This window comes from Zingiber officinale, chromosome 1B (assembly GCF_018446385.1).
Source record: "Zingiber officinale cultivar Zhangliang chromosome 1B, Zo_v1.1, whole genome shotgun sequence".
NCBI lineage: Eukaryota > Viridiplantae > Streptophyta > Magnoliopsida > Zingiberales > Zingiberaceae > Zingiber > Zingiber officinale.
In genome coordinates, this window is record NC_055986.1 from 21,194,887 (window position 1) to 21,339,065 (window position 144,179).

The following is a 144,179-nucleotide window of genomic DNA, read 5'->3' on the forward strand; positions in this document are numbered from 1 at the left end:
GTGGATTCGATAGGTCTAGAGGACCTGATCCCTCGGTAGTCGAATAATGAGTCTTGGTGACTGAAGCCAGGTGGTGAAAATCCTAGGGGGAGATAACCTTAGGTAGAGAAAAGTCTTAGAGGAGTGAACTTCAAGCAAGGTTGATCGGCGCGGTCGACCGGACCAGCGGATCTCAGTAAATCTAAGTTTAGATTTACCATAGTATTCTGTATTACTATTATTGCTGTTGGCTAATGTAGTATTACAAGAAAAGTCTTAGTGGATCAGGCTATTTGACACTGAGCAGGTAAAGTCCAAATAGGTTTGGAGGACCAATGTTTGGTAGGTAAGTTGAGGTATGCAACTGGAGGAGTGACAGTGAAGTCGTGTTCCTGAAAGAGACAATCTAAGGTCGCTGATCCAACTAAAGAAACCGGGAAGGTTTCCAAGTTGAGATCAAGATAGTTGAACTGCTTATTATTATTAGTCATGCATTAGATATATTATTACTGTACTAATATCTATTTTGTAGGATTATTGTCTAACACTGTTTTGTAGGTTAGGCCTGATCAGTCGACCGAACACAATGATCGATCGACCGAACCCGGCCAACTCAGAGCAGATATCAGTTCAGACCAAAACAGAGCAGGGTCTGATCAATGCTTGATCAGTAAACCGAACCAGAGGATCGGTCGACCGAACCCTGATGACTCATCACAGTTCAAATCTAGTAGAAACAAAGAAGGAAGAGCGACTAATCGGTCGACCAAACTAGGGGATTGATCGACCGAACAATCATCACTTAATGGTGCATTAATTCTAGATCTCGACGAACAGGGAAGAATCTTTGTTTAGTCGACCAAACAAGGGGATCGGTCGGCCAAACACTTTAATGTCATTAAATGTCGAAGATTGAATCAACATAAGATCTCAGGGAAGATGGAAGGGAGCTGGTTCGGTCGACCGAACCTAGGGATTGGTCGACCGAACGTCGACGACTCTTATAAAAGTGAGCTCGAGGTCCGAGGCTGAAAAATGAAAATGAAATCAGATCTGTTCGAAGTTCACCTCCTGCTGTTCGTGCTACTACCCTTCTATGCATCTATCAAGCAAGTTGCTGTAAGAAGTATTGATCGAGCTGCATCTTCTATCTAAGTAATCAGTATATTTATTTAGCTTATTTTGTACTTAATCTAAAGTAAGATAGTAGGCTGTTACTATCTTACTCATTTCATTGTACGATTTGCTTCTCTCCGAGGTTTTTGGAGAAAAGAGTTTTAGTGTATTGCCCAATGGTGCGATCCATGATCATGGGTCTTGGAGTAGGAGTCGACTTAGGCTTTGAACCAAGTAACTGAATTGTGTTTTCTATTTTCCGCTGCATGACTTTGATTTTAACAAGTAAAAGAATTATTTTTAAAAGTACGATATTCACCCTCCCTCCTATCGCACTCATTCGATCCTACACTATCCACTGAACTTAGTACAAAACCTTAGTCTAACTAGTTAGGATTCGTAAGGGTAGCTTCAGTTAGTTCTGTAGGTCCCTTTGGAGGCCGGCAAGAGGGGAGGGGTGAATTACCCTACAAAAATTAAATAAAAAACCTTTCTCGGATATTCAACTAATTTAAAAGAACTTGTAATTAAAAAAGCAGAGACTAAATAAACAGAAATCAGACACAGAGGATTTACTTGGTTTGCAATCAGGGGATTGCTAATCCAAGGAAAGTAAGCGCACTATCTGACGATCTCCTTTGGGCGGAGTAGCCTCTTTACAGCGTTGAGAGCACAGACAGAAAGTAGAAATGAAAGAACTGATTACAAGTTGTTGTTCTGAATGAATTGATTAGCTTCTGGACCAAGGCTATATTTATACCCTTGGTCTGGGGGCCCCGAAGGGGTTCCGGGAGCCCTGGGGGGGATAAACTTTATCCCCCAACGATCAGATCGAGTCAAATCTCGATTCTGGTCAAAAGTTTGGTCCGGGCACTCGGAAGGGTTCCGGGCGCCCCGGACTGCTCTGGGCGCCCCAGAGCCCAAAGTCAACAGATGTTGACTTTTTCGTCTCCGGTTCAGCTCTTCTCGGTCCGGGTCTTGTTCGCTCCAGCTCCGCTAGCTTGGGTGATCTCGGCCATCCGGAATAGGGCTCACCCGAACCCAAGTTCCGGCCTTTTCCTCGAGCAGCCTTCCTTCCAGGTTTCTCGTCCCTTGAACGCCGCACACGTTCTTCTCGTCTATCGGTGTACTCTTCCGCGGTCACCTCGTCCCTCGGACGCACCGAGCCCGTCGGCTCTCTCCTGTGCCGTCCTTCTCGCTAGTCGCGTCTTCCGCTCGACTTCCTGTATTCTTAAGCTCCTGCACACTTAGACACAAGGGTTAGATAACGCAGGACCTAACTTAACTTGTTTGATCACATCAAAACACCTTGGGGTTCCAACAATCTCCCCCTTTTGATGTGAGCAACCCAAGTTAAGTTAGGGAAAACATATGCAATAAAAACAATTTATTTGCAATTAAGTCCAAAGATATTTCAATTTAAAAATTATATTCCTCCCCTAGACTTAACATCTGTCTCCCCCTTTGATCACATAAAAAATAGGGGTCCTTAAACAAGTCTAAGGTAAAAAAAAAAATTTTCTACGGTAAGTTTTTAAAAACAATTTCTAAATTTTTTTTCTAATTTAAACAATTTCTAAGTCAGTTTTAAAAAAATTTTTGAAGACAGTTATAAAAAAATTCTTAGTAAAAAAAAAAAATTTAAGGCAATTTTTTATAAAAAAAAACTTAAGGTAATAAAAAATTCTAAGTCAAATTTAAAAAAAAAATTTCAAAGGTAATTTTCATAAAAAAATTTTCTAAGGTAAAAATTTCTAAATCAATTTTAAATATTTTCTAACACAAATTGAATAACTCTTTTAAAGCATTAAGTAAATTAAATTAATACTTTTTCAGTTAGTCAATTAAACTTTTCATTTCGATACTTGGCTTCCAGGTCGTGGCGAGGCACTAGGCCTTCTTGGTTATTGGAGCAACAACCACTTCCTTAGACAAAGCCTCATAAAGAAATTAGTTGTTTAATTTCCTTGCTGAAAATGCTAAGTCTAATTTTAATTTTAAATTAAACATATTTTTAGAACCCAGTAGAGGTTCCTACCTACAAGATTAACCAAGTATTTCCTAGGTACATAGACTTTTAATATATTTCTAATTTGACTTTAATGAAATCTATAATACCAATTTAAACCTCTATAATTTCTAAAAGTAGAAATATTTGAACCATTAGATTTTTTCAATCTTTTTATTTCTTCTTTTAGTTTTTCATTTTCAATTTTCAATTTTCAATTTTTCAAAATCCTCTATAAGACATGATTTTGCCAAAATTCTTTTTGTTTCTAGAATTTTATTTTCTAATTTGGTATTTTTATTTTCTAATTTATACATGGATTTTGCCATTGCCTTAATACCAAAGTAAAGTTCATCAGGGGGTAAGAGACATACCTCACTTACCATATCAGACTTGAAGCCTGAATCTCCCCTTGCTTCGTTACTTCCATCTGAGGTCGCTCCCCCTTCATTGATGCTGGGTTCTGATATACTTTGTCCTTCGTAGTTTGCCATCAGTGCTATCCCGGCATATTCTTGAATCTCGGACTCAGATGATGAAGTGTCATCCCAAGTGGCTTTTAGGTTCTTGTGTTTCTTAGGTGTTTTCATTTTGTCCTTCTTTAGTTCTGGGCAATCCTCTCTTAAGTGTCCTTCCTTTTGACACTGGTAGCAATGCACTTTTCTTCTATTTCTTGGATTCTTTTTATTCTGTATTTCTTTAAATTTATTAGATCTAAAAAAACTTTTTAAAGTTTCTTACCATATATGCTTCTTGGTCTTCTTCAGAGTCTGACTCGGGTTCATCCTTCTTGGTTTGTTCAGCGCCATTATCTGACTTGAGTCTTTTGTTGTAGCTTCACACCTGGTTTCATGTAACTCAAGAGTAGAAAACAACTTTTCTAAAGTACTTACCTCCAGGTCTTTTGAAATATAGTAGGCGTCGACGATTGATGTCTACTCCGGAGTTCGAGGAAATGCGTTGAGTGCGTAGCGTATGGTGTCCCGGTTTGTTACCATTTCACCGAGGTTCTCGAGACCAATAATTAATTCTTTTACCTTCGCATGTAGACCGACTACCTTCTCACCTTTTTCCAGACGGATGTTCATCAGTTTGTTCCGGAGGATGTCTCTTCTAGCGAGCTTCGCTTCGGATGTGCCTTCGTGGAGTTCCAGGAACTTCTCCCAAAGTTCTTTGGCCGACAAGTAGCTTTCGATACGGTTGACTTCCTGAGGCGGTAGTACGCTTAGTAGGTGATATTCCGCACGGTTGTTCGCTACAGACTCATTCTGCTCCTTCTTTGTCCAATGGCTCTCCTCTTTTTCTTCTCCATCTTGATTCATCGGAGCTACAAAACCATACTTCATAATAAATCGAATTTCGAAATCAGTTCTTAGAAATACCTCCATACAACGCTTCCAGTCTGCGAAGTCCCCCTCGAATTTTGGTGGAACGATGCTTGGTCCGACCATCTTGTTGCTTCGATCGGCGGTTAGTCCTCCTGAAGCGTCCTTGCTCTGATACCACTTGTAGGTCCCTTTGGAGGTCGGCAAGAGGGGAGGGGTGAATTTCCCTACAAAAATTAAACCAAAAACCTTTCTTGGATATTCAACTAATTTAAAAGAACTTGTAATTAAAAAAACAGAGACTAAATAAACAGAAATCAGACACAAAGGATTTACTTGGTTTGCAATCAGGGGATTGCTAATCCAAGGAAAGTAAGCGCACTATCTGACGATCTCCTTTGGGCGGAGTAGCCTCTTTACATCATTGAGAGCACAGACAGAAAAGTAGAAATGAAAGAACTGATTACAAGTTGTTGTTCTGAATGAATTGATTAGCTTCTGGACCAAGGCTATATTTATAGCCTGGTCGGGGCGCCCCGAAGGGGTTCCGGGCGCCCTGGGGGGATAAACTTTATCCCCCAATGATCAGATCGAGTCAAATCTCGATCCTCGTCAAAAGTCTGGTCCGGGAGCCCGGAAGGGTTCCGGGCGCCCCGGAGGGCTCTGGGCGCCCTGGAGCCCAAAGTCAACAGATGTTGACTTTTTCGTCTCCGGTTCAGCTCGTCTCGGTCCGGGTCTTGTTCGCTTCGGCTCCGCTAGCTTGGGTGATCTCGGCCATCCGGAATATAGCTCACTCGAACCCAAGTTTCGGCTTTTTCCTCGAGCAGCCTTCCTTCCCGGTTTCTCGTCCCTCGAACGCCGCACACGTTCTTCTCATCCACCGGTGTACTTTTCCGCGGTCACCTAGTCCCTTGGATGCACTTAGCCCGTCGGCTCTCTCCCGTGCCATCCTTCTCGCTAGCCGCGTCTTCCGCTCGACTTCCTATGTTCCTAAGCTCCTGCACACTTAGACACAAGGGTTAGACAATACAGGACTTAACTTAACTTGTTTGATCACATCAAAACACCTTGGGGTTCCACTAAGCCAAATACACCAGGTCGAAACCATATCTTCCTAGACATGCATAGACATAGTTTCCCTAACCTACTATTATCCAAAACTTCACCAGTACTTTTGTCAAGTTAAATTGTTATCCTTATTTTAGCTAGTTCTAATTACCCTGTCGAGTAAGTTATTATTTTAGAGGTGTCAACTAATTTTGAGCCTCCCCCTGAATTATTGAACATTTTGAGTTTAAGTTTTGTGTTTATGTCGAATACTTTTATAATTATAGCTTACTTGATGGCAATTTGATCTATTTGTTATGAATTTATTTCGTACATTTGATTTGATTTTATCTTTTAGATTTAGGTTTGATTTTGTTTTGTTATTAAGTTTAGACTTTGATTTTAAGAATTCATTTTGGTTTGAATTTAAGAGTTTAGTTGGATTTGTTTTTAGGTAATGGATTTCATTTTTAGGTACATAATATTGATTAATTCCTACTTGCGTGGTCAGACACGCTTTTGGAACCCAAGCTTTAGCTTGATTCTTATTTTGGTTAACTAATGATATAAAGGATTTATTGGTTGAGCTGGACTTGTATCCGAGTCCAGACTTGTTGTACACAGCTCTTTGTGATCTAAGTATCATATCGAGGTACTTGGATCTAGTTGTGAATTTTTGTAGTAACTCTTTTAGTTTAATTATTTCATTTTTTAATATGGAATTATCCTCCTCAAGTTTTGCAACTTGAGTTGGGATTTCAGCTTGAATTGGTTCAGTCGTTGCACTCAATTTTAATTGTTCATTAAGTTTATTATTTTCTTTTGTTAGTTCGTTTATTTTATTCTCAGATATAGCTAATTTTTTATTCAAGCATACAATAACTTTAAAGAACTTTATGCTTAAACCAAAGTATACCTCATCGGAACCTTTGGAAACAAGTACGGACTCGTGGCTTGATTCAGGTTCGGATCCATCTTCCGATTCATTCTCTAATTTTGTTTCGTAAGCCATCAGCGAGAGGTAGTTGGAGTGCTTCGGTTCTCCGCAGTCTGATTCATCTCCGGACAATTCATCCCATGTCGCTTTGAGGGCCTTCTTCTTCTTTAGATTCGGGCAGTCAGTCTTATAGTGCCCCTTCTTGTTGCATCCAAAGTATGTCACATTTTTGTTGTTAGAGTTGGAGGTGGAGTTGATCTTCTGCAAGTTCTTGCTGGTGAAGTTCTTATTTCTCTCGGTGGACATTTTTCTTACCAAGTTTATCAGGTGTTCTTCATCATCTAAGTCTGGGTCAGACTAGAGTTCAGGTTCCATCTTCGATTTGGACTTGTCTTTTGATGACCCTGCAATAAGAGCAAGACCTTTCTCGGATTTGGCGTTAGTCTGTTTGTGCATTTCTAGTTCACAGAATAATTCATCTAGTTTTAACTCTGACAAGTTTCTCGAAATCTTATAGGCATCCACGATGGATGCCCATAGTGCATTTCGAGGAAATGCATTTAAGGCATACCTTATCAGATCCCGGTTCTCTAATTAGTGGCCAATTGTGTGGACTCCATTGAGGATGTCCTTTATTCTTGTGTGTAGCTGACTGGCAGTCTCACCTTCCTGCATTTAGACATTAAATAATTTATTTAAAAATAAATCTCTCTTTGTTACCTTTGCATCGTTGGTTCCCTCGTGCAGTTCTATGAGCTTGTCCTAAAGTTCCTTTGCATTTTTGTGTGGACCGATGTGGTTCAGCTCTTCTTTTGTTAGCCCGCACTGGATTGTGTTGAGGGCTTTGAAGTCAATTTGTGTTATTTTATTTTATTTTTGGATTCTAATTTTTTGGGTCCATTGGAATTCTGGTGTTGTGGTCGACTGGAGCCTTGTACCCTTTGACGATACTGAACCATTGGTCATAGTCTATTTTTAGGTAGGCCTCCATCCACTTCTTATAGTACGGAAAATCATCCTCGTTGAAGAGTGAGGGACGTACGATGTTGTACTCTTCAAGTTGGGTCATTTGAATACTGTAGATAGAAAACTAAAAAGGAGGTGCCAAGACTTGGTTTTTGATTAGTAGAGTTTGAGATTATATAAAAAAATATGGAGGGACTCGAGCGGTGTTGCACCAACTTAGAGCTAAAATTGAACGGTCGAAAAAAATTTATCTGAATAGGTAAATTTTACCAATTCAAATGGAACAAAAAAAATTAAAATTCCCCCGACTTGATTGGTGATTGCACCAAATCAGAGCAAAACCTGCTCTGATGCTACTTGCTGGATTGAGTCACACGTGAGAGGGGGTGAATCACGTGATTTTAAAAAACTTATCTTTTTCATTTTTAAGATCAAAGTATGAACGTAGCGGGAAAAAAAATAGAAATCAAAAGGATAATTAAGCGAAATAGAAATAGACACGGTCGATTTACTTGGTTCGGAGCCTTCGGCGACTCCTACTCCAAGACTTAGGTCTCGGGAATCTATCGACGGGTAATCCACTAAAAACCTTTTTCGGTACCTCCAAAAAAGAGAATCGAGTACAAGAAGATTGAACAAGTGCAACACACTACACTTGTCCTTTTTTGCAGTAATTAATTACAAAAGAAAATTAACGACACTTAAAGATCAAAGTGGGAGCGCTCATGTCGATGTCGGTATGCCAGTCATGATCCGAAATCCTCGGAGCAGTCGTCAGGCACAACAGCTTTGCAGCAGAGTCGTAGCAGGAGCCCGGAGCAATCAGAACTTCAAATGAATGCTCAGTAGCTCGTATAAGTGTGGTTGTTCAATGCCTTCTTGAGACAGCCTTATAAAAGGCATGGAAGGCGCCTTCCATGGCCATGAAAGGTGCCTCCAATGAGGTAGGTTCGATCCTAAACAACCCGACACTTATCTAGACTTCGGCTATAATTTATCCTATTAAAGGCGCCTTCTATAGCCATGGAAGATGCCTTCTATGAACAGTACGAAGGCGCCTTCCATCAAGCTTGAAGGTACCTTCGGACACTATTCATCTGAAGGCAAATGTGCTCCTTTGTCTTGCAAAATAACGTTAATCTAATAAACAAAATAATAACCTACAAGACAAATATTAGTACAATAATAATGAGTAGTATTAATTAGTTCATGTTCTCTCAGGACCAGGAATTAGTCAAGATCTCAGCTTAGAGATCCCAAATGGACCTAAACTGGATCGACACCTATTGTCCCTTTAATCGGGATGTACCCTCACTTGGTCACTCTCCTCCAGTGACTTACCTTAACTTACCAATTTATCAGACATCCGGTCAGTCCGTCGACTTGTCTGGACTTCATGTCAGCTACCCGGTCGGCCCGTTGACCTAGATGGACTTCTTGCTAGATATCCGATTAGCCCATCGACCTATCTAGATTTTATGCCAGCTATTCGGTCTGTCCGTTGACCTAGCTAGACTTCTTGCACACTTAATCAAGTGGTTAGATCACAACAAAACATAACTTAACTTACTTGTCATTCATCAAAACTTGAGTTAGACCGTTAGTGCAAAATTGCACCAACACATTCTCTGGCAGTGATCAGGTTCAAAAGGTAGGCAGAGTCTTATAAAAAGAGAGGTCCTCTTCATTGACTAGGTATGCGCACTTTTGCATGCATCTTCAATAGTTCTTTTTTCCTTCTTTCGTATACTGCCCTTCCGGGGAAAAATGACCTAACTTGAGTGTCGGAGGGCCTGCGTCAGGGACTTTTTCCTTAGTTTCTAGTCTCTAACGCTCCGTGTGCTTGTTTGAGTGTGTGCAGGGCCCAAGTATCACCGATTTTATTACTACTGACTTTTGGTACCACGTGGGAGTTCACTTTCCCGACGCACATACATAGGGTGCGTCAAAGTCACCTTTCTGTCAACACCAATGCCACCTTTGCTGTTCTTCGTCTAACTCAGATTTCGGACAGGATCAATTTGACGCTGTTTGTGGGAATCTTCTTCACCTGTTCTGGAATGTGAAGATGGAGGACGCTGATAAGATCAATGTAACCATGACAGTGGGAGAGTATGAGTTATTTAAGGAAGTCACAAGACGAGCAACCTCCGAGAGGCATACTGTAAATTCATAGCCACCGAAGAGATCAACGGCCTTGAAGGACCAGACTCACGCTTCTGACAGAGGGTCTAAGAGGAAACAACGAAAAGACTTCCCTCGAGCTTTCTATTGCGACCCCGACTAGGATCGCAGTAATAAGAAGGTGTTAGTGTTGCAAGGTTGCAAACATAGTACCACATTGAAAACACATGGGAAAGATCATGGGTTTATATAGAGAAAGATATCTCCATTGGTATGAGGCCTTTTGGGGAGAGCCCAAGAGCAAAACCATGAGGGCCTAGGCTCAAAGTGGACAATATCATATCATTATGGAGATATCTAAATTCTTTTCGATCCTATAATTGGTATTAGAGCCCGGACTGCCAGAAGGTTTAACCGCCAACTGTGCACAAGAGCTATGGTCTGATTGAGCCATGTGGGTATAATATTGACCTCGAACAAAGAAAATGGGGGCTCCTATGTTCGGATTAAGAGGACCAGACACCAGGCAGGAAATCTTAGTTGCGGCTAGGCAAGGAAGTCCTAGTAGGTCAGGTGGACCGAGGGGCAGGAAGACCTGGTGGGTCGAGGATCGGACATGAGAAGCCTGTGGTCCTTTGTTGGAGGGGGGGATTATTTGTGTTGCAAGGTTGCAAACATAGTCCCACATTGAAAACACATGGGAAAGATCATGAGTTTATAAAGATAAAGATATCTCCATTGGTATGAGGCCTTTTGGGGAGAGCCCAAGAGCAAAGCCATGAGGGCCTAGGCCCAAAGCAGACAATATCATACCATTGTGGAGATATCTAAATTCTTTTCGATTCTACAGAAGGAACAGTATCATGCCTACACGACTGAAAGTTCCTTGCCGAGAGATTCGAAAAAGGGGAAGGCCATAGTCCTCTAGGAGGAGCCCAAGGAGGTACCTAAGGAACTGCAAGTACCCTTCTCTTCATGGGTGCTCGAGGAAAATCTACTGAAGGGGTATAAGCACCTAGCTATTAGGGAGTACGAAGGCAGTAAAGATCCGGAGGATCATCTCTGCAAGTTTCAAAATGCTGCATTGCTTTATTAATATAGCGACACCATTAAGTGTTGAGTGTTCTTAAACACCCTATTAGGCTTGGTACAAAGGTGGTTCAACAGATTGCCTGTCGGATCCATCACTTACTTTCAGGATTTCAAGAACGCCTTTCTACACTACTTCGCCAGCAGCAAGAGGTACCAAAGATGGACCATTGCCTATTTGCTCTCAAACAGGGGTCCACGAAACCCCTAAGGGCATACATAAAATGCTTCAACTAGATAGCTCTGGATGTCCCATCCGCTACCTCTGATATCTTGATGAATGCTTTCTTCCAAGGTCTGGTGGAGGGGGATTTCTTTCGATCCCTCATTTGAGAACCTATGAAGAATTTTGATCAGATACTTGGGAGGGCCGCAAGCTACATCAATGTAGAGGAAGCCCAGGATGCTCGGAGGAAAGAAGCCAAAGCATCTGCTCCTATCAACAAGGCGGAAAGAAGACCACCCCAACCTCCCACTAGACCCTTTACCCATACTAGGGATGCCTGACTTGGTTTCTTGCCCGTCCAGGAAGCCAGAACGGTGCATAGAGTCAAGGCTTTCCAAGCTCCGGACTCGGCTAGTGGGGACCTCATTACTGCACCTAGCATAGATCCCATACGCACTATATAGGAGATTGCATCTAGTTTGCCCGAGATTCTCAGCGGGCCGCCAAGCTTGGCCTACCTCCACCTGAGATCGTGCCCAAACTCCAAAGGCTGCTGGACAATCCGCCTACTACCGCAGGACAATCAAGCAAACCCCTGCCCGAGAAAGGAGGTCAAGGAAGCCAACAGGCAGGATGGGGCAAGGAGCCGATGGAATCACCTGAGGAAGAGAATAGGAGAAATATCGCCATTCGACATGATCTCCAGAGGACCTACGGATGGGGATTCTGCCAAAGCCAGGAAGCCCCATGAATGTTGTTTAGAGATACACGCGATATGTTGCAGCCAGGAACAAGCTGCCGGGCCTTTGATCAATTTTGGGCCATAGGATCTGGAGAGAGTAGAGCTCCCTCATGACAATGTACTTATCATCAAAGCCATCATCACCAACAGTTGCGTGGTTAGAGTTTTCATCGACACTGGAAGCTCTGTCAATGTGCTATTCAAAAGTGTGTTTGATGGCATGCAGATTGACGCTAGTGAACTTCAACCCATAACCACCTTTTTGTACGGGTTCATAGGAAGTATGACCAATGACTCAGATTAAGCTAGCCATATCTTTGGGTAGCGAACCATTGGTGAGGACTCAGAGGAGCACCTTCATCATGGTGGATTCCCCGTCCTCTTACAATGTCATCTTGGGGAGATCCGCCCTACATGAATTCTGAGCGACAGTCTCCGCCTTTCATCACAAGATAAAACTTTTGGTGGGAGACCAGGTCGGGGAAGTTCAAGATGAACAGCTGGTTTCACACAGGTGTTATGTAGACATGGTTAAGGTCGAGGTCCGCAAGGCTTAGAAAACCCAAGACGGGGGAGTCCACGCTATTCAAGAGGAGTATTTGCCTATGGTGGAAGAACCCATTCCTTGGGAGGAGATTTAGCTTCATCCTGATCAGTCTGAAAGCATCACTCGCATATCGAGTGACCTGTCGCTAGAAATCAAGTCAGACCTGGTTGAGTGTCTAGTGCGCAACAGGGACGTCTTCGCCTGGTCCCCTAATAAGCCATTGGGAGTTAGGCTTGAGGTAGCTGAGCACAAGCTTCATCTCCTGGCCGATTCCCTGTCGGTCAAGTAGAAGAAGCAAAATTTCTCTGCCAAGTAGAATAAGTCATTCGAGCCAAAGTGGACTAGCTCTTAAAAGCAGGGCACGTTAGCGAGGTACAATTCTTGCCCTGACTTTCTAATGTGGTCCTAGTGTCCAAGCCCAACAACAAGTTGAGGCTCTGCATCGACTTTTGGGATCTCAATTGGGCCAGCCCCAAAGATTGTTACCCTCTACCGAGGATCGATCAGATGGTAGATTTGACTTCAGGCTGTGAAAAGATTTGCATGCTCAATGCTTACCAAGAATACCACCAGATCCCTCTCACCCGGGAAGACCAGGAGAAGGTTAGCTTTATCACGGCAGATGGTACTTTCTGTTATACAGTTATGCCGTTTGGGTTACGAAATGTAGGGGATACTTACCAAAGGATGATAGACAAGATCTTTGAGAATAAATAGGGAAGAATGTGGAGGTCTATGTGGACGACATCCTTATCAAGTCCACCGTGACAATAAACCTGATTTCCGATGTGGAGGAGACTTGCTATATGCTGCGACAGTACACGCTTAAGCTAAATCCCCTGAAATGCCTATTTGGAGTTCGAGGAGGAAAGTTCTTGAGATATCTTGTCACCAAGCGGGGAATCAAAGCCAACCCGGAGAAGATTCAAGCGCTCCGAGACATGCAGGCTCCTCGAAATCTAAAGGAAGTCCAGAAGCTGGTGGGTAGAATCATGACACTTTCCAGGTTTATATCTCGATTTGCAAACTGAACACTCCCCTTCTTTAAAGTGTTTCAGAAAGCAATAAAGTTCTAGTGGGATGAAGAGTGTAACAAAACTTTTGAGGAACTGAAATAGCACTTGGAGACCCTACCCTCATTATTCAAGCCTACAGCTGGGGAGCCACTCTAGGTGTATTTGTCGGCTACCTCTGAGGCCGTGGGGGCAGTTTTGGTGAAAGAGAAGGACAATGCACAATGACTAGTATACTTCTTTAGATATCTATTAAAAGGGGCTGAGTCTCGGTACATGATTCTCGAGAAGTCGGTCTACGGGTTGGTCCTCATGACTCACCACCTAAGGCCTTATTTTCTAGCACATCCAATTACCGTGCTAACTAATAATACCATGGGGAAAGTTCTTACAAATATGGAGATAGCTGGTCGTCTCATCAAATGGGCAACCGAGCTGGGGGAGTATGATATACAGTACCAACCCTGAGCAACAATTAAAGCACAAGCCTTGGTCGACTTTCTGACAGAGATCCATCAACATGATTCCGAGGAAGCATGGAAGATATATGTAGATGGGTCATCAACTCAGCAAGGAAGCGGAGTGGGGATACTCCCTATATCCCCTCAAGAAGATATCATGCATCTAGCCATTCGGTTGAATTTCCAAGCTACCAATAACAAGACAGAATATAAAGGGCTACTGGCTGGACTACAAGCAACTAGACACGTAGGGGCCACACGGGTAATCATTCACTCAGATTCCCAGCTGGTGGCTTAGCAAGTGGTTGGCAACTTTGAGGTCAATAATGGGAAGCTACAACTTTATAGAGAAAGTGTATGAAAAAAATGAAGGAAGGCTTTGAGGAGGTCACAATAACTAAAATACCCTGGGTAGACAATCAAAGGGCAGATGAATTAGCCAGGATGGCCAGCTCGTTGACTACTTGGGTCCTGGATAAGTCAATATCCCAAAGTTTCCTAATAGCTAAGATTGACTTGTAGAATAACTTGGAAGAGCCAATCGATTAGAGAGCCCCGATGATCTTGTATCTTCAACGAGGTGTCCTACCGATTGATGCTGAAGCAGCAAGATTGACTAAGAGGAGAGCTCATGCCTATACTCTAATCGGGGATCAGTTATATAAGCAGACATTCTCTCACCCATTACTCAAGTGCCTGAGCCTAGACGAGGTGGAATATACCCTGTAAGAAATTTACCAAGGATGCTATGGCAATCATGTGAGAGGAAGGATGCTAGCTCGTAAAGTATTGTTGGCCCACTCTACAAAGAGATGCCGAGTAGTTGGCGACCACTTGTCTCTCTTGTCAGAAGTATCAAAACCAGTCCCATCAGCCGACCGAGATCTTGAAGACCTCGGTAGTCTCTTATCCCTTTGATCAATGGGGCATGGTGATAACCATGATTTTGCTACATTATTTTGATTCATAATGAATGCTTTTAATGATCTTCTCATAGATTAAACTTATATTTTCATCATGTTTCATTAATTACATTTAATTTTGGACTTAATTACAAAATTAGTTTATTATCATGGTATTTGATGCTAATATTTGATTATTATTTTGTAGGCATCAAAAGGGTCATGGACCCGATCAGATCAGACCACATTTGGGCTCAAATCTAGGGCTAAACAAGTCGATCAAGTTTTGGAGCGATTTGGACTGTCCATTGAAGATCGGAGAGATCTGAGCCATCCGTCAAGGATCTGGACCATACAACCTAATGAGGAGTAGATCTCAGCCGTTGATGATAATCCAGAGTTTTTGATCCAGATCTGAGATGTTTCCACAGTTAGATGAGATCAGAGCATTCTGGACCGTCCGATCAGATTGGGAGAGGTTTAAAACCTGAGAAGCTATAGTGCACTCGATGAGCTCGGGCATTTTTGTGACAATCGACACTGTTCATCCTTCTTCTTCATCAGCGACGCCCGAAGCTTCCATTCCTCATCCAGATTCAAGATCTACTCCTCTTTATCGACTAAGAGAGCTGAGTTTCTAGCAATCAGCAGCAAGGGTTTAGAGTGCGGTAGAGGGCGTTCCCCATCCCACGATTTTGGTTTCTGCATTCATCGGCGGAGCACAATTCAGTGGGCATTCCCCGATTTGAGCTCTTAGGACCCCAAGGATGTGCCAGAGGGCGTTCCCCAGCATCTCCGACTCCTCTACATCTTTGCATTCCTTCGCGACTCCGATCGACTGATCAATCGATCTGGATCAGCATTTGCAGACTCTAATTCCTCTGAGCTTTATCCGCTAAACGTTTTAGCTGATCTAGTGCTTTAAGGGCGTTCCTAGGAGCATTGTACATCTTTTGTTACTAGCAAGGAACACAGATCATCTTTGTTGAGTGCTTGATGGGCGTTCCCAGATGCATCTCTGCTTCACGGCAGAGAGGAGAGGTTCGGTTGCAGATTTTTAATTGTGGAGTGTGTTGGGTTTTTCGGGCCGCGAAAACCGCGTTTTCGCGTCGCGGAAACCCCGAAAGCCCCAAAGCCCCAAAGCCAACGGATCCGTGCAAAGAAAAATTTCTAAAACTACGAATACGAGTTTCACACTCTAGATCTACAGTAGATAAGAGTTATACCTTGAAGCGTGCCCTCACAAATCCCGCTCGTCCAATGGTACGCTGGATCTCGAAGTTGTCAACGTAGACAACTCTCTAGTGATATCCACATGAACAAGAAGTGTTCTTCTAACACTCAAGGATGGAGAAGAGAGCACCACAAGTGTGCTAGCACTTCTTGGGCTCTCGGGTAGGATTTGAAAGGAAGAAAAGAAGAGGATGAAAAAGAAATCTCATACAATCAAGAAGTAGTATCCTCCTTTGTGACCTTCACCCTTCCTTATTCTTTTGGACTCACTCAACCACCTTCTCCTTTGATGAAAGCTCACGGCAACCACAGCAAGGAGGAAGAAAGGCCAAGGAAGAAGATGATAGAATGAATGCACACATCAATACCACTAAATGAAAACCTTCTCATCCTTTAGTGTGGCCGGCCACACACTCATAACTCCCTCATTTAATGTGGTCGACCACATTAAATGGAATGGGAGGTGTTGTAACCTCCATGAGGTGGCACACCTCATGAGGTGGAGATGATGTGGCAAGGTTAGTCATGCCATGTAGGATGAGTCAACCTTCATGATGTGGCAATGCATAAAGTCAAACTTGATGTTTCAACTTCCATTTGGTCAAGTCAAATTGACCAATTCTCTTCCTTGTTGAGTTAAATCCAACCTTTGATTCAAGTCAATTTTAATTTAATGAATCTCAATTCATTAATATAAATTGACTTAATGAATCAAATTTAAATTAGACTCATTCAACAATTGAATCTAATTGAGTCTAACTCAATAAGTCTAATTTGAATCCAATCTTTGGTGCATCATATGAACCTAATCCAATTGGTTCATCATATGAACCTAATCTCCATCCACTTGTTCTTTGTGTGTGACCCAATAGGTTCTTGTAACGTTGGCAATGTTTCTAAACTCCTTTAAAAATATAAGCAATGAGCGGCATCTAGCAATACATCATTGCTACCCAAGTTACAAGAATGTTGAGATCCAACATCACCTTGTGACTACTAATTGTGACTCCTCACAATATATGACAAGTGTCCTTCTATCATAGACATCTAGATTGATCAATGTGAGGCATAGACCGTGTCATCCTCTGACCAATCTAAATCTTGAACTCCAAGTAGACTCACTCAATCAAATGAGCTCAATATCTTATATTGACTCATTTGGGTATGACCATACACTTCGTGGTCTCACTCTATCAAGAATATCGATGTCACTCCCGTCATATAGGAGGGATAGATCCCATCTACATCACTCACATCCCTCTGCATAATTCGTTACATACCCAGTAATCGCCTTTATAGTCCACCTAGTTACGGGTGACGTTTGACGAAACCAAAGTACATAACTCCTTATGTAGGGATCTATGGTGACTTCAGGTCTAAGGACTAGTAGTCATACTAATAGCCACATGAGAAAGTATATGACACTCATATAACGATCCATGATACTTTCTCATGGCGGGTCATTCAGTATACATTCTCTAATGTATACCCATGTGTCAACTTGATATCTCTATATCCATGACTTGTGAGATCAAGTCATCGAGTTGACCTACATGCTAGTCTTATTGCATTAACATTGTCCCTGAATGTTAATACTCGACTAAGAATGATTAAGAGTAGTGTTCCCTATATCATCTCACTATCGGTTCAACTAACCGATTGATATAGGTGAGAACCTTCTACTCAAGGACGCTATTATACTTAGTTTATCTGGCACCAATACAAGTAAGTATAATAACCAAAACAAATGCCTTTTATTTATATAGAATATGATACAACAAGTCCAAAATACAATCATCAAATGATTAGCTCTAGGGCTCTAGCTAACAATCTCCCACTAGCACTAGTGCCAATCAGTGTAGGCTCTAAGCCCTAATGACCTAGTTTGACCATCATGCTTCCTCTGTGCCAAAGCCTGGGTCAAGGGATTTGCGATGTTAGCCTCTGTAGGTACTCTGCAACATGATTAATTCTCATCTCTCGAATAGATGGAAATTACAAGTACAACGTAAATAAGTAAATCGTATTATAGCTCCATTGTTACAATAGATAATAGGGTCAATTAGCTTCAACCCTGTCGCACATGAACTTGTCAACCTCAACCGCCTCCTTTGCCGCCACGATGCGGCAAAATATCTTGACCTCTAGCAGAAGACTACCGGCCATGAGACTCTTCAACTCTTCACTACCATCAGACCACAACGATCAACCGACTGCGATCGATAATCATCCTGGTCGATCTCGAAGCTAGCATCACTGTAACCCTTTACAGCTAGCTCATCATCACCTCCATATATCAAGAAATATTCTTTAGTCCTTCTTAAGTACTTAAGAATATTCTTGATCGCTATCGATGACTTTCACCGAGTGGTATCTTCTCGCCATGCTCAAAGCATACGAGACATCGGTCGAGTACATAGCATGGCGTACATGATCGATCCTATGGGTGAAGCATAAGGGATCGATCCATGCGGTCTCTCTCTCTAGAAGAGGGACCTCGAGTCTTCGAAAGACTTACGCCATGTGACATCGGCCGAAATTGGCAAACCGAAGGAGTACCTTGTCAATGTATGTACTCGACTTAGGCCAAGCAATCTCTTAGATCTATCTCTATAGATCTGTATCCCTAGAATGCGGGATGCCTCACCTAAGTCCTTCATTGAGAAGCAACTCCCTAGCTAGGTCTTGACAGACTGAAGCATAGGGATGTCCTTCCCAATGAGTAGTATGTCATCCACATACAATATGAGGAAGACAACTATGTTCCCTACAACCTTCTTGTAGACACAAGGCTCATCTTCGTTCTTGATGAAACCAAACTGTTTGATCGCATCATCGAATCGAAGATTCCACTCAGAAGCTTGCTTTAGTCCATAAATGGACCTATGCAGCTTGCATACTCTGCTAGTATGCTGTGGATCTACAAAACCCTCAGGTTGTGTCATATACACATCCTCGAGTAGGTTTCCATTTAGAAACGCGGTTTTGACATCCATCTGCCAGATCTCGTAATCTAGGTAAGCTGCAATAGCAAGCATGATCCGAATGGACTTAAACATCGCTACTGGAGAAAAGGTTTCATCATAGTCAATACCATGAATCTGCTTGAAACCTTTAGCTACCAAGCGACCCTTATAGATAAGTCCATCCATGTCAGTCTTTCTCTTAAAGACCCACTTACACCCTATAGGTTTTACCCCTTCAGGTGGATCAACCAAAGTCCATACTTGGTTGGTGAACATGGATTCCATTTCGGATCTCATGGCCTCTAGCCATTTCTCGGAATCTGGTCTCATCACAGCTTCTTGATAGGTGGTAGGCTCATCCTCTATTAGCACAATGTCATCATGGTCAGACAAGAGAAATGAGTATCTCTCAGGCTGACGACGTACCCTATCAGACCTGCGAATAGGTATGTCTACTTGAACTGGTTGTTGTTCCTCAACTCCTTGTGGAACAACATCATCCACAACACTTTGTGGTTCCAGTTCAATTTCCATCAAGGCTTCAGTGCTATTGTTCGCATCTTGAACTTCTTCAAGATCGAACGCGCTCCCACTAGTTTTTCTAGAAACAAAGTCCCTTTCTAGAAAGACCCCAGTCTTTGCCACAACTACCTTGTGCTGACTGGGAATGTAGAAGTAATATCCCTTAGTTTCCTTGGGATATCCAATAAAGTAGCACTTGTCAGATTTGGGTCCTAATTTGTCTGAGACTTGACGTCTAACGTAAGCCTCACAACCCCAAATCCTCATGAAAGACACCTGGGCATCTCTTCCAGTCCATATCCTATATGATGTCTTTATCACGGCCTTGGATGGAACTCAGTTGAGTATAAAAGCTGCCGTGTTTAGAGCATAGCCCCAAAGGTATGTCGGAAGATCTGTGTGACTCATCATAGATCGTACCATATCTAATAGGGTACGATTCCTCCTTTCGGATACACCATTCCACTGTGGTGTTCCAGGAGGAGTGAGTTGGGATAGAATCTCACACTCAGCTAGGTAGTCACGAAACTCATGGCTAAGGTATTCTCCACCTCGATCTGATCGAAGTATCTTAATACTCTTGCCAAGCTGGTTCTGTACTTCATTCTTGAATTCTTTGAACTTTTCAAAGGATTCAGACTTATGTATCATCAAGTACACATAACCATATCTACTGAAGTCATAAGTAAATGTGATGAAGTACCTATAACCGCCTCTAGCAGCGACATTGAAAGGGCCACATACATCACTATGTATGAGTCCTAACAAATCAGTCGCTCTCTCGCTGTGCCCACTAAAGGGAGTCTTGGTCATCTTGCCTCGTAGGCATGACTCGCATATCTCATATGATTCAAAATCAAATGAGTTCAGCAAACCATCCTTATAGAGCTGGGATAAGCGCTTGTCATTTATATGACCTAAGCGACAGTGCCAGAGATAGGTTTGGTTCATGTCATTTGACTTGAACCTCTTGGTATTTACGTTATAGATGGGGCTTTCAAGGTCCAGAATGTAGTGTTGGACCCCAAGGTTGTTTTGGTGTGATCAACAAGTTAATTTAGGTCCTGCGTTGTTTCTAACCTTGTGTCTAAGTGTGCAGGAGCTTAGGAACACAGGTAGTCAAGCGGAAGACGCAGCTAGCGAGAAGGACGGCAGTCCGAGGGACGAGGTGCTGCGGAAGAGTACACCGGCGGACGAGAAGGAAGCGTGCGGTGGTTCCGAGGGACGAAAGCCGGAGCGGAAGATTGCTCGGGGAGAGAAGGTCGATGACCGAGGGACGAAGACTGCGGATGAGTACGCTGGCGGACGAGAAGGAAACACGCGGCAATTTCGAGGGACGAGAAGTCGGAGGGAAGCCCGCTTGAGAAGACCGGAAGTTGGGTTCGGGTGAGCCCTTTTCCGGATGGCAGAGATCACCCAAGTAAGCGGATCCGGAGCGGAAGACCCGGACCGAGGCAGGACTAAAACGGAGCAGAGGTCCCGGACGCAAAAGTCAACCAGAGTTGACTTTTTTACTCCGGGGCGCCCGGAAGTGTCCGGGGCGCCCGGAACTGTCCGGGGCGCTCGGAGCAGCCCGGGGCGCCCGGAACAGTCCGGGGCGCCCGGAACAGTCCGGGGCGCCCGGAACGTGAAGTTTGACCAGAACGCGTCTTTCGCATTCTGGACGTTGGGGGATAAAGTTTTATCCCCACAGGGCGCCCGGAACCCTTCTAGGCGCCCCGACCAAGACTATAAATATAACCTTGGTCCAAAAGCTGTCAATCAACTGAGAACTCAAGCATTCTTTCTACACTTGTACGCTTTTCTGTTTTAAGCTTCTATTGTGCGCTTCATTGCTGTAAAAGGCTTATCCGCCTGAAGGAGATACTAGTGCTACGCTTTCTTGGATTAACAACCTTCCCGGTTGTAACCAAGTAAATCTCGGTGTGCCTTTTACTTTTCTGCTTTTATTTATTTCTCTTATTTTACAAGTGTTAGTTTAAGAGTTCGAGAAGGGTGTTTGCGTTTTGATTTTTGCAGGGCTATTCAACCCCCCCTTCTAGCCGGCCCAACGGTCCTATAAGTGGTATCAGAGCCAAGACGCTTCAGGAGGACTAACCGCCAATCGAAGCAAAGATAATGGCCGGACCAAGCATCCACCCGCCGAAATATGGAGGAGATTTCGCTACGTGGAAGAATCTGATGCAGGCATTTTTTACCACAGACTTTGAATTAACTTTTACAATGGAATCCGATTTTGTAGCTCCAGAAGGTAAGGAAAAATGTCAATGGACAAAAAAGGAGCAGGCTGAATTCGTGGCGAACGGCAAAGCAGAATACCATCTGCTAAGCGTTCTTCCACCTCAAGAAGTCAACAGAATCGGACGGAACTCGCCAGAAGAGATCTGCTTCGGAATCAGCTCACCATCCTACAACTTGGGGAAGATGAGACAGTCGCGCACTTGCACTCGAGAATCAAAGAGATCATCACCGGACTATCGAATCTCGGAGAAACGGTAAGTAACCGAGATTCGCTAAGGTACGCACTAAATTCATTTCCTAGAAATTCAAAATGGGCATCACTAGTAGATGCCTTTTATATTTCTAAAGATTTAGAAAAGATCTCGTTAGAAGAATTTTTTTCTACTTTTGAAGTGCATGAGTCAAGATGTGCAGGAATGAAGGAGCCCAAGAATAACGTCGCCCTCAAAGCTTCGAGAGACGAACCAGAGTCGGAATCCTCTCTCGATGACGAGGAAATGGTAATGATGGTAAGAAGATTCAAGAAGCTTTGTAAATCCAGATCTACTAACCATCCACATGTGAAGAAGAAAAGGACGATCCGCTGCTACCACTGCGACGAAGAAGGGCACGTCAAGGACAATTGCCCCAAGCTGAAGAACAAGAACAAGGAAAAGGGTAAGAAGCCTATCCAAAAGCGAAAAGCCCTAAAGGCGACGTGGGATGATACGTCGTCGTCGGAAGTCGAGGCATTCTCGGACTTGCTCTAATGGCAAGTCATCAAGACGACGACGCAAGTCAAGCTCTTCGAAATGAGCATCGAGAGCATCGATGAAGGGAGCTGCAAGGAAGCAGAGTTCGGGGAGACACGGAAAACGAACTCGACAAGGTAAGTCAGGTACGTTCACTTCCTCCCGATAAACTTTATAAATTTGTTAAGTTATTAACTAAAGACTGCTGTAAATTAGAAAAAGAAATAAAAAATTTAAAAATAATCTTAGCTAAATCCTGCCCTCTAGAAGAATTAGATAAATCAAAATTGGAAAATGAAAAATTGAAACTTGAAAATAATGATTTGAAAATTCAAGTAGATAATTTGAAAAACCATGCATGTTCATCTAATTCTAGAAAATTTAAAAATTTAAATTGGTATTATAGATATCACCCGGGACAAATTAAGAATATCTCTAGAAAATATGTCCCTAAGAAATTTTTAATCAATCCAGTAGGCTGGAACCTTTATTGGGTTCCTAAATCTTGCTTAGTCTAACTTTTAAAATTAAAATTAAAATTAGCGCTTTTCAGTGAGAAAATTAAACAATGAATTTCTCTATGAGGTTTTGTCTAAGGAAGCGGTTGTTGCTCCAATAACCAAGAAGGCCTAGTGCCTCGCCACGACCTGGAAGCCAAAATATTGAAATAAATGTTTAATTAACCTTCTGTCAAAGCATTAAAATTAGAATTAATTAATGCTTTCAAAGTTTTTTTTTAAAAAAACATTTTTTCAAAATATTTTTATAATTAAAAAAATACTTTTTGCCAAAGTCAAATTTTCACTTCGAAAAATTCTCATTTTTTGTTAATTTAGAAAAATTTTCATAAGACAATTTTGTTTAAGTTAAAAGACCATTTTGAAATTGAAAATTTCTGCTTAAAGTCTTTAAGAAATTTTTTTTTCTCTAAGTCTTTAACCCTTAGTTCTTTTTAAACCCCATTTTTTTTGTGATCAAAGGGGGAGAAGAATTAGTATAAGTCTAGGGGGAGGTAGAAATTGAAAATTGAAATTTTTTTGAAATTTAATTTTGTTGCACATTATTGCAATAACTTGTTTTAATTTTATGTCTACTTTTGACCCTAGCTTAACTTGGGTTGATCACACCAAAAAGGGGGAGATTGTTGGAACCCCAAGGTTGTTTTGGTGTGATCAACAAGTTAAGTTAGGTCCTGCGTGGTTTCTAACCTTGTGTCTAAGTGTGCAGGAGCTTAGGAACACAGGTAGTCGAGCGGAAGACGCAGCTAGCGAGAAGGGGCCGAGGGGACGAGTCTTGGAAGAGTACAAGGCACTGACGAGAAGGAAGCGTCCGGTGGTTCCGAGGGACGAAGCCGAGCGGAAGATTGCTCGGGAGCAAGAGACGCAGTGAGAAGGTCGACGACCGAGGGACAAAGACTGCTGGCGGACGAGAAGGAAACACGCGGCAATTCCGAGGGACGAGAAGCCGGAGGGAAGCCCTCTTGAGAAGACCGGAAGTTGGGTTCGGGTGAGCCCTTTTCCGGATGGCAGAGATCACCCAAGTAAGCGGATCCGGAGCGGAAGACCCGGACCGAGGGGGGACTAAAACGGAGCAGAGGTCCCGGACGCAAAAGTCAACCAGAGTTGACTTTTTGCTCCGGGGCGCCCGGAGCAGCCCGGGGCGCTCGGAGCAGCCCGGGGCGCTCGGAACAGTCCAGGGCGCCCGGAACGTGAAGTTTGACCAGAATGCATCTTTCACATTCTGGACGTTGGGGGATAAAGTTTTATCCCCCCAGGGCGCCCGGAACCCTTCCAGGCGCCCCGACCAAGACTATAAATATAGCCTTGGTCCAGAAGCTGTCAATCAACTGAGAACTCTAGCATTCTTTCTACACTGTTACGCGTTTCTGTTTTAAGCTTCTATTGTGCGCTTCATTGCTGTAAAAGGCTTCTCCGCCTGAAGGAGATACTAGTGCTACGCTTTCTTGGATTAACAACCTTCCCGGTTGTAACCAAGTAAATCTCGGTGTGCCTTTTACTTTTCTGCTTTTATTTATTTCTCTTATTTTACAAGTGTTAGTTTAAGAGTTCGAGAAGGGTGTTTGCGTTTTGATTTTTGCAGGGCTATTCAACCCCCCCTTCTAGCCGGCCCAACGGTCCTACATGTAGAGTCCGTTTATCAGAGGTGCACTACAATAGAACATATCGTTTAAATAGACGGAACAACATTTGTTCTTTATTGTAAACGAAAATCCTTTCTTGTCCAAACAAGAAACTGAAATTATGTTCTTAGTCAAGGCAGGCACATAACAACAATCATCTAATTCTAGTACAAGCCCAGAGGGTAGAGATAGATGGTAAGTTCCTACAGCAATAGCAGTAACCCGTGCTCCATTGCCTACTCGTAGGTCTATCTCACCCTTCGTCAATGCCCTGCTATTTCTCAGCGCTTGTACATTAGTACAAATGTGCGAAGCACATCCGGTATCTAATACCCACGATGAAGAAATAGAGAGGTTGACTTCTATAACATGTATACCTGAAGTAGAAATCTTATTCTTCTTCTTAAGATCTTCCAGGTATTCTTTGGAGTTCCTCTTCCAGTGCCTTGCTTGTCCTTGATATAGGTGACAAAGATGTTCAACCATATCGTAAGCGCCCATCAACTCATGTTGCTTCTGAAGCTCAGAGTTCATGGTCGCGAGCATAAGACAAGACACATCTAATGCGTCATCTTGATGTTTCTTGTAAGCATCTCGATCGCTTGCGTGGCAGTGGCGGGAGGAGCCTCGGAATGGGCTGCTCCAACGCATACACGTTCTTGGGTGAGAACTATTCTCAGGTTCCTGTACCAGTCCAGGAAATTTGCTCCGTTGAGCTTGTCCTTCTTAAGGACAGATCGCAGGGAGAAGGTGTTCGTATTCGACGTCATGGTAATCTACAACAGAAATAAATGCAGAAATAAGTATCATATTCTTAATCATTTAATTAGGCCTTTAACTAAATGATGCTCCCACTGAATTCTATAATTCATGTGGGACAAGATCCACATCATACTAACCCTTGAGTTAGCTTTGGCTAATACGCCCAAGTTTTAGTATGATCGGTAGGTAACGATTACCAATTGCATCTCTATGCAACTCTTGTTTATAGGATCAAGATCCGCATTGATATTAAAACTCGAGTTAGCTTTGGCTAATACGCCCGAGAGTTAATATATATGTGATTTTGACCTATCTTTCCAACCGTTGGATGAATGCCTATAGTTATACTCGATCCAACCGAGTTAACTAGGAATACTCAATCTAATTGAGTTGTACTCACCCATGCGTTGATAGGCGGGACCAAGATTGTCCCTCCGTACCCTACCAAGATAGTATGTGTTGCTCTGCTTTGGCAGATTCAACAACAACATGCGATCGAGGTAGTGGTAGGTATCACGGCATGGTAGGCATTACGAGTTGACGTGATTTAGATCTAATCTAAATGATGATGCGTATCATATACTCGATAGATCTAATCTAATCGAAGGGTGCATCATGTGCACGACTTAGATCTAATCTAATCGTAAGGCACTAATTAATTACTCAATTAACTAGCATGCATCACATACACACATAACAATTAATTAAATAATTAATCAAATATTTTGTGACTATGTCATGGCCCTACTACGATCTTCTCAAGCCAATGAGAAGATAGGATGGTCAACCTAAGGTCAACAGCTTCTCAAGCTCCTTCCTTTGACCACCTCGTGTTGCTCGCGCCCTCCTCGTAACTCCGTCTCGAGTGGACCTTCCACCGCTTCAAAATTTACATTACATTTTTGAAACTCGAGTTACATTCGAGTCTAAATCTAATTTACAACAAGAATAAAAGAGAAAGGCACGACGCGCAGGTCGCGAAAAAATAAAAACATACAACACGCACATCACATCACGGCTCGCAGGCCGTATTATGAATTACAACACGAATAATCCAATCGAATTGGGTCTTTGGGCCATGACTATCACAAAAATAATATATAATTCAAAATTATATATTTCTATAATTTTCTGTAATTTTTCTATAATTTTTACAATTTTTACGAGTACAATTTCCCGGCGGTTCCGTTTAGCGGTTTTCGGTCGCAATCGCGGAACGAATCCCCTTGCGGGGCCAGGGGCAACGCCCCTACCCGTGATCTAACCATCGCGAGGGTTCCATTGCGATCTAACAGCGCCTTAGCCCGCTGTCCCAAAAAGTTTTGGGGCGAAACTTGGCCGTTTTAGAAAAATCTTCCCGGTAGCGGAAGCCTACAAGCGCCGAAACACTTGTGCTTCGCTTCTACGAGAAAATTACCCATAAAAACTATAAAAAACCTAACTTTACAGAATATTACAGAACTGAAAAAGTTTTCATAAAACACAAAATAAACTCGTATTCGTCTTTGCACGTGGCTCTGATACCACTGTTGGGTTTTTCGGGCCGCGAAAACCGCGTTTTCGTGTCGCGGAAACCCCGAAAGCCCCAAAGCCAACGGATCTGTGCAAAGAAAAATTTCTAAAACTACGAATACGAGTTTCACACTCTAGATCTACAGTAGATAAGAGTTATACCTTGAAGCGTGCCCTCGCAAATTCCGCTCGTCCAATGGTACGCCGGATCTCGAAGTTGTCAACGTAGACAACTCTCTAGTGATATCCACACGAACAAGAAGTGTTCTTCTAACACTCAAGGATGGAGAAGAGAGCACCACAAGTGTGCTAGCACTTCTTGGGCTCTCGGGTAGGATTTGAAAGGAAGAAAAGAAGAGGATGCAAAAGAAATCTCATACAATCAAGAAGTAGTATCCTCCTTTGTGACCTTCACCCTTCCTTATTCTTTTGGACTCACTCAACCACCTTCTCCTTTGATGAAATCTCACGGCAACCACAGCAAGGAGGAAGAAAGGCCAAGGAAGAAGATGATAGAATGAATGCACACATCAATACCACTAAATGAAAACCTTCTCATCCTTTAGTGTGGCCGGCCACACACTCATAACTCCCTCATTTAATGTGGCCGGCCACATTAAATGGAATGGGAGGTGTTGTAACCTCCATGAGGTGGCACACCTCATGAGGTGGAGATGATGTAGCAAGGTTAGTCATGCTATGTAGGATGAGTCAACCTTCATGATGTGGCAATGCATCAAGTCAAACTTGATGTTTCAACTTCCATTTGGTCAAGTCAAATTGACCAATTCTCTTCCTTGTTGAGTTAAATCCAACCTTTGATTCAAGTCAATTTCAATTTAATGAATCTCAATTCATTAATATAAATTGACTTAATGAATCAAATTTAAATTAGACTCATTCAACAATTGAATCTAATTGAGTCTAACTCAATAAGTCTAATTTGAATCCAATCTTTGGTGCATCATATGAACCTAATCCAATTGGTTCATCATATGAACCTAATCTCCATCCACTTATTCTTTGTGTGTGACCCAATAGGTTCTTGTAACGTTGGCAATGTTTCTAAACTCCTTTAAAAACATAAGCAATGAGCGGCATCTAGCAATACATCATTGCTACCCAAGTTACAAGAATGTTGAGATCCAACATCACCTTGTGACTACTAATTGTGACTCCTCACAATATATGACAAGTGTCCTTCTATCCTAGACATCTAGATTGATCAATGTAAGGCATAGACCGTGTCATCCTCTGACCAATCTAAATCTTGAACTCCAAGTAGACTCACGCAATCAAATGAGCTCAATATCTTATATTGACTCATTTGGGTATGGCCATACACTTCATGGTCTCACTCTATCAAGAATATCGATGTCACTCCCGTCATATAGGAGGGATAGATCCCATCTACATCACTCACATCCCTCTGCATAATTCGTTACATACCCAGTAATCGCCTTTTTAGTCCACCTAGTTACGGGTGACGTTTGACGAAACCAAAGTACATAACTCCTTATGTAGGGATCTATGGTGACTTCAGGTCTAAGGACTAGTAGTCATACTAATAGCCACATGAGAAAGTATATGACACTCATATAACGATCCATGATACTTTCTCATGGCGGGTCATTCAGTATACATTCTCTAATGTATACCCATTTGTCAACTTGATATCTTTATATCCATGACTTGTGAGATCAAGTCATCGAGTTGACCTACATGCTAGTCTTATTGCATTAACATTGTCCCTGAATGTTAATACTCAACTAGGAATGATTAAGAGTAGTGTTGCCTATATCATCTCACTATTGGTTCAACTAACCGATTGATATAGGTGAGAACCTTCTACTCAAGGACGCTATTATACTTAGTTTATCTGGCATCAATACAAGTAAGTATAATAACCAAAACAAATGCCTTTTATTTATATAGAATATGATACAACAAGTCCAAAATACAATCATCAAATGATTGGCTCTAGGGCTCTAGCTAACAGAGTGTTATTAGTTAGTGTTTTCTTTTAATCTGTCATTCCTTTGCTCAGATCTAAAGATCTGATAGATAGATTGCACTTTATTCTTTGTTTTGCATTGCCTACTTCAGTTTTTGATTGAGTTTTCTTATGCAATTCCATTTATGATGTTTTTACTTGCCGTTCTGATTTTGTTGAATTTCTGCAATCCAATCATTTTTACAGTTACCTAATTAGTTTACAATTTAGATTCTGATTTGAATTAGAAGTTCTGATTAACACAAGTTTATTTAGTTAGTTAATTTTTGTTCTCTGCATTGGATTTGTGGTAACTGACATGGAGTTTCAACGTTGAATGCTTACTTGAGCTTTTAATTGTTACCTTAATTGTATGTTAATGATCATGCGTGAGATTGGATAATTTGTTCGTTGAAGAACTTGAGTTAATAATGATAGATTGATCTAATTTGATGAAATGAAGATGAACATGTTTTGAGGAGAACAACCTTTCTTTGATTCTATTCTCAATTTTACTAGACGAGTTCGATTTGTAATGTGAATCAAATGGAAAAACTTAATTGACTTTGTTGATGTAATAATTCGATTTGAATCAATTCTAGAATTCATATACATTACTAGTTATCCTTGGAAAAATATGACTTGGGACACCTTACTACACGTGATATCTTAAGTTTAGTTGAGTTCCTAATCTTTATTAATTTGGAGCGCCTAGTGACATGTGAAAAAGGCCGACACCAAATTTTGGTGCCGTTGCCGGGGAATGGAGTAACTAGTAGTGTGTGTATTTTGGGATTGTGCATTGATTGATTTATTTTGTTAGCATCCTTCTTGATTTGATTGCTTATCTTTTGTGTTTTCATATTCGCTTATTTTTGAATTGTTAAGTTCTTTAATGTTCATATATTCATTGTGTTTGAAACTTTATGCTCTTGAGTTTTCTAACATTGATTGTTAGTGTGTAGTGTAAGAATAGGAGATTTCAGTAGCATGGATCCATATTTTCAGAATTTTGGAGGAGGAATGGAGAATCAGTATTTTCAGCCTGAGTATCAATTTTACCCAAACACGGATCAACAAAATAGGTATGAGTCATTTTCTAATGCTTATAATGCTAATTGGGTGGATCATTCACATTTCAAGTATGGAAATGCACAAGGACAATTTATTGAGCCATATCCAGCCTATCATAATTCATATGGGTTTCAAGAGGTTTCAACATCTTCTTTGCCACATTCGTTTCAACAAAACGATCCTCAAATTGAAGAGTTAACATGGAAAATCAAGGAGATTATGCAACAAATGAGAGAGCGTCAACAAATGAGAGAGCGTCAAGAGCAGCAATTCTCAAGGATACAGAATATACATAATCAGTTAGATCAAATTGCATCATCCATCAATCAGTTGCAAACACAAAATCCAGTGGGGAGATGGATAGTATAGATTCTATCAGGCCTGACCCTACTTCCATTTCTTCACAAAATTTTTCTAGTATTATTTGTGATGATGTAGTTGTTCTGATTTCTAATTCTACTAATGTTGTTACTTTAGATGTTGTGAATGATGTAGATACAGATGCAGAAGATGATTTAAGTGTAGGGGATTGCTTATTAGAAGCATTACCTCAAGAATCACCAAGAATAGAGGATGTAAGTGTAAGGCCTTGTACTACGGAGGCAAGGACCCAAGAATCACTACATGAAGTTGTACACTCACCTGAACCAGAGCTTGAACCATTATTTTATGAAAAGGAGGTAACAATCACCACTCCAGGTATCTTTCAACTTGACAAGGTTAGTATTTCTTGTGATACATCAGAAAATTTAATAGAGGTACCATGCATTGATTTTATTAGATGTGATTCATTGTTTGATATATTTTCTACCAAGACTAATATTCTCCTATTCTCTTCTCATCCCATATGTGAGTGGGAGAGATTGTCTTTTATTGATGTTGTAGGAGAATATAAGCTTCCGGAGTGGATGCTTGAACTGAACCGCCTTCGACCTTCGGAAAGAATTTTGAAAGGAAAAATGATGAATAAAATGGATTTTATTAGAACAACAATTACTCCACTTCCGGAGTGGATTCTTCTTCTTAATCTTCTTCAACCACCGGGAATTAAAGGGGAGTTGGTTCCAATTTAGCTTTCCTTTGCATTCTAATTCATGCTTTGCTTTAATAAAATTTTTTTTGTGCGACTTTCCTTAGTTTCATATTTTCTTACATTTGCGTTTTACTTCCACACTTTGCATTTGTTCAGTATATAACATGCCATTTTGAATAAAATTCTCTATGAAATTATTCTAATAATATTTTTAAGATGGTAAAAGTTTTTTAAATTTGATCATTAATTTTAGGTCATTGGACATGATTGAATGCTCTACTTACATGATATTGGTTAATATGGTGGTGGATTCCAATTTGATTAATGGAGTTAGATTGCATGAAAATTACCTAGAGAGGACCACTTTAAGCCTATACTCCATTATTTTATTTGTGTGACATGCACTTACAATAATTGAAACTCTAGAACTTGCTTTGCTTCTTTTCAAAGTCATAATAGCATATGTATGCATGAAAATGAAGGATATTTGTTATTTTTGTTCCCTCATTATTTCCAATTTCTTTCCCCACAATTTTCTTAGAATATTTTCATCGAGCATTCTAACTCTTGATCACTTTACTTTGTTTTCATTCCTTTACAAAGAGTTTTGGTTGAATTCTTGATGAGTTGGATTTATTAGATGAACAAAGGATTAAGTGTGGGGGGAAGTGTGTAATGTTTTTGAATGTTTGGATGCAATTTTCTAAAGACTAGAATTCATATTCAATTTGATGATGGAGTGTTGAAATGATTTTTGTGCCAATTATTGAACTTGTTTCTCAATAGTAATGTTTTCAATGGATGGTTCTTAAGATTGAAGTGCTAAACTTAATCATTTCTTGGGCTTAATCATGTATGAAGTAAACTCAAACAACCTTGAATTATGGAAATTGATATTATGGTGAGCCTTAATAGTATACAACAGAATTGCAGAAATGAGAAGCTAAAAAGAGTTCAATATATTGCAGGAATGAAGTTTAAAACTTCCAGAAATGAAGTATGGCTGAATGTGGACATTATTGTTGTGCAGTGATGGAATGGAAGTGAGTAACAGAAGTGATTTTGGAAACTGAGTATTGCCTTGATAAGCTGATGCATGAAGAATCTATGCACTAGGGAATGCAGAAATGTAAACCTGCATATTGCTGGGAGCAGTAGTTGATACTGTTATAGGGTTCTGAAATTTTTGCAAATGCAGAATCAAGAAATGAATTTAGTATCAAATGTGTACCAACTGTGTATTGTTAACCTTTTAATTCATTAAGGAAGCATTTAAAGGTATTGTTATGTTGAAAACAACTTTAATAACACTCTTATTTACCTGTTGAAATACTAAGAAGAACAAGAATCTATTATGAAATTGTGATAGCAAGGCTGGGTCTAAATGCAGTAATGATTCTATAGCTGATAAGATTTTAAGAAGCAGATTGGGAGCTGATGTAACAGAGACTCTCAAATTGCTGATGGAAAGGGAATTATAACAAGACTGTGGGTTCTAATTGGAATACAAATGAATTCTACTGTTCATTAACTATACTAAATATCATGTTGTAAGTGAACAAAAGTGTGGAGTTGAGTCCTGAAATAGAAATGCATAAGTGGAATTTGAAAATCAGAACTTAGCTTCCGGATTCAATTTTGAACAATTTTTGGCAGGTTTCTTAAACTTGATTTCTGAATATCTAAGAACTTTCATTAGTTGTAAATCCCAAGAGCTCTATCCGAATATGGTAATTGCGTTCATGAGTAGTAGAGCTTAAATTCTATTTCTCAGTACTGAAACTCTGAAGGAAGCTCAAGTTGTTTCATTTCATGAATGGATTCAAAATTTAACCAATTAGTGGTTGATCTGTAGCAGCATTTTGAATTCAATGTCAAAACATCAAACTGGTATGAACAACAACACTTTGAATTCAAATTCTTATCATCTTAGAGCTAAATGATACCTCCTTTTAAGCCTAACTTTCTACTAATCAAGCTGAGATTACTTTGAATTCCAAGTAAGAGATTGAAATATGAAATCCAGAATTTTGAGACAGTTTTAGGAAAAGAAGCTGACATTAAGCTGCAGAATAATAAAAAAAAATCAGCAAGCTACTGAATTTGTAGTTGGTGTTGATGGGGTTGCTTAAGTCTTGAAGAAATGTTAAGTATTTAGTTAACAAGAACAGGACAGTGAATGCAAATTTCTAAAACTTGTGAAGACTTGATTCACTGTGTTTAGCTAAGATATTGTTTACTGATTATAGTTGATTTATAGAAGCCAGAATCTAAACTGAACATTTCTGCAACATCTGATTTGCAGAGATGAAACTAATGTATCAGCAATTACATGTCTGGTGTCAAAATCTGATGATGTTTTTCTGATTAACATTGCTTGAATTGAAGCTCTAATCATTCTAATTCTAAATGAGACCACTGCTTGAGATGATATTTTCATACTTCAAGCTGGAATTAATTCAACTCTTAAATCCTGAAACTTAAGTCCAAAGATCAGAATGTAAAGGCTGATAAGAGTTGAATTTTACATCGAATTAGAGGGATATGTTGCTACTGGTGTAAGAACTAAATTGGAATTTCTGAACTAGAATTGAAATGCTTATGCATCATTCACCAGCAGAACAAGAATAGAGAATTTAAACTGAATCTGATACTCTGCTACTAGATTGTAGAATTAAATTGTTGGAGTTAGTATGTAAGAGCTACAACCAAATGTTATTGCAATCTTTGATAACATCACTTTAAGAGGATGCTCCTACACTTCTATGGAATTTCAGAACCCGTAACCATGATATAGAGTATGCATTTCCAAAAATGCAGACCTTGGAATTATCTAGCTGCACTTCAGTTTATAAATCAGTGAGTTGGAAGTTTAGAAAGGGATTTACATGGATGATCTATCAGAGGAAGAATCAAATAGGACTAGGTCAAAAGCATGGAAAAACTGATTACTTATTTTCAGTGATTCAAATACAAATATGATTTTGCAGAGAAAAGAAAGAAAAGGAAGAAGTAAGAAATAAAAAGTATGAAATCCGGAAACAGAATCAGCAACATTTTGTTGGAACCCCAAGGTGTTTTGATGTGATCAAACAAGTTAAGTTAGATCCTATTTTGTCTAACCCTTGTGTCTAAGTGTGCAGGAGCTTAGGAACACAGGAAGTCGAGCGGAAGATGCGGCTAGTGATAGAGGCCCAATTTTGTCGCGAATTGGGCATCAAATGATGAAGTACCAAACCCCTCCTACACTAATGTAGCATAGGAATGACTCGGGTCGTCCGCCAACGAAAGTAACGATAGGATGATAAACTTAGGATCGTATGTTATTTCTATTTTTGGAATTTTCAATATTAAAATGGGATTTGGGTTTTTGATTCTAAATTTAACAAATTAAAAGCAAGACAAGTAAGAAATTACTCTAATGTGGAACGAAATCTAACTAGGTGCAAATTACTCTACGCTATGGATTAACTATCAACACAATTAAACTAAGAAATAGAATAACAAAGCATTAAATGAAACCTAATCTAGTAAATGAAAGACAAAGCAAGTAAAGAAAACTATGTCTACCCTAACTAACCATTGAAGATTTTCCTACATCGCATTGTCACACTACGATACAAGAATATCCATTAATGGGAATAACATGAAACAAAACATTAACGAAACCTAGAGCATGTAACGAAACCTAAAACATTAAAGAAATCCTAAGCTAATCTATCCTAATTGCATTCAATCAAAACTAAAACTTAACTAAATTAAAGGAACAAGACAAAGCAAGAATTAACTGAACTAAAATGTATTAAATTGAACCTAACTATTGGTTGAAGCATTTCATCGAACACGTTGTGTGCGTGAAACTAATCAAGCATAGTAAGTACAATTTAAACATGGAAATCTAGTTCAATACAAATATTCAATGAAACAAACTTCAACACAAGTAAATTAACACAATGCAGAATTAAACTAAGAAAACTAAACTAATCCAACCACATTCACACTTCTTCTTCAAATACCAACGACTACCCTTGCCGTCACACAAGGACCCGGCTCGGAACCCCCAAAACCAGCGGACAGCGCACAATCTGCTGGAATGCTGCTAGCTGCGACAACGAAGATGGTGAACGGATCTTTCACCGAAGAACCCCTCCGCTGGAAGATGGCTGGAAATGAATGTGGACTGCTGTGAACTGGAACGAACCGCCGCCTGCTGCTCCTTGCTCTGCCGCCTGAACCCCAAGCAGTGGAGTTGCCAGGAAGAAGCTGGACGGTGGAGATCACACCGGAGAACCCCTCCGGTGAGGTGAAGATGGTCGGAAATCGCTGCCAAATCTCGCCGCTCCCTGCCGTGTTTGCTGCTGTCACTTGCCGCTGGAAATCAAGAAGATGAAGTGGGTTGTGGAGGTCCGGCCGGCGGCAGTGAAGAGAAGAAAAGAAGCCGCCGGCCGGAGTTCAGAAAGAAAGGAGGAAGATGAACGCGTGGGGGAGTAGCTGTCGCGCGTGCCCTAGCCGCGAGGAAGAAACGCGCACAGTGAAGAGAAGGCCTTGTTCTGTTCGCGTGAGGAGAAGAAAAGAGGGGTTTCTTAACGGGTTCGGATCCGGGTTGGATTAAGGAAATGGTATCCAATGGAGCTTAGATCCGATCCGTTAATGGTAGAGTTCAAATTGGGCTTTTATAATTGGGCTTTGGATAAGGCTTAGAAGTGTAGGCTTTAGGAATGAGTTTGAGAATTGGGTTGAGTTTTTAATTGGAGCTTGACTTCTTTGGATGAAGAAGATCTCGATCAATGGTCCAGATCTCTTCAAATGAGGATGAAGGGCTGGATCACTTGATATGATCGAAGGGGCAGGATCTCACTGGATCTTGATCGACGGTTCACATTAATTCAGCTTGATCTTCCTCATTTGACCTCCAAATCAGTCCAAATTCGATCCGGCTCGACCCTAATCCATGCCTCTTTGAATTTCCTACAAAACCAAAATAAAAACATGCGATTAAATTCCATAATTGTAGGAAATTTACATTTAAGTCCAAAATAAATCCTACTCACAAAATATAATATAAGTACAAAAATAAGCATATGAGAAGGTAAAAACGCTAAGTATAAGAGCCAAAATAATACACAAAAATACCCATTATCAACTCCCCCACACTTATTCTTGCTCGTCTCGAGCATGTAAATAAAACAAGAAAATAACTAAGATGCATTCCCTAGCAATTCTCAACCATATATAGAAAATAGTGAAAGAAAGTTACCTAGGATTGTCCAATTCAAATGACCAAAGCAATCATGGATTCAATTCATACATCGATTAACAAACATGATAACTTCAATCCACAATCAATAAATTGAGAATGATAACAAAATAAACCTCACAAGGAAAGTAATGGTGGCTCTCCACTCATATATGTGCAATAATGGAGCTCACTCAAGCTACTCATGGATTCATGCACTACCATATGCTTGCTTTGCTTCTAATCTCCACCACTATATACATAAGAGTGCACAATAAAATAATGAAGGCATTATTTGAAATATAAGGGAAACATGAATTAAAGCAAATGATAGTATAAGAGAGGAAATGAGGAAAATTAAGTAAGATAAAGGTGGAAGACATGGATATAATAGAATGTTACATAGATGAGTACAATAGAACAATGCCCCCAAAAAGTAGTACCATCCAAACTCTCAAACTAGCTTTTCACAACTCAATAAAAATGTGAACAGTCTCTATGATAACTTTTCAATAAACATTCACTCATGATCTACAATAAAATCTAAATTTTGCTACCATAAAGATTGTTACTCACAAAATTCTACCGCCTTTCACCAATATAATAAAAATGTGAACAACTCCTACTCTAGCATTTCAATAAAAATCCACTCATGATATATAATAGAATCCAAATGTTGCTAAAGTAAAAATTGTCACTTACAAAAATTCTACCACAAATGAATAAAAATGACACAATATGTCAAAATATTTTCCATAAATCCAATAAGCATGTAGACAACCTCTACTATAGCTTTTCAATAAAAATACCACTCATGATAGACATAAAATCTATATGTTGCTATAATAAAGATTGTCTCTCTAAAAAGCTCTACCACACACAAATACAAAAGAGCACAACATGCTAAAGCCTTTTTTTTTTTTCAATTTTATTTTTCTTTTCACTTTTTTTTTTCAATTTTTTTGTTTTTTTTTTCTGATTTGTTTTTTTTTTTCTGATTTGCTTTTCTTTTTTTTTTTCACTTTTTTTTTTCAACATGTTGTGCAACATTATATAATATCATTAATAGCTCAATAAAAAGATACAAAGCATGGTTTACCTATGGTGATCAAGCATGGTTCACCTATGCTTCTCCTAAATTCCACTAAACTATTTCTCTCCCCCACACTTAAACTTTTGACCGTCTCGGGCAAAATACTCATCATGTACATCCAAAAATATCCACATCCATGAGAAGAAAGCAAAAGAGGGAAATAAATGGAAGAGAGAAAAGAATGAAATGATGGATGATATGAATTTTATTCAAGAAATAATGTGATAACAAAAGAAATGAATACAAGAAAATGAGATAGATAGCCTTCATAAAAATCATGCAAACCTACGATAATATGGTCTCGAAAGAATTAAGCAAGTTCTAGAGTAGCATTAACCACAAGTGCATCACACATCAATAGGAATAATAGGCTCAAAAGTATCCTCACTAGGTATATAAAAAATTATCATCTCAATCTACCAACATGAAATCCATTATCAAGTTGTAATCACATGTAATCCAAGAATCCAATCGTGACAATAAATCATCGAACTTGACAATCAAATTTAACTAACTTTCATAATTTCTAAAATGATAAAAGAATGCATAGGAAATTTATTATGAAAGCTGACTAGACAAGCTAAAAATAAACTATCAAGCAGCAAACAAAGCAAAGACATATATACAAGCAGAAAGAAAAAGTAAAGTGAGATGGAACCAACTCCCCTGAATTTCTGGTGGTCGGAGTCGATTCAGTTCCAGAAGCCAATCTGGAAGTGGAATGGTTGTAGGTGAAGTGAGGAATGCTCCCTCCACCTTCAACTCCTCAAAAATTTTCTCCGGTGGTCGAAGACGATTCAGTTGGAGTGTCCACTCCAGAAGCTTCATTATTGCATAAAATGTTAGGGCTTTCTTCAAGTGGTAGAATGCATCCTTGCATGATTTACTGTAAATGAAATATCTAAAAAATTCCTGTGAAATAAAAAGAGGATGCAAATCCTGCATACTAAAAAGAAAAGGATGCATTCCCTGCACGCATGTTGAGTAAGATGTACCAGAAATAATATCCAAAGCAACAGAGCATGAATCAAAAGATATGTCACATCTACTGCAATCAAAATGAATTACCTCCATGGACTTTGCTAAAGATTCAGAAGAAATATCAACCTTACCATCCTGAAAGATACCTGGAGGCTCTAGAATAGTGAATGTGGCATCCTCTTGATCAGGTAAAAGTACTGGCTCTGGATCAAGTTCAATCAACGGAAGTGATTCTTGAGACGTCCCTACACTTCCATCATCAATAGATATATCTATGGACTCAATTGGTGGTAGAATAATCGAAGGAAGCGATTCTTGGGTCTCCCCTACACTTCCATCATCAAAAACAACACCTGCAACATCAAGAATATCTGGAACAAGAACATCATCAACAATAATATCATCAGAATCAACTACAACATCACAATATAAAAAATTAGAAGAGTCATGTAGAGAAGCAGAATAAAAGTCAAGAATATCACAAACTCTACAATCCATCTCCTCAGGAATTGATGCGGTAGGTTGATCTGAATGCAATTGTAACTGTGTCGATGAATGTGTTCTTGGCTTGAACTGTGCTTCTTGTTGTTGCAAATATTGTTGTGACTGCTCCCTAAAATACTGCTCAGGCTGATGCTGAAAATATGACTGGTAATGCTTGGACCACTCAGAATTCCCTTGTTGTGTATTCCCATACCTTAATCCTTCAATTAAATTATACCTGTCCTGCTGATGAGTCTGATAAGACTGAGGATCAAGCTGGTGATACTGGGTTTTGGTTGGGAATACACTGGCAAAGGAATTAACATCTTCGGTAATCATCGGTCTAGTCTCATACTGCTGATAATTTGCAGCCATAATCTCAATAAGTTCTCTGGCCTGAGTAGATGTCTTGTTAACTAGAGCCCCTCCACTAGCTGCATCAACCATACTTCTGTCCATGGGAAGCAATCCCTCATAGAAGTATACAATCAGTAGCTGATCGCTTATCTGGTGCTGAGGGCAACTAGCAACAAGCCTTTTAAATCTATCCCAATAATCTTGAAACGATTCTCCTGAAAATTGTTGGATTCCACAAATACTCCTCCGAATAGCTGCGATCCTAGAAGCAGGAAAGAACCTTGCCAGAAATAATTTCTTCATCTCGGTCCAACTAGAAATTGAATTGGGTGGGAGACAATACAGCCAATCTTTTGCTGAATCTGCAACTGAAAATGGAAATGCTCTAAGTCTAACATCTTCTTCTGATATGCCATGTGGGCTCCATGAAGAACCAATCATCTCCAAATCATGCAGATGTCTGTTGGGATCTTCACCAGAAAGTCCATGAAACTTCGGTAATAAATGAACAATTTTCCATAACTCGAAGTCTGTCTCTAAATCAGAATAATGAATGCAGAATGAATCAACTGACAAATCTGGTGACCAAAGCTCTCTGAGAGTCTTTTCAGTGTTCTTCTTCATTTTGCTTGACAAATATGAAGGTCTGATCACACTGAATCTCTAAAGCTGCTGATAACACACAGATTTCCTGGTCTTTCCTGAAACACTCATGCAAATACCATCAAAAGACACAGGAAATAGACAAGATAGCACACATGCATACAAGAGATGAAACAATTAAGCCTCTAACAATGTTTTTGAATTTTTGCAACCACAAAAAATAGAAACAAGAAAAGAGATAAAACAATCCTAAGATTACCAAACACCGCTACTTGTCCCCGGCAACGGCGCCAATTTGATAGAGGCCCAATTTTGTCGCGAATTGAGCATCAAATGATGAAGTACCAAACCCCTCCTACACTAATGTAGCATAGGAATGACTCGGGTCGTCCGCCAACGAAAGTAACGATAGGATGATAAACTTAGGATCGTATGTTATTTCTATTTTTGGAATTTTCAATATTAAAATGGGATTTGGGTTTTTGATTCTAAATTTAACAAATTAAAAGCAAGACAAGTAAGAAATTACTCTAATGTGGAACGAAATCTAACTAGGTGCAAATTACTCTACGCTATGGATTAACTATCAACACAATTAAACTAAGAAATAGAATAACAAAGCATTAAATGAAACCTAATCTAGTAAATGAAAGACAAAGCAAGTAAAGAAAACTATGTCTACCCTAACTAACCATTGAAGATTTTCCTACATCGCATTGTCACACTACGATACAAGAATATCCATTAATGGGAATAACATGAAACAAAACATTAACGAAACCTAGAGCATGTAACGAAACCTAAAACATTAAAGAAATCCTAAGCTAATCTATCCTAATTGCATTCAATCAAAACTAAAACTTAACTAAATTAAAGGAACAAGACAAAGCAAGAATTACCTGAACTAAAATGTATTAAATTGAACCTAACTATTGGTTGAAGCATTTCATCGAACACGTTGTGTGCGTGAAACTAATCAAGCATAGTAAGTACAATTTAAACATGGAAATCTAGTTCAATACAAATATTCAATGAAACAAACTTCAACACAAGTAAATTAACACAATGCAGAATTAAACTAAGAAAACTAAACTAATCCAACCACATTCACACTTCTTCTTCAAATACCAACGACTACCCTTGCCGTCACACAAGGACCCGGCTCGGAACCCCCAAAACCAGCGGACAGCGCACAATCTGCTGGAATGCTGCTAGCTGCGACAACGAAGATGGTGAACGGATCTTTCACCGAAGAACCCCTCCGCTGGACCTTGCTCTGCCTCCTGAACCCCAAGCAGTGGAGCTGCCAGGAAGAAGCTGGACGGTGGAGATCACACCGGAGAACCCCTCCGGTGAGGTGAAGATGGTCGGAAATCGCTGCCAAATCTCGCCGCTCCCTGCCGTGTTTGCTGCTGTCACTTGCCGCTGGAAATCAAGAAGATGAAGTGGGTTGTGGAGGTCCGGCCGGCGGCAGTAAAGAGAAGAAAAGAAGCCGCCGGCCGGAGTTCAGAAAGAAAGGAGGAAGATGAACGCGCGGGGGAGTTGCTGTCGCGCGTGCCCTAGCCGCTGTTGGCCTAGAATCGGATACGATAGCACACAACACCCAAGAACAAAACAAGAAGAATAGGACAGAATAGAAACTTCACTAATGAAAGGAAACCTTACAATGAGATGAGATACTACATGCCTCTCGACCCTTTATATAGCATCACAAATGCTAAGAGCACGAACCATGAGATCCACAAAAATAGGATCTAGATGAGATCCACAAAAATAGGAAGACTAATTCTAGACTTTATCCCTTAAAGCTAGGAAAGTTTATCACTGCTAATGTAAGGAAAGAAAAAATACGTAGCTAAATAACATGTCTGGATTATACTCACATTACCCCTCCTAATCCTGACATGGTTCTAAGTCACGGACGCTGAGTAGTTGTCGCATGGCAGCTTCACTTCTGACAATGCTTTAGTTATTACATCGGCTCGCTGTTCTCCGGTATTAATGAACTCAACCACAATATGTCCATCTTTGGCACCACGGGCAGTCCATCTGTCCGTACCACGAACAAGTCCATCTGTCCACGTTATCCATGGCTCCGTTTCTTTGGCTCTGCGCCAAAGTCTGCTTGCACACCAAGTGCTCGGCCCATGGCTCGATCTCTTCGGCACCACGAACAAGTCTCGTCTGTTCGTTCTCTTTGTGACACGGGCAAGTCCGTCTGCCCGCACATTCGTTGCCACAAACAAGTCTCGTCTGTCTGCTCCTTCGGCAACACGAGCAGGTCCATCTGCTCGCACAACGGACAAGTCCATCTGTCCGCCTTTGCTGCTTGGCATATGTTGCATACCTGCCACACCCGCTTTGCTGCCAAGTCTGCCTCCTGCAAACTTGGGCTTGGAACGTGCCCAGCGCATTGCCAATCCAATGCTTGGTATAGCTTGCGCCCATGCCACACTTGCTGGTTTGCCAAGTCTTCCTCCTGTAAGACTTGGGCTTGGGCAGCCCTGTGCTGCCGCTCCGCTTGGCATGCCTTGCACGCATGCCCGACTCGAATGTATGCTAAGTCTGCCTCCTGCAGACTTGCACATGGACAGTGCCCCGCGCACTGCCAGTTCGCTGCTTTGCATGTGCCCTAGCCAGGTTGGATTTTCTAGTCTTGCTAGGAAACAGGCTTGCTTGAATATCTTCAAGGTTATCTTGTACAAGCGATTTTGTGTTCGTTTTATCAGCATCAAGAGCTTCCCGCTCCTATCAATCACCTTCATGGTATCTTCTTTCATATGCACTTCATTCCCAGCTTCTGTCAATTGACCAAGACTTATGATATTACTGCAAAGTTTCGGAATGTAGTATACCTCGTGGAGAGCCTTCCGATCGCCATTCTTGCATTCGAACACAACCGTCCCCTTGCCCATGATCTCAATGGTTGATCCATCGCCAAATCTCACCCTCCCGGTGATGGTTTCATCTAGTTCTTGAAACTTCTCGCGATGGCCAGTCATGTGGTTGCTGGCACCGTTGTCAAGGTACCAGACGTCTTTATCTTCTTTCTTAACGCCGCGGTACATCTCCGGTAGCAACCTATCTTCACTGAGCAGAATGGTATCCTGACGCTCACGCCTAGTGTCAGACTCCTCGTGGGACACGGTCATCATCAGTGCTGGCTCTTCATCGGTGGCGCAAGTGAGGTGAGCCTCATCATCACGCCGCTTGTTGTAGCATTCGGACGCATAATGCCCCATTTTCTCGCAATTGAAACACTTTATATGTCTCTTGTCACGAGTGTCTCTGCCGTTGCCGCTAGTGCCTCCTGCACTGTCTTGGCTTGGCGTACCACGGCCACGACTGCGCCATTTGCCACGACTAGGGCTACTAGATCCACGCCCCTTTCCTCCTGACGAAGTGTCCACGTTGCTCCCCTTCTGTCGCATTTGCCATTCAGCATGAGTTAGTAGGAGCTCACCTTCAGTGTCGTTGGTGTTGCTGCGTAATCGTAGTGTTCGTTCCTCGTACGCCTTCAGTCGCCCTATAGCCTCCTCAAATGGTATAGACTCAAGGTCGTAGAACTGCTCAATGCCGGCAACAATAGAGAAGAATTTATCAGGGACAGAATCGAGCAATTTTTTTACCAACGAGGAATCTTCAAGTGTGGCTCCAAGGGTGGAGAATTTGCTGCTTAGGGAGCTGAGTTTGCCAGCAAACTCATCAATCGTTTCGGTCTCTTTCATCCGGAGAGCGTCAAACTCGCTCTTCAATGTTTGTACACGTGCTTTCTTCACCCGATCACTACCAAGGTACCTCGTCTTGAGGCTGTCCCAGACTTCCTTCGCCGTCTTCTTTGTTGCGATCTGGAGAAGGATGTCTTCGGGGACACACTGCAGGATGTATGCACGTGCCTTTTTGTCCTTCTTTGCATCCACCTGGGCTCCTTCCACCGGCTCCACCGCCTCCCAGACTCCCTGGGCATCAAGGATCGCCTCTGTCTTTATTGCCCACACAGTGTAATTGTGAGGGCTTAGCATCGGATAGGGAAATGACACTCCGCCGTTCTCCTTCGCAACAACTTGTGGGATGCCAGACATTTTTGTGGAATTGTGGATTCTTGGGTGTTCTATACTGCCAAGGCTCTGATACCAAATGTTGGCCTAGAATCGGATACGATAGCACACAACACCCAAGAACAAAACAAGAAGAATAGGACAGAATAGAAACTTCACTAATGAAAGGAAACCTTACAATGAGATGAGATACTACATGCCTCTCGACCCTTTATATAGCATCACAAATGCTAAGAGCACGAACCATGAGATCCACAAAAATAGGATCTAGATGAGATCCACAAAAATAGGAAGACTAATTCTAGACTTTATCCCTTAAAGCTAGGAAAGTTTATCACTGCTAATGTAAGGAAAGAAAAAATACGTAGCTAAATAACATGTCTGGATTATACTCACCGCCGCGAGGAAGAAACACGCACAGTGAAGAGAAGGCCTTGTTCTGTTCGCGTGAGGAGAAGAAAAGAGGGGTTTCTTAACGGGTTCGGATCCGGGTTGGATTAAGGAAATGGTATCCAATGGAGCTTAGATCCGATCCGTTAATGGTAGAGTTCAAATTGGGCTTTTATAATTGGGCTTTGGATAAGGCTTAGAAGTGTAGGCTTTAGGAATGAGTTTGAGAATTGGGTTGAGTTTTTAATTGGAGCTTGACTTCTTTGGATGAAGAAGATCTCGATCAATGGTCCAGATCTCTTCAAATGAGGATGAAGGGCTGGATCACTTGATATGATCGAAGGGGCAGGATCTCACTGGATCTTGATCGATGGTTCACATTAATTCAGCTTGATCTTCCTCATTTGACCTCCAAATCAGTCCAAATTCGATCCGGCTCGACCCTAATCCATGCCTCTTTGAATTTCCTACAAAACCAAAATAAAAACATGCGATTAAATTCCATAATTGTAGGAAATTTACATTTAAGTCCAAAATAAATCCTACTCACAAAATATAATATAAGCACAAAAATAAGCATATGAGAAGGTAAAAACGCTAAGTATAAGAGCCAAAATAATACACAAAAATACCCATTATCAGCTAGCGAGAAGGACGGCACGGGGAGAGAGCCGACGGGATCTGTGCGTCCGAGGGACGAGGTGACCGCGGAAGAGTACACCGGTGGATGAGAAGAATGTGCACGACGTTCGAGGGATGAGAAATCAGGAATGAAGGCTGCTCGAGCAGAAGGCCGGAACTTGGGTTCGGGTGAGCCCTATTCTGAATGGCCGAGATCACCCAAACTAGCGGAGCCGGAGCGAACAAGACCCGGATCGAGATGAGCTGAACTGGAGATGAAAAAGTCAACTTCTGTTGACTTTAAGGCTCTGGGCGCTCGGAACCATTTCGGGCGCTCGGAGCAGCCCGGGGCGCCCGGAATGAAGATTTTGACCAGATCGATTCTAACGCGATCTGAACGTTGGGGGATAAAGTTTTATCCCCCCAGGGCGCTCGGAACCCTTCGGGGCGCCTCGACCAGTGTTATAAATATAACACTGGTTTGCATAGATCTTTCATCTCACTTGTAATCAACTTCTGTGTGCTTTACTTTTTTGTCTGTGCTTTCAACGCTGTAAGAGGCTACTCCGCCCAGAAGAGAATCAGATAGTGCGCCATCTTTGCCTTGAATTAGCAATCCTCTGATTGCAAGCCAAGTAAACCCTCTGTGTCTGAATTAGTTTCTAATTAGTCTCATTTGTTTATTTTTACAAGTTCTTTTAAATTAATTGAATATCCGAGAAAGATTTATGGTTTATTTTTTGTAGGGCAATTTACCCCTCCTCTCTTGCTGGCCTCCAAAGGGACTAACACATTTCTGTTTTGTTGGAATGGGACTCTAGACTTTGATCTTGTTGTAATTTCATGAATTTGTTTTGGAACTTAAGCCTGGAAGTCTAATTCAGGGATTAGCTGTCCCTAAATTCAAATTTCAGAAACTGTTTGAATTGTCAAGAGAAGTAAACGAGTTGGTTTCTTAAATTGTAATTCAGTGCTATTATCAAAAGTTGCAAGCTGGTGTTCCTGTAGATTGATTTTTTGTCCATTTAATGCCTGGTGTTCCTGTAGTTTTCTGCAAAACCTGTAATTTACCGAAGTGCTGAAAAATTAGAATTCAAAGCTTAGTTTCAATTCTGAATTTTTTTTAGCAGGAATTCTGAATCTGGTTTGAAGACATAATTGCGGAAATTAATTCTATTTTAGAGACTCTTAGTTGATGCTTTTAGGGATGATTGAGTTGGTTTTAACTGAATGATGTATCAGTTTAGTAGGTCCTGGAGTGACTACTAGCTTTGGATGATGCTGTTGAAGAATGTCCACTGTAGGAATTGAGAAGTTTTGTCAAGAACTTTGATGCAGGGAGTTTACTGAATTCTTTTATTGATCAACTTCTGATGTCAAATCTTGAGCAGGGACTGGAAAAAAAAACAGTGGCTAGAAGATTATCAAGTATTTGGATAACATAATGTGTTTCATTGCCCGAGACAGCCAATGTTTCAAGTGTGGGGGAGGGAATTCTTCTCCATAAGGTGATTTGAGATTGTTTTGGTTTCAAAGTGTTGGAATTGAAGTATAAAAATAGTGAAGTAATAAAAAAAGTGGCAAAACAAAAGAGTATCAAGTGTGGAGCTAGAGTATCAAGTATCTTGGATTGCCATCAAATTGAAGGAGAGGTTAGCTTGATATTTTGAATTGGTAACAACAAATGGTATCCACCTCTTTACACATCAAATTGGTCAACTCATCAAGTATATTCCTCCAATACTCTCATCTTCTCATTTTCTTCATTAAATCCTTTTCTTTTGCCTATTTCATCCGCTTTAATTGTTCTTCTTGATTCTATTTTAATTCTTGATGATAAATTCCTTTTGATTCATGTATGTTATGTTTTATAGTGGTGGAGAATTAGAAAATAAGCAAGCTTATGGTAGTGAAATGTTGTGGGTGACATTGAGTGAGCTCCACTTATATATGTTTGAGTGTGAGTGATAGAATAGGTGAATACCTTGTGAGATTGCAACTTGCTTAATTTTTCAATTGGATTGAAGCTACCATACCTACTAATTATTGTTTGGATTGTATTCATGATTATTTGTGATCTTTAGATGACCTTAGTTAATTACCTTTTACCATCTTCTAGGTATTGCTAGGGAATTTGTGTGGAGATGATTTTTAGGTTTTCTTTACTTGAACAGGACGTCCAAGACAAAGTGTGGGGGATTTGGTAACCATGATTTTGCTACATTATTTTGATTCATAATGCATGCTTTTAATGATCTTCTCATAGATTAAATTTATATTTTCATCATGTTTCATTAATTGCATTTAATTTTGGACTTAATTGTAAAATTAGTTTATTATCATGGTATTTGATGCTAATATTTGATTATTATTTTGTAGGCATCAAAAGGGTCATGGACCCGATCAGATCAGACCACATTTGGGCTCAAATCTAGGGCTAAACAAGTTGATCAAGTTGTGGAGCAATTTGTACTGTCCATTGAAGATCGGAGAGATCTGAGCCATCCGTCAAGGATTTGGACCATACAACCTAATGAGGAGTAGATCTCAGCCGTTGATGATAATCCAGAGTTTTTGATCCAGATCTGAGATGTTTCCACAGTTAGATGAGATCAGAGCATTCTGGACCGTCTGATCAGATTGGGAGAGGTTTAAAACCTGAGAAGCTATAGTGCACTCGACGAGCTCGGGCATTTTTGCGACAATCGACACTGTTCATCCTTCTTCTTCATCAGCGACGCCCGAAGCTTCCATTCCTCATCCAGATTCAAGATCTACTCCTCTTTATCGACTAAGTGAGCTGAGTTTCTGGCAATCAGCAGCAAGGGTTTAGAGTGCGGCAGAGGGCGTTCCCCATCCCACGATTTTGGTTTCTGCATTCATCGGCGGAGCACAATTCAGTGGGCATTCCCCGATTTGAGCTCCCAGGACCCCAAGGATGTGCCAGAGGGCGTTCCCCAGCATCTCCGACTCCTCTACATCTTTGCATTCCTTCGCGACTCCGATCGACTGATCAATCGATCTGGATCAGCATTTGCAGACTCTAATTCCTCTGAACTTTGTGCGCTAAACGTTTCAGCTGATCTAGTGCTTGAAGAGCATTCCTAGGAGCATTGTACATCTTTTGTTACTAGCAAGGAACGCAGATCATCTTTGTTGAGTGCTTGATGGGCGTTCCCAGATGCATCTCTGCTTCACGGCAGAGAGGAGAGGTTCGGTTGCAGATTTTGGATTGTGGAGTGTTAGTGTTTTCTTTTAATCTGTCATTCCTTTACTCAGATCTGATGATCTGATAGATAGATTGCACTTTATTCTTTGTTTTGCATTGCGTACTTCAGTTTTTGATTGAGTTTTCTTATGCAATTCCATTTATGATGTTCTTGTTGGAACCCCAAGGTGTTTTGATATGATCAAACAAGTTAAGCTAGGTCATGCTTTGTCTAACCCTTGTGTCTAAGTGTGCAGGAGCTTAGGAACATAGGAAGTCGAGCGGAAGACGCGGCTAGCGAGAAGGACGGCACGGGAGAGAGCCGACGGGCTCGGTGCGTCCGAGGGACGAGGTGACCTCGGAAGAGTACACTGGTGGACGAGAAGAACGTGTGCGGCGTTTGAGGGACGAGAAGCCAAGAAGGAAGGCTACTCGAGGAGAAGGCCGGAACTTGGGTTCGGGTGAGCCCTATTCTAGATGGCCGAGATCATCCAAGCTAGCGGAGCTGGAGCGAAAGACCCGGACCGAGATGAGCTGAACCTGTTAGGATGTATACTAAAAGCATAGCTTTTGGTATAAACTTTTATTTAGAAATAAGAATCACATTGGTCAAATGTCTACATTTATGATAAATGTAGTTGTTCAATTAATTTATATTGTAGATAACATGGTGTGTGGTGTCACACACAGAGGATCATGTTATCAGTATCTTATAAATTATAAACAGTAGCTCACGACCAAGATGGAAAGGAACAAACCATAGGAAGGTCATAGTGTAATTAGGTATTAGTTTATCTTAACTATATAATTACACTAGTACACTTAGAGTGTATTGAGTAGGACCATTTGAGCTCGTTTCTTTTAAATTGACTTTATAAAGGAACAAAGACCTCAGTTGTTATGGAAGTGTGTGCTCTTAATCCTAATATAATAACAAACACATATATTTGATATTTATTTCTTTAATTTATCAATGGGTGAGATTTAGTTCGATAAATCAATAAGCCCGATAAGTTGGGAAATGATATCACTTATAGTGTGTGTTGTTGATTATAGAAGGAAACTGTGTCCTAGTAATCTAAGTTGAGAATGTCCCCAAGAGGAGCTCATAATGATTGTCATGTTAAACCCTGCAGGTGGACTTAGTCCGACATGACGATGAAGTTGAGTGGTACTACTCTTGGAGCTAGATATTAATTAAGTGAGTTGTCAGTAATTAGTGGACATTTGTTATCTTAAACACAGGGAGACTAACACACTCATAATAAGAAGGAGCCCAAAATGTAATTTGGGATTGGTGCGGTAGTTCAATAATAGTTCTTTAGTGGAATGAATTATTATTGATGAAATTAAGTTGTGTGTTCGGGGCGAACACGGGATGCTTAATTTCATCGGGAGACCAAAACCAATTCCTCCTCTCGGTCCCTATCGTAGCCTCTTGTATATAGAGATTTATACCCACCACATACCCACCTTCTTACCCATCCAATGGGGCCGACCAAGCTAGCTTGGAACCCAAGCTAGGGCCGGCCAAGACCAAATGGTTGAGTCAAGTTGGTGGCCGGCCAAAGCTTGGGTCCCAAGCTTAGGTGGCCGGCCACTAGAATATTAAAAGGGTTTTTTATTAAAATTATTTCTTATGTGGATATCATGATTTAAAAGAGAGTTTTAAAATTAAAATTTCCTTTTATAGCTTTCTATAAAAGATTAAGAGAAGAGATTAATCTCTTTCCTTATTTGTAGATTAAAAGGATAGTTTTAATTTTTAGTAAAGACTTTCCTTATTTGTAAATCATTCACATGTTTAAAAGAGAGTTTAAAAATTTGAAATCTTTCCTTATTTGTTGATTAAAAGGTGGATTTTAAATTTTAAGAAAAATTTCCTTTTTAAAAATGTTCATGATTTAAAAGAGAGTTTAAAAATTAAATATTCTCTTTTATAAGTTTCTACAAAAAATTTAGAAAAGATTTGATATCTTTCCTTATTTGTAGATTGAAAGAGATTTTAATTTTTAGAGATAACTTTCTTTTTATCCACATGTTTAAAAAAAAAAAGATTTTAATTTATAAAATTTCCTTTTTATTAACCACCATGAAGGGAAAAATTATTTGAGAAATTTTTATAAATTTCCGGAAGCAAATTAGGAAGTTTTAATTCTTGTGTGAATTAAAATTTCCTTGATTAAGGGATTAAAGGTGGCCGGCTATTATCATGATGAAAAGAAAATTATTTTTAATTAAATAAATTTTCCTTTTCAATGGCAAAAGAATTAAGGAAGTTTTTATTAAATTTTCCTTATTTGCCAAGACCAAGGATTATAAAAGAGGGGGTAGAGGAGGCTTCATAGTGAACAACTTTATTATTTTTCTCCCTCTTTTCTTCCTTGGTGTGGCCGGCCCTTCCCTTTCTCTTCTCTCCATCTTTGTGGCCGAAACCTTCTTTTCTCTTGGAGATCAAGTGGTGGCCGGATCTTAGCTTGGAGAAGAAGGAGAGAAAGCTTGCATCCCTTGGAGCTTGGTTGGTGGAAAAGGATCTTCTTCCTTTGAAAGTCTTGCTTGGCCGAAACTTAAAGGAAAGAAGAAGAAGGTGGTTTGGTGGTTCTCGTCTCGGAAGATCGTTGTCCACACAACGTCCGGGATTAGAAGAGGAATACGGTAGAAGATTAAGATGTCTTTCTAAAAGGTATAACAAGTATTTTTTTTTCCGCATCATACTAGTTATTTTTGGAAATAATACCAAATACAAGAGGCATGCGATTCTAGTATTTCGAATTTATTTTCGATGTTGTGTTCTTTGTTTTTTTTCTTTTCCTTGTGATTTGATTGTTCCTTTCGGTTAACCTAAAGTTATTTTAGGAAATTAAATATTAGCTTTCCTTAAAAGGTTTTGTCTAGTCGGTGGTGGTTGCTCCCATATTCAAGAAGGCCATGTGCCTCTCCACGTCAGTACTGGGAACCAATTATGGAAATTAATATTTAATGGAATTAATAACTTAGGTGATTTGGATCGAACGTGTTAAGTTCCGCAGGAGATCCAAGTCAAAACCTAAAAGAACAAATAGATTAAACTTTGGATCAAATGTGTTAAGTTCCGCAGGCGATCCGAGTTTAATTTAAAAGAACACATGGCAGCTAGGTAAAGGTTCAGACCTTTGTACATAATTTTTGTACAGTGGAACCATTAGGTTTTCCGAGTAGCGACCAACAATTGGTATCAGAGCTAGGGTTTTACCGCTGTGTATTTGGTATTAGTTTAATTATGCACATGTCATACATAATTTAGGCGGGTTAATAGTAGGATGTGCTAACTTTGTGGATGCAGGATCCAACTATTATGGCTTATAGTTATTATGTGTGTGATTAGACCCTTGGACATGTCAAGGGAATTTTATTCTGTGTGCATGATTGTATTATAAAATACAGCAGAAGCTGTATTTAGTTTTATTAGGATTTTATTTTTTGATCTAGTTACATGTACATTCCTTTTATGGAATATAGGATCGATGGATGTAAATTTTATTTTATGTTCGATCTAGTTTACATGTACATTCCTTCGAGGAATATAGGATCGAAAAATGTAAAATTCTATTTATGTCGCAGATCGAATCTTGCAAGGCGTGGAACTTTTTGAGGACCAGAGGCGCAGCGGAACAAGGAGCAAGACCCGTTGGCGGTGGCCAAAGATGACAGCAGCTAGGGTTGGCGACACACGGAGGACAGCAATAGATAAAAGCCATAATAGTTGAAAATTAATTTTTCTATTTATTGCTTTTTATGCTGTGTTGTGTGTGCTTGTTAGTATGCATGCTAAGTAGGCTAGCATAGTCAAAATTCCTCACTTTAAATAACTAAGTGGGAGAGAGATTTATTTTTAAATAAATTCCACGGTCTCCATTACTGGTTTATAAGTGATGCAACAAGCTTGCGCGTTGGCTCTGAGTGCCTTCCTCCATATCGGATGAGCTTGTTTGCGGATCACTAGCTTAAACTTCCATTTTGGATGACTATAAGAAGTTAACTAAGAGCGTGTGATCTTCCCCATCGGAAGGGGCACAATCTTATTAATGGACTTAGTGTCAAGTAATGGTAAATACTTAGGCACGTCTAATAGTATCCTCCCCATCGGAGTCACTGCTATTATTTGGTGACCGAAGAAAACCAACTATTAATTTGTCAAATAAATAGGTTGACAGGATAATAAAATTAAAAACTCCTCTTACAAATGTTTGATTTTGTATATGTCCATACTATCGTGGCATACAAAATTCACGGTGTTTGAGGTAATTTTATTTGTCATAAAGATTTATTGACAAGATAATTAATGGGTAAACCCCTCCTCTTACAAATGTTTAATTTTGTATACGTCCACACTATCGTGGCATGCAAAATTCACGGTGTTTGAGGTGTTGGTGAATTTAAATAATATTATTTGAGGAATCAATGTTATTTTAAATTCAAAAGTTTTGACCAAATATTTGATCAAAGATAGATCAACTATTAATTTTATTCATCATAAAAAAAAGTTGATGAGATAATAAAATTAATGGATAAAATCTCCTCTTTAATTTTGTATACGTCTACACTATCGTGACATACAAAATTCATAGGGATTTTTAAAAGAATTGATCTTGACCAAATATTTTTGTGATTCTTAGGATTTAAAATGTTTGTCAATCCCCTAGTTGTTATACTATAGAAAAGACTTAGTAGTCCCAATTGTAATGATTGGAAATAGGACTTGGACATTAAGGTTGACTGTCTTCTTAGAACTAAGAACAATATAGGTGTATTTAATTCATTAGTTGAAACATGTTTAGTGGTGTTATCTACCAGAACCTGGAGTGTAGATACAGATGCCATTAATCATGTCTGCAATTTATTGCAGGGTTCCAGGAAACCCCACAACTAAATGAAAATCAAAACACCGTCCACATGGGCATTACTGCAAAAGTAGCAGCTGTTACAGTGGGAGAGGTTTATTCTCTAATAGGAATAAAATATAGATTATTAGAAATTGTCTTTACGTAATAAGTTTAGAAAGAACCTGATTTCAGTTTCTAAACTATTATAGAATAGATATTGTGTCTATTTTGATAACAAAGCTGTTATCAAGAAAAATAGAGAAGTTATCTATTCTGGTATGTTGGTTGACAATTTATAATCCAATAACTCCCACGATGCAATAAATGGAAATTATAACACATCTTCTAACTTTAAGAGAAAGCAACCTTCGGAAATGAACCAATTTTATCTTTGGCATCTAAGGCTAGGTTATATTAACTTGAGTAGGATTCATTGGTAGCTGATGAACTTTTGGGTTCATTGGTAGTGGAAATCTTTCCAACCTGCGAGTCTTACTTGGAAGGAATAATAACCAAGAAGCTTTTAAGTCTAAGGGGTATGGAGCCAAAGATATGTTGAAATTATTTCATTCTGATTTGTGTGATCCTATGACTATCCAGACAAGAGGTAGTATCGAATATTTCATCTATTTTATAGACAACTATTCAAGATACAAATACATTTACTTAATGTGCCGCAAGACTAAGTGCTTTGATTAGTTCAAAGAGTACAAGGCTGATGCGGAGAAACGTCAAAGTAAAAGTATCAAGATACTATGGTGAGACCGTAGTGGCAAGTACCTCTTGGGAGAATTTAGGAGTCACTTATCAGAAGTAGGGATTCAATCCCAACTAACTGCACCTGGTACACCCCAACAGAATGGTGTAGAAAAAGGAAGGTATAGGACTCTTATGGAAATAAGTAGATTGATGATGAGTTATTACCAAATTCATTTTAAGGATATACTCTGGAAACGGAAGTGAATATAGTACATTCCAAAGTCAGAACTCTCTACTCATATAGAATTGCTGAATAAGCGTAAGCCTATTTTGAAGCATATTCGGATTCGGGTAGTCCAGCACATATGCTGAAGAGAGATAATGATAAATTGGACAGGAATTCACTTGTTTGTGGGTTATCCTAGAGAAATGAAAGTAGGATTATAGTCTTAAAAATCAGAAAGTTATTGTTAGCATCAATGACTGATTTTTAGAAAAGGACTATGTAATAAATCACGTGCCCATAAGTAAATTTGTTCTTAAGGAAATAATAAAGGACATGTCTAAACTAGTACCAACTGTACAAGATGAAATATCACAAGAAACTGCAACACGTATCACAAATGATACACAATTGCAGAAAGTGCCTCGTCGTAGTGGGAGTGTTGTTAAGCAACCTAAAAAGATCCATGTTTTGGGAGAGTTTTTGGACTCGATCCCTGGAGGACATGAACTTGATCTCCAGATATATGAGGAAGCACTCCAAGATAAAGATGCAGCATCTTGGCAAAGAGTAATGAATAATAGAATTAGAATATATGTATTCTAATAAAATCTGGAAGCTTGTAGAATCACCAAATGGTGTAAAAGCCTTTGGGTATAAAAAGGTCTATAATAGGAAAAGAAGGATAGACAAGAAGGTAGAAACTTTCAAAGCAAGGCTTGATGAAAAAGGAAACTTTTTCATTGGTAGCCATGCTTAAATCTATCTGGATTCTTTTATCTATTTGGCAAGTGGATGTCAAGACAGCATTCCTTAATGGAAGTCTTGAAGAAAACATCCATATAAAGCAACCAGAAGGGTTCATTGCAAAGGGCTAAGAGCATCTTGTGTGCAAGCTCAATCAGTCTATGGACTGAGACAAAGCTTCAAAGGTCTTGGAACATCCGGTTTATCAAAGTTATCCAGACCTATGGATTTATTTAGTAACCGGATAAGTCTTGTGTATACAAAAGGTGTGATGGAAATATGGTGGTATTTCTTGTACTATACGTAGATTACATTTTTGATAGTTGGAAACAATATCAAGGTGTTATCGGAAGTAAGGGTATGATTGTCCAAGCAATTCGTTATAAAGGACTTAGGAAAATAAGCACATATTCTTGGGAACAAGGTTCGCAAGAAAAGAATGTTGTGCTTATCTCAAGCTTTATATAACAAGCTCGTTTTAGCATGCAAAACTCCAAGAAAGGTTTTCTACCTTTTAAGCATGGAGTGTCTTTATCTAAAGAGATGTCTCCGATGACATCAAAGGAGATTGAGGACAAATAGGTAGTTCTTTATGCTTCGAAAGTTAGACAGCCTAATGTATGCTATACACGAGATCAGAAATCTGTTTTGCCAAGGGAATAGTTAACAATATCAAAGTAACCCTAGACAAGGACATTGGACTGCAGTAAAGCATATATTAAAGTACCTTAGAGGCACTAGAAATTATATGCTAGCTTACAAGGCAGTTAATTTGGTCCCTGTGGGTTGCACGAATTTTGACTTCCAATCAGATAGGGACAATAATAAGTCAATCTCGGGGTTTTGTGTTTACTTTAGGAGGAAAAGTCATAACTATGGAAGAGTGATAAACATAGGTGTTTTTCTGGACTCCACCATAGAAGCTGAGTATATGGCAAGCCTCTGAGGTAGCCATAAAAGCTAAATGTCTCAATAACCTCAAGATGGACTTAGATATGATTTCTGGTTTGTCCAAAGATTATTACAATTCATTGTAATAATAAGTGGTGCAGTAGCAAACTCGAAGAAACCATAAGTCTATAAGGCAAGTAAACGCAATAGAGCGCAAGTACCACCCAATACGAGAAATTGTATAAACGAGAAGAAGTTGTTGCTGCCTAGATTGCATCAAGTGATAACCTAGAAGATCTTTTCACTAAGGCCCTTAAGGCAAGAGCTTTTGATGGGCATGTTGAAGGGTTGTGAATCAGATGTATGGCAGCAGATATAGCAGCTTAGTCTTTTAGTATAAGTGGGAGATTGTTAGGATGTATACTAAAAGCCTAGCTTTTGGTATAAACTTTTATTTAGAAATAAGAATCACATTGGTCAAATGTCTACATTTATGATAAATGTAGTTGTTCAATTAATTTATATTGTAGATAACATGGTGTGTGGTGTCACACACATAGGATCATGTTATCAGTATCTTATAAATTATAAACAGTAGCTCACGGCCAAGATGGAAAGGAACAAACCATAGGAAGGTCGTAGTGTAATTAGGTATTAGTTTATCTTAACTATATAATTACACTAGTACAGTTAGAGTGTATTGAGTAGGACTATTTGAGGTCGTTTCTTTTATACTGACTTTATAAAGGAACAAAGACCTCAGTTATTATGGAAGTGTGTGCTCTTAATCCTAATATAATAACAAGCACATATATTTGATATTTAATTCTTTAATTTATCAATGAGTGAGATTTAGTTCGATAAATCAATAAGCCCGATAAGTTGGGAAATGATATCACTTATAGTGTGTGTTGTTGATTATAGAAGGAAACTGTGTCCTAGTAATCTAAGTTGAGAATGTCCCCAAGAGGAGCTCATAATGATTGTCATGTTAAACCCTGCAGGTGGACTTAGTCCGACATGACGATGAAGTTGAGTGGTACTACTCTTGGAGCTAGATATTAATTAAGTGAGTTGTCAGTAACTTACTTAATTAGTGGACATTTGTTATCTTAAACACAGGGAGACTAACACACTCATAATAAGAAGGAGCCCAAAATGTAATTTGGGATTGGTGCGGTAGTTCAATAATAGTTCTTTAGTGGAATGAATTATTATTGATGAAATTAAGTTGCGTGTTCGGGGCGAACACGGGATGCTTAATTTCATCGGGAGACCAAAACCAATTCCTCCACTCGGTCCCTATCGTAGCCTCTTGTATATAGAGATTTATACCCACCACATGCCCACCTTCTTACCCATCCAATGGGGTCGACCAAGCTAGCTTGGAACCCAAGCTAGGGTCAGCCAAGACCAAATGGTTGAGTCAAGTTGGTGGCCGGCCACTAGAATATTAAAAGGGTTTTTTATTAAAATTATTTCTTATGTGGATATCATGATTTAAAAGAGAGTTTTAAAATTAAAATTTCCTTTTATAGCTTTCTATAAAAGATTAAGAGAAGAGATTAATCTCTTTCCTTATTTGTAGATTAAAAGGATAGTTTTAATTTTTAGTAAAGACTTTCCTTATTTGTAAATCATCCACATGTTTAAAAGAGAGTTTAAAAATTTGAAATCTTTCCTTATTTGTTGATTAAAAGGTGGATTTTAAATTTTAAGAAAAATTTCCTTTTTAAACATGTTCATGATTTAAAAGAGAGTTTAAAAATTAAATATTCTCTTTTATAAGTTTCTACAAAAAATTAAGAAAAGATTTGATATCTTTCCTTATTTGTAGATTGAAAGAGATTTTAATTTTTAGAGATAACTTTCTTTTTATCCACATGTTTAAAAAAAAAAGATTTTAATTTATAAAATTTCCTTTTTATTAACCACCATGAAGGGAAAAATTATTTGAGAAATTTTTATAAATTTCCGGAAGTAAATTAGGAAGTTTTAATTCTTGTGTGAATTAAAATTTCCTTGATTAAGGGATTAAAGGTGGCCGGCTATTATCATGATGAAAAGAAAATTATTTTTAATTAAATAAATTTTCCTTTTCAATGGCAAAAGAATTAAGGAAGTTTTTATTAAATTTTCCTTATTTGCCAAGACCAAGGATTATAAAAGAGGGGGTAGAGGAGGCTTCATAGTGAACAACTTTATTATTTTTCTCCCTCTTTTCTTCCTTGGTGTGGCCGGCCCTTCCCTTTCTCTTCTCTCCATCTTTGTGGCTGAAACCTTCTTTTCTCTTGGAGACCAAGTGGTGGCCGGATCTTAGCTTGGAGAAGAAGGAGAGAAAGCTTGCATCCCTTGGAGCTTGGTTGGTGGAAAAGGATCTTCTTCCTTTGAAAGTCTTGCTTGGCCGAAACTTAAAGGAAAGAAGAAGAAGGTGGTTTGGTGGTTCTCGTCTCGGAAGATCGTTGTCCACACAACGTCCGAGATTAGAAGAGGAATACGGTAGAAGATCAAGAGGTCTTTCTAAAAGGTATAACTAGTATTTTTCTTTTCCGCATCATACTAGTTATTTTTAGAAATAATACCAAATACAAGAGGCATGCGATTCTAGTATTTCGAATTTATTTTCGATATTGTGTTCTTTGTTTTTTTTTTCTTTTCCTTGTGATTTGATTGTTCCTTTCGGTTAACCTAAAGTTATTTTAGGAAATTAAATATTAGCTTTCCTTAAAAGGTTTTGTCTAGTCGGTGGTGGTTGCTCCCATATCCAAGAAGGCCATGTGCCTCGCCACGTCAGTACTGGGAACCAATTATGGAAATTAATATTTAATGGAATTAATAACTTAGGTGATTTGGATCGAACGTGTTAAGTTTCGCAGGAGATCCAAGTCAAAACCTAAAAGAACAAATAGATTAAACTTTGGATCAAATGTGTTAAGTTCCGCAGGCGATCCAAATTTAATTTAAAAGAACACATGGTAGCTAGGAAAAGGTTCAGACCTTTGTACAAAATTTTTGTACAGTGGAACCATTAGGTTTTCCGAGTAGCAACCAATAGAACCGGAGCAGAGGTCCCGGACCGAGAAAAGTCAACTATTTTGACTTTCCTGGTCCGGGCGCCCGAAACCATTCGGGGCCCGGACTCGGATTTTGACCAGGATCGCGTCAAACATGATCTGATCATTGGTGGATAAAATTTTATCCCCCAGGGCGCCCGGAACCCCTTCGGGGCGCCCCGAACAGTGCTATAAATATAGCACTGATCTGCACAGTTAATCCAACGAACTTGTAATTCATTTTCTCTGTGCTTTCTATTCTTTTGTACTGTCAATGCTGTAAGAGACTACTCCACCTAGAGGAGAATCAGATAGTGCGCCATCTTTGCCTTGGATTAGCAATCCTCTGATTGCAAACCAAGTAAACCCTCTGTGTCTGAGTTTATTTCTAATTGGTCTCTTTTTGTTTATTATTACAAGTTCTTTTAAATTAGTTGAATATCCGAGAAAGGTTTATGGTTTAATTTTTGTAGGGTAATTCACCCCTCCCCTCTTGCCGGCCTCTAAAGGGACTAACAAGTGGTATCAGAGCAAGGCTCTTCAGGAGGACTAACCGCCGATCGAAGCAACGAGATGGCCGGACCAAGCATCGTTCCACCAAAATTCGAGGGGGACTTCGCAGACTGGAAGCGACGTATGGAGGTATTTCTAAAAACTGATTTCGAAATTCGGTTTATTATGAAGTATGGTTTTGTAGCTCCGATGAATCAAGATGGAGAAGAAAAAGAAGAGAGCCATTGGATAAAGAAGGAGCAGAATGAGTTTGTAGCGAACCGTCGTGCGGAATATCACCTGTTGAGCGTGTTGCCGCCTCAAGAGGTCAACCGCATCAGAAGCTATTCATCTACTAAAGAACTCTGGGAGAAGTTCCTGGAACTCCATGAAGGCACGTCCGAAGCGAAGCTTGCTAGAAGAGACATCCTCCGGAACAAGCTGATGAACATCCATCTGGAAAAAGGTGAGAAGGTAGCCAGTCTACACGTGAAGGTAAAAGAGCTGATTACTGGTCTCGAGAACCTCGGAGAAATGGTAACAAATCGGGACACAATATGCTACGCACTCAACGCGTTTCCCAGAACTTCAGAATGGACATCAATCATCGACGCCTACTATATTTCGAAAGACCTGGAGGTAAGTACTGTAACGACCACCCTTCTTACTACTACTACTCTCTAAGGATGACCGTTACTTAACTACTAACTCTACTTAACCGGTATGATTAAAAATCACATGGAAACCCTACCGAAAAATTTCGACAGAGTCTCCCCTGTACCGGTGATCTTAAACTGACATACATAATATAATATACACAGCCACAGGCGGCTGAAACACATATCAAACACACAAAAGGAATAACATCATCACGCAGTTTAATGAAATCAAATCATGCAAGTAATGAATAGCGGAAACAAAATAAACATACAATTAACTAACAGCGGAAGACTAAATGACTCATCTAATACATTGTTAATAAATGACAATCTTAATAAATTCTTAAACTAAGTCCCAAGGCTTCCATAGTCCTGGCATCACACACCATCCGCGCCACCTTGTCGCCTTCCTTTCTATATCATTTCCTTTCCTGTATCTGCAGTAAGAGGAAGTGTAGTCTATAAGCAAAATTTGCTTAGTAAGCGCTATCTAACTCACAAAATCACGAATGTGCATGTATACGAAAAGAACTAAAAACTATATGCTCTAAAAAGAAATAAAGCATAAACATAACTGCTCCCGTCAAACTAATAGCAAAGAAAAGCTAAGAAATCTACTCATGTAATTCTACTCGCTAATCATGCTAATCATCTAATAGTTAAACATGAAAACTACTTATCCACTAGATAAACATGGTAGAATAAAGAGCTAAACTTACTGAATTCTAAACACCTTCTGAATCTTATTCCACTTGTTTAAAGACTTATTCTTTAATACTTTATACTTATGTAAAACTTTCAAAAACTTATACTTATAATACTTCAAAATAGTAATCAACTTCTCTTGGGCCCGGCAACTGTGCTTTTTACTTTTGTAACGACCCGACCCATTCGGCGACCAATTTGGCGACCCTCGGGTCGTCGACCGTCAGCCAAGCTGTTACTACTAGGTTATCTAAAGAAGCCCAACCCAGTACAGAGCCACTGATAAAAGTAAAATACTTGTTATCTTTTAATACTTCTATATAATGCCTCGGCATTTTCTTTAGCACCTTGTGTGCCAAAATCCCTAAACTCTTGATTTTGGGATCTACTTAAGGCCTTGGCCTTTTTCTTTCTTTTCTTTATCTTTCTTATATTTTTCTTAAACTCTTAAAAAGAATATAGGCATGCTACAACAGAATTAAATCAAAGGAAAGGAATCTGACTTCTATAAGCATGCTACATCATAAACAAATCAAAAGAAAGTAAATCTAACTTCTTCAAACATGCTACAACATATCTCAAACAAAGGAAGACAAATCTAACTTCTTTAAAAATAGAATATAAGCCTCCTTTTATCATGTTCATACTATGTAAAAATCTATCTTTTACTTTGAACATTAACATGGTGGAAAACATGCACTTTTTGATTTAACCGAAACATGATGTCCTAGCAAGATCAATCTGAACCATTCCATCTACATTAATCCGAAGCAAATGCAAAGCTACATAAACTAAACTAAAGCACTTCCATAATTACAAACATGCATCGTTCACATCAATTATAGCAAGGATAACAGTTAACCTTTAATTCTCAACTAGCAAACATGCACTTTCAAAAGAAAATGAAACAATGAAAACATTTGCTACCACACCTAAACATAATCCTTCTAATCTGTTCGGAAATTCTGCAGTTCTTTGAAGCACACAACAACATGCACAAAATAGATCCGAAAACTAAAAACACAAGTAAATTCATGCAAAGATAGGGCTACATAGCTCCAATATTCTAACTTCCAAAAAGAATTAGAAATCAAGCGATAATCTATAGAACACTCACGGTAGAAATCTTCAAAGACAAAACTCCTTACAGCATGCTTCAACAATCGAGAAGAACAAGCATAATCTTTACGGCATGATTCGAAATCAAGAAGAACAAATCCGAAAACTACTCCTGCTACATGCTTCAGAAATCTAACTCACGGCAATAAGCACAAAACCAAAATCCTTAAATCACGGTAGCAAGGAAAGAAAATCTCGGAGCTATCCTACTGCAGGTGAGTAGCAACTTACCTTGTTCTTGAGCTTACTACCGAAGGAGAAAGGCAGCTCTAGGGTTTCGGAGGAACTCACGATCTCGGCCTCTTCCCTTCGTGCCCGCGCGTCCTCCTTGACAAGGCGCTCACGGGCTTCTTCTTCACTGTCGCTCGAGAGGAGAAGGCGCACGGGAGGAGGAGATAGAGGTGAAGCCCTAGCCCTCTTCTTCGTTTCTGCCCGAGAGAAGCCGACGCCGTCGCCGCGTGCGAGAGGAGAAGAGGGATCGAGCAAAACTCTCCTTCCTCTCTTCACTTAACCTCCTTTTTATAACCTAGGGTTATTTTTATTACCAACCATTGCTTAAGAATATTTCGCACCTAACCTTTTCACGAAATATTTGCGGAAGAGTTGGTTTTCCGTATTTTGACCAAGTTAAAGGTTGCAGGTTCAAATCTTCCGTCGTGCCCTTTTTATTTCAATTTATTTCCCAACTACTGCTTAAATATATATTGCTCCATATATAATTAACAAAACTTGGTTAGCTCAGTTGGTTGGCTGACTTTGGTTAGGGTCTAGTTCGGTCCGAGATCTTGGGTTCAAAACCCCACCTTAACACTTTTTTTATTTTATTTTATACTTCTTTCTCTTGGTAAAAATACCAAATGAACTCCAAAAATACTCTAAAAATCTCTAGAATATTTTAAAGGTATTTCTAAATATTTTTGAATTATTTTTGGGGCTCAAAATGAGGAAATTTGGGTCGTTACAATTCCCCATACCTTATAAAAAGTTCATCCTCGAACTTAGAATAATTTCGGATATTTCTATCTCATACTGTCCTCACACTCTAAGGTAATTTCCTCATACTTCTATTTCCAAATAACTTTCACTAACGGTACTCTTTGTTCCTTAATCTCTTAACTTCTCGGTCCTCTATCATAACATCTAGTTGTGCCAAGAATAATACTTGACATCTTCTCTATCCTTTCTAAACATACATATGTACATGAATATAAGGGAAACAAAACTAAAATTGTCTCTTTTCTTCCTAAGCATGTGTATTAAAACATAGAAAATTAAAACATGAATTTTCTTCTTTCCTAAGCACATATACCATAATTAATAAAGCATAAAAGAAAATTAAATACTTTCTTACTTGAAGACGGCAAGAATGGTGCTGATGTGTAATGTGGAGAATGGAACTGCTCTGATACCAACTGTAACTACCACCCTTCTAAGGATGACCGTTACTTAACTACTAACTCTACTTAACCGGTATGATTAAAAATCACATGGAAACCCTACCGAAAAATTTCGACAGAGTCTCCCCTGTACCGGTGATCTTAAACTGACATACATAATATAATATACACAGCCACAGGCGGCTGGAACACATATTAAACACACAAAAGGAATAACATCATCACGCAGTTTAATGAAATCAAATCATGCAAGTAATGAATAGCGGAAACAAAATAAACATACAATTAACTAACAGCGGAAGACTAAATGACTCATCTAATACATTGTTAATAAATGACAATCTTAATAAATTCTTAAACTAAGTCCCAAGGCTTCCATAGTCCTGGCATCACACACCATCCACGCCACCTTGTCGCCTTCCTTTCTATATCTTTTCCTTTCCTGTATCTGCAGTAAGAGGAAGTGTAGTCTATAAGCAAAATTTGCTTAGTAAGCGCTATCTAACTCACAAAATCACGAATGTGCATGTATACGAAAAGAACTAAAAACTATATGCTCTAAAAAGAAATAAAGCATAAACATAACTGCTCCCGTCAAACTAATAGCAAAGAAAAGCTAAGAAATCTACTCATGTAATTCTACTCGCTAATCATGCTACTCATCTAATAGTTAAACATGAAAACTACTCATCCACTAGATAAACATGGTAGAATAAAGAGCTAAACTTACTGAATTCTAAACACCTTCTGAATCTTATTCCACTTGTTTAAAGACTTATTCTTTAATACTTTATACTTATGTAAAACTTTCAAAAACTTATACTTATAATACTTCAAAATAGTAATCAACTTCTCTTGGGCCCGAGAACTGTGCTTTTACTTTTGTAACGACCCGACCCATTCGGCGGCCCATTTGGCGACCCTATGGTCGTCGGCCGAGCCGTTACTACTAGGTTATCTAAACCTAGGGACGACTATGGAGCCCAACCCAAGGACGAGAGTCCAACAGTGCCACCGATAAAAGTAAAATACTTGTTATCTTTTAATACTTCTATATAATGCCTCGGCATTTTCTTTAGCACCTTGTGTGCCAAAATCCCTAAAGTCTTGACTTTGGGATCTACTTAAGGCCTTGGCCTTTTTCTTTCTTTTCTTTATCTTTCTTATATTTTTCTTAAACTCTTAAAAAGAATATAGGCATGCTACAACAGAATTAAATCAAAGGAAAGGAATCACTTCTATAAGCATGCTACATCATAAACAAATCAAAAGAAAGTAAATCTAACTTCTTCAAACATGCTACAACATATCTCAAACAAAGGAAGACAAATCTAACTTCTTTAAAAATAGAATATAAGCCTCCTTTTATCATGTTCGTACTATGTAAAAATCTATCTTTTACTTTGAACATTAACATGGTGGAAAACATGCACTTTTTGATTTAACCGAAACATGATGTCCTAGCAAGATCAATCTGAACCATTCCATCTACATTAATCCGAAGCAAATGCAAAGCTACATAAACTAAACTAAAGCACTTCCATAATTACAAACATGCATCGTTCACATCAATTATAGCAAGGATAACAGTTAACCTTTAATTCTCAACTAGCAAACATGCACTTTCAAAAGAAAATGAAACAATGAAAACATTTGCTACCACACCTAAACATAATCCTTCTAATCTGTTCGGAAATTCTGCAGTTCTTTGAAGCACACGACAACATGCACAAAATAGATCCGAAAACTGAAAACACAAGTAAATTCATGCAAAGATAGGGCTACATAGCTCCAATATTCTAACTTCCAAAAAGAATTAAAAATCAAGCGATAATCTATAGAACACTCACGGTAGAAATCTTCAAAGACAAAACTCCTTACAGCATGCTTCAACAATCGAGAAGAACAAGCATAATCTTTACGGCATGATTCGAAATCAAGAAGAACAAATCCGAAAACTACTCCTGCTACATGCTTCAGAAATCTAACTCACGGCAATAAGCACAAAACCAAAATCCTTAAATCACGGTAGCAAGGAAAGAAAATCTCGGAGCTATCCTACTGCAGGTGAGTAGCAACTTACCTTGTTCTTGAGCTTACTACCGAAGGAGAAAGGCAGCTCTAGGGTTTCGGAGGAACTCACGATCTCGGCCTCTTCCCTTCGTGCCCGCGCGTCCTCCTTGACAAGGCGCTCACGGGCTTCTTCTTCACTGTCGCTCGAGAGGTGAAGGCGCACGGGAGGAGGAGATAGAGGTGAAGCCCTAGCCCTCTTCTTCGTTTCTGCCCGAGAGAAGCCGACGCCGTCGCCGCGTGCGAGAGGAGAAGAGGGATCGAGCAAAACTCTCCTTCCTCTCTTCACTTAACCTCCTTTTTATAACCTAGGGTTATTTTTATTACCAACCATTGCTTAAGAATATTTCGCACCTAACCTTTTCACGAAATATTTGCGGAAGAGTTGGTTTTCCGTATTTTGACCAAGTTAAAGGTTGCAGGTTCAAATCTTCCGTCGTGCCCTTTTTATTTCAATTTATTTCCCAACTACAGCTTAAATATATATTGCTCCATATATAATTAACAAAACTTGGTTAGCTCAGTTGGTTGGCTGACTTTGGTTAGGGTCTAGTTCGGTCCGAGATCTTGGGTTCAAAACCCCACCTTAACACTTTTTTTATTTTATTTTATACTTCTTTCTCTTGGTAAAAATACCAAATGAACTCCAAAAATACTCTAAAAATCTCTAGAATATTTTAAAGGTATTTCTAAATATTTTTGAATTATTTTTGGGGCTCAAAATGAGGAAATTTGGGTCGTTACAATTCCCCATACCTTATAAAAAGTTCGTCCTCGAACTTAGAATAATTTCGGATATTTCTATCTCATACTGTCCTCACACTCTAAGGTAATTTCCTCATACTTCTATTTCCAAATAACTTTCACTAACGGTACTCTTTGTTCCTTAATCTCTTAACTTCTCGGTCCTCTATCATAACATCTAGTTGTGCCAAGAATAATACTTGACATCTTCTCTATCCTTTCTAAACATACATATGTACATGAATATAAGGGAAACAAAACTAAAATTGTCTCTTTTCTTCCTAAGCATGTGTATCAAAACATAGAAAATTAAAACATGAATTTTCTTCTTTCCTAAGCACATATAAGCAGATACTCTATACTGCAAATAATAAAGAAAGCATAAAAGAAAATTAAATACTTTCTTACTTGAAGACGGCAAGGATGGTGCTGATGTGTAATGCTGGAGAATGGGAACTGCTCTGATACCAACTGTAACGACCACCCTTCTTACTACTACTACTCTCTAAGGATGACCGTTACTTAACTACTAACTCTACTTAACCGGTATGATTAAAAATCACATGGAAACCCTACCGAAAAATTTCGACAGAGTCTCCCCTGTACCGGTGATCTTAAACTGACATACATAATATAATATACACAGCCACAGGCGGCTGGAACACATATTAAACACACAAAAGGAATAACATCATCACGCAGTTTAATGAAATCAAATCATGCAAGTAATGAATAGCGGAAACAAAATAAACATACAATTAACTAACAGCGGAAGACTAAATGACTCATCTAATACATTGTTAATAAATGACAATCTTAATAAATTCTTAAACTAAGTCCCAAGGCTTCCATAGTCCTGGCATCACACACCATCCACGCCACCTTGTCGCCTTCCTTTCTATATCTTTTCCTTTCCTGTATCTGCAGTAAGAGGAAGTGTAGTCTATAAGCAAAATTTGCTTAGTAAGCGCTATCTAACTCACAAAATCACGAATGTGCATGTATACGAAAAGAACTAAAAACTATATGCTCTAAAAAGAAATAAAGCATAAACATAACTGCTCCCGTCAAACTAATAGCAAAGAAAAGCTAAGAAATCTACTCATGTAATTCTAGTCGCTAATCATGCTACTCATCTAATAGTTAAACATGAAAACTACTCATCCACTAGATAAACATGGTAGAATAAAGAGCTAAACTTACTGAATTCTAAACACCTTCTGAATCTTATTCCACTTGTATAAAGACTTATTCTTTAATACTTTATACTTATGTAAAACTTTCAAAAACTTATACTTATAATACTTCAAAATAGTAATCAACTTCTCTTGGGCCCAGCAACTGTGCTTTTACTTTTGAAACGACCCGACCCATTCGGCGGCCCATTTGGCGGCCCATTTGGCGACCCTATGGTCGTCGACCGTCGACCGTCGGCCGAGCCGTTACTACTAGGTTATCTAAACCTAGGGACGACTATGGGAGCCCAGCCCAAGGACAGAGAGTCCAACACAGTGCCACTGATAAAAGTAAAATACTTGTTATCTTTTAATACTTCTATATAATGCCTCGGCATTTTCTTTAGCACCTTATGTGCCAAAATCCCTAAAGTCTTGACTTTGGGATCTACTTAAGGCCTTGGCCTTTTTCTTTCTTTTCTTTATCTTTCTTATATTTTTCTTAAACTCTTAAAAAGAATATAGGCATGCTACAACAGAATTAAATCAAAGGAAAGGAATCTGACTTCTATAAGCATGCTACATCATAAACAAATCAAAAGAAAGTAAATCTAACTTCTTCAAACATGCTACAACATATCTCAAACAAAGGAAGACAAATCTAACTTCTTTAAAAATAGAATATAAGCCTCCTTTTATCATGTTCGTAATATGCAAAAATCTATCTTTTACTTTGAACATTAACATGGTGGAAAACATGCACTTTTGATTTAACCGAAACATGATGTCCTAGCAAGATCAATCTGAACCATTCCATCTACATTAATCCGAAGCAAATGCAAAGCTACATAAACTAAACTAAAGCACTTCCATAATTACAAACATGCATCGTTCACATCAATTATAGCAAGGATAACAGTTAACCTTTAATTCTCAACTAGCAAACATGCACTTTCAAAAGAAAATGAAACAATGAAAACATTTGCTACCACACCTAAACATAATCCTTCTAATCTGTTCGGAAATTCTGCAGTTCTTTGAAGCACACGACAACATGCACAAAATAGATCCGAAAACTGAAAACACAAGTAAATTCATGCAAAGATAGGGCTACATAGCTCCAATATTCTAACTTCCAAAAAGAATTAAAAATCAAGCGATAATCTATAGAACACTCACGGTAGAAATCTTCAAAGACAAAACTCCTTACAGCATGCTTCAACAATCGAGAAGAACAAGCATAATCTTTACGGCATGATTCGAAATCAAGAAGAACAAATCCGAAAACTACTCCTGCTACATGCTTCAGAAATCTTACTCACGGCAATAAGCACAAAACCAAAATCCTTAAATCACGGTAGCAAGGAAAGAAAATCTCGGAGCTATCCTACTGCAGGTGAGTAGCAACTTACCTTGTTCTTGAGCTTACTACCGAAGGAGAAAGGCAGCTCTAGGGTTTCGGAGGAACTCACGATCTCGGCCTCTTCCCTTCGTGCCCGCGCGTCCTCCTTGACAAGGCGCTCACGGGCTTCTTCTTCACTGTCGCTCGAGAGGAGAAGGCGCACGGGAGGAGGAGATAGAGGTGAAGCCCTAGCCCTCTTCTTCGTTTCTGCCCGAGAGAAGCCGACGCCGTCGCCGCGTGCGAGAGGAGAAGAGGGATCGAGCAAAACTCTCCTTCCTCTCTTCACTTAACCTCCTTTTTATAACCTAGGGTTATTTTTATTACCAACCATTGCTTAAGAATATTTCGCACCTAACCTTTTCACGAAATATTTGCGGAAGAGTTGGTTTTCCGTATTTTGACCAAGTTAAAGGTTGCAGGTTCAAATCTTCCGTCGTGCCCTTTTTATTTCAATTTATTTCCCAACTACTGCTTAAATATATATTGCTCCATATATAATTAACAAAACTTGGTTAGCTCAGTTGGTTGGCTGACTTTGGTTAGGGTCTAGTTCGGTCCGAGATCTTGGGTTCAAAACCCCACCTTAACACTTTTTTTATTTTATTTTATACTTCTTTCTCTTGGTAAAAATACCAAATGAACTCCAAAAATACTCTAAAAATCTCTAGAATATTTTAAAGGTATTTCTAAATATTTTTGAATTATTTTTGGGGCTCAAAATGAGGAAATTTGGGTCGTTACAATTCTCCATACCTTATAAAAAGTTTGTCCTCGAACTTAGAATAATTTCGGATATTTCTATCTCATACTGTCCTCACACTCCAAGGTAATTCCTCATACTTCTATTTCCAAATAACTTTCACTAACGGTACTCTTGGTTCCTTAATCTCTTAACTTCTCGGTCCTCTGTCATAACATCTAGTTATGCCAAGAATAATACTTGACATCTTCTCTATCCTTTCAAAACATACATATGTACATGAATATAAGGGAAACAAAACTAAAATTGTCTCTTTTCTTCCTAAGCATGTGTATCAAAACATAGAAAATTAAAACATGAATTTTCTTCTTTCCTAAGCACATATAAGCAGATACTCTATACTGCAAATAATAAAGAAAGCATAAAAGAAAATTAAATACTTTCTTACTTGAAGACAGCAAGGATGGTGCTGATGTGTGATGCTGGAGAATGGGAACTGCTCTGATACCAACTGTAACAACCACCCTTCTTACTACTACTACTCTCTAAGGATGACCGTTACTTAACTACTAACTCTACTTAACCGGTATGATTAAAAATCACATGGAAACCCTACCGAAAATTTCGGCAGAGTCTCCCCTGTACGGTGATCTTAAACTGACATACATAATATAATATACACAGCCACAGGCGGCTGGAACACATATCAAACACACAAAAGGAATAACATCATCACGCAGTTTAATGAAATCAAATCATGCAAGTAATGAATAGCGGAAACAAAATAAACATACAATTAACTAACAGCGGAAGACTAAATGACTCATCTAATACATTGTTAATAAATGGCAATCTTAATAAATTCTTAAACTAAGTCCCAAGGCTTCCATAGTCCTGGCATCACACACCATCCGCGCCACCTTGTCGCCTTCCTTCTATATCTTTCCTCTGTCTACCAGTAAGAGGAAGTGTAGTCTATAAGCAAAATTTGCTTAGTAAGCGCTATCTAACTCACAAAATCACGAATGTGCATGTATACGAAAAGAACTAAAAACTATATGCTCTAAAAAGAAATAAAGCATAAACATAACTGCTCATGTCAAACTAATAGCAAAGAAAAGCTAAGAAATCTACTCATGTAATTCTACTCGCTAATCATGCTACTCATCTAATAGGTAAACATGAAAACTACTCATCCACTAGATAAACATGGTAGAATAAAGAACTAAACTTACTGAATTCTAAACACCTTCTGAATCTTATTCCACTTGTTTAAAGACTTATTCTTTAATACTTTATACTTATGTAAAACTTTCAAAAACTTATACTTATAATACTTCAAAATAGTAATCAACTTCTCTTGGGCCCGGCAACTGTGCTTTTACTTTTGTAACGACCCGACCCATTCGGCGGCCCATTTGGCGACCCTATGGTCGTCGACCGTCGACCGTCGGCCGAGCCGTTACTACTAGGTTATCTAAACCTAGGGACGACTATGGGAGCCCAGCCCAAGGACAGAGAGTCCAACACAGTGCCACTGATAAAAGTAAAATACTTGTTATCTTTTAATACTTCTATATAATGCCTCGGCATTTTCTTTAGCACCTTGTGTGCCAAAATCCCTAAAGTCTTGACTTTGGGATCTACTTAAGGCCTTGGCCTTTTTCTTTCTTTTCTTTATCTTTCTTATATTTTTCTTAAACTCTTAAAAGAATATAGGCATGCTACAACAGGATTAAATCAAAGGAAAGGAATCTGACTTCTATAAGCATGCTACATCATAAACAAATCAAAAGAAAGTAAATCTAACTTCTTCAAACATGCTACAACATATCTCAAACAAAGGAAGACAAATCTAACTTCTTTAAAAATAGAATATAAGCCTCCTTTTATCATGTTCGTACTATGTAAAAATCTATCTTTTACTTTGAACATTAACATGGTGGAAAACATGCACTTTTGATTTAACCGAAACATGATGTCCTAGCAAGATCAATCTGAACCATTCCATCTACATTAATCCGAAGCAAATGCAAAGCTACATAAACTAAACTAAAGCACTTCCATAATTACAAACATGCATCGTTCACATCAATTATAGCAAGGATAACAGTTAACCTTTAATTCTCAACTAGCAAACATGCACTTTCAAAAGAAAATGAAACAATGAAAACATTTGCTACCACACCTAAACATAATCCTTCTAATCTGTTCGGAAATTCTGCAGTTCTTTGAAGCACACGACAACATGCACAAAATAGATCCGAAAACTGAAAACACAAGTAAATTCATGCAAAGATAGGGCTACATAGCTCCAATATTCTAACTTCCAAAAAGAATTAAAAATCAAGCGATAATCTATAGAACACTCACGGTAGAAATCTTCAAAGACAAAACTCCTTACAGCATGCTTCAACAATCGAGAAGAACAAGCATAATCTTTACGGCATGATTCGAAATCAAGAAGAACAAATCCGAAAACTACTCCTGCTACATGCTTCAGAAATCTAACTCACGGCAATAAGCACAAAACCAAAATCCTTAAATCACGGTAGCAAGGAAAGAAAATCTCGGAGCTATCCTACTGCAGGTGAGTAGCAACTTACCTTGTTCTTGAGCTTACTACCGAAGGAGAAAGGCAGCTCTAGGGTTTCGGAGGAACTCACGATCTCGGCCTCTTCCCTTCGTGCCCGCGCGTCCTCCTTGACAAGGCGCTCACGGGCTTCTTCTTCACTGTCGCTCGAGAGGAGAAGGCGCACGGGAGGAGGAGATAGAGGTGAAGCCCTAGCCCTCTTCTTCGTTTCTGCCCGAGAGAAGCCGACGCCGTCGCCGCGTGCGAGAGGAGAAGAGGGATCGAGCAAAACTCTCCTTCCTCTCTTCACTTAACCTCCTTTTTATAACCTAGGGTTATTTTTATTACCAACCATTGCTTAAGAATATTTCGCACCTAACCTTTTCACGAAATATTTGCGGAAGAGTTGGTTTTCCGTATTTTGACCAAGTTAAAGGTTGCAGGTTCAAATCTTCCGTCGTGCCCTTTTTATTTCAATTTATTTCCCAACTACTGCTTAAATATATATTGCTCCATATATAATTAACAAAACTTGGTTAGCTCAGTTGGTTGGCTGACTTTGGTTAGGGTCTAGTTCGGTCCGAGATCTTGGGTTCAAAACCCCACCTTAACACTTTTTTTATTTTATTTTATACTTCTTTCTCTTGGTAAAAATACCAAATGAACTCCAAAAATACTCTAAAAATCTCTAGAATATTTTAAAGGTATTTCTAAATATTTTTGAATTATTTTTGGGGCTCAAAATGAGGAAATTTGGGTCGTTACAATTCCCCATACCTTATAAAAAGTTCATCCTCGAACTTAGAATAATTTCGGATATTTCTATCTCATACTGTCCTCACACTCTAAGGTAATTTCCTCATACTTCTATTTCCAAATAACTTTCACTAACGGTACTCTTTGTTCCTTAATCTCTTAACTTCTCGGTCCTCTATCATAACATCTAGTTGTGCCAAGAATAATACTTGACATCTTCTCTATCCTTTCTAAACATACATATGTACATGAATATAAGGGAAACAAAACTAAAATTGTCTCTTTTCTTCCTAAGCATGTGTATCAAAACATAGAAAATTAAAACATGAATTTTCTTCTTTCCTAAGCACATATAAGCAGATACTCTATACTGCAAATAATAAAGAAAGCATAAAAGAAAATTAAATACTTTCTTACTTGAAGTGGAATTATGTCTGATGTGTATGGAACCTCTGACTATCCAAGTGTAACGACCACCCTTCTTACTACTACTACTCTAAGGATGACCGTTACTTAACTACTAACTCTACTTAACCGGTATGATTAAAAATCACATGGAGAGTCTCCCCTGTACCGGTGACCTTAAACTGACATACATAACATAATAAACACAGCCACAGGCGGCTGGAACACATATCAAACACACAAAAGGAATAACATCATCACGCAGTTTAATGAAATCAAATCATGCAAGTAATGAATAGCGGAAACAAAATAAACATACAATTAACTAACAGCGGAAGACTAAATGACTCATCTAATACATTGTTAATAAATGACAATCTTAATAAATTCTTAAACTAAGTCCCAAGGCTTCCATAGTCCTGGCATCACACACCATCCGCGCCACCTTGTCGCCTTCCTTTCTATATCTTTTCCTTTCCTGTATCTGCAGTAAGAGGAAGTGTAGTCTATAAGCAAAATTTGCTTAGTAAGCGCTATCTAACTCACAAAATCACGAATGTGCATGTATACGAAAAGAACTAAAAACTATATGCTCTAAAAAGAAATAAAGCATAAACATAACTGCTCCCGTCAAACTAATAGCAAAGAAAAGCTAAGAAATCTACTCATGTAATTCTACTCGCTAATCATGCTACTCATCTAATAGTTAAACATGAAAACTACTCATCCACTAGATAAACATGGTAGAATAAAGAGCTAAACTTACTGAATTCTAAACACCTTCTGAATCTTATTCCACTTGTTTAAAGACTTATTCTTTAATACTTTATACTTATGTAAAACTTTCAAAAACTTATACTTATAATACTTCAAAATAGTAATCAACTTCTCTTGGGCCCAGCAACTGTGCTTTTACTTTTGTAACGACCCGACCCATTCGGCGGCCCATTTGGCGGCCCATTTGGCGACCCTATGGTCGTCGACCGTCGACCGTCGGCCGAGCCGTTACTACTAGGTTATCTAAACCTAGGGACGACTATGGGAGCCCAGCCCAAGGATAGAGAGTCCAACACAGTGCCACTGATAAAAGTAAAATACTTGTTATCTTTTAATACTTCTATATAATGCCTCGGCATTTTCTTTAGCACCTTATGTGCCAAAATCCCTAAAGTCTTGACTTTGGGATCTACTTAAGGCCTTGGCCTTTTTCTTTCTTTTCTTTATCTTTCTTATATTTTTCTTAAACTCTTAAAAAGAATATAGGCATGCTACAACAGAATTAAATCAAAGGAAAGGAATCTGACTTCTATAAGCATGCTACATCATAAACAAATCAAAAGAAAGTAAATCTAACTTCTTCAAACATGCTACAACATATCTCAAACAAAGGAAGACAAATCTAACTTCTTTAAAAATAGAATATAAGCCTCCTTTTATCATGTTCGTACTATGTAAAAATCTATCTTTTACTTTGAACATTAACATGGTGGAAAACATGCACTTTTTGATTTAACCGAAACATGATGTCCTAGCAAGATCAATCTGAACCATTCCATCTACATTAATCCGAAGCAAATGCAAAGCTACATAAACTAAACTAAAGCACTTCCATAATTACAAACATGCATCGTTCACATCAATTATAGCAAGGATAACAGTTAACCTTTAATTCTCAACTAGCAAACATGCACTTTCAAAAGAAAATGAAACAATGAAAACATTTGCTACCACACCTAAACATAATCCTTCTAATCTGTTCGGAAATTCTGCAGTTCTTTGAAGCACACGACAACATGCACAAAATAGATCCGAAAACTGAAAACACAAGTAAATTCATGCAAAGATAGGGCTACATAGCTCCAATATTCTAACTTCCAAAAAGAATTAAAAATCAAGCGATAATCTATAGAACACTCACGGTAGAAATCTTCAAAGACAAAACTCCTTACAGCATGCTTCAACAATCGAGAAGAACAAGCATAATCTTTACGGCATGATTCGAAATCAAGAAGAACAAATACGAAAACTACTCCTGCTACATGCTTCAGAAATCTTACTCATGGCAATAAGCACAAAACCAAAATCCTTAAATCACGGTAGCAAGGAAAGAAAATCTCGGAGCTATCCTACTGCAGGTGAGTAGCAACTTACCTTGTTCTTGAGCTTACTACCGAAGGAGAAAGGCAGCTCTAGGGTTTCGGAGGAACTCACGATCTCGGCCTCTTCCCTTCGTGCCCGCGCGTCCTCCTTGACAAGGCGCTCACGGGCTTCTTCTTCACTGTCGCTCGAGAGGAGAAGGCGCACGGGAGGAGGAGATAGAGGTGAAGCCCTAGCCCTCTTCTTCGTTTCTGCCCGAGAGAAGCCGACGCCGTCGCCGCGTGCGAGAGGAGAAGAGGGATCGAGCAAAACTCTCCTTCCTCTCTTCACTTAACCTCCTTTTTATAACCTAGGGTTATTTTTATTACCAACCATTGCTTAAGAATATTTCGCACCTAACCTTTTCACGAAATATTTGCGGAAGAGTTGGTTTTCCGTATTTTGACCAAGTTAAAGGTTGCAGGTTCAAATCTTCCGTCGTGCCCTTTTTATTTCAATTTATTTCCCAACTACTGCTTAAATATATATTGCTCCATATATAATTAACAAAACTTGGTTAGCTCAGTTGGTTGGCTGACTTTGGTTAGGGTCTAGTTCGGTCCGAGATCTTGGGTTCAAAACCCCACCTTAACACTTTTTTTATTTTATTTTATACTTCTTTCTCTTGGTAAAAATACCAAACGAACTCCAAAAATACTCTAAAAATCTCTAGAATATTTTAAAGGTATTTCTAAATATTTTTGAATTATTTTTGGGGCTCAAAATGAGGAAATTTGGGTCGTTACAATTCTCCATACCTTATAAAAAGTTTGTCCTCGAACTTAGAATAATTTCGGATATTTCTATCTCATACTGTCCTCACACTCCAAGGTAATTCCTCATACTTCTATTTCCAAATAACTTTCACTAACGGTACTCTTGGTTCCTTAATCTCTTAACTTCTCGGTCCTCTATCATAACATCTAGTTATGCCAAGAATAATACTTGACATCTTCTCTATCCTTTCTAAACATACATATGTACATGAATATAAGGGAAACAAAACTAAAATTGTCTCTTTTCTTCCTAAGCATGTGTATCAAAACATAGAAAATTAAAACATGAATTTTCTTCTTTCCTAAGCACATATAAGCAGATACTCTATATTGCAAATAATAAAGAAAGCATAAAAGAAAATTAAATACTTTCTTACTTGAAGACAGCAAGGATGGTGCTGATGTGTGATGCTGGAGAATGAGAACTGCTCTGATACCAACTGTAACGACCACCCTTCTTACTACTACTACTCTCTAAGGATGACCGTTACTTAACTACTAACTCTACTTAACCGGTATGATTAAAAATCACATGGAAACCCTACCGAAAAATTTCGACAGAGTCTCCCCTGTACCGGTGATCTTAAACTGACATACATAATATAATATACACAGCCACAGGCGGCTGGAACACATATCAAACACACAAAAGGAATAACATCATCACGCAGTTTAATGAAATCAAATCATGCAAGTAATGAATAGCGGAAACAAAATAAACATACAATTAACTAACAGCGGAAGACTAAATGACTCATCTAATACATTGTTAATAAATGGCAATCTTAATAAATTCTTAAACTAAGTCCCAAGGCTTCCATAGTCCTAGCATCACACACCATCCGCGCCACCTTGTCGCCTTCCTTTCTATATCTTTTCCTTTCCTGTATCTGCAGTAAGAGGAAGTGTAGTCTATAAGCAAAATTTGCTTAGTAAGCGCTATCTAACTCACAAAATCACGAATGTGCATGTATACGAAAAGAACTAAAAACTATATGCTCTAAAAAGAAATAAAGCATAAACATAACTGCTCCCGTCAAACTAATAGCAAAGAAAAGCTAAGAAATCTACTCATGTAATTCTACTCGCTAATCATGCTACTCATCTAATAGGTAAACATGAAAACTACTCATCCACTAGATAAACATGGTAGAATAAAGAGCTAAACTTACTGAATTCTAAACACCTTCTGAATCTTATTCCACTTGTTTAAAGACTTATTCTTTAATACTTTATACTTATGTAAAACTTTCAAAAACTTATACTTATAATACTTCAAAATAGTAATCAACTTCTCTTGGGCCCGGCAACTGTGCTTTTACTTTTGTAACGACCCGACCCATTCGGCGGCCCATTTGGCGACCCTATGGTCGTCGACCGTCGACCGTCGGCCGAGCCGTTACTACTAGGTTATCTAAACCTAGGGACGACTATGGGAGCCCAGCCCAAGGACAGAGAGTCCAACACAGTGCCACTGATAAAAGTAAAATACTTGTTATCTTTTAATACTTCTATATAATGCCTCGGCATTTTCTTTAGCACCTTGTGTGCCAAAATCCCTAAAGTCTTGACTTTGGGATCTACTTAAGGCCTTGGCCTTTTTCTTTCTTTTCTTTATCTTTCTTATATTTTTCTTAAACTCTTAAAAAGAATATAGGCATGCTACAACAGAATTAAATCAAAGGAAAGGAATCTGACTTCTATAAGCATGCTACATCATAAACAAATCAAAAGAAAGTAAATCTAACTTCTTCAAACATGCTACAACATATCTCAAACAAAGGAAGACAAATCTAACTTCTTTAAAAATAGAATATAAGCCTCCTTTTATCATGTTCGTACTATGTAAAAATCTATCTTTTACTTTGAACATTAACATGGTGGAAAACATGCACTTTTTGATTTAACCGAAACATGATGTCCTAGCAAGATCAATCTGAACCATTCCATCTACATTAATCCGAAGCAAATGCAAAGCTACATAAACTAAACTAAAGCACTTCCATAATTACAAACATGCATCGTTCACATCAATTATAGCAAGGATAACAGTTAACCTTTAATTCTCAACTAGCAAACATGCACTTTCAAAAGAAAATGAAACAATGAAAACATTTGCTACCACACCTAAACATAATCCTTCTAATCTGTTCGGAAATTCTGCAGTTCTTTGAAGCACACGACAACATGCACAAAATAGATCCGAAAACTGAAAACACAAGTAAATTCATGCAAAGATAGGGCTACATAGCTCCAATATTCTAACTTCCAAAAAGAATTAAAAATCAAGCGATAATCTATAGAACACTCACGGTAGAAATCTTCAAAGACAAAACTCCTTACAGCATGCTTCAACAATCGAGAAGAACAAGCATAATCTTTACGGCATGATTCGAAATCAAGAAGAACAAATCCGAAAACTACTCCTGCTACATGCTTCAGAAATCTAACTCACGGCAATAAGCACAAAACCAAAATCCTTAAATCACGGTAGCAAGGAAAGAAAATCTCGGAGCTATCCTACTGCAGGTGAGTAGCAACTTACCTTGTTCTTGAGCTTACTACCGAAGGAGAAAGGCAGCTCTAGGGTTTCGGAGGAACTCACGATCTCGGCCTCTTCCCTTCGTGCCCGCGCGTCCTCCTTGACAAGGCGCTCACGGGCTTCTTCTTCACTGTTGCTCGAGAGGAGAAGGCGCACGGGAGGAGGAGATAGAGGTGAAGCCCTAGCCCTCTTCTTCGTTTCTGCCCGAGAGAAGCCGACGCCGTCGCCGCGTGCGAGAGGAGAAGAGGGATTGAGCAAAACTCTCCTTCCTCTCTTCACTTAACCTCCTTTTTATAACCTAGGGTTATTTTTATTACCAACCATTGCTTAAGAATATTTCGCACCTAACCTTTTCACGAAATATTTGCGGAAGAGTTGGTTTTCCGTATTTTGACCAAGTTAAAGGTTGCAGGTTCAAATCTTCTGTCGTGCCCTTTTTATTTCAATTTATTTCCCAACTACTGCTTAAATATATATTGCTCCATATATAATTAACAAAACTTGGTTAGCTCAGTTGGTTGGCTGACTTTGGTTAGGGTCTAGTTCGGTCCGAGATCTTGTGTTCAAAACCCCACCTTAACACTTTTTTTATTTTATTTTATACTTCTTTCTCTTGGTAAAAATACCAAACGAACTCCAAAAATTACGTAAAAATACTCTAAAAATTTCTAAAAATCTCTAGAATATTTTAAAGGTATTTCTAAATATTTTTGAATTATTTTTGGGGCTCAAAATGAGGAAATTTGGGTCGTTACAAGTACTTTAGAAGAACTATTCTCCACTCTTGAATTGCATGAAATCAGGTGCGCCGGAACAACAAAGGAAGCAAGCCAGATGATTGCACTAAACGCAACCAAGAAGGATGAACCCGGTTAGATTCAGAAGACGATCAGGAAGCATACATGGTAAGAAACTTTAAAAAGTTTTTTAGATCTAATAAATTCAAAGAAATGCAGAATAAAAAGAATCCAAGAAATAGAAGAAGGATGCGTTGCTACTAGTGTCAAAAGGAAGGACACCTAAAAGAGGATTGGCCAGAACTAAAGAAGGACAAAGGCAAAATTCCCAAGAAGCACAAGAACCTAAAAGCTACTTGGGACGACACTTCATCATTTGAGTCCGAGATTCAAGAATATGTCGGGCTAGCGCTGATGGCAAGCTACGAAGGGCAAAGCACATCAGAACCTAGCATCGATGAAGGGGGAGCGACCTCAGATGAAAGCAGCGAAGCAGGGGGAGATTCAGGCTTCAAGTCTGATATGGTAAGTGAGGTATGCCTCTTACCCCCTGATCAACTTTACTTTGGTATTAAGGCAATGGCTAAATCCATGTATAAATTAGAAAATAAAAATACCAAATTAGAAAATAAAATTTTAGAAACAAAAAGAATTTTGGCAAAATCATGCCTTATAGAGGATTTAAATAAATTGAAAATGAAAAACTAAAAGAAGAAATAGAAAGATTGAAAAAGTCTAATGGTTTAAATATTTCTACTTTTAGAAATTATAGAGGACTAAACTGGTATTATAGATTTCACCAAAATCAAATTAGAAAAATATTAAAGGCCTATGTACCTAGAAAATATTTAATTAACCCTGTAGGAAGGAACCTCTATTGGGTTCCAAAAATCTATTTAATTTAAAATTAAAATTAGACTTAGCATTTTCAGCAAGGAAATTAAACAACTAATTTCTTTATGAGGCTTTGTCTAAGGAAGTGGTTGTTGTTCCAATAACCAAGAAGGCCTAGTGCCTCGCCATGACCTGGAAGCTAAGTATCGAAATGAAAAGTTTAATTGACTAACTGAAAAATTATTAATTTAATTTACTTAATGCTTTAAAAGAGTTATTCAATTTGTGTTAGAAAATATTTAAAATTGATTTAAAAATATTTTTTTTACCTTAGAAATTTTTTTATTATGAAAATTACCTTAGAATTTTTTTTTATTATGAAAATTGACTTAGAAATTTTTTATAAAATTTACCTTAGGATTTTTTTTTATAAAAATTGCCTTTAAATTTTTTTAAATTTGACTAAGAATTTTTTATGATAATTGCCTTCGAAATTTTTTTATGAATATTGACTTAAAATTTTTTTTTAAAAACTTAGAATTTTTTTTTAAGATTTGCCATAGAAACCTTTTTACCTTAGACTTGTTTAAGAACCTCTATTTTTTATATGATCAAAGGGGGAGAAGGATGTTAAGTCTAGGGGGAGGTAATATATTTTTTAATTGAAAAATCTTTAGACTTATTTGCAAATTAATTACAAATTAACTATTTTTTTGCATCTGTTTTACCCTAACTTAACTTGGGTTGCTCACATAAAAAAGGGAGAGATTGTTGAAACCCCAAGGTATTTTGATGTGATCACATAAGTTAAGTTAGGTCCTGCTTTGTCTAACCCTTGTGTCTAAGTGTGCAGGAGCTTAGGAACACAGGAAGTCGAGCGGAAGACCCGATTAGTGAGAATGACGGCACGAGAGAGAGCCGACGGGCTCGGTGCGTCCGAGGGACGAGGTGACCGTGGAAGAGTACACCGGTGGACGAGAAGAACGTGCGCGACGTTCGAGGGATGAGAAACTGGGAAGGAAGGCTACTCGAGGAGAAGACCGGAACTTGGGTTCGGGTGAGCCCTATTCCGGATGGCTGAGATAACCCAAGCTAGCGGAGCTGGAGTGAAAGACCCGGACCGAGACGAGCTGAACCGGAGCAGAGGTCCCAGACCGAGAAAAGTCAACTTTGTTGACTTTCCTGGTCCGAGCGCCCGGAATAGTCCGGGGCGCCCGGACCCGGATTTTGACCTGGATCACATCAAACGCGATCTGATTATTGGGGAATAAAATTTTATCCCCCCAGGGCGCTCGAAACCCCTTCGGGGCGCCCCGAACAGTGCTATAAATATAGCACCGATCTGCACAGTTAATTCAACAAACTTGTAATTCATTTTCTATGTGCTTTCTATTCTTTTGTACTGTCAACGCTGTAAGAGGCTACTCCGCTCAGAGGAGAATCAGATAGTGCACCATTTTTACCTTGGATTAGCAATCCTCTGATTGTAAATCAAGTAAACCCTCTGTGTCTGAGTTTATTTCTAATTAGTCTCTTTTTGTTTATTATTACAAGTTCTTTTAAATTAGTTGAATATCCGAGAAAGGTTTGTGGTTTAATTTTTGTAGGGCAATTCACCCCTCCCCTCTTGCTGGCCTCGAGAGGGACCAACAGTTCTTACTTGCTGTTCTGATTTTGTTGAATTTCTACAATCCAATCATTTTTACAGTTACCTAATTAGTTTGCAATTTAGATTCTGATTTGAATTAGAAGTTCTGATTAACACAAGTTTATTTAGTTTTGGTTATTTAGTTAGTTAATTTTTGTTCTCTGCATTGGATTTGTGGTAACTGACATGGAGTTTCAATGTTGAATGCTTACTTGAGCTTTTAATTGTTACCTTAATTGTATGTTAATGATCATGTGTGAGATTGGATAATTTGTTAGTTGAAGAACTTGAGTTAATGATGATAGATTGATTCTAATTTGATGAAATGGAGATGAACATGTTTTGAGGAGAACAACCTTTCTTTGATTCTATTCTCAATTTTACTAGACGAGTTCGATTTGTAATGTGAATCAAATGGAAAAGCTTAACTGACTTTGTTGATGTAATAATTCGATTTGAATCAATTCTAGAATTCATACACATTCACTAGTTATCCTTGGAAAAATATGACTTGGGACTCCTTATTACACGTGATATCTTAAGTTTAGTTGAGTTCCTAATCTTTATTAATTTGGAGCGTCTAGTGACATGTGAAAAAGGTCGACACCACATGGACATCGTGGCTCCATTCCCTGTGGCCCCAGCTCAAAATCGTTTCTTACTCATAGTGGTAGACTATTTTTCTAAGTGGGCGGAGGCAGAAGCCTTGGCCAGGATTACGGAAAGAGCTATTATCCAGTTCTTGTGGACAAATATCTTATGTTAATTCAGAATCCCACACAAACTAGTCTCAGACAACGGGCGATAGTTTCAAGGGTGCAAGATTCAGGAATGATGTCAAGGGTTTAGTATAACCCAGGCCTTCACTTTTATGGCGTATCCTCAAAGCAATGGATAGACCGAGGTCATTAATATCGGGATAGTCGGGGGGTTCAAGGTCAAGATGGATCACATAGGCGGTGATTTGGTTGAAGAGCTCCCTATCATCCTTTGGACGTACCGAATGACTCCACGAGAAAGCACGGGATTCACTCTGTTTCACCTCATTTATGGTAGTGAAGTAGTCGTGCAGGTCGAGGTCGCTTTTGCCCGTCGATTACTATTCGACTCTGGTAATATCGAGCGATAACTTTTAGAGGTATATCTTATTAGTGAGACTAGAGAAAGAACGACCGATTGGTTAAATGCATACAGACAATTGATGCTGTAAAACTATGATAGAAGAGTGATCCCCTGCTTCTTCAGAGAAGGGGACTTGGTATGGAAAAGAATAAAGTTAGTAGGGGAGGCAACTAAGCTAGCACCTCAGTAAGATGATCTATATAAGATCATTAAAAAGCTCGCGTTTGGTGCTTATTACCTGCAGAATGCTCAGGGTAGAAAATTGGACCACCCATGGAGTGCTAATTACCTTCAACCTTACCATACCTGAATGTGTTATTCTTTGTACTGATATTCATTTTAGGGAAAGATCCAATGTCAGGGAGTAAGCACTACTGGCATATGCACAAGGTGCCCGATCAAGAGAACCTGGCCATGATTATTCTTAAGCCTTCCGGAGAGTCTCTAAACCAAGGTGCTCTTGAAATCCTCAATTCACAGGGCCTACTTGGGGTCCTAATACTCCTCTCCTCATGCAAACCACAAGTAGAATTCTCCTAGACCTCGACTGACGACTCGGGCTTAGTTAGGCAGGGATCTAAAAATCTCATTCATAGTTAGCTCGGGCGGCTCTTAGCATACCAAGTTTCACCCTACTCACACTCACTCAACAACCCGAGCTAGGAAGCATTCCCATAATGGTACCTAGCCTATGGAAAAGTCGTGAGGCATGAGCAGAAAGCAGGGACATAAGAGCCAAAAATAAGCTTTTATAAACTGTAGAGGTAAAGAAACAATAGACGTACTAGATAGATATTTATTTGATTGTCGAAAAACCATCATCGGGCATTTCTTTAATGATCTGATGGTGGTCTAGGAAGTCTTCCGAAGGGTCGGACGACAGGTACCCTCCTTCTCTAAGTTATCAAACCACACCCACTGCTCCATAAGCCAACGACCAGATAAAGCGATCTCCTACTTGGAAACCAAACTCTGAAGAGCGTAGGTACTCTTCTCGACCTGTCCGAATGTGATCACTCTCCCTTGACTTATAAACTTCTAGGGCGATGACTGAGTTGGACAAGGCAGAGTAGGCTTGAGCTACCTCCATCTGTAAGGAACCTAGCTCAGTGGTCTGGGATTCCAAATCTTGTTGGTAGTCAATAAGGACTAGGTTTTTAGAATTGAGTTCATTAACCCACTAGCCCCTCTCTTGCTTATGCATAAGCTTATAGTTGTCCAGGGCAGAAGTTTGCCGGGCCAGCTCTGACAACGCCTTCTCCTTAAGGGCAAGCTCCTCTCGATATTTGGCATCAGCTGTTTGGTGGAGGACTTCAAGTTTTTTCTTGTCATCCTGTAGGAGTTTGGCCGCTCGTAGAGCCTCACTGAGGGTTTGTTCCTGGTCTGCGTTCAACTTTTTCAAAGACTCCACCTCTGCTTTCTGTTGGCATATTGCTAGAATGGAGTTAGAGGGATGGGATTCCAGGTTCGCAACACAATCTTTCAAGATTTTGTTCTGCCAATACATGTTCATGGCTAGCTGGCTCAAATATAATCCCGCGACGAAGAACTAGCTGAAGAGAAGGTCAGTCAAGATCAGATGAGAAGAGCAACAAAAGAAGTTGAGGGCTTATCGCAGCAGCGTCTTTAGAGAATACATCTATTTGGGCGGGAAGTATACTGGCATTTATATGCTCCATAGATTCCATCCAAGCCTTAGCTAGTAGCCCTCACAACACGACTGACCCAGCATAGAGGGGGGGGGGGGGGGGTCATGATACATCCCCCATTGCGAAGGCACAGTGGCTAAAAGCAAAACAACCTAGACTTGGAGGATCCAAGAGCAATCCTGTTGGGAGCGGGTCGAGTAGAAGTGGAAAGTCAAGGGGATGAGGGCCTGGCAGGGGCAGCTAGTGGAGATCACCTTTCCAGAGAGGACTTGGCTGGGGCAACTGGCGGAGATTGCCTCTCTGGAGCTTTTTCTTCCCTCTCAACCAGGGCTTTCCCTCGGTCAGGCTCTATTCGAATCCTTGAGGGAATAGTAGAGCCGACTGAGGGTCCTGTCTCTAGAATGGGGGTCAGGGTAGGCCTGGGTATCTAGGCCGCAGTGGATGTCCCAGTCGTAGAGGATGCCCTAGCGGGTCTGGACCTTTTCCGATGCGTAAGTGACTGCTTGTCAGAATTTGACGCCTCTTCTGGATTTGCGGAGCAGCGAGCGGGAGAAGCAGGCGAAGTTCTCCACGTTAGATTAGAAGAAGAACCAACTAGCCGCGTCGCTTGAGGAGAGGAAGGACGAGAGGTCAAAGTAGCCGTGGTTGTCAGGCAAGCAATCAGAGCGGGGGGCGAGCAGCCTCGCTCACTCAGGATAATTCATCCCCAGTGATTTTTTTCCAAGGTACATAGTGGAAGAGGCCTAGTTAAAGATGTCCAGGTGAGAGTATCCACTGCAGTAAAATAAGGGTCAGATTGAGAAGGCAAGAGCAGGCTAACACAGTAGTGTCACTTACCCAGAGAGTGTGTCAGCTCTGAAGGAATGCACCTTAACCCAAATGAATACAAAACGTCCTCTAACAATAGTAGGTATAGGTCAAAATGCCAGCCTGATAGTTGTGTCGACGCCTCTATAAATGCTGGGTCTGAGCGAAAGTCTCCCATAAAGGGCGTAGAGGGAAGGGCTGATTGGTGCCCTGTAGGCCACGCTACCATCGAAGGGAATCTAAGGAAGAAATATTGTTGGATCGAAAGCGTTAGAGGGGGCGGGGTGAATAGCGCTCGTGGCTTTCATGTTCGTTTCAAAAAACTTTGGGTATTATGCAGTGGAATAATAAAACACAAACACACGAACACCAATGAGTTTTACTTAGTTCGGAGCCTGGGGTGACTCCTATTCCAAGGTCCACGCTCGTTGAGAGTTTACTTTGGGCAATCACTATAAGCTCAGAAATATATAATTTTGATTTACAATATAAAACAAAACGGAAATTATACTGACAATGAAAAATAGAGAATTTGAAGTTTCAGGTCGTCGGAGTCTTGTTACAGCTTTGCCAGATTGTCTTTGGAGCAACACACAAAAGAAGGATTGTGTTTCAGTTGTTGTTCTAACCTGCTGCTCGAGACTGCCTTATAAGGCCCGTGGAGGGTGCCTCCAACACCATGGAGGGCACCCTCAACCCCGCCGATTCCATGGTGTGGATGAGCTCTGTACAAGTCACTGCTTATCCGCCTGAGGGCACCTTCAATCCCATGGAGGGCACCCTCGCGCCAGTGTCCAGGGCGCCCTCAAGCTCTATGAGGGCGCCCTCGCGCCTTGCTGCGATGCTGTCTCTATATCCAACCCGAGGCACCTCCAAGCTCCATCGAGGGTGCCTCGGGTATTGTTCATCCGAGGCAAGGATGTCCAATTCGCTTCCTGCAAAATACGTTGGTCCAACAAACCAACACACCCTACAAAACAAAGTTAGCACAATATTGATATGTAAAATAAAGTATTTGACAATCATTGGACTGTCCGGTTCTGACTTTGGATTCTCGACCGAAAACCCTAGGTCGAACCGACGCCTACTGTTCCCTCACCGAGAAACTCGTCCTCACCTACTCCACTCAGAAGAGTATACCTATTACTAGACCAGTCCTCTAGATCGACTGGACTTTTGCTCAGCGCCCGAAACTCCAGGACTTTCTGCTGGACGCTCGCTCCATGACCTGCCCAGTCTTTCCACCTGGTTCACGACACCAGGACTTTCCACCTAGAGTCCTTGACTCTAGGACTTTTGCTCAAAGCCCTCGATCCGCCAAGACTTTCCGCCTAAGGTTACCACCCCCTAAGATCTAGGGTTACCACCCCCTAGGGGGTTCCCTTTGCCTAACTGCAGCTAGGACTTTTCCTCACCTACGGTTACCACCCCCTAGGACATAGGGTTACCACCCCCTAGGGTTTTCCACCTACCTAACCATAGCTAGGACTTTTGCCTAAGTATACTTATGATTTTCTTGCAAACTCATTCAAATACATTAGATAACAAAATAACTTAACTTTAGACCCTTTGACATAATCCAAACATAAGTTCGATCTTCGGATGCTTTATGCACCAACAATCTCTCCCTTTTTTATTATGGTAATACGGTTCAAAGTTAAGTAAAATATAACAATAAAATGAAGGAATTTAAGCATACGTATCATGAGCATAAATACAATAATTTTGAAAAAAACTTTGATACCAATTGTTGGATCGAAAGAGCTAGAGGGGGGGGGGGGGTGAATAGCGCTCATGGCTTTCACGTTCGTTTCGGAAAACTTTGAGCTCCCCCTTATGCTTCCTCTTTTTTAAATTCTTAACTTTCTTAACTCTGACTTCTCTCTCCCTCTTTGACATAAATCAAAAAGCATACTAGGTAGAGAGAGGAGTGTAAAAAAAATTTATTCTTTTTAACTTTAAACTCCCCTGAAGGGTAGCACTCAGTGAAATTTAGGTTTGAAAATAATTTCTTTTAAAAAACTTAGCTAAAGTAGAGAATTTTTTAAAATACTTAGCTTTTTCAAAAAATCTTAGATAAACATGAATTTTTGAAATTGTCATAGCCTTTCCAAAGAAGATTTAGCTAAATTTTTAGTTTTGAAAATACTTAGATTAAAAAAATACTTTGATAAATTTAGTACTTTCAAAACTTAGCTTTAAAAAGCCTTTGATAAAAAGCTTAGTTTTCAAAATAAGTTAATTAAAAACTTAGCTTTTAAAAAAAAACTTTGATAAATTTAGTACTTAGCTTTCAAAATTTAGCTTTTAAAAAGACTTTAATAAAACGTTTAGTTTTCAAAATAAGTTAATTAAAAACTTAGCTTTTAAAAAGACTTTGATAAATTTACAAACTTAATTAGGAGTACTTAAAAAATTTTGATAAAATCTTTAGCTAAAAAAAATTTGATAAAAACTTAACTTTAAAACTATTTTGATAAAAAACACTTTAGCAATACTTAGTTTAAAAAAACCTTGTTTTTCAGAAATATTTTGAACATTTTAACTTTGAAAAACAATAAAAATTAAAGTCTTTAAATTTCTTTGCACTCCCTCTTAATTAATGCTAAGAATATTTGAGGGTTCTAGAGTTAAATCATGTGTATACAAACATAAAAGTTATTATTCATTTTCCATCTCACCCATTCTAGTTTATCAAGAATGTTCAGCTTATGAGTGTGTGTGTGACAGAGTTAATTTTATTAAAATTTAGATTTAAAATATAAGTTTGAATTTTCAATGAGCTTGAATTTAAAATATGAGTAAACATTTAAATTTTTGGAGATTTTGAAAATATATTAATGTTTAAAATTATAATCTTACATATTAACTATCATTAAGATTTTAAAAAATTAAATATGATTTGAAAATTAATTATCATTAAGAAATAATTAATATTTTAAAAATTTAATAATTTAATTATGATTGAAAGTCAATAATCAAATAATTATGTTTTTGAAATTCATTATGATTTTGAAATTATAATTTTGAAAATAATGATTTTGAAATTAATCATAATCTAAAAATAATTATAATTTAATTATGATTTAAAAATAATTAACATTTTGAAATTAAGATTAATATTTTGAAATTAATTGAAATTTTGAAAATAATTAGAATTTGAAATAATTAACCTTTTTAAATTAATTTTTCAAAATTAATTAAGTTGAATTAATTAATGTGGATTTGGTTAACTATTATAAACCTAGGTCCATCTCATCCTTTTCTAGGTTATTACTTAGGGAACCTTAATAGTTTTGTGAGATGGTTAAATTAATCTTTAATTTAGGTTATCATCTAAGGATTAATTTACATTTGAGTTAGATTAAGGTTTTTCAATTAGTCAATTAAATATACATTTCAATGATTGACTTCCAGGTTATGGCGAGGCACTAGGCCTTCTTGGAAATATGATCAACCACCACTTCTAGACAAAGCCTTTCAAAGAAATTGGATATTTAATTTTCTTTTTGAAATCCCTAGGACTAACTAGTCAAGTGTAAATTATGCCTAGGTCCTTATCTAACCATCCTAGATTATACAATTAACAAGGGATAAATAAGATTTGAATTTTCTATTAGCCTTAAATCCTAGTCCGGATCGGTTGTAAACGACTCGTTGTTTTCCAAGAATCAGATCAAGATTCTTGGAACCCAAAGTAAACCATTCCAACGCGTCCTTTAGTTCCTTGACTTGATCTTTCAGGCTAGAATTCTCTTCCTCAAGCTTTTGGACTTGAATTGAGGTTCCAGTCTGAACGAGATCAGTCAAGGAGCTAGGGCCATTCACTTCTTTAAGGGCTATTACCTCCTTTTGAAGTGATTTGATTTGGACATTTGATTTAGCTAATTTATGCATTAAATAATTAACTAAATTATGCAGTGAATTTATTACAGTGGGTTTGGATCCTTCAGAAATGGATATAGATCCGTGGCTTTGCTCGGACTCAGCTTCTGATTCACTTTCGGTCTCCGATTCGTCGATATGTTACTGGGCCATCAGTGCAAGGAAGCTCATCTGTTTGAGTTCTTCGTTGGAATCTTCTGAAGAGGACTCGCCCCATGTCGCCTGTAGTGCTTTCTTCTTCCTCTGTTTCTTTGCTTCTTTTAGGTTTGGACAATTGGCCTTGACGTGCCCCTTTTGATTGCACCTGTAGCAGGTTACTTCGAACTTTACCTTTGGACTCGTTGGTACCTTTTTGGACTAAACCACCTTCTTGATATCCTTCTTTGTGAACCCCTTCTTCTTTCTGTAGAGCTTGCGTACCAGGTTGACGAGTTCGACTTCTTTTTCGTCGTCGTCATCTTCTGAGTCTGGTTCTTCTTCGGACTCTTGTTCGATTTTACGCTTTGCTTTTGCTTCCCGGATTCTGCTTGTACCTACAATTAAGGCAATACCCTTCTCGGCAGAGCGTGTATTAATCTGTTCGTGTAATTTAAATTCTAAAAAAAGTTTGTCTAACTTAATTAAAGAAAGATCCTTGGAGATCTTGTAAGCATCTACCATGGATGCCCACAAGGTATTCCTTGAAAAGCGTTTAACGCATACCTGATTATGTCTCGATTCTCCACCTTCTGTCCAATTGCGTGGAGACCGTTGAGGAAGTCTTGGATGCATGCATGTAATTGACTTGCTATTTTGCCTTCGTACAATTTAATGTTATATAATTTATTAAAAATTAGATCCCTTTTATTTACTTTTGTGCCGAAAGTCCCTTCATGTAGCTCAATCAGCTTTTCCTATAAGTCTTTGGCACTTGAGAATGGTCCAACTCTGTTCAACTCCTCATTTGTTAGATCGCATTGAAGGGTGCAGGTTGTTTTGGCGTTGGCCTCAACCTTCTTGATTATGCTCGCGTCCCAGTTCTCGCATGAGAGTGGTTTTCCTGAGCCGGTGAGTGGAAGTGTGATGCTAGTCTTTACGATCATCCACATTTTAAACTGAGTTTGGAGGTAGGACTCCATTCGGCCCTTCTAGTAACCCAAGTCTTTGTCGGAGAAGAGTGGGGGCAGGGGGCGGGTTATGCTGTAGCCTTCTTGATGGGCCATTGTTAAAAAAAAATCTTGCACACACACAAAAAAAAAACTTATTCCAAGACTCAGACTTGGATTAGTAGTGCGGGATTAAGAAATTAAAACACGAACCTAAGTGGTCTTGCACCAACTTCGAGATAAAATTTTGATTACGAAATAAAACAGATCGGAAGGCGACAATTTTACCAATTCCAATGGACTTCAAAAAAATTGAAAAACTACCACGTAAATTTTGCTTGAATGGTGATTTCACCAATTCAAAGTGACCTTGCTCTGATACCGATTGTTGGATTGAAAGCGTTAGAGGGGGGAGGGGGTGAATAGCGCTCGTGGCTTTCACGTTCGTTTCAGAAAACTTTGAGTAATACGTAGTGGAATAATAAAAGACAAACACACGAACACCAAGGGGTTTTACTTGGTTCAGAGCCTGGGCCGACTCCTACTCCAAGGCCCACGCTCGTTGAGCATTTACTTTGGACAATCACTATAAGCTCGAAAATATACAATTTTGATTTACAATATAAAGTAAAATGGAAATTATACCGATAATGAAAAATAGAGAATTTGAAGCTTTAGGTCATCGGAGTCATGTTACAGCTTTGCCAGATTGTCTTTTGAGCAGCACACGGAAGAAGGATCGCGTTTTAGTTGTTGTTCTAAGCTACTGCTTGAGACTGCCTTATAAGGCCCGTGGAGGGCGCCTCCAACACCATGGAGGGCGCCCTTAACCCCACCGATTCTGTAGCGTGTAGGAGCTTTGAACAAGTCACCACTTATCCGCCTGAGGGTGCCCTCGCGCTAGTGTCCAGGGCACCCTCAAGCTCCATGAGGGTGCCCTCGTGCCTTGCTACGAGGCTGTCTCTGTATGTGACCCGAGGCGCCTCCAAGCTCCATGGAGGGTGCCTTGGGTATTGTTCATCCGAGGAAAGGATGTTCAATTCGCTTTCTGCAAAATACGTTAGTCCAATAAACTAACATACCCTACAAAACAAAGTTAGCACAATATAGATATGTAAAATAAAGTATTTGACAATCATCGGACTGTCCGGTTCTAACTTCAGATTCCCGACCGGAAACCCTAGGTCGAACCGACGCCTACTGTTCTCTCACTGGGAACTCGTCCTCACTTACTCCACTCAGGAGAGTATACCTATTTCCAGACCGATCCTCTAGACCGACTGGACTTTTGCTCAGCGCCCAAGGCTCCAGGACTTTCTGCTGGACGTCCGCTCCACAACCCGCCCAGTCTTTCCACCTGATTCGCTACACCAGGACTTTCCACCTAGAGTCCTCGACTCTAGGAATTTTACCCAAAGCCCTAGATCCGCCAAGGCTTTCCGCCTAAGGTCACCACCCCCTAGGGTTTTCCCTTTGTCTAACCGTAGCTAGGACTTTTCCTCACCTAGAGTTACCACCCCTAGGACCTAGGGTTACTGTTTGAACCCCAAGGTTGTTTTGGTGTGATCAACATGTTAAGTTAGGTCCTGTGTGTTTCTAACCTTGTGTCTAAGTGTGCAGGAGCTTAGGAACACAGGTAGTCGAGCGGAAGATGCAGCTAGCGAGAAGGACGGCAGTCCAAGGGACGAGGTGCTGCGGAAGAGTACACCGGCGGACGAGAAGGAAGCGCGCGGTGGTTCCGAGGGATGAAAGCCGGAGCGGAAGATTGCTCGGGCAGCAAGAGACGCAGCTAGCGAGAAGGTCGACGACCGAGGGACGAAGACTACGGATGAGTACGCTGGCAGACGAGAAGGAAACACGCGGCAATTCCGAGGGACGAGAAGCCGGAGGGAAGCCCGCTCGAGAAGACCGGAAGTTGGGTTCGGGTGAGCCCTTTTTCGGATGGCAGAGATCACCCAAGTGAGCGGATCCGGAGGAGAAGAACCGGACCGAGGCGGGACTGAACCAGAGAAGAGGTCCCGAACGAAAAAGTCAACAGCTGTTGACTTTGGGCTCCGGGGCGCCCGGAACAGTCCGGGGCGCCCGGAGCAGCCCGGGGCGCCCGGACCCAGTATTTTCACCAGATCGAGTCAAAACTCGATCTGAACGTTGGGGGATAAAATTTATCCCCCCCAGAACGCCCGGAACCCTTCCAGGCGCCCCGACCAAGGCTATAAATATAGCCTTGGTCCAGAAGCTTTTCATCAATTCAGAACTCACGCATTTCTTTCAAACACTTGTACGCTTTCTGTAGTTAGCTTCTGTTGTGCGCTTCAACTTTGTAAGAGGCTTCTCCGCCTGAAGGAGAAATTCTAGTGCGATCATCTTTCTTGGATTAACAACCTCCCCGGTTGTAACCAAGTCAAAACCTGGTGCCTCGTTTTCTGTTCTGATCTTAGTTTTTTACTTTGATTATTTTACAAGTGTCAGTTTAAGAGTTCGAGAAGGGTTGGTTTGTGTTTTGATTTCTACAGGGCTATTCAACCCCCCATTCTAGCCGGCCCAACGGTCCTACAAGTGGTATCAGAGCCGAGGCGCTTCAGGAGGACTAACCGCCGAACGAAGCAACGTCATGGCCGGACCAAGCATCCATCCGCCGAAATACGAAGGGGACTTCTCTACGTGGAAAAAACTGATGCAGGTATTTCTTACAACAGATATTGAACTATTTTTAACAATGAAATTTGGCTTTGAAGCTCCAGAGGACAAGGAAATGGATAAATGGACAAAAAAGGAGCAGGCTGACTTCGTGGCGAACGACAAAGCAGAGTACCATCTTCTAAGCGTTCTTCCGCCTCAAGAAGTCAATAGGATCGGTAAATACAACTCCGCAAAGGAACTTTGGGAGAAGTTCCTCGAGCTGCATGAAGGTACGTCCGAAGCCAAACTCGCTAGACGAGATCTGCTTCGCAATCAGCTCACTAGCCTGCGACTTGGGGAAGACGAGATAGTCGCACATCTGCACTCCAGAATAAAAGAAATCATCATCGAACTCACGAATCTCGGAGAAAAGGTAAGTAACCGAGATTCGCTCAGGTACTCCTTAAATTCATTTCCAAGAAATTCAAAATGGGCATCACTAGTAGATGCCTTTTACATTTCGAAGGACTTAGAAAAAATTTCATTAGAAGAATTTTTTTTCAACATTTGAAGTGCATGAGACAAGATGTGCAGGAATGAAGGAGCCCAAGAACAACGTCGCCCTCAAAGCTTCGAGAGACGAACCTGAGTCGGAATCTTCTCTCGACGACGAGGAAATGGTAATGATGGTAAGAAGATTCAAGAAACTTTGTAAATCAAGATCTACTAACCATCAGCAGGGGAAGAAGAAAAGGATGATCCGCTGCTACCATTGCGACGAAGAAGGGCACGTCAAGGACAATTGCCCCAAGCTGAAGAGCAAGAACAAGGAAAAGGGTAAGAAGCCTATCCAAAAGAGAAAAGCCCTAAAGGCGATGTGGGATGATACGTCGTCGGAGTCGGAAGTCGAGGCATTCTCCGGACTTGCTCTAATGGCAAGTCATCAAGACGACTACTGCGAGTCAAGCTCTTCCGAAATGAGCATCGAGAGCATCGATGAAGGGGGAGCTTCGTCAGAAGAAAGCAGCAGTTCAGGGGGAGACACGGAAAACGAACTCGATAAGGTAAGTCAGGTACGTTCTCTTCCTCCCGATAAACTTTATAAATTTGTTAAGTTATTAACTAAAGACTGCTGTAAATTAGAAAAAGAAATAAAAAATTTAAAAATAATTTTAGCTAAGTCTTGCCCTCTAGAAGAATTAGATAAATTAAAATTGGAAAATGAAAAATTGAAACTTGAAAATAATGATTTGAAAATTCAAGTAGATAATTTGAAAAACCATGCATGTTCATCTAAAACCAATGTTAGAAGATTTAATAATTTAAATTGGTACTTTAAACATCACCCTGGACAAATTAGAAACATTTCAAGAAAATATGTTCCTAAAAACTTTTTAGTTAATCCAGTAGGCTGGAACCTATATTGGGTTCCGAAGTCATACTTAAATTAATTTTAAAATTAAAATTAGCGCTTTAAGTGAGAAAATTAAACAAAGAATTTCTTTATGAGGCTTTGTCTAAGGAAGTGGTTGTTGCTCCAATAACCAAGAAGGCCTAGTGCCTCGCCACGACCTGGAAGCCAAAATATTGAAATAAATATTTAATTAACTTACTAATGAAGCATTAATACAAGAATTAATTAGTGCTTTAAAAAGGGTTATTCAAAACATTTTTTTCAATTTAGAAATTTACTTACTTAGAAAATTTTAATTGACTAAATCATTTATGTGCTTAAAAATTCTCAAAAATCATTCCTTCTTAAGTTAAAAGATTTTCTGAAATTAGAAATTTATGCTCAAATTACTTAGAAATTTTTTCTAAATATTTTTTCAAATTTACTAAAACTTTAACCCTTAGATTGTTTCTCTTGGAACCCCATTTTTTTGTGATCAAAGGGGGAGAAGGGAAAGTATAAGTCTAGGGGGAGGTAGATAGATTTAATTTTTTGTCTATTTTTTTTTACTGAGGTAGATAGAGTTTTTTTTTTCTATCTTTTTGTACTTAAATTGCAAATTAAGTTAAGTTACTTAATTTTATTTAAAGTCTATTTTACCCTAGCTTAACTTGGGTTGATCACACCAAAAAGGGGAAGATTGTTGGAACCCCAAGGTTGTTTTGGTGTGATCAACATATTAAGTTAAGTCCTGTGTGTTTCTAACCTTGTGTCTAAGTGTGCAGGAGCTTAGGAACACAGGTAGTCGAGCGGAAGACGCAGCTAGCGAGAAGGACGGCAATCCGAGGGACGAGGTGCTGGGGAAGAGTACACCGACGGACGAGAAGGAAGCGCGCGGTGGTTCCGAGGGACGAAAGACGGAGCGGAAGATTGCTCGGGCAGCAAGAGACGTAGCTAGCGAGAAGGTCGACGACCGAGGGATGAAGACTGCGGATGAGTACGCTGGCAGACGAGAAGGAAACACGCGGCAATTCCGAGGGACGAGAAGCCAGAGGGAAGCCCGCTCGAGAAGACCGGAAGTTGGGTTCGGGTGAGCCCTTTTTCGGATGGCAGAGATCACCCAAGTGAGCGGATCCGGAGGAGAAGAACCGGACCGAGGCGGGACTGAACCAGAGAAGAAGTCCCGGACAAAAAAGTCAATGACTGTTGACTTTGGGCTCCGGGGCGCCCGGAACAGTCCGGGGCGCTCGGAGCAGCCCGGGGCGCCCGGAACCCTTCCGGGCGCTCAGACCCAGTATTTTCACCAGATCAAGTCAAAACTCGATCTGAACGTTGGGGGATAAAATTTATCCCCCCCAGGGCGCCCGGAACCCTTCCAGGCGCCCCGACCAAGGTTATAAATATAGCCTTGGTCCAGAAGCTCACGCATTTCTTTCAAACACTAGTACGCTTTCTGTAGTTAGCTTCTGTTGTGCGCTTCAACTTTGTAAGAGGCTTCTCCGCCTGAAGGAGAAATTCTAGTGCGATCATCTTTCTTGGATTAACAACCTCCCCGGTTGTAACCAAGTCAAAACCTGGTGCCTCGTTTTCTGTTTTGATCTTAGTTTATTACTTTGATTATTTTAAAAGTGTCAGTTTAAGAGTTAGAGAAGGGTTGATTTGTGTTTTGATTTCTGCAGGGCTATTCAACCTGTTGGTTGCTACTCGGAAAACCTATAGGTTCCACTGTACAAAAATTTTGTACAAAGGTTTGAACCTTTTCCTAGTTACCATGTGTTCTTTTAAATTAAATTTTGGATCGCCTGCGGAACTTAACACGTTTGATCCAAAACTTAATCTATTTGTTCTTTTAGGTTTTGACTTGGATCTCCTGCGGAACTTAACACGTTCGACCCAAGTCTCCTTAAGTTATTAATTCTATTAAATATTAATTTCCATAAAAGGTTCCCAGTACTGACGTGGCGAGGCACATGGCCTTCTTGGATATGGGAGCAACCACCACCGACTAGACAAAACCTTTAATAGAAAGCTAATATTTAATTTACTAAAATAACTTTAGGTTAACCAAAGAGAACAATCAAATCACAAGGAAAAGAAAGAAACAAAAGAACACAACTTCGAAAAAACATATTCGAAATTCTAGAACGTAAGCCTCTTGTATTTGGTATTATTTCCATAAATAACTAGCATGATGCGGAAATAAAATTTACTAGTTATACCTTGTAGAAAACCTCTTGATCTTCTACCGTATTCCTCTTCTAACCCTCGGACGTTGTGTGGGCAACGATCTTCCGAGACGAGAAACCACCAATCACCTTCTTCTCCTCCTAGCTAGGTTCGCCAACAAAGAGGAAGCTTCACCAAGGAAGAAAAACAAAATACTAACCAAGCTCCAAGAGATGCTAGCTTTCTCTCCTTCTTCTTCTTCTTCTCCGAGTAGTATCCGGCCACCACAAGAGCTCCAATAGAAGGGTAGGGTTCGGCCACCACAAGAGGAAGAGAGAGAGAGGTTGGCCGGTCACACCAAGGAACAAAAGAGGGAGAGGAATAATAGATGTTGTGTCTTGTGAAGGCACCCTCACCCCTTCTTTTATATTCCTTGGCCTAGGCAAATTAGGAAATTTAATTACAATAAATTTTCCTTAATTTCCTTGACATGATTTAATTGAGAGAAATAAAATAAAATTTCCCCAATTAATTTCAAGTGGCCGGCCACATTATTGGAAAACAAAAGAGGACAAGTTTTAATCAACAATTAAAACTTCCTAATTTGTTTCCGGAAATTTTAAAATAAAATTTCTCTTTAAAATCTCTTCATGGTTGATAAAAGGAAATTTATATAATTTTAATTTTATCAACATGTGAATAATTTTTAAAGAAAAAATAAAACATCTCTCCAATCTACAAATAAGGAAAGAGATCTAATCTCTTTAATCAACAAAATAAAACTTCCTAATTAAAACTTACAAGAGAGATATTTTAATTTTAATTCTCTTTAAAATATATCTTCCACATAATAAAAATTAAAATTAAATTTATTTTTTAATTTATTTTGGCCGGCCCTACTAGCTTGGGTTCAAGCTAGGGCCGGCCACCCAATCTCATACCTAGGCCGGCCCTAGCTTGATCCCAAGCTAGCTTGGCCGGCCCCTATTGGATGGGTATAGAAGGTGGGTATAGGTGGGTATAGAACTCTATAAATAAGAGGCTACGATAGGGACCGAGAGGAGGAATTGGTTTTGGTCTCCCGATAAAATTAAGCATCCCGTGTTCGCCCCGAACACACAACTTAATTTTATCAATGATAATTCATTCCACTAGAGAACTATCATTGAACTACCGCACCAATCCCAAATTACATTTTGGGCTCCTTCTTATTATGAGTGTGTTAGTCTCCCGTGTTTAAGATATCAAATGTCCACTAATTAAGTGAGTTACCGACAACTCATTTAATTAATATCTAAGTCCAAGAGTAGTACCACTCAACCTTATTATCATGTCGGACTAAGTCCACTGCGAGGTTTAACATGACAATCTTTATGAGCTCCTCTTGAGGACATTATCAACCTAGTATCTCTAGGACACTTCCTTCTATAATCAACAACACACACTATAAGTGATACCATTTCCCAACTTATCGGGTTTATTGATTCAACGAACTAAATCTCACCCATTGATAAATTAAAGAAATAAATATCAAATATATGTGCTTGTTATTACATTAGGATTAAAGCACACACTTCCATAATAACCGAGGTCTTTGTTTCTTTATAAAGTCAAGATAAAAGAAACGACCTCAAATGGTCCTACTCAATACACTCGAGTGTACTAGTGTAATTATATAGTCAAGATAAACTAATACCTAATTACACTACGACCTTCCAATGGTTTGTTCCTTTCCATCATGGTCGTGAGCTATTTTATAATTTATAAGGTACGATAACATGATCTTCTCGTGTGACACCACACACCATGTCATCTACAATATAAATTAATTGAACAACTACATTTATCATAAATGTAGACATTTGACCAATGTGATTCTTATTTCTAGATAAATGTTTATACCAAAAGCTAGGCTTTTAGTATACACTCCAACAATCTCCCACTTATACTAAAAGACTAAGCTGCCATTACAGCTGCCATACATCTGATTCCTAACCCTTCAACATGCCCATCAAAAGCTCTTGCCTTAAGGACCTCAGTGGAAGGATCAATAGGTCATCACCGATGCAATCTAGGCGGCAACAACTTCTCCTCGTTTATACGATTTCTCGTATTGGGTGGTACTTGCGCTCTATTGTGTTTACTTGCCTTATAGACTTATGGTTTCTTCGAGTTTGCTACTGCACCAACATTATTACAATAAATTGTAATAATTTTTGGACAAACCAGAAATCATATCTAAGTCTATCTTGAGGTTATTGAGTCATACAGATTTTAATGGCTACCTCAGAGGCTTGCCATATACTAAGCTTCTATGGTGGAGTCCAGAAAAACACCTATGCTTATCACTCTTCCATAGTTATGACTTTACCTCCTAAAATAAACACAAAACCCTGAGGTTGACTTATTATTGTCCCTATCCGATTGGAGGTCAAAATCCATACAACCCATAGGAACCAAATTAACTGCCTTGTAAGCTAGCATATAATCTTTAGTGCCTCTAAGGTACTTTAATATATACTTTACTGCAGTCCAATGTCCTTGTCTAGGGTTACTTTGATATCTGCTAACTATGCTCTTGGCAAAACAGATTTCTGATCTCGTGCATAGCATACATTAGGTTGTCTAACTGCCGAAGCATAAAGAACTGCCTACATGTCCTCAATCTCCTTTAATGTCATCGGAGACATCTCTTTAGATAAAGACACTCCATGCTTAAAAGGTAAGAAACCTTTTGAGGAGTTTTGCATGCTTAAAACGAGCAAGGATTTTTCCGATGTATCAAGCTTGGAATAAATATTTTTTTTTTTGTGATCCCTTATTACTTTGATCTTAAAAATATATACATTCTCCCAAGTCCTTTATATCGAATTATTTGGACAACCATACCCCTACTTCTGACAACATTTTGATATTGTTTCCAACTACCAAAAATGTTATCTACGTATAGTACAAGAAATACCACCACGTTTCCATCACATCTTTTGTATACACAAAACTTTATCCGTTTACTCAATAAATCCATAGGTGTGGATTACTTTGATAAACTGGATGTTCCAAGACCTTGAAGCTTTGTATCAGTCCATAGACTGATTGAGCTTGCACACAAGATGCTCTTAGCACTTTGCAATGAACCCTTCTGGTTGCTTTATATGGATGCTTTCTTCAAGACTTCCATTAAGGAATGCTGTCTTGACATCCACTTGCCAAATAGATAAAAGAATCCGGATAGACTTTAAGCATGGCTACCAGTGAAAAAGGTTTCCTTTTTCATCAAGCCTTGCTTTGAAGGTTTCTACCTTCCTGTCTATCCCTCTTTTTCTATTATAGACCTTTTACACCCAAAGGCTTTTACACCACTTGGTGGTTCTACAAGCTTCCAGATTTTATTAGAATACATATATTCTAATTCTATTATTCATTACTCTTTGCCAAGATGCTTCATATTTATCTTGGAGTGCTTCGTCATATGTCCGGAGATCAGGTTCATGTCCTTCAGGGATCGAGTTCAAAAACTCTCCCAAAACATTAATCTTTTAAGGTTGCTTAACAACCCTCCCACTACGACAAGGCATTTTCTGCAATTGTGTATCATTTGTGATACGTGTTGCAGTTTTCTTGTGCTATCTCATCTTGTACAGTTGATACTAGATTAGACATGTCTTTTATTATTTTCTTAAGAACAAATTTACTTATGAGCACGTGGTTCATTATATAGTCCTTTTCTAAAAATCAGTCATTGATGTTATCAATGACCTTCTGATTTTTAAGACTATAAACCTACTTTTGTTTATCTAGGATAACTTACAAACAAGTGAACTCCTATCCAACTTATCATTATCTCTCTTTAACATATATGCTGGATTACCTGAATCCGAATATGCTTCAAAATAGGCTTACGCCTATTCATCAATTCTATATGAGTAGAGAGTTATGACTTGGAAGGCACTATGTTCACTTTCATTTTCAGAGTTTATCCTTAAAACAAATTTGGTAATTTTCTGAATAACTCATCATCTATCTAATTATTCCATAAGAGTTCTTTACCTTCTTTCTACTACATCATTCTGTTGGAATCAACTTCTGATAAGTGACTCCTAAAATCTCTCAAGAGGTACTTGCCACTACGATCTTCCATAGTGACTTTTTACTTTATTTCTCCACATCAACCTTGTACTCTTTGAACTAATCAAAGTACTTAGTCTTGCGGTACATTAAGTAAATTTATTTGTATCTTGAATAGTTGTCTATAAATTAGACAAAATATTCAATACTACCTCTTTTCTGGATAGTCATAGGAGACACAAATCAGAATGAACCGATTTCAACATATCTTTGATTCCTTACCCCTTGGACTTAAAAGCTTCTTGGTTATTTTTCTTCCAAGTAAGACTCGCAGGTTGGAAAGATTTCCACTACCAATGAACCCAAAAGTTCATCAGCTACCAATGAATCCTACTCAAGTATAACCTAGCTTTAGATGCCAAAGATATAATTGGTTCATTTCCAAAGGTTGCTTTCTCTTAAAATTAGAAGATGTGTTACTAATTTCCATTTGTTGCATCGTGGGAGTTATTGGATTATAAATTGTCAACCATCATACCAGAATAGATAACTTCCCTATTTTTCTTGATAACAACTTTGTTATCAAAATAGACACAATATCTATAATAGTTTAGAAACTGAAATCAGGTTCTTTCTAAACTTGATGCGTAAAGACAATTACTTAAAATCCATATTTTATTCTTATCAAAGGATAAACATCTCCCATTGCAACAACTACCACTTTTACAGTAGTGCTCATGTGGACGGTGATTTACCTTTCATTTAGTTGTCGGGTTTCCTGGAACCCTGAATTGCAGACATGATTAATGGCATCTTGTATCTACACTCCAGGTTCTAGTAGATAATACCACTGGACATGTTTCAACTAATGAATTAAATACACCTAAATTGTTCTTAGTTCTAAGAAGACAGTCTACCTTAATGTCCAAGTCCTATTTCCAATCATTACAATTGGGACTACTAAGTCTTTTTCTATAGTATGACTACTAGGGATTGACAAACATCCTAAGAATCACAAAAATATTTGGTCAAGATCAACTCCTTAAAATCTCCATGAATTTTGTGTATACAAAATCGAAGAGAAGATTTTATTCATTAATTTTATTATCTCGTCAACTTTACTTTATGAATAAAATTAATAGTTGATCATCTTTGATCAAATATTTGGTTAAAACTCTTTGAATTTAAAATAAAATATTGATTCCTCAAACAATATTATTTAAATTCACCAACACCTCAAACACCGTGAATTTTGCATGCCACATTAGTGTGGACGTATACAAATTCAACATTTGTAAAAGGAGGGTTTTACCCATTAACTATCTTGTCAACGTATCTTTATGACAAATAAAATTATCTCAAACACCGTTAATTTTGTATGCCACGTTAGTGTGGACGTATACAAAATCAATCATTTGTAAGAGGGGTTTTAACCCTTTAATTTTATTATCTTGTCAACCTAGTTTTATGACAAATTAATAGTTGGTTTCATTTGGTCACACAAATAATAGCAGTGACTCCGATGGGGAGGATACTATTAGATGTGTCTAAGTGTATACCATTACTTGACACTAAGTCCATTAATAAGATTATGCCCCTTCCGTTGGGGAAGATCACACGCTCTTAATTAACTTCCTATAGTCATCCAAAAATGGAAGTCTGTTCTAGTGATCCACAAACAAGCTCATCCGTTATGGAGGAAGGCACTCAGAGCCAACGCGCAAGCTTGTTTGCATCACTTACAAACCAGTAATGGAGACCATGGGATTTATTTAAAAATCCCTCTTCCACTTAGTTATTTATAAACGAGGAATTTTAACTATGCTAGCCTACTAGTCATGTATACTAACATGCACACACAGCACAATATAAAAGCAATAAATAGAAAATCTAATTTTCATTATCTCTGGTTATCCTCCGTGTGTTGTCATCCCAAGCTGCTGCCATATTTGGCCACCGCCACCGGGTCTAGCTGTCGCATCCATCTTGCTCCTAGTTCCGCTGCGCCTCTGGTCCTTAGAAGGTTCCACGCTTTGCAAGATTCGATCCGCGACATAAATAGAATTTTACATTTTTGATCCTATATTCCATAAAAGGAATGTACATGTATCTAGATCAAAAATAAAATCATAATAAAACTAAATACAGCTCCTGCTGTATTTTAATACAATCATGCACACACATATAAATTGCCCTTGACATGTCCAAGGGTCCAATCACACACATAATTAACTAAAAGCCATAATAGTTGGATCCTGCATCCACAAAGTTAGCACATCCTACTATTATCCTGCCTAAATTATGTATGACATGTGCATAATTAAACTAAATACCAAATACACAGAGGCAAAACCCTAGCTCTGATACCAATTGTTGGTTGCTACTCGGAAAATCTATAGGTTCCACTGTACAAAAATTTTGTACAAAGGTCTGAACCTTTTCTTAGCTACCATGTGTTCTTTTAAATTAAATTTTGGATCGCCTGCGGAACTTAACACGTTTGATCCAAAACTTAATCTATTTGTTCTTTTAGGTTTTGACTTGGATCTCCTGCGGAACTTAACACGTTCGACCCAAGTCTCCTTAAGTTATTAATTCCATTAAATATTAATTTCCATAAAAGGTTCCCAGTACTGACGTGGCGAGGCACATGACCTTCTTGGATATGGGAGCAACCACCACCGACTAGACAAAACCTTTAATAGAAAGCTAATATTTAATTTCCTAAAATAACTTTAGGTTAACCAAAGAGAACAATCAAATCACAAGGAAAAGAAAGAAACAAAAGAACACAACTTCGAAAAAACATATTCGAAATTCTAGAACGTAAGCCTCTTGTATTTGGTATTATTTCCATAAATAACTAGCATGATGCGGAAATAAAAATTACTAGTTATACCTTGTAGAAAAACCTCTTGATCTTCTACCGTATTCCTCTTCTAACCTCGGACGTTGTGTGGGCAACGATCTTCCGAGACGAGAAACCACCAATCACCTTCTTCTCCTCCTAGCTAGGGCCAACAAAGAGGAAGCTTCACCAAGGAAGAAAAACAAAATACTAACCAAGCTCCAAGAGATGCTAGCTTTCTCTCCTTCTTCTTCTTCTTCTCCGAGTAGTATCCGCCACCACAAGAGCTCCAATAGAAGGGTAGGGTTCGGCCACCACAAGAGGAAGAGAGGGAGAGGTTGGCCGGTCACACCAAGGAACAAAAGAGGGAGAGGAATAATAGATGTTGTGTCTTGTGAAGGCACCCTCACCCCTTCTTTTATATTCCTTGGCCTAGGCAAATTAGGAAATTTAATTACAATAAATTTTCCTTAATTTCCTTGACATGATTTAATTGAGAGAAATAAAATAAAATTTCCCCAATTAATTTCAAGTGGCCGGCCACATTATTGGAAAACAAAAGAGGACAAGTTTTAATCAACAATTAAAACTTCCTAATTTGTTTCCGGAAATTTTAAAATAAAATTTCTCTTTAAAATCTCTTCATGGTTGATAAAAGAAAATTTCTATAATTTTAATTTTATCAACATGTGAATAATTTTTAAAGAAAAAATAAAACATCTCTCCAATCTACAAATAAGGAAAGAGATCTAATCTCTTTCTTTAATCTTTTGTAGATCTTTTACAAGAGAGATATTTTAATTTTAATTCTCTTTAAAATATATCTTCCACATAATAAAAATTAAAATTAAATTTCTTTTTTAATTTATTTTGGCCGGCCCTACTAGCTTGGGTTCAAGCTAGGGCCGGCCACCCAATCTCATACCTAGGCCGGCCCTAGCTTGATCCCAAGCTAGCTTGGCCGGCCCCTATTGGATGGGTATAGAAGGTGGGTATAGGTGGGTATAGAACTCTATAAATAAGAGGCTACGATAGGGACCGAGAGGAGGAATTGGTTTTGGTCTCCCGATAAAATTAAGCATCCCGTGTTCGCCCGAACACACAACTTAATTTTATCAATGATAATTCATTCCACTAGAGAACTATCATTGAACTACCGCACCAATCCCAAATTACATTTTGGGCTCCTTCTTATTATGAGTGTGTTAGTCTCCCTGTGTTTAAGATATCAAATGTCCACTAATTAAGTGAGTTACGACAACTCATTTAATTAATATCTAAGTCCAAGAGTAGTACCACTCAACCTTATTATCATGTCGGACTAAGTCCACTGCGGGTTTAACATGACAATCTTTATGAGCTCCTCTTGAGGACATTATCAACCTAGTATCTCTAGGACACAGTTTCCTTCTATAATCAACAACACACACTATAAGTGATACCATTTCCCAACTTATCGGGTTTATTGATTCAACGAACTAAATCTCACCCATTGATAAATTAAAGAAATAAATATCAAATATATGTGCTTGTTATTACATTAGGATTAAGAGCACACACTTCCATAATAACCGAGGTCTTTGTTTCTTTATAAAGTCAGTATAAAAGAAACGACCTCAAATGGTCCTACTCAATACACTTGAGTGTACTAGTGTAATTATATAGTCAAGATAAACTAATACCTAATTACACTACGACCTTCCAATGGTTTGTTCCTTTCCATCATGGTCGTGAGCTACTGTTTATAATTTATAAGGTACTGATAACATGATCTTCTGTGTGTGACACCACACACCATGTCATCTACAATATAAATTAATTGAACAACTACATTTATCATAAATGTAGACATTTGACCAATGTGATTCTTATTTCTAGATAAATGTTTATACCAAAAGCTAGACTTTTAGTATACACTCCAACACAACCCCCTCTTCTAGCCGGCCCAACGGTCCTACAGTTACTACCCCCTAGGATTTTCCACCTGCCTAACTGTAACTAGGACTTTTGCCTAAGTACACTTAGGACTTTCCTACAAACTCATTCAAACACATTAGATAATAAAACAACTTAACTTTGGACCCTTTGACATAATCAAAACACAAGTTCGATTGTCGGATGCTTCCTGCACCAACAAATACTTCTCTTTGCATTCAGGTCCGAGATGATTGGGTATAAGTTGAAGTGCCTGAAGATGTTTGGATAGCCCATAGAGGATTCACCGCTCCTTGCGAGTAGACGTATACCCTATGACCACTCGTTAGGATTATTACTCAAAGTCTTTGGCCAAAGCATCATATGTTAAGAGTGTGAGACTCTTGTACACATGCACGAGTAATTTGAATCTGTAGAATGAAGAAGTATTACTTGGGCTAGGTGTGACGTAGTCAGCCTAGTGGGGACAAGAAATATAGACCATGTCCTGAACCAAGTAGGTATAAGACGAGTGAAAGAAATGATGCATGACTCATTGTAGTTGCTGAAGGGTTTAGAATTAATTCTAAGATCAACTATAATTTTTTGACTAATTGGGGATCATGATGTACTACTAGGTGCCACTCATGATCGCTCTATAATTAAGTAGTTAATCATGGACGGATAAGATAAACTAGGAACCTATTGGGCCACACACATTAACAAGTCTCTAAAAGACGTAAAATAAGTTAAAGAATATGATTCTTAGATCAAGAGATAAATATTTGGTTGGACCATACATAAGACAAATATGGAAATATTTGTCGGAATGGAAGCGCGGGTGGGCCACATTTCTTATGGAAGAGTTGGACTATATTTGGTTTAATCATGAATTAGTCATGAACTAACTTGGTTTAGTTGTGAACCAAATCAAGGGGTTAATGGACTAATTTTTGGTTAAGGGATAATGACTTGGATTTGAGCTTTCTAATCCAACTCATTAATGAGGGCTATATATTGATATGATTGAGAGAAGATTATACACATGAGATCATTAATTGGCTTGTAAGGTTTTTTAAAAACCTTAACCCAATTTCTCTTCTCCTCTCCCTCTCCCCTCTCTCTTTGCCGCTGCCAACAAGGGGAACCCCTTCCCCTTGTTGTCGTGACCACCATAAGGAAGAAATCTCTTCCTTGTGTGCTTCTCTTCCTCTTCCTCTTGATCTCTCTTATTCGCTCGTGGTTAGTAACTTCCGAAAGAGAGGCTTGTACTCAAGGAGTTGTCTTTAGGAGCTCGGCGTGGATACGAATAGAGGCGAGGTTCGACAATGTCGCTATGGTTGATGCCCTTCTTATTACAGGTCATCTGTAAGGTATACCTAACGTAAATTTACTTTCCGTAAAAATTTAATTATGCGATTATGTTTGACATATTGTATCCTTGTATGCATGTGGTGCATGTGATGTAATAATTTAGGAATTATTATTGTTTTATTTTCTGCTGCGCATGTTTACGAAATGTGTTTTAACACACATCGCATCGGGTATATCCCAACAGTGGCATCAGAGCCTGATCATGCTTCGACATGATTGTAATTTTTTTTTATGATTCGTAATTTGTGTTGTAATTAATTTTGGATTTTTTCTAGAATTATTAAGATTTTTCTATTTTTGAAAAGTTTTCTAAATTGTTAGAAAATTCTATTTTTGGAATGTTTCTAATATAATTTCAAAAAATTAAATTTATAAATATTCTATTAATTTAGAAATTACTATTTCTGAAATTTTAAGAAATTTTATATTTTTGAAAAATTTCCTAATTTATTAGGTAATACCAAATATGGAAAGATTATGATTTTTTTTAAAATAAAGATTTGAGATATTTTAAATTAAATTATAGAATTAATCTTTTCTGGAATTTTCAAAGTTATTAAATATTCTATTTTTGAGAAGTTTCTTAAATTATTAAGAAATACCAAATTTGGAAAGATTTAAAAAATCATAAAAAAATCCAGATTTGAGATATTCTAAATTAAATTATAGAATTAATATTTTCTAAAATTTTTAGATTTATTAAAATATTCTATTTTTGGAAAGTTTTCTAAATTGTGAGGAAATACCAAATTTAGAAAGATTTAAAAAATCATAAAAAATTCAGATTTTAATTATTTTGTAATAAATTAAGAAATATTAATTATTTATTTCTTAAATAGTTAGGAAATTAATTTAGAAATTAATTTCTAAAATAATTAAAGATTTTTGATTGATAAAAAGATTCTAGCTGAAATATGTTAATTGAATTTAAAAATTAGTTTCCTAATTTAATTAGATACATCTTGATTTATTAAAATTAGATTTATAACATATTTTTATTTCTCAAATAGAATTATAACATATGTAAATTTATGTCATGAACATATCATATTGTATGCCATGTAGATGCATTAATTATGACATGATTAGTTTTTGCCATGCGATGTGATTAGATCTTACTATATGTATGATGTGTCATGTCATCATTTATGCCATGCATGTGACGTGCCATGTCATCATTTATGCCATGAGTATAATGTCATGTATATAGAATTTTGCATGATGTAGATGAGACCTAAATCCCTTATTCAATATTAAAACCTACACCTTCCGTTAATATAGTAAGAACCAAAGTTTAAGTTCTTGTTTTAGTTGTTGGACAAAGTAAAGCTCAACTTGAAATTAAACATGTTCAAACTATAGAGATGCAATCTCATTATTAACGGGTTGGTTTTAAACTTGAAGCGTTGATTTGTTGTGCCAAAGCCATGATCAATGTGGATAGAGGTAAAGTTGGGTGATGTGCATTTGATATATACTTGTTAATGTGTTAACAACCCGATGTTTATGCGAAGATCAATTAGTTGCTAGCATAATGTGATAGTTGCATATAAGTGATATGCAATCGGTAAATATGTTATCTACCGCTATAGCTAAGAATGACCTGTTGGCCAAAGTCAAGGTTATTCTTGTCTATGATGGATATCAACCTACTTGGAGAAAAACTACCATCTCCCGAATTCAAAATAAGGGTGTTTGAATTTGATAAATAAGCGGGCCTTTATGTAAATTGTTTACATTAATAAAATCATGTCTCTTATACATTCTCATTTTTGTATTTCTAGGTTAATCATTTAATTATAACTTCTATTAATCTGCGTTCAATTTTGGACTCGAACAAATTGACTGGGCTAAACTTCTTGAATTAGTTTCAAAATTTGAGAATTGTTCTCAAAGCTGAGAAGCTAGCTTATATCCTTGATCAACCTCTTCCCACCAGTTTTGATGCCAATGCAATTGTAGACCAACTGTTGGCCCTTCATAAACATAAGGATGATTTTGTACTTGCTAGTTGCATCATGCTAGCCGCTATGACTACTGAATTACAGAAACAACATGAGCATTTGGATGCTTATGATATTGTTTATCATCTTCGTGAGCTATTTAATGAGAAAGCTAGATTTGAAAGGTTCGAGGTCTCCAAGCTTCTCTTTTACTTAAAGATGTAGGAGGGTTCGTCTGCAGTACAATACGTATTAAAGATGAATGACTACATAGAGCGTTTAACATCACTCGGTTTTACGATGGATCATGAGTTAAGTATTGACTTAATTCTTCATAGTTTACCGAAAAGTCATTCACAATTTGTGATGAACTATCGGATGAACAATTTGGAATCAACCATCCCTGAGATGATAAATATGCTCAAGACTATGAAGCCTTTTGTTAAGGGTGAACAGAAAACTATGATGTTAGTAGACTCCTCTAAGAAAGGTTCTAAGAGGAAGCCAAAACATCAGGCTAATGGGAAGAGCAAAAAGGCCAAGATAGTAGAGCCGACACAAAAGGGTTCATGCCATCATTATGGCAAGATGAGACACTGGTGAAGAAACTGCAAGATATATCTTGAGTCTGTGAAGAAGAATAAGGCATCCGACACCCCATCCTCTTCAGGTATTTTTGTTATTGATTGTCATGCTATTTCCTCAGACACTTGGATATTGGATACTGGGTGAGGCTCACATATATGTATTGACATACAGGGGATAAGGAATAGCAGAATACTCATCAAGGGAGAAACAAGTCTGCAAGTTGGGAATGGAGCAAAGGTTGCTGCAGTCGCCATCGAAACATACTTGTTAAAGCTTCCTACTGGACTTGTCTTAGAACTAGATAATTGTTATTTTGTTGCTGCATTAATAAAGAACATTATTTCTATTTCTTGCTTAAATAGAAAAGGTTTTCATTTAACTTTTAGTAACAATTATTGTTATATAACCTTAAATGGTGTTCTTTATGGCACTAGAACTTTATGCAATGACATCTACGAGTTAGATATATCTAGTGACGTACTCAATATCGAAAAGAGCAATAAACACGTCCGAATAGATAATCAATTAACCTCTTACTCATGGCATTGTCGCCTTGGCCATATATGCAAAAAACGCATGTCCGAATTACAAAAGATTGCAATTCTTGAATAATTTGAATTAGATACATGTGATTCATGTTTAAAAGACAAGATGACAAAGTTACCTTTTTCTCAAAAGGGCGAACGAGTTGATGAGTTACTTGGGCTCGTACATACTGATGTATGTGGACCAATGACAACTCATGCATTAGGAGGTTATAGATACTTCATTACTTTCATTGATGATCACTTTCGTTATGGGTATGTGTATCTAATGAAACAAAAGTCTGAGGCCTTTGAAAAGTTTAGAGAATTCAGAAGTGGAGTAGAGAAACAACTTGATAAAAATATTAAGATACTTCAATCCGATCGAGGTGGTGAATATTTAAGCCAAGAGTTTCTAGATTATCTAAGGGATAATGGTATATTGTCTTAATAGACTCCGCCTTATACGCCACAACATAATGGTGTATTGGAAAGGCGTAATCGAACTTTGTTAGACATGGTTAGATCAATGATGGATTGTGCAGATCTTCCTAAGACCTTTTGGGGTTATGCACTCATGACAACTGTTTACTTGCTAAATAGAGTCCCAACGAAGGCACTCTCAACTACTCCATATGAGGTATAGACTAGTAAGAAACCCCTCATATCTTATTTGAATATATGGGGATGTCCTACTGATGTGAAGAGGACTATATTAGACAAGTTGGACGCCAAGTCTGATAAGTGTTTATTTATTGGATACGCTGAGGAAACTAAGGATTGCCAATTCTATCACCTCTTTGAACAAAAAGTGTTTGTTTCAAGGCATGCTACCTTCCTAGAGAAAGAATTTCTCCTACAGGAAGCAAGTGGGAGTATGGTTGAACTTGATGAAGTTCAAGAGACTCTAATAAATACTAATGAGATGCCTAATCAAAAACCATAACCGATTATGACACAACCTCCTCGTAGATCAGGTAGGACACACAATATTTCTAAGAGATATGGATCTCTTGTAAGAGAATAGAATGATGTGTTACTCATTGAAGATGAGGAACCTACTTATTATGAAGAGGTTCTGAATAGTTCAGAAAAGGACAAGTGATTTACAACCATAAAGTTGGAAATGGATTCCATGTATGAAAACCAAGTTTGAAACTTGGTGGACTCAACTGAAGGCATTACGCCTATAGGGTCCAAATGGGTTTTCAAGAAGAAAACTGACATGGATGGTAATATTATTACCTACAAGGCAAGGTTGGTGGAGAAAGGCTATCGTTAAAGGCAAGATATTGACTATGACGAAACTTTCTCACCTGTGGCCATGCTTAAATCCATTCGGATACTCTTGGCTATATCAGCTCATCATGATTATAAGATATGACAGATGGATGTGAAAACAGCTTTCCTTAATGGAAATCTGCTCGAGGATGTGTATATGACACAACCTGAGGGTTTCACATTTGTCAACAAAAATAAAGTATGCAACTTCAATGGTCCATTTATAGACTAAAGCAAACATCCTTGAGTTGGAATATCTGTTTTGATGAGGTGATCAAATAGTTTGATTTCTCACAAAATCCAGACGAACCTTGTGTGTATCAAAAGGTTAGTGTGAGTGTAGTCATATTCCTAATATTATATGTTGATGACATATTGCTTATAGAAAATGATGTGCCAGTTCAATAATCAGTTAAAATTTGATTGTCTAATACATTCTCCATGAAAGACATGGGAGAAGCAACTTACATCCTCGAGATAAAAATCTATAGAGATAGATTAAAAAAGTTGCTTGGTCTTTCACAGTCGACATATATAGACAGAGTGCTAAAATGGTTTAGCATGTTTGAACCAAGGTGTAACGACCCGCCTTCTACTGGCTAGGCTGTAAGGCCAGACCGTCACATTATGCTGTGCTAAGCTATATCCATGACCATTACTAAGTCTAGGTGTGGAAAACTGTACCAATTTAAAACCTTGCTAAGCTAATCCAAGTTCTTGGTACTACATGTGCTAAGGGATGCAATCTAAGGTATACATGGCATATCCTACATCCCCTATGGTCAAGAAGCTGAATTACAAGGTCTCTTGGTCGAAACCCAACTTCCCAATCGATCCAGATTGAACTCGATCGATTGCAAGCTGTTGGATCTATCCATAGATCGATTCAGATCGCTATTATGCTCGGGGTAATAATCTGGATCGATCGGCTGATCGATCCAGACTGGCCAATCGATCCAGTGATCGATTCCAGAGCTCTCTGTTCGCGGGAGCGATTTCCCGATCGATCGAACGATCGATCCCTGAACTCTTTGTTTGCGACAGAATGCAACTGGATCGATTGGCTGATCGATCTAGAAGCTTACTGTTCACGGAACCAGGCTCCCAATCGATCCGCTGATCGATTGAGGACCCCCAATCGATCCACTGATCGATCGGGGTTTCTGATTTCGCAGCAAAACTCTGATTTCAGCACTGTTTCGTGCCAAACTCACCTACAAGAGTTCTATATTAGCTGGGAACATACCAATAACACATAACTAGGATTATGAGCATACGTACTAACAATCTAAGCAAGTCTTTCATGATTCAAATCATTAAAATAACTAGAAATGCGGAAAATAACACTATATAAAAGCTAAAGTCTTAGTTTGCTAATTTATCCAAGATCTTCATTCCAGATTCCTTCCACACACATCTTCATCGCATTAACCTCCAGCCTCCGCTAATCCATCTTTCCTTTACCTTTATCTGCAGTATAAGGAAAGAAGTATCTGTTAGCTTTCGCTTAGTAAGAAACCATCTACCTTACAAAAACATGCATACGATGCAATTTATGCTTTTAAAACATGCTATTTGAAATATGTGCTGAACATACTAAAACATGGCATACTATCATACAAAACATAGAAACCAAAAGCTAATCTTGGCTATAACTGAAATGTCAATAGGAAAGGACTAAACTGAAACATGCTGAGCTAAACTAAAGCTGAACTAGAACTGATTTTAAAAATATAATCACCTGACTAATTTGTGACTTTGAAAGTTATTATCATACTAGATAAAAATACATAATCATGCTGCTGATGGGCCCGGCAACTGTACTTGCTATGCGTGCATCCCTAACTAGACCCGGGTTTGCAAGTCTCGAATTTAGTAGAGTTTACTAGGTTATCTAAACCTAGGGATGACTATGGGAGTCCAACCCAATGGATATCTAATCCAGTACAGTGCCACTGCTAAAATAAAATACTGGTTATAGCTAAATTCTTCTTATTTTGCTATTTCTAGGTTATCTGAACCTAGAGCTAGGTTGTTTGAACCTAGAGGCGACTGTGGGAGCCCACCCATTGGACCGTAGTCCATAAAAACTGTAATAAGACTAGATAAGCTATTTTAAATGCTTCTATTGCATTTACTGAGCTACTAAATTGCCAACTGTAACATTTTACTGAGTTAAGCATATTTTTTTTCGAACACTTGGTGTGCTCCAACTCTCCCCTCTATTATGGAGACCACCTCTAGGCACCCGACAACGTCTGGATCCTCCAATTGTATGGGGAAGGACGTGTCTGGCCCATCTAAAGGTGCTCAACTAAATCCCTAAAACTGCGAGGAGGGTTAAATACACCCTAGGTGTCGAAGAACTACATATAACTAATTAAAAAGCACACAATCATACAAAAAGCTACTTATACTGCAGGTGAGGGGTTCCTTACTTCCTGCTCGAAGTTTCTTACAAAACTAAACACTAGGTTTCCGGTGAAGAAGATCCCTTCGGCGATCTCCTTGCGTCTACGTGTTCCTCTCGTAGAGAGGAGCGTCCTCGTGTCGGAGTTGTTGCCGGAAGGAGCCCTTATGACCCTAGGAATGAAACCCTAGCCTTTCCTTGGCTTTGGCGTGAAGAGAGGGTGCGGGAGAGAGAGGTTCGGTGGTGAGGGTTTGAGGAGAAAGAATCCCGATCAAAATAATAACTCCTCACTTAAAATCCCTATTTATATTAAGTGGGTAATTCGGCTCAACTCAAATATAAATATAATTGTTCCCCTTTCCTTTCAGCACGGCCCTGCTGGGTTCACTTGGTTACTAAAGCTATCTAAAGGTTATCGGACCCGATAGGTCCCGGGTTCGATTCCCGCTTAAGCTATTTTACGTTTCTATTTCTTTTTGCTACTTCCGCTACTCTAAAAATTCCATAAAAATATCCTAAAATTCCAGAAAAATCATAGAATATTTCTAAAATAATTTTGAGAATTTCCAGGCGTTACACAAGGTCTCATCAGTGATCAAAACATGTGCATCACCGTTATCATCTTATCAGGGAGATCGTTAGTAGGAAAGAAATACAACTCGAGAAAATTTTCACTGAAATAAATCTAGCGGATCCTTTGAAAAAGGCTCTATCATAAAGTAAGTTTGAGAGTCACGTCTATGCTTACAATTTAGGACACCATGACGATTGACTTTAGGCTAAGTGAGAGTATTAGAATTTGAGGGATATCCTAAGGCAATCATCTTACAATTTTTTCTATTTATTTGATAAGTATAGATTCACTATTTGAGTACAAATTATATATTTGATTATCTTAAACTCATTTATTGAATGCCCATAATATAATTTATAGCATGAGAGAATTTGTGATCAGATCACAACTAGTGGTTATCACTACATGTGCAATTATGAATATATTAAAATTTCCCTAGTCGTCGAATTGATGCATTCAGACATCATCAATTCTGTAAGACTAGCACGGGTTATATTCCTTGGTTCGGCCAAGCATTTGTTTTCTCATTGGCTGGAGACATTGGGATATCGAGAGTTAAACGTGGATGCTGGTTATGGTAACTAGTTCATTGAAGTGACTCGCTGTAAGACTTCATATGGTTCTCTACATATATATAGATATGTCTGTAAAGTTCTTACTGCAGCACGAGTGCAAGTTTCCTTGCAATTATGAATATATTAAAATTTCCCTAGTCGTCGAATTGATGCATTCGGACATCATCAATTCTGTAAGACTAGCACGGGTTATATTCCTTGGTTCGGCCAAGCATATGTTTTCTCATTGGCTGGAGACATTGGGATATCGAGAGTTAAACGTGGATGCTGGTTATGGTAACTAGTTCATTGAAGTGACTCGCTGTAAGACTTCATATGGTTCTCTACATATATATAGATATGTCTGTAAAGTTCTTACTGCAGCATGAGTGCAAGTTTCCTTTGACTTGAGGTATATAAGTCATCTTGGTCATGAAGACTTATACTTTGACATCTTAAGCAAGCATCTCATTGAGGTGTGGAATCGGGATGATTGGGTATAAGTTGAAGTGCCTGAAGGTGTTTGGATAGCCCACAGAGAATTCACCACTTCTTGCGAGGAGACGTATACCCTATAATCGCTTTTTAGGATTATTACTCAAAGTCTTTGGCCAAAGCATCACATGTTAAGAGTGCGAGACTCTTGTACACATGTACGAGTAATTTGAATCTACAGAATGAGAAAGTATTACTTGGGTTAGGTATGATATAGTCAGCCTAGTGAGGACAAGACACATAGACCATGTCCTAAACCAAGTGGGTATAAGACGAGTGAAAGGAACGAGGCATGACTCATTGTAGTTGCTGAAGGGTTTAGAATTAATTCTAAAATCAACTATGATTTTCTGACTACTTGGGGATTATGATGTACTACTATGTGTCACTCATGATCGTTCTATAATTAAGTAGTTAATTATGGACGACTGAGATAAATTGGGAACCTATTGGGTCACACGCACTAATGAGTCTCTAAAAGACATAAAGCAAGTTAAAGAATAAAATTCTTAGATCAAGAGATAAATATTTGGTTGGACCATACATAAGACAAATATAGAAATATTTGTCATAATGGAAGCATCGATGGGTCACATCTCTTATGGAAGAGTTGGACCATATTTGGTTTAATTATGAATTAGTCATGAACCAATTTGGTTTAGTTGTGAACTAAACCAAGGGGTTAATGGGCTAATTTTGGGTTAAGGGATAATGGCTTGGATTTGAGCTTTCTAATCCAACTCATTAATGAGGGCTATATATTGATATGGTTGAGAGAAGATTATACACATGAGATCATTAATTGGCTTGTAAGGGTTTTTGAAAACCTTAACCCAATTTCTCTTCTCCTCTCCCTCTCCCCTTTCTCTTTGCTGCCGCCAACAAAGGGAACCCTTTCCCCTTGTTACCATGACCACCACAAGGAAGAAATCTCTTCCTTGTGTGTTTCTCTTCCTTTTCCTCTTGATTCCTCTTCTTCGCTCGTGGCTAGTAACTTCTGAAGGAGAGACTTGTACTCAAGGAGTTGTCTTGAGGAGCTCGGCGTGGATACAAATCGAGTCAAGGTTTGACAACGTCACTACGGTTGATGTCCTTCTCGTTACAGGTCATCCATAAGGTATACCTAGCATAAATTTACTTTCCGTAAAAATTTAATTATGTGATCATGTTTGGCATGTTGTATCCTTGTATGCGTGTGGTGTGTGTGATTTAATAATTTAGGAATTATTATTGTTTTATTTTCCATTACGTATGTTTATGAAACATGTTTTAGTACACACTACATCGGGCATATCCCAACATGAAGAAGGTCACAAAACCGAGAGGAGGATAACCAGGATGGTCGTTAGGCCCAAGGAGGCGAAGGCTGTGGGCTTCAGAAAGTTTTAAGTTAGATTGCACTAGCCTCATATCATTCCTATCAAAATCAGAGCGGAAGAAGGCATACCAGGGGACTAAAGTTACTGCAACTAGGATCGAGTCCAAAAACACAGGAGTAGGTGAAAAGGAAAAATGAGCACTTACGAAAGGAGCGCAGGGAGGTTAACGCAAACAGGTAGAGAAGGAGAAATCGGAAGATAGAGAATCATCGATGAATAGCCTCTTGATGCCTTTAGGGTTTTAAAACTAAAATCACTAAGGGGCATAGGGATGTGAGCTGGACAATCGAAACTGTTAGGATGTATACTAAAAACCTAGCTTTTTGTATGAACATTTATTTTGAAATAAGAATCATATTGGTCAAATGTCTGCATTTATGTTAAATGTAGTTATCCATTTAATTTATATTGTAGATAACATGGTGTGTGGTGTCACACAGAAGATCATGTTATCAATTCCTTATAAATTATAAATAGTAGCTCACAACCAAGATGGATTGGGACAAACCATTGGAATGGTTGTAGTGTAATTTGGTATTAGTTTATCTTGACTATAAAATTACACTAGTACACTATGAGTGTATTGAGTATGACCATTTGAGGTTGCCCTTTTTTACACTGACTGTATAAAAGAACAGGACCTCTATTATTATGGAAGTGTGTGCTCCTAATCTCGATATAATAACAAGCACATATACTTAGTATTTATTTCTTTAATTTATCAATGGGTGAGATTTATTCAGTTGGATCAATAGGCCCGATAAGTTGGGAAATAATATTATTTATATGGTGTATTGTTGATTATAGAAGGAAACTGTGTCCTAGTAATTTAGGTTGATGATGTCCCCTTGAGGAGCTCATAAGGATTGTCATGTAAACCCTGCAGGTGGACATAGTCCGACATGACAATGAAGTTGAGTGGTACTACTCTTGGAGCTAGATGTTAATTAAGTGAGTGTCAGTAACTCATTTAATTAATGAACATTTGATATCTTAAATACAGGGAGATTAACGCACTCATAATAAGAAGGAGCCCATAATGTAATATAGGATTGGTGCGGTAGTTCAATAATAACTCTTTAGTGGTATGAGTTATTATTGATGAACTTGAGTTGGGTGTTCGGGGCGAACACAGGAAGTACAAGGTCATCGGGAGACCAAAACCAATTCCTCCTCTCGGTCCTTGTTGTAGCCTCTATAAAGCCTTATATCCACAAAGTCTGTTGGAGCAATCCCAATGGTCTGTAGGACCATGTGTTTTGGTGTTTGGGCAAAGGGTTTAAGTTAGGATTACCCTTGTTATTTGATATGTGTATGTGAGTGTGCAGGTTTGCAGGATACACATGTGACTCAGGTTGACGGCTTCGGGTCCGGTGAAGGATGGAGCATCTGAGGGACCGTGGACAAGGCAGCAAGGACAATGGCCGAGGGAAGCGACTTCGAGGCATACGCGAAGGATGACATTGGGGACAAGTCACGGGCTTGGATGCATCCGAGGGACGAGAGCCAAAGGAAGTAGGCTTGAAGGCAAAAGGTCAAGGCTGCAAAGAAGAGTCAAATGAGTCGTGAGGGTACGAGTGCATGAGAGATTGTACTCGGAGTAAAATCCTAGTTTTAGGGTTTTACTGTAGCGGCACTGTAGCAGTTATTGTAGCGTTACTGTAGCAGTCGACTGGTGCATGGACCAGTAGACTGATGCACTGTAACAGAGAGCCGTTGAGAGAGCCGTTGGGCTGGCACCAGTCGACTGGTGCATGGACCAGTCGACTGGTAACGGGCAAATCAGGTTGCTGATTTGTTCCAAGCTCTATAAGAAGGAGCTTGGTATGGCCGGCCAAGGTGACAAAATTAGACTTGGTTAAAGCCTAATTAGTAGTCTCTAAGTGCTCAAAGGTTCCCTTGTGTAACAACCCAAATTTCATGATTTGGAGTCCCAAAAGACCTTATTAAAATCTAGAAATGCTATAGAAAAATTCTAGAGATTTTTAGGAATTTTTAGAGTATTTTTACGTAATTTTTGGAGTTTGTTTGGTATTTTTACCAAGAGAAAGAAGTTTAAAAATATATATATATAAAAGTGTTAAAACTGGGTTTTGAACCCAAGAGCTCAGACCCGAACCAGATTTTAACGGACTCAGCCAACCATCTGGGCTATGACTGTTTTGTTTATAATATATGAGATAAGATGTATATGATGTAGAAAATGGTAATGGAGAATAATAGCAAGGAAAATAAGTTGAAGAAGCTGGGTTTCGAACCGAGCTCCTCGGCCCAAGCAAAACTCGGCCCGACCAACCGTGCCATGCTCGATTTGTTAACTAGATGTGAGAACAAATTTATATAAGGTATAGTTAGGAACATTGAAAATAAATCGAAACGAAAAGTGCGCGGCTGAGGATTCGAAACCGCAACCCTTGACTTGGTCAAAACCGTAGCCAACCAACTCTTCCGCGAGTATTTCGTGAAAAGATAAGGAGCGAAATAGTCTTAAGCCATAAAATTTAGGTTATAAAAGAGGGATAAGTTAGGGATTAATTATCCCGTGACCGAAACCTTTCTCTCCTTCTCCTCTCGCGACGGCGCTGTGCGGGCGATTCCTGCTTGGGCGAAATCGCAGCCGAGCCAGGCTTTGTTTTCCGGTGGCCGGCCAAAGTTCTCCGAGGGGTTTTCTCCACTTCTCGTCGAGGAGAAGCTGTAAGCATGAAAAAGAGCAGGAATTTGAGCTGCCCGAACCCTAGAACCTTCCTTTCTTCTCGGTTTGAGTCCAAGGATAGGTAAGTTGCTACTCACCTGCAGTAGGATAGCTCCGAGGTTTAATCTTTGATTCCCTCCTTGTTTCCGAAGCTTTGCATGAGTTCCTTTGCTTTCTCTGTTTTCATATTGTGCTGCACAGATTTGCTCATTTGCTGTTTCTTTTTATTTCGGCGGAAGCATGCCTAAGAATCCTGTACAAAGTTAACATGCTAGGGATTTGGTTTTCTAGTTTTGATTGTTCCTTCTTTGCATTCGGTACATACTGTACAGAATTGAGGAATTGATAGAGCTTTAGTTTCCTTTCATGTTTGGGATCATGCTGTATAGAATTGATGCTAGGGATTTAGTCTTCCTTTCATGACTTCGGAACAGGCAGAATTTTAGTTTCCTTTTAGCATCTAGTTCTTTTAGATCATGTTGTAACATGCTTGAAGCTTTTTATTGCTCTTTAAAGGAATAAGTTTTCATAGGTTTTACATAGATTTTATAAAGCCATTATTATTGAACTTCTAAGGGCAGGTTTTATAGAAGTTAAAGCTTCAACAAGTCCAGTTCTTTTGGTGCTGTAAGGTGGCACGTACAACCCTTAATCTAAGCACCTAGGATTAGTTTTCCCTCGCAAATCAGTAAGCTTGAATGGTCTAAATTAATGTATGCAAATCTTTGATTTCCTTGTTATCGAACAGCATGTACAGTTAGATGGCATTCCTTATGTTCACAGCAAGTCTTAACGAAGTGAACTCGTTCTATGCAACTCTAGAATTCATATGTACATATAGTGTACCATCTAATCCTTTTAGGGATTCATGAGAAGTTATAAGTAAAGTAAAGACCAAGTCTGAAGAAGAAAAGATAAATATCATCTTGGTTTATAATGCAGTTTTCATATGCAGTTATCTTAGTTAACGCAGATGTGTAAGCATTCGTTTGTTTTAATGCAGCTTTTTGTGAGCAATCATTTTGGTTTTAAATCAGATTTTTCTTATAAGCTGTAGAATGAATCAGATTTGTTAGGTTCATACTAATTATTGTAGTATAGTAGTTTTAGAGCTTGCATTGCAAATATTTGACTGTTAGCTTAGCGTGCAGAATTTTAAGTGCAGATTTCATTAAGTGCAGATTTTAGATAAGCTTAGCATGCAGATTTTAGATAAGCTTAGTATGCAGATTTTTATTAAGCTAGTATGCAGATTTCTGTTAAGTTAGTATGCAGATTTTTATTAAGCTAGTGTGCAGATTTCTGTTAAATATTAGTGCAGATTTTTGATAACTATTGTATGTGCAGATTTCCTTTGTATTCTATGCATGATTATGTGGTACATAGTTAATTTCATTCATAAATGCATACGAAAGATGCCTTAACAGTATTTTGGGTTTAAGAAAAGTATAAGAAAGATAAAGAAAAATATAAGAAAGATAAAGAAAAGAAAGAAAAAGCCGAGGCCTTAAGTAGATCCCAAAGTCGAGACTTTAGGGATTTTTGGCACACAAGGTGCCTATTAAAATGCCAAGGCATTTAAAGAAGAAGTAATTAAGATTATAAGTATTTTACTTTTAAGAAGAGGCTAGTACCCGACATCCAAGAGCTTGTCGTTAAACAAATCCAGGTGACCATTTCCGAGGTCTTGGCCCTGGTAGACCGAGGTCTGCTCTTTTAAGATTGGTGGCTCGCTACCCCAACCTATTAGGGAATGCGCATAAGATGGTACTATGCCTGGGCCCAAGAAGAAGTTGATTATTATTTTGAAGTATTATAAGTATAAGTTTCTGAACAAGTAAAAGAAGTTTCACATAAGTATTAAATAATAAGTCTAAAAGCAAGTGAAATAAGATTCAGAAGATGTTTAGAATTCAGTAAGTTTAGCTTTCTTTATGCTAGCATGATTGTATAGCTTTGCTTTACATGTTTAGTCTTTTAGTATGTTTCTTTTACTAGTAGATGAGCATGAGTAGATTTCCTTTTGAGCATTCAGTTTTAGATTTCAGTATATCCTCATGCATATCGAGATTTTGTGAGTTAGATAGCGCTTACTAAGCAAATTTTGCTTATAGACTACACTTCCTCTTACTGCAGATACAGGAAAGGAAAAGATATAGAAAGGAAGGCGACAAGGTAGCGCGGATGGTGTGTGATGCCAGGACTATGGAAGCCTTGGGACTTAGTTTAAGAATTTATTAAGATTGTCATTTATTAAGAATGTATTAGATGAGTCATTTAGTCTTCCGCTGTTAGTTAATTGTAAGTTTTGAGTTCTCCGAGAGTTTTAGGAATTTCTATCAACATGTGTACAATGTTAGTTAAGATAAGTTAGTAGTCCAGTAGCGCTCCGCCCTCACAGTCTAGTAGTGAGGAGGGCGGGGTGTTACACCTTGTGTCCAAGTATTTTTGGTGAGTGTTATAGTGAGGTTTCTCCACCCACAAGGAGGTTGAGCTAGCCGGAGTTTACCGGGGACTAATCCACCGACGGATTGAGGGATCGTCCACCTTACGAACACGCCATGGAGTAGGAGCTTTATCTTTGAACCACGTAAATCGGCGCGTGTTGGTTTGCTTGCTCTTTCTTGTTCTTTGTATTTGTATTTAGCTTTCGTATTTGTGTTTGTATTCCGCTGCGCAACTAACAAATACGTAGAAAGCGAGTGATTTGGGGGCGCCGTCTATCCAACCCCCCTTCAAGCCGGCTGCAAGATCCTCCAACAAAGTCTACTTCTTACCCAAATAATGGGTCGGACACATCCTTTCTTGGTGCAAGGGGGCCGACCAAGCATTAGCTTGGAGCCCAAGTAGTGGCCGACCAAGCCTTGCTTGGTGTCCAAGCAAGGGGTCGGTCATATGGAGTTAAAAAGAGAGATTTTATTTGTTAAAATTTTTCCTTTTATAGCCAACCACATGAAGTTAAAAAGAGAGATTTTATTTGTTAAAATCTTTCCTTTTATAGTCATCCACATGGTTTTAAAAGACAGTTTTAAATTTTAAAATCTTTCCTTTTATAGCTATCTACAAAGGATTAAAAGAGAGATTTTAATTTTGTTAAAATCTTTCCTTATTTGTAGTTATCTATAATGTTTAAAAGAGAGATTTTAATTTTGATAAAACTTTCCTTTTTTGTAACCATGATTTAAAAAAGAAGTTTTAATTTTAATCTTTACTTTTTTGTAGTCATCTACAATGTTTAAAAGAGAGGGATTAATTTTAAAACTTTCCTTTCGTAGCCATGGATAATAGGAAATTTAAAAAGAGAGAGATTTTAATTGTTGTTAAAATTTCCTCTTTTGGTTAAGCTATGGCCGACCATATAGAAATTAAAAGGAAGTTTTTTTTAAAAAAAAACTTTCCTTTTTTGCATTCACCAAGGATTATAAAAGAGAGGTAGATGGTGCCTTTGCAATAGAGACAACCTTAGCTCCTCCTCTCTTATCCTTTGGTGGTCGGCCCTTGCTTCTCTTCTTTCTCCTTGTTTTCTTTCTCTCAAAGCCAGCGGCACATTAAAGAAGTTCCATCTCCTTGGTGGTCAACTACTTGGAGGAGAAGAAGAAGAGAAGAAAGTTTCTTATTTTGGCATCCTTTGGTGGCCGAATTTTCTTGGAGAAGTAGAAGTGGTTCGGGTGGATTTTATCTTGGTAGATTGTCGCCCACACGACGTCCAAGAGAAGGAGAAGAATACAACAGAAAATCAAGAGGTCTTTAGCTATAAAGAAAGGTATAACTAATTAATTGTTTCCACTTCAAATTAATTAGTTTGTGTTCTTTGTATGGATCCTAAAATACCAACACAAGAGGCTAGCGATTTCATGTTTTGTTTTTGTGTTTTGATTTAGTGTTTTGATCTTGTGCTTCTATTGAAGTCTCTGGAGTTAAACCTAGAGTTACTGTAAGAAGTTTAAATATCTAATTTCTTTGAAAGGCTTTGTCTAGGAAGTGGTGGATGATCCCATACCCAAGAAGGCCAAGTGCCTTGCCATGTTTAACCTGGAAGTCAATCCTTGAAATAGATATTTAATCAACTTCTGTAACATGGGATGAACTTGGATTAATAATGTTAAGTATCATTTGTAATCCAAGTTTTAACTATTGAAGAACACATGAGTTAAACTTGAAGTAAAAATGTTAAGTTCTGTTTTCAATTCAAGTCTAACTCATGAGGAACACATAGGTTGTTAGGAGAGTTCTGTACTTGTACAAAATTTTTGTACAGGGGAAGCAAAACAGAATTCTGAGTAGCGACCAACAATTGGTATCAGAGCTAGTTTTCTGCCTCTGTGTGTTTGGTTTTTAGTTAAATTATGCACTTTTCATACATAAATTTAGGCAGGATAATAGTAGGATGTGCAAATAGAGTAACTCTGTGGTTGCAGGCATCCTAGTTCCAACTATTATGACCCTATTGTGTTTGTGTGTGATTGGACCCTCGAACATGTCAAGGGCATTTTATATGTGTGCATGATTATAATTATTAAATACAGTAGGAGCTGTATTAGTTTTAGGATTTTACATTTTTGTTCGATCTAGATTACATGTACATTCCTTTATGGAATATATGATCGATAAATGTAAAATTTTATTTTTGTCGCGGATCATATCCTTGCGAGGCGTGGTGCTATTTGAGGACCAGAGGTGCAACGGAAAAGGAAGCAAGATAGACATGACGACATGACCCGTTGGTGGCGGCTAGGGTTAGCGGCACACGGAGGGCAGCTATGGATAAGGCCATAATAGTTGAAAAATTAGTTTTCATATTTATTGCCTTTTATGCTGTGATATGTGTGTTGTGTTTGTGTGCTTGTGTGCATGTTAAAATTTCTCGTTTCTAAATAACTAAGCGGGAGAGGAATTATTTAAATTCCACGGTCTCCATTATTGGTTTGTAAGTGATGCATTCAAACTTGTGTGTTGGCTCTGAGTGCCTTCCTCCATAACGGATGAGTTTGTTTGCGGATCACTATATCAAACTTCCTTTATGGATGATTATAGGAAGTTATTTAGGTGTGTGTGATCTTCTCCAACTGAAGGGGCATAATCCTATTTAATGGACTAAGTATCAAGTAATGGTATACACTTAGGCGCATTTAATAATATCCTCTCCAATGGAGTCACTACTATTATTTGTGTGACCGAATAAAAACCAACTATTAATTTTATTTGTCATAAAGTTATATGATAAGATAATAAAATTAATGGGTAAAACCTCCTCTTACAAATATTTGAATTTATATACGCCCTCACTAACGTGGCTTACAAAATTCACGGTGTTTTGAGGTGTTGGTGAATTTAAATAATATTGTTTGAGGAATCAATATTATTTTAAATTATAAAGTATTGACCAAATATTTTGTGATTTTTAGGATTTCAAATGACCTTCAAACCTCCTGCTGTTATATTAGAGAATACACTTACAAGTCCCAATTATATTGATTGGAAACAAAAAGAAGATTGCCCTCGCAAAATTAAGAACAATAAATGTATATCCTATTCATTAGTTGTTGAAACATATTTAGTGGTGTTATCTACCGGTACCTGGTGTGTAGATACGGGAGTCACTGATCATGTCTACAATTCATTGCAGGGGTTCCAAGAAACCCGACGACTACATGAAGGGGAAATTACCATCTACATGGGCAATACTACGAAAGTGGTGGTTGTTGCAGTGGGAGATGTTTATTTATCTTTTGATAGGAATAAAACATTGATTTTGAGAAATTATCTTTACGTACCAAGTTTCAGAAAGAACTTGATTTCAGTTTCTAAACTATTTAAGGATGGATATTCTGTCTCTTTTGATGACAAAGTTGTTATCAAGAAAAATAGGAAAGTTATCTGTTCTGGTACGTTGGTTAGCAATTTATATACTCTAAATCCAATAATTCCCACGAAGCAACAAATGTAAATTAATAACACATCTTCTAATATGAGAAAGCAACCTTCGGAAATGAACCAAACATATCTTTGTCATCTAAGGCTAGATCATATTAACTTGAGTAGGATTCAAAGGTTAATAGCCGATGGAATTTTGGGTTCATTGGTGGTGAAAAACTTTCCAACCTGCGAGTCTTGCTTGGAAGGAAAAATGACCAAGAGACCTTTTAAGGCTTAAGGGGTATAGAGCCAAAGATGTGTTGGAATTGGTTCATTCTGATTTGTGTGGACCTATGACTATCCAGGCAAGAGGTGATTTCGAATATTTCATCTCTTTTATAGACGACTATTCGAGATACTGGTACATTTACTTGATGTGCCACAAGTTTGAGTGCTTTGATAAGTTCAAAGAGTACAAGGCTGATGTGGAGAAACATCATGGTAAAAGTATCAAGACACTACGGTCTGATCGTGGTGGAGAGTACCTCTTAGGAGAGTTTAGGAGTTACTTATGAGAGGTTGGGATTCAATCCCAACTATCTGCACCTAGTACACCCCAACAGAATGGTATGACAGAATGAAGGAATATGACTCTTATGGAAATGGTTATATCAATGATGAGTTATTCATAATTACCAAATTCATTTTGGAGATATGCTCTAGAAACGACAGTATACATTCTGAACATGGTACCTTCTAAGTCAGTACCCTCTACTCTCATAGAATTGTGGAATGGGCGTAAGCCTAGTCTGAAGCATATTCAGATTTGGGGTAGTCCAACACATGTGCTGAAGGGAGACACTGATAAGTTGGAATCACGAACAAAAGTTCGCTTGTTTGTGGGTTATCCTAAAGGAATGAAAGGTGGTTTATTTTATAGTCCTAAAGATCAGAAGATCATTGTTAGCACCAATGCCCGATTTTTAGAAGAGGACTATGTAATGAACCACAAGCCCATGAGTAAAATTATTCTTGAAGAAATAAGAGAAGACACGTCTATTCTAGAACCAACAGTACAAGATGAGATACCACAAGAAACTGCAATACGTGTCACAAATGATGCACAATTACAAGCAGTACCACGTCGTAGTGGGAGGGTTGTTCGGCAACATGATAGATTCATGTTTTTGGGAGAGTCTTCAGATTTGATCCCTGGTGAATATGAACCTAATCCCTACACATATGATGAAGCACTCCAAGATAAAGATGCAGTATTTTGACAAAGTGTAATGAACTTTGAAATAGAATCTATGTATTCTAATCAGGTCTGGGAGCTTGTAGAACCACCAAATGGTGTAAGAATTATTGGGTGTAAATGGGTCTACAAAAGAAAAAGAGGGACAGACGGGAAGGTAGAAACTTTCAAAGCAAATCTTGTTGCAAAAGGGTATACTCAGAAAATCAATTATGAGGAAACTTTTTCGCCGGTAGCCATGCTTAAGTCTATCCAGATTCTTTTATCTATTGCTGCTCATATGGATTATGAGATTTGGCAAATGGATGTCAAGACAGCTTTCCTTAACGGAAGTCTTGAAGAAAACATCCATATGAAGAAACCAGAAGGATTCATTGTGAAGGACAAAGAGCATCTTGTATGTAAGCTCAATCGGTTTATTTATGGACTAAAGCAAGCTTCGAGATCTTGGAACATCCGATTTAATGAAGTTATCTAGTCTTATGGATTCATTCAGTGTCCGGATGAGTCTTGTGTATACAAGAAGAGTGACGGAAATGTGGTGGTATTTCTTGTACTATACGTAGATGATATTTTGCTCATTGGCAATAATGTCAAAGTGTTGTCAGACGTAAGGGTATGATTGTCCAAGCAGTTTGATATGAAGGACTTGGGAGAATGTGGACATATTCTTGGGATCAAAGTAATAAGGGATCACAAGAAAATAATGTTGTCCTTATCCCAAGCTTTATACATCGATACTATCCTAGCTCGTTTTAGCATGCAAAACTCCAAGAAAGGTTTCTTACCTTTTCGGCATGGAGTACCTTTATTTAAAGAAATGTGTCCTAAAAGCATCAAAGGAAATAGAGGACATGAAGGCAGTCTCTTATGCTTCGGCTGTAGGAAGCCTAATGTATGCTATGTTATGTACGAGGCCGGATATCTATTTTGTCGTGGGCATGGTTAGCAGATATCAAAGTAACCCAGGACAAGGATATTGGACTGTCGTAAAACATATATTGAAGTACCTAAGAAGAACTAGAGATTATATGCTAGTTTACCAAGCAGATGATTTGCTCCCTGTGGGTTACATGGATTCTGCCTTTCAATCAGATAGGGACAATAGTAAGTCTACCTCGGGGTATGTGATTACTTTGGGAGGTGGAGCCATAACATGGAGGACTGTTAAGCAGAAATACATTTCAAACTCTACCATGGAAGTTGAGTATGTGGCAGCCTCTGAGACAACCAAAGAAGTTGTATGACTCATAAATTTCTTGATGGACTTAGATGTGATTCCTGGTTTGCCCAAAATTATCACAATTTATTGTGACAACAGTGATGCAGTTGCAAACTCGAAGGAACCACGAGCTCATAAGGCAAGTAAACACATTGAGCGCAAGTACCACCTGATACAAGATATCGTAAAGTGAGGAGAAGTTGTTGTCGCCAAGATTGCATTAGAAGATAACCTGGCAGATCTTTTCACTAAGGCCCTTCCGACGAGAGCTTTTGATGGGTATGTTGAGGGGATGAGAATCAGATGTATGGCAGCATAATCTTCTAGTATAAGTGGTAGATTGTTAGGATTTATACTAAAAGCCTAGCTTTTTGTATGAACATTTATTTTCAAATAAGAATCACATTAGTCAAATGTCTGCATTTATGTTAAATTTAGTTGTCCATTTAATTTATATTGTAGATAACATGGTGTGTGGTGTCACACAGAAGATCATGTTATTAGTTCCTTATAAATTATAAATAGTAGCTCACAACCAAGATGGATTGGGATAAACCATTGGAATGGTAATAGTGTAATTTGGTATTAGTTTATCTTGACTATAAAATTACACTAGTACACTATGAGTGTATTGAGCAGGACTATTTGAGGTTGTCCTTTTTTACACTGCCTACATAAAAGAATAAGACCTTTGTTATTATGGAAGTGTGTGCTCCTAATCCCGATATAATAACAAGCACATATACTTAGTATTTATTTCTTTAATTTATCAATGGGTGAGATTTATTCAGTTAGATCAATAGACTCGATAAGTTGGGAAATAATATTATTTATATGGTGTGTTATTGATTATAGAAGGAAACTGTGTCATAGTAATCTAGGTTGATGATGTCCCCTTGAGGAGCTCATAAGGATTGTCATGTAAATCCTGCAGGTGGACCTAGTCCAGCATAATAATGAAGTTGAGTGGTACTACTCTTGGAGCTAGATGTTAACTGAGTGTCAGTAACTCATTAGATTAATGGACATTTGATATCTTAAACACCGGGAGATTAACACACTCATAATAAGAAGGAGCTCATAATGTAATATGAGATTTGTGCGGTAGTTCAATAATAACTCTTTAGTGGTATGAGTTATTATTGATGAACTTGAGTTGAGTGTTCGGGACGAACACAGGAAGTACAAGGTCATCGGGAGACCAAAACCAATTCCTCCTCTCGGTCCCTGTTGTAGCCTCTATAAAGCCTTATATCCACAAAGTCCACTTCTTACCCAAGTAATGGGTCGGACACATCCTTGCTTGGTGCAAGGGGGTCGACCAAGCATTAGCTTGGAGCCCAAGTAGTGGCCGGCCAAGCCTTGCCAAGCAAGGGGTCGGTCACATGGAGTTTAAAAGAGAGATTTTATTTGTTAAAATATTTCCTTTTATAGCCAATCACATGGAGTTAAAAGAGAGATTTTATTTGTTAAAATCTTTTCTTTTATAGCCAACCACATGGAGTTAAAAAGAGAGATTTTATTTGATAAAATCTTTTCTTTTATAGTCATCCACATGGTTTTAAAAGAGAGTTTTAAATTTTAAAATCTTTCCTTTTATAGCTATCTACAAAGGATTAAAAGAGAGATTTTAATTTTGTTAAAATCTTTCCTTATTTGTAGTTATCTATAATGTTTAAAAGAGATATTTTAATTTTGATAAAACTTTCCTTTTTTGTAACCATGATTTAAAAGAGAAGTTTTAATTTTAATCTTTACTTTTTTGTAGTCATCTATAATGTTTATGTTGGTTGCTACTCAGAAAACCTAATGGTTCCACTGTACAAAAATTTTGTACAAAGGTCTGAACCTTTTCCTAGCTACCATGTGTTCTTTTAAATTAAATTTGGATCCCCTGCGGAACTTAACACGTTTGATCCAAAGTTTAATCTATTTGTTCTTTTAGGTTTAGACTCGGATCTCCTGCGGAACTTAACACGTTCGATCCAAATCACCTAGGTTATTAATTTCATTAAATATTAATTTCCAAAATTGGCTTCCAGTACTGACGTGGCGAGGCACATGGCCTTCTTGGATATGGGAACAACCACCACTGACTAGACAAAGCCTTTTAAGGAAAATTAATATTTAATTTCCTTAAATAACTTTAGGTCAACCGAAAATAACAATCAAATCACAAGGAAAAAAAAACAAAAGAACACAACATCGAAAACAAATTCGAAATACTAGAATCGCATGTCTCTTGTATTTGGTATTATTTCCAAAAATAACTAGTATGATGCGGAAAGGAAAAATACTAGTTATACCTTTTAGAATGACCTCTTGATCTTCTACCGTATTCCTCTTCTAACCTCGGACGTTGTGTGAGCAACGATCTTCCGAGATGAGAACCACCAAGCACCTTCTTCTTCCTTACAAGTTTCGTCCATCAAAACTTCTCCTAGGATGAAGAGGTTCGGCCACCACCATCATGCTCCAAGGAATGCTAGAAACAAAGCTTTCTTTCTCTCCTTCTTCTTCTTCTTCTCCAAACTTGATCCTCCCACCATATGAATCTCCACAAGAAGGATGAGGTTCGTCCATCAAAGAGAAGAGAGGAGGAGAGGATGGCCGGCCACACCAAGGAAGAAAAAGAGGGAGAAAATAGAATAGAGTTGCTCGCTATGAAGCCTTCTCTACCCCCTCTTTTATAATCCTTGGTCTTGGCAAATAAGGAAAATTTAATAAAAACTTCCTTAATTCTTTTGCCATTGAAAAAGAAAATTTATTTAATTAAAAACAAATTTTCTTTTCAATTTACAATGGCCGGCCACACCATAAAATTTCCAAACAAATAAAATTTTAAACACAAATTAAAACTTCCTTATTTGCTTCCGGAAATTTATAAAAAATTTCTCCAATAATTTTTCCCTTCATGATTGGTTAATAAAAAGGAAATTTTATAAATTAAAATCTTTCTTTTAATATGTGGATAAAAAGAAAGTTATCTCTAAAAATTAAAATCTCTTTTAATCTACAAATAAGGAAAGATATTAAATCTTTTCTTAATCTTTTGTAGAAACTAATAAAAGAGAATTTTTAATTTTTAAACTTTCTTTTAAATAATAAACATGATTAATAGGAAAGTTTTTACCAAAATTAAAATCATCCTTTTAATCTACAAATAAGGAAAGAGATTTAGCTCTTCTCTTAATCTTTTGTAGAATCTTATAAAAGGAAAGATTTAAATTTTTAAACTCTCTTTTAAATCATGTTATCCACATAAGAAAAAAAAATTAAAATTAAAATTCCTTTTTATTTTAATAGGGCCGGCCACCTAAGCTTGAGTTCAAGCTAGGGCCGACCACATGAATTCACCCATGAACCAAACCATGGCCGGCCCTAGCTTGGTCTCCAAGCTAGCTTGGCCGGCCCCTATAGGATGGGTAAGAAGGTGGGTATGTGGTGGGTATAAATCTCTATATACAAGAGGCTACGATAGGGACCGAGAGGAGGAATTAGTTTTGGTCTCCCGATGAAATTAAGCATCTCGTGTTCGCCCCGAACACACAACTTAACTTCATCAATAATAATTCATTCCACTAAAGAATTATTATTGAACTACCGCACCAATCCCAAATTACATTTTTGGGCTCCTTCTTATTATGAGTGTGTTAGTCTCCCTGTGTTTAAGATGTCGAATGTCCACTAATTAAGTGAGTTATTGACAACTCATTTAATTAATATATTAGTCCAAGAGTAGTACCACTCAACCTCATCGTCATGTCGGACTAAGTCCACCTGCAGGGTTTAACATGACAATCCTTATGAGCTCCTCTTGGGGACATTCTCAACCTAGATTACTAGGACACAGTTTCCTTCTATAATCAACAACACACACTATAAGTGATATCATTTCCCAACTTATCGGGCTTATTGATTTATCGAACTAAATCTCACCCATTGATAAATTAAAAAAATAAATATCAAATATATGTGCTTGTTATTATATTGGGATTAAGAGCACACACTTCCATAATAACTGAGGTCTTTGTTCCTTTATAAAGTCAGTATAAAAGAAACAACCTCTAATGATCCTACTCAATACACTCTAAGTGTACTAGTGTAATTATATAGTTAAGATAAACTAATACCTAATTACACTACGACCTTCCAATGGTTTGTTCCTTTCCATCTTGGTCGTGAGCTACTGTTTATAATTTATAAGGTACTGATAACATGATCTTCTGTGTGTGACACCACACACCATGTTATCTATAATATTAATTGAACAACTATATTTATCATAAATGTAGACATTTGACCAATGTGATTCTTATTTCTAGATAAATTTTTATACCAAAAGCTAGGCTTTTAGTATACATTCTAACAGTTTAAAAGAGAGAGATTAATTTTAAAACTTTCCTTTCGTAGCCATGGATAATAGGAAATTTAAAAAGAGAGAGATTTTAATTGTTGTTAAAATTTCCTCTTTTGATTAAGCTATGGTCGGCCAAATAGAAATTTAAAGGAAGTTTTTTTAAAAACAAATTTCCTTTTTTGAATTCACCAAGGATTATAAAAGAGAGGTAGATGGTGCCTTTGCAATAGAGACAACCTTAGCTCCTCCTCTCTTATCCTTTGGTGGTCGGCCCTTGCTTCTCTTCTTTCTCCTTGTTTTCTTTCTCTCAAGGTCGGCGGCACATCAAAGAAGTTCCATCTCCTTGGTGGTCAGCTACTTGGAGGAGAAGAAGAAGAGAAGAAAGTTTCTTATTTTGGCATCCTTTGGTGGCCGAATTTTCTTGGAGAAGTAGAAGTGGTTCGGGTGGATTTCATCTTGGTAGATCGTCGCCCACATGACGTCCAAGAGAAGGAGAGGAATATAATAGAAAATCAAGAGGTCTTTAGCTACAAAGAAAGGTATAACTAATTAATTGTTTCCGCTTCAAATTAATTAGTTTGTGTTCTTTGTATGGATCCTGAAATACCAACACAAGAGGCTAGCGATTTCGTGTTTCATTTTTGTGTTTCGATTTAGTGTTTTGATCTTGTGCTTCTATTGAACTCTCTGTAGTTAAACCTAGGGTTACTGTAATAAGTTTAAATATCCAATTTCTTTGAAAGGCTTTATCTAGGAAGTGGTGGATGATTCTATACCAAGAAGGCCAAGTGCCTCACCATGTTTAACCTGGAAGCCAATCCTTGAAATAGATATTTAATCAACTTTTGTAACATGGGCTGAACTTGGTGTTGGAGTTTATACTAAAAGCCTAGCTTTTGTAAACATTTATTTTTGAAATAAAAGAATCATATTGGTCAATATATGCATTTATTTGTTAAATGTTATTGTTCAATTAATTTATATAGTAGATAACATGGAGTGTGGTGTCACACTCAGAAAATCATGTTGTCGGTTCTCTATAAATTATAAACAGTTGCTCACGACTAAGATGGAAAGGAACAAACCATCAGCATAGTCGTAGTGTAATTAAGTATTAGTTTATCTTGACTAATAAATTATACTGATACACTTTAAGTGTATTGAGTAGGATCATTTAGGTAAGTTCTTTTTGTACTAACTTAGTAAAAGAACTAAACCTTAGTTATTATGGAAGTGTGTACTCTTAATTCTAATATAATAACAAGCACATATATTTAATATTTATTTCTTTAACTTATCAAAGGGTAAGGTTTAGCTCGATAAATCAATATGCCCGATAAGTTGGGAAATGATATTACTTATAGTGTGTGTTGTTGATTATAGAAGGAATCTGTGTCTTAGTTATCTAGGTTGAGAATGTCCCCAAGAGGAGCTCATAAGGATTGCCATATTAAACCCTGTAGGTGGACTTAGTCCGACATGACAATGAAGTTGAGTGGTACTACTCTTAATTAAGTGAGTTGTCAGTAACTTACTTAATTAGTGGACATTCGTAATCTTAAACACAGGGAGACTAACACACTCATGATAAGAAGGAGCCCATAATGTAATTTGGGATTGGTGCGGTAGTGCGATAATAACTCTCTAGTGGAATGAGTTATTATCGATGAACTAGAGTTGTGTGTTCGGGGTGAACACGGGATACTCAAGCTCATCGGAAGGCCAAAACCAATTTCTCCTCTAGGTCCTTGTCGTAGCCTCATTATAGCCTCAAGTCCATCCAAATGTAAGGCTCTTCTTGGTGTCCAAGAAGTGGGCCGGTCCAATGCTTGGTGACCAAGCAAGGGCCGGCCACATCCTCTCTTATAGGGGTCGGCCCTTTGCTTGGTGACCAAGCATGAAGGGGTCGGCCACAATATTCAAACAAGGAGGGTTGTTTTTGAATTTTTAAAATCTTCTCTTTGTAGAAAACTATAAGTTTTAAAAGAGAGATTTTAATTAAAAAAACTTTCCTTATTTGAATTTGGCCAAATGTTTTAATAGAGAGTTTTAAAAGTTTTAAATCTTTCCTTTTTTAACCATCCTCATGGTTTAAGAAAAAAAGGAAGATAAGTTTTAAAATTAAAATTTTCTATCTTCATGTTAAAAAAAGGGAAATTTTATAAGAGAAGTTTTAAATTTTAAAACATGGTTTTAATTTTCTAAAACTTTCCTTTTTAACTTTAGGAAAGAGAGCTTGTAAAATTTTATAAGAGTTTTTTCTTCTTGTAAAATCTTATAAAAAAAAATATTTTTTCTTTCTTAAATATGGTGGTCGGCCACCTTGCTTGGTGCCCAAGCAAGGGGCCGGCCAAACTCAATCCTAAACCAAATAGGATTGATCACAACCATTGATTTGGTGATTGATTCAATCAAGAGGAAAGAAATGGAAAATAAAAAGGGAAAAGAAAAATTGTAAAAAGTCTTTCCTTATTTGCCTTGGGCAAGTAATATAAAAGAAGGGGTGAGGGGGATTCATGATACACAATTCTTATTCTCTAGCTTGGAGATCATCAAGTGGTCGGCCCCCTCTCTCCCTTCTCTTTTCCCTTTTGCTCTCTTCTCCTTGGTGGTGGTGGTGGTCGGATTTTAGAAGAAGAGGAAGAAGCTTTCGGGTGGTGTTCATCTTGGAGGATCGTCACCCACACGACATCCAAGGCGAGGCGAGGGATACGGCAGAAGATCTCGAGGTCATTAGCTTACAAAGAGAAGGTATAACTAGTAATTTTCTTTCGCATCATACTAGTTATTTTCTTTGTAAGAATTCTAAATACAAGAGATAATTAGATCTAGTTTTTCGAAATAGTTTTTCGAGTTTGTGTTTTCTTCTTTTTCGAATTTGTTATTTGATTGTTCTTTTTGGTTAACCTAGAGTTATTTAAGAAATTAAATATTAACTTTCCTTAAAAGGCTTTGACTATGCGGTGGTGGTTGCTCCCATATCCAAGAAGGTCATGTGCCTCGCCATGCAGTCTTGGAAGCCAATTTTGGAAATTAATATTTAATGGAATTAATAACATAGGTGGATTTGAATCAATAGTGTTAAGTTCCGCTTGAGATTCAAATCTAAACCATTAAGAACAGATAAGTTAAATTTGGAATCAATGATGTTAAATTCCGTCTGTGATTCCTAATTTAACTTCTAAAGAACACAATAGGTTATTTAAGGAAAGGTTCGACACTTGTACAAAATTTTTTGTACAGTGGAACCAGTACGTTTTCCTAGAACTAACCAACAATTGGTATCAGAGTTAGGGTTTGCCTCTGTGTGTTTAGAATTCAAATAGGTTATGCACATATCATACATAATTTAGGCAGGATAATAGTAGGATGTGCTAACTCTTTGGTTGCAGGCTCCAACTATTATGACATTTAGATATTGTGTGTGATTGGACCCTTGTACATGTCAAGGGCATTATTTTGTGTGCATGATTGTATGTATCAAATACAACAGGAGCTGTATTATTTTTAGAATTTTATTTTTGTTCGATCTAGAATACATGTACATTCCCTCGTGGAATATAGGATCGATATATGTAAAATTCTATTTTTTATCGCGGATCGGATTCTTGCGAGGCGTGGTACTTTTGGAGCACCAGAGGCGCATCAGAATAAGAAGCAAGATGGATGCGATGACTCGACCCGATGGCGGTGGCTAAAGATGGCAGCAGCTAGGGTTGGTGCACATGGAGGACAGTAATAGAAAAAGGTCATAATAGTTGGAAAATAATTTCCATATTTATTGCTTTTATTTACTGTGATGTGTGTGTATGCATGTGATGTATGCTAGGATAGTTTAAAATCCTCATTTTTAAATAACTAAGTGGGAGAGGGATTTTAATAAATCCCATGGTCTTCATTACTGGTTTATAAGTGATGCAACAAGTTTACGTGTTGGCTCTGAGTGCCTCCCTCCACAACAGATGAGTTTGTTGCGGATCACTAGAACAAACTTCCTTTTATGGATAGTTATAGGAAATTATTTAGGAGCGTGTGATCTTCTCCAACTGAAGGGGCACAATCCTATTTAATGGACTTAGTATCAAGTAATGGTATAAACTTAGACGCGTTCAATAGTATCCTCCCTAACGGAATCACTGCTATTGTTTTGTGTGACCAAAGTAAAACTAACTATTAATTTTATTTGTCATAAAGTTAGAATGACAAGATAATAAAATTAATGGGTCACACCCTCCTCTTACAAATGCTGAATTTGTATACGTCCACACTAACGTGGCATGCAATATTCACGGTGATTTGAGGTGTTGGTTAATTTAAAATAGTATTGTTGAGGAATCAATATTATTCTAAATTTAGAGTCTTGACCAAAGTTTATTTTTGTGATTCTTAGGATGACTTTCAACCCACTGGCCATTATACTGAAAGAGAACAAACTTACTGGTCCCAACTATATTGATTGGAAAAGAAACCTGGACATTGTTCTTACTGCTGAGAGCTATAAGGCTTGCCCTGATGCACCTGACGATGACTCTACCCCAGAGGAGATTGAGTATCATAAGAAATGGGTAAAAGCTGATGAGATGACGCGATGTTACATTTTGGCATCAATGTCAAATGTATTGCAACATCAGCATCAAGATTTGCCAACAGCTTATGATATAATGAACAATCTCAAAGAACTCTTTGGGTTCCAGAGTCGGGTTGCTAGGCAAGAGGCAATGAGAAAGCTAATGGCAGCCACCATGTCTGAGGGGACACCCGTAAGGGACCATATCCTCAAAATGATGGCTTATTTGAATGAAATACAAGTCCTTGGAGGAGAAATTGATGGGGAAACCCAAGTCGATATAATTCTCCAAATGCTACCCAGAAGTTTTGAGCAGTTCCGCCTGAACTATAACATGAACAAAAGAGAGTATACGTTGGCGGAACTTCTGACAAAACTACAGGCAATAGAAGGAATATTTCGTCATAGTTCTCAAATTCATTATGTTGAAAATGGTTCCACTTCTAAGTCGAAAGGCAAGAAGAAGAAGAAACAGGTCTTTTCAGCAAAGAAGGTGAATAAATCTCAGGGTACAGGACAGAAAGCTGGAATGAAGAAGCCGAAGGGCAGTCAGGACATTGACTGTCCTCGTAGGAACCGAACAATAAAGGTATATCTCATACTCTAGTAGTTGAAACATATTTAGCGGTGTTATCTACCAGCACCTGTGTCTGCAATTCTTTACAGGGGTTTCAAGAAACCCGATGACTATTTGATGGAGAGATAATTGTCTACATAGGCAATGCTACTAAGGTGGCGGCTGTTACAGTGGGAGACGTCTACTTATCATTTTATAGGAATAGAAATTTGATTTTAAGAAATTATCTTTATGTACCCAGTTTTAGAAAGAATTTAATTCCAGTTTCTAAACTGTATTTGGATGGATATTCAGTTTCTTTTAGTAACAATGTCGTTATAAAGAGAAATAAAGTGATTATCTATTCTGGTGCATTAGTTGGCAATTTATACACTTTAAATCCATTTTCTCTCACAAAGCAAAATATGGAAATTAATAACACATCTTCTAACTCTAATAAGAGAAAAGAACCTTCGGAAATGAACCAAACGTATCTTTGGCATCTAAGGCTTGGGCATATTAACTTAAGTAGGATTCAAAGGATTGTATCCGATGGACTCTTGGGTTCATTAGAGTTGGAAAACTTTCCAACATGTGAATCTTGTTTCGAAGGTAAAACGACCAAAAGACTTTTTAAGGCCAAGGGGTATAGAGCCAAAGATGCGTTAGAACTGGTTCATTCTGATTTGTGTGGTCCTATGTCTATCTAGGCAAGAGGTGGTTATGAATACTTCGTCTCCTTTATAGATGATTATTCAAGATACGGATACATTTACCTGATGCGCTGCAAGTCTGAATGCTTTGACAAGTTCAAAGAATATAGGGCTGATGTGAAGAAACATCTTGGTAAAAGTATCAAGACACTACGGTCTGACCGTGGTGGCGAATACCTCTTTGGAGAGTTTAGGAATTACTTATCAGAAGTCGGGATTCAATCCCAATTGTCTGCACCCGATACACCCCAACAGAATGGTGTGGCAAAACGAAGGAATATGACTCTTATGGAAATGGTTAGATCAATGATGAGTTATTCAGAATTACCAAATTCGCTTTGGGGATATGCTTTAGAAATAGCAGTGTACATTTTGAATATGGTACCTTCTAAAATAGTTCCTTCTACTCCCATGGAATTATGGAATGGGTGTAAGCCTAGTCTGAATCATATCCGGATATGGGGTAGTCCAGCACATGTGCTGTCATGTACAGAAGTTTGTCTGTTTGTGGGATATCCTAAGGCAATGAAAGGTGGTTTGTTTTATAATCTTAAAAATCAAAAGATCATTGTTAGTACCAATGCTCGATTTTTAGAAGAAGATTATGTAATGAACCATAAACCCATGAGTGAAATAGTTCTAGAAGAAATTAGAGAGGACACGTCTACTTTATTACCAACAGTACAAGATGAAGTACCACAAGAAAGTGAAACACGTGTCACACATGATACACAGCCAGAGACAGTACCTTGTCGTAGTAGGAGGGTTATAAGGCAACCTGAGAGATTCATGTTTTTGGGAGAGTCTTCGGACTTGATCCCAGGTAAACATGAACCTGATCCCCGAACATATGACGAAGCACTCCAAGATATAAATGCAGTATCTTGGCAAAAGGCAATGAATTCTGAAATAGAATCTATGTATTCTAATAAAGTCTGGGAGCTTGTAAAACCACCTGATGGTGTAAAAGTCATTGGATACAAGTGGATCTACAAAAGGAAAAGAGGGATAGATGGGAAGGTAGAAACCTTCAAAGCAAGGCTTGTTGCGAAAGGGTACACTCAGAAAGAGGGAATCGATTATGAGGAGACTTTTTCGCCGGTAGCTATGCTTAAGTCTATCCGGATACTCTTATCCATTGCCGCTCATATGGATTATGAGATTTGGCAAATGGATGTCAAGACAGCTTTCCTTAACGGAAGTCTTGAAGAAAACATCCATATGAAGCAACCAGAAGGGTTCATTGAAAAGGGCAAAGAGCATCTAGTGTGTAAGCTCAATCGGTCCATTTATGGACTGAAGCAAGCTTCAAGATCTTGGAACATCTGGTTTAATGAAGTAATCCATTCATTTGGATTTATTTAGTGTCCGGATGAGTCTTGTGTATACAAGAAGTGTAACGGAAATGTGGTGGTATTTCTTGTACTATACGTAGATGATATTTTGTTAATTGACAACAATTTCAAGGTATTATCGGGCGTAAGGGTATGGTTGTCCAAACAATTTGATATGAAGGACTTAGGAGAATGTGCACACATTCTTGGGATCAAAGTTATAAGGGATCGCAAGAAAAGAATGTTGTGCATATCCCAAGCTTTATATATAGATACAATCCTTGCTCGTTTTAGCATGCAAAACTCCAAGAAAGGTTTCTTACCTTTTAGGCATAGAGTAGCTTTATCTAAAGAGATGTCTCCGAAGACATCAAAGGAGATAGAGGACATGAAGGCAATTCCTTATGCTTCTGCTGTAGGAAGCCTTATGTATGCAATGCTATGTACAAGACCTTATATCTGTTTTGCAGTGGGCATGGTTAGCAGATATCAGAGTAACCCTGGACAAGGACATTGGACTGCGGTAAAACATATATTAAAGTACCTGAGAAGGACTAGAGACTATATGCTAGTTTACCAGGCAGATGATTTGCTCCCTGTGGGTTACACAGATTCGGACTTCCAATCAGATAGGGACAATAGTAAGTCTACGTCAGGCTATGTGTTTACTCTAGGAGGTGGAGCTAATACATGGAGGAGTGTTAAGCATAAATGCGTCTCAGACCATGGAAGCTGAGTATGTGGCAGCCTCTGAGGCAGCCAAAGAAGCTGTATGGCTAAGGAACTTTCTAATAGACTTAGATGTGATTCTTGGTTTGCCCAAGATCATCACAATTTATTGTGATAATAGCGGTGCAGTTGCAAAATCGAAGGAACCACGTGCCCATAAAGCAAGTAAACATATAGAGCGCAAGTACCACCTGATACGAGGCATCATCAAGCGAGGAGAAGTTGTCGTCGCCAAGATTGCATCAGCAGATAACCTGACAGATCCTTTCACTAAGGCCCTTCCGGCGAAAGTTTTTGATCGGCATGTGGAGGGGATGAGAATCAGATATATGGCAACAGATATGGCAGCTTAGTCTTTTAGTATAAGTGGAAGATTATTGGAGTGTATACTAAAAGCATAGCTTTTGTAAACATTTATTTTTGAAATAAAAGAATCACATTGGTCAATATCTGTATTTATTTGTTAAATGTTATTGTTCAATTAATTTATATAGTAGATAATATGGAGTGTGGTGTCACACTCAGAAAATCATGTTGTCGGTTCTCTATAAATTATAAACAGTTGCTCACGACTAAGATGGAAAGGAACAAACCATCAGCATAGTCGTAGTGTAATTAAGTATTAGTTTATCTTGACTAATAAATTACACTGATACACTTTAAGTGTATTGAGTAGGATCATTTAGGTAAGTTCTTTTTGTACTGACTTAGTAAAAGAAGTAGACCTTAGTTATTATGGAAGTGTGTACTCTTAATCCTAATATAATAACAAGCACATATATTTAATATTTATTTCTTTAACTTATCAAAGGGTGAGGTTTAGCTCGATAAATCAATATGCCCGATAAGTTGGGAAATGATATTACTTATAGTGTGTGTTGTTGATTATAGAAGGAATCTGTGTCCTAGTTATCTAGGTTGAGAATGTCCCCAAGAGGAGCTCATAAGGATTGCCATGTTAAACCCTGCAGGTGGACTTAGTCCGACATGACAATGAAGTTGAGTGGTACTACTTTTGGAGCTAGATATTAATTAAGTGAGTTGTCAGTAACTTATTTAATTAGTGGACATTCATAATCTTAAACACAGGTAGACTAACACACTCATGATAAGAAGGAGCCCATAATGTAATTTGGGATTGATGCGGTAGTGCGATAATAACTCTCTAGTGGAATGTGTTATTATCGATGAACTTGAGTTGTGTGTTCAAGGCGAACACGGGATACTCAAGCTCATCGGAAGGCCAAAACCAATTTCTCCTCTAGGTCCCTGTCGTAGCCTCATTATAGCCTCAAGTCCATCCAAATGTAAGACTCTTCTTAGTGTCCAAGAAGTGGGCCGGTCCAATACTTGGTGACCAAGCAAGGGCCGGCCACATCCTCTCCTATAGGGGTCGGCCCTTTGCTTGGTGACCAAGCATGAAGGGGCCGGCCACAATATTCAAACAAGGAGGGTTGTTTTTGAATTTTTAAAATCTTCTCTTTGTAGAAAACTATAAGTTTTAAAAGAGAGATTTTAATTAAAAAAACTTTCCTTATTTGAATTTGGCCACATGTTTTAATAGAGAGTTTTAAAAATTTTAAAACTTTCCTTTTTTAACCATCCTCATGGTTTAAGAAAAAAAGGAAGATAAGTTTTAAAATTAAAATTTTCTATCTTCATGTTAAAAAAAGGAAAATTTTATAAGAGAAGTTTTAAATTTTAAAACATGGTTTTAATTTTTTAAAACTTTCCTTTTTTAACTTTAGGAAAGAGAGCTTGTAAAATTTTATAAGAGTTTTTTCTTCTTGTAAAATTTTATAAAAAAATTTATTTTTTCTTTCTAAATATGGTGGTCGGCCACCTTGCTTGGTGCCCAAGCAAGGGGCCGGCCAAACTCAATCCTAAACCAAATAGGATTGATCACAACCATTGATTTGGTGATTGATTCAATCAAGAGGAAAGAAAAGGAAAATAAAAAGGGAAAAGGAAAATTGTAAAAAGTCTTTCCTTATTTGCCTTGGGCAAGTAATATAAAAGAAGGGGTGAGGGGGCTTCATGATACACAATTCTTATTCTCTAGCTTGGAGATCATCAAGTGGTCGACCCCCTCTCTCCCTTCTCTTTTCCCTTTTGCTCTCTTCTCCTTGGTGGTGGTGGTGGCCGGATTTTAGAAGAAGAGGAAGAAGCTTTTGGATGGTGTTCATCTTGGAGGATCGTCACCCACACGACGCCCAAGGCGAGGCGAGGGATACGGAAGAAGATTTCGAGGTCATTAGCTTACAAAGAGAAGGTATAACTAGTAATTTCTTCCGCATCATACTAGTTATTTTCTTTGTAAGAATTCTAAATACAAGAGGCAATTAGATCTAGTTTTTCGAAATAGTTTTTCGAGTTTGTGTTTTCTTCTTTTTCGAATTTGTTATTCAATTGTTCTTTTTGGTTAACCTAGAGTTATTTAAGAAAATTAAATATTAGCTTTCCTTAAAAGGCTTTGCCTATGCGGTGGTGGTTGCTCCCATATCCAAGAAGGCCATGTGCCTCGCTATGCAGTCCTGGAAGCCAATTTTGGAAATTAATATTTAATGGAATTAATAACATAGGTGGATTTGAATCAATAGTGTTAAGTTTCGCTTGAGATTCAAATCTAAACCATTAAGAACAGATAAGTTAAATTTAGAATCAATGATGTTAAGTTCCATCTGTGATTCTTAATTTAACTTCTAAAGAACACAATAGGTTATTTAAGGAAAGGTTCGACACTTGTACAAAATTTTTTGTACAGTGGAATCGGTACGTTTTCCTAGAACTAACCAACACTTGGATTAATAATGTTAAGTATCGTTTGCAATCCAAGTTTTAACTACTGAAGAACACATGAGTTAAACTTGAAGTAAAAATGTTAAGTTTCGTTTCCAATTCAAGTATAACTCATGAGGAACACATAGGTTGTTAGGAGAGTTCTGTGCTTGTACAAAATTTTTGTACAGGGGAAGCAGAACGGAATTTCGAGTAGCGACCAACAGAAACGACACTACGAAGGATAGCCGTCGGATTAATAGAAGGGAAGCACTATCGAGTCCTGTGCAGAAAGCATGCGTAAGGCATCATGTCAAAAGGAGTCACAGAGACACGTGTTAGCTTCCTATAAAATGACATTTATAATGGAAGAGGTAAGAAAATCATGAGGCTGATATGGGGTCATTGGCACCATGCCTCGAGAACCGACAATTCCATACAACTACATTGGGAAAAGGGGTAGATGGCGGTGGGAAATGTTGGTCAGGACTTGGTGCCTCGCCCCAGCCTCGGAACAGGAGTGGGATTCCAATTTGGCTAATACCAAATTATGTGGTGGAAGTCATGATCACATGTTTCTCCAGAGGTCGCGGGGTTTAAGTCTGCGGGCATATTTTCTTGGATTAACAATGACCTCTCGGTCGGATTTCCAGACTCTCACCCCAGAGCGAGTTATAAGCGAGCATGCTGTCGTGACCAATGACCTCTCGGTTGGCTTTCCAGACTCTTGTTCCAGCGCTAGTTATAAGCGAGCATGCTCTCACGACCAACAACCTCTGTGTCGAGTTCCAGACTCTCGCCCCAGCACGAGTTATAAGCGAGCATGCTCTCACGACCAATGACCTCTCAGTCAATTTTTGAGACTCTCACCCCAGTGAGAGTTATAAGCGAGCATGCTCTCACGACCAACGACCTCTCAGTCAGTTTTCGAGACTCTCATCCCAGCGCGAGTTATAAGCGAGCATGCTCTCGCAATCAATGGCCTCTCGATCGGCTTCCAAACTCTCACCCCAGCGCGAGCTACAAGCGAGCATGCTCTCACGACCAAAAACCTCTCGGTCGACTTTCCAGACTCTCACCCAAGCGCGAGTTATAAGCAAGCATACTCTCGCGACCAATGACCTCTCGGTTAGCATTCCAGACTCTTGCCTCAGCGCGAGTTATAAGCGAGCATGTTCGCATAACCAATGATCTCTCGATCGGGTTTCAGACTCTCACTCCAGCATGAGTTATAAGCGAGCATGCCCTCGTGACCAATGACCTCTCGGCCGGCTTTCCAGATTCTCACCCTAGCGTGAGTTATGAACGAGCATGCTCTCACGACCAACGACCTCTCGGTCAGGTTCCAGACTCTTGCCTTAGCGTGAGTTATAAGCGAGCATGCTCTCACGACCAATGATCTCTTGGTCGGGTTCCATACTCTCGCCCCAGCGTAAGTTATAAGCGAGCATACTCTCGCGACCAATAACCTCTCGGTCGACTTTTCAGACTCTTGCACCAGCGAGAGTTATAAGAGAGTATGCTCTCATGACCAACGACCTCTCGGTCTGCTTTCCAAACTCTTTTCCCAGCTCGAGTTATAAGCGAGCATGCTCTCGCGACCAACTTTCTCTCGGTCGGGTTCCAAACTCTCGCCCCAGCATGAGTTATAAGCGAGCATACTCTCACGACCAACGATCTCTCAGTCGGTTTTCCAAACTCTCGCCCCAGCGCGAGTTATGAGCGAGCATGCTCTCGCGACTAACGACCTCTCTGTTGGGTTCCAAACTCTCACCCCAGCATGAGTTATAAGCGAGCATGCTCTCGCGACCAACGATCTCTGAGTCGGGTTCCAGACTCTCGCCCCAGCGCAAGTCATAACCGAGCATGCTCTCGCGACCAATGACCTCTCGGTCGGGTTCCAGACTCTCACTCCAGCGTGAGTTATAAGCGAGTATGCTCTCGCGACCAACGATCTCTCAGTTGGGTTCCATACTCTCGCCCCAACGCAAGTTATAAGCAAGTATGCTCTTGCGACCAACGATCACTTGGTCGGCTTTCTAGACTCTCGCCCCAGCGCGAGTTATAAGCGAGCATGCTCTCGCGACCAACGACCTCTGCGTCGGGTTCTAGACTCTCACCCTAGCATGAGTTATAAGAAAGCATACTCTCGCGACCAACGACTTCTCAGTCGGGTTCCAGACTCTCGCCCCAGCCCAAGTTATATGCGATCATCCTCTCGCGCCCAACAACCTCTCTGTCGGGTTCCAGAGTCTCGCTCCAACGCGAGTTATAAGTGAGCATGCTCTCGTGACCAACGACCTCTCGGTCGACTTTCCAGACTCTCGTCCCAGCGCTAGTTATAAGTGAGCATGCTCTCGCGACCAACGACCTCCCGGTTGGGTTCTAGACTCTCGCCTTAGTACGAGTTATAAGCGAGCATGCTTTCGCGACCAACGA